This window comes from Cydia pomonella, chromosome 16 (genome assembly GCF_033807575.1).
Source record: "Cydia pomonella isolate Wapato2018A chromosome 16, ilCydPomo1, whole genome shotgun sequence".
In the NCBI taxonomy this organism is placed as follows: Eukaryota; Metazoa; Arthropoda; class Insecta; order Lepidoptera; family Tortricidae; genus Cydia; species Cydia pomonella.
Window position 1 is genome coordinate 12,542,784 of NC_084718.1, and position 102,638 is coordinate 12,645,421.

General features: G+C 38.0%; 3 protein-coding genes across 6 annotated transcripts; all 3 read left to right on the forward strand.

Annotated features, from left to right (window-relative positions):
- Positions 1–15,503: 15,503 nt before the first annotated feature.
- LOC133526359 (NFU1 iron-sulfur cluster scaffold homolog, mitochondrial-like) lies at positions 15,504–67,264 on the forward strand. 3 transcript variants are annotated; one of them, XM_061862953.1, is made up of 6 exons: positions 15,504–15,507; positions 62,479–62,608; positions 62,687–62,907; positions 63,903–64,088; positions 64,822–65,009; positions 67,064–67,264. In XM_061862953.1, exons 2-6 carry the CDS (start codon positions 62,535–62,537, stop codon positions 67,193–67,195), a joined length of 801 nt encoding a protein of 266 aa, XP_061718937.1. In that variant the 5' UTR covers positions 15,504–15,507; positions 62,479–62,534; the 3' UTR covers positions 67,196–67,264. The 3 variants fall into 3 exon arrangements, with proteins under 3 accessions (XP_061718937.1, XP_061718936.1, XP_061718938.1); XM_061862952.1 differs by lacking the exon at positions 15,504–15,507 and having other exon boundaries at positions 62,430–62,608; XM_061862954.1 differs by lacking the exon at positions 15,504–15,507 and having other exon boundaries at positions 62,457–62,528.
- Positions 18,219–60,376, forward strand: LOC133526355 (protein spaetzle 3). The gene is made up of 7 exons (XM_061862945.1): positions 18,219–18,539; positions 28,278–29,291; positions 42,839–42,960; positions 55,747–55,871; positions 56,939–57,139; positions 58,232–58,357; positions 58,696–60,376. Exons 2-7 carry the CDS (start codon positions 28,490–28,492, stop codon positions 58,850–58,852), a joined length of 1,533 nt encoding a protein of 510 aa, XP_061718929.1. The 5' UTR covers positions 18,219–18,539; positions 28,278–28,489; the 3' UTR covers positions 58,853–60,376.
- Positions 67,265–71,192: 3,928 nt separating the features above from the next.
- Positions 71,193–99,697, forward strand: LOC133526349 (piwi-like protein Ago3). Of its 2 annotated transcripts, XM_061862929.1 has the most exons (17): positions 71,193–71,294; positions 74,194–74,328; positions 76,194–76,287; positions 76,899–77,001; positions 77,813–77,960; positions 79,120–79,291; positions 80,591–80,718; positions 81,541–81,704; positions 82,179–82,376; positions 82,828–82,977; positions 83,722–83,899; positions 87,209–87,466; positions 87,930–88,157; positions 89,092–89,275; positions 89,432–89,597; positions 90,334–90,552; positions 93,203–99,697. In XM_061862929.1, the coding sequence occupies exons 2-17, from the start codon at positions 74,206–74,208 to the stop codon at positions 93,465–93,467; spliced, it is 2,778 nt and encodes a 925-aa protein (XP_061718913.1). In that variant the 5' UTR covers positions 71,193–71,294; positions 74,194–74,205; the 3' UTR covers positions 93,468–99,697. The 2 variants fall into 2 exon arrangements, with proteins under 2 accessions (XP_061718913.1, XP_061718914.1); XM_061862930.1 differs by lacking the exon at positions 71,193–71,294 and having other exon boundaries at positions 73,808–74,328.
- The last annotated feature ends 2,941 nt before the right edge of the window (positions 99,698–102,638 follow it).

Consider the following 102,638-nt stretch of genomic DNA (forward strand, 5'->3'; position numbering starts at 1 on the left):
GTAGGACTAATTAAAAATCTTTTTGTATGAAATTCTATCGGCTTTAGATATTTGTGAGGATTATCTTAAAATATTTACTTATTTTATTTATTTATTAGTTCTGATATCATTTATGGTATTGTTACCGAAAGTCGCAGTAGCACGAAACACACAAGGAAGTAAAGACAAGGTTCACATGTCACGAAATGATCCCGAGTATGAATAGTGTTGACATAGGGCCAACACTGAGTCTCCTTTGGCTCATTTCATTGGTACTCATGTACATTTTTTCATCTATATCATCGATATACTTCGTATACAATCACGCACGCAACAATTATGCGAAATAGTTGTGTCAAAATGACCATTAATTTAACCTATTCGAACAGTGACGCTATGGTCATTGGACAGTCGCTGTGGGCTAAAGGAAATAACGACCATACCAGCAAACAATACAGACAGACAAATATTTGAGTCGTAAAGTTGAAGTCGTGAGTGTAGTTGGCACAAGGGCACACCGCATTCTTTGCGTCGAGCGAATAATGCCGACAGAAAAGGATATAGGTTACCTAATGCGCTATTTCTAAGAAAATAGGAATTTCAGAAACCACCAGATTTATTTTTAACCTTCGGAATAATGAAGCCTCGGCATACTTCGTATTTAAGATCGAGGAATTGGGCCAAAAATGCATTTGTTTTAAAGGTCTTATAGATACCTTTTCATCTAAGAGGTTCTTGGTTGGACTCTAACTTGGCGAGTCACATCAACAACTTGCCTTGTTGGTAGGGTTTGCAATCCGGATCCGAAATGTATGAAATTATCAGGATCTGGATCGGGATCCACGGATCGTACCATACATTTCAGAACCGTTTCGTGCAAACCCTAATTGTTGGCATTAAATAGTCTAATACGATACTTCAAATTTTTGTCCACACAGCGTCTTCGCGATACTTTGCATTTTTGTCCAGAGCCCCTAGTGTAAATTTATTCTATTTCAAAACGTGACGTACGCGTTTGCGTTAAGTCTCATTTAGTATGGGATTTAGACACAGCGCGCCAAGCGGAACGTTTTGGACACTCAAAATCCCATACAAAATGACACTTAACGCAAACGCATACGTCACGTTTCGCTATCGAATAAATTTACACTAGGGGTACAGAATACACTTTTGGTCCAATAAAAATAAACTTTGTTTACTGCTTGGTATTTAACGCGTGCAGTGTCAAAATACGCGTGCCAGATTCCAATGCGGTCATTAAATAAATCTTCATTAAGGGTTATTCTGTCTCCAATAATTTCAGTGCGTGTTCGCAGGACAACTAAATGAGCACTAATTGCCTAGGAAACCACTTCCTGGTACTGGAAAGCGGTTGAACCGGTCAGAGGTTTCTGCAAAATTCATTGTGTCGGAGGTGAATTGTACCGGTATGACGATTATCCTTATAATTAAAGGTTTTCAATGATAGTGTTATGATAATTATGCTAAGAGCTTGGCAAATGAAATTAAAAGGATTTTGTTGTTAACTTAACTATAAATGTCTATAGGTATATATTGCAAAGACCTGTTAAAATGTTTGACCAGACTGTATTTGTCGGTACTTAACTAAGGTAGGTATAGTACCTTTGCCATATTGCCAAAAATCATCAACATTGAAACACCCGAAACTTAAAGTGAAATTAATAAATATACGAGTAGGCTAAATCGGAGGTCGCGGGTTCAATACCCCGGCTCGTACCAATGAGTATTTCGGAACTTACTTGTACGTACGAAATATCTTTTGATAACTACCAGTCGCTTTTCGGTGAAGGAAAACATCGTGAGGAAACCGGACTAATCCCAATAAGGCCTAGTTTACCCTCTGGGTTGAAAGGTCAGAGAAAGCCAAGCGGACTCCAGGCGCCCATGAGCCGTGGCAAAATGCCGGGACAACGCGAGGAAGATGATGATACGAGTAGGCTAAATGAAATGGATGATGCCAAAAATACAAGCAAACGTATCTAAAAGATCTATTAGTTTATGGATATATATATATATATGTTTTACACAACAAACACGCAGACAACATTAGGTCAAGAAACGTCAAAAGTTACGCACGAAATGGTTCAGTACCCCTAGTGTAAATAAATTCGATTTCGAAACGTGACGTACGCGTTTGCGTTTAGTCTCATTTTGTATGTGATTTAGAAAGAGCGCGCCAAGCGGGACGTTTTGGAAACTCAAAATCCTATACAAAATGAGACTTAACGCAAACGCGTTCGTCACGTTATGATGTCGATAAAATTTACACTAGGGGTACAGATCATAAAACACATTGTTTAGTGTTATTGTCGGCTGGACAATGGAGGTGAAATATGCATACGAGTAGGTTAGGCTGTTCCGCCTCGCCTTATGAATTACAAATGTAATCTAATATTTATATCAACACGCAATTGAAACTATTTTGATCCGGTAGCAGCATTTGAATAGCCACGAGCCTAGTGCGTTCGAATATAATTATCGGTTTACGAGAATTGATTGCTTTGGTCAGTTTAGTCCTTAGGAGGCAACAACAGAACTATGTAAAGCCTCTCTACACCAACTTTACAACTGCTTAATTCATAAGCATCGGAGTTAAATTATAGCCAAAAGTTAAATAATAATAACCGGCTGAATATTTTTGAAAAGAGGAACCTAGTATTTTGTAGTTTGGAAATATTTTGGAAAAATATTTAATTTTCACATATTTTTAGCCTGTCTTTTAACAGTTGCGTAAAAAATATATTGGTATACCTATCGCGTCGAATTATGGTCCCTATAACACAGTTCAAGTCTCTTTTGGTTGGGCCTTATTTAAAAAAATAACTAAATCTGGGGGCATGATAGGGGGGCACTACCATGCTCCCAGATGCGAAGACGAGCCAAGCGAAGCGGAAAAACACTACCTACCTTTTCTCGTAGCGCTTCGTCGTTTTTTTGAACCCTCATAACTTGGGTTTGGATTATACTAGATAAATAAAATTCTCGGGATGTCAATAGTGGACTTACGATTTTATTTATATCTAAAATACCCCGATTTCGTCACTGAATCACTCACTGATGATCATCAAAATTCTTAGGGTACTCCTGAAGTCTTAGAAAGCTGAAATTAGGTATGTAATCAAGTATTAGTACACAAACAACATAAAAATTATAAAACTTGGAACTTTTACCCTCCCAATTGTAGGTATTTATTGGTATTTGGCAAAGGTGGGTAGCATTATATTTGAATATCATAAACCAGTCTCAGCTCGACGCTTAAAGTAGGGAATGAAAGTTTGTAAGAGACTTCCGCAAAGTTTGATGCTAGCTGAAAATTGATAAAGGGTTGATAAACCCCTTGTTATAAATAATAAAATACATTTTCCGGATTTGTAGTAAATCACTCACACCATTAAATTAGGGGATGGACGTTTGTTTGGGTTTTTCTAAACAAACTTAGTTTCATGCTAGATATGTAAAAATTATACAAGAACTCAGACTTCTTATTATACTTATATATTACAAATAAAACACGTGTTATAGGTTTAAAAAAAGAATCATCCGTCTATCCCTTATAGTAGGGAAAAAACTGGACAATTAAGAAGAAGTGAATCCCATTTTAAACATTTTCATGTCAAATGTTGCTAAGACGAGACCATATGGCTTGCAATATCAAAAAGTTATCAGATCTCATGTAGAGCCAAACTTCTGACTCTAACTCTAAAAGCTTCACAAACTTTACACCTTAGTCAAAAGTGGCTTGGCCGTTTTGCTATGGGCGTAAGGTGAAAAAAGTATTCACTGTTCATTACTTTTTTGTTATACAATAGTTCTTGTAGTTACAAATTTTACGTTTCTAAATAAATTAATGTGCTAGACTTCCAAGAAATGTCCACGAGCATTTTACATGGCAGCTAAGCTAACCAATATAAAAATGAACTGTCATAGGGGATTTTTTGTTGAGTTTTAATCAACATGGCAACCCTGTCATGGTAAACCCCCGGCCTTTAGATATATAATATAAAAATTATTGCCACTGTCTGCACATGGACAGTTTTCAAAGACTCCTAAACTCTAAAACAAGCCGCCTTATCTCGATCTTTGTCCAATTAATGTAGCTCACGTCCAAATCGCCTGTACACAACCACTGACAGTAATTATGACAAATACCCTATTAATTCATTTAATATTCCGAACGCGTGATCGCAATCGAAAGCGCTCATGTCTTGTAAAGCGAGGCGGTCAACCGTTAGGTGGAAAATGGGAAATAAGAACAAAGACTATGTATAATGTATAATGGATTAGAATAGGATTATTATTGACATAATCCAAAATGTCTATGAAGTTTTATTAATTAGCTCACATTCCCAGTTAGTCTGCATTAAATACAGTTTGCACTATCATTGAATACTAAAGAGTATTTAGTTGTTTACTTATTCAATAACACAAAGTCGTATGCTGCCTGCTGCTGCTTTCAAAGGATACTAAACTTTATTATTTTTTATTAAGATCTCCGAAGCGAAGCCCTCGCGCTGGCCCTCACGGAGGAGCGTCCCCCGGGTGGTGGATGGGGAAATGGTCGGTAGTACAGCATTGCTACGCTTCTCGGCTAATTCCGATGGAATCGCTAACCAAAGTAGGGTGTGGCCCTCCAGCAATTCGGGGGTTGTGCGGCGGGTTAACACCCCTCCCACGGAAAAAAAAAAACCGTTACGAGACTGACACAGAGAAAAATACGATCCGATCCCAACGACGACCTTCGGCGCGGAATAATGGAACTTCGATTTGCCTCTTGGAATGTTCGCAGTTTGTATAGGCCGGGTGCTGTTTACCAAGTAAGCAAGGAACTTCACCGTTATAACATCCCGATTGCAGCATTGCAAGAAGTAAGGTGGCCCGGGAGGGGGGAAAGTAATATCGATAATAATCATGTTCTATTTTATAGCGGGGGGGATGATGGAAGACATGATAGGGGAACCGGCTTTATGGTATCGAAAAAAGTGGTGGGAAATGTTATTCGGTTCCAGGCAATTTCTGACAGGCTGAGTCTCCTGCGTATTAAAAGTACCTTTTACAATATCACAATCATTAACGCATACGCCCCAACCGAACTCTCCGAGGAGGGTACCAAAGATGACTTTTATGAAGAACTTGAGGCAGCTTACGACCTGATCCCGGAATACGATGCCAAGGTTGTTTTAGGAGACCTGAATGCTCAAATAGGACGCGAGGACATATTTATCCCTACTATCGGTAAGCATAGCAAGCACGAGAAGTCCAATGACAATGGTATACGACTAATAAGTTTTGCTGCTGCTAAAGCGATGGTTGTTATGAGCACCATGTTTCCACATAAAGATATCCATAAGGGAACATGGAAACACCCTAACGGGGTAACGGTCAATCAAATTGATCACGTCTTAATTGACAATCGTCACAAAAGCGCAATAGAAGACGTGAAAAGCTATCGGGGTGCGGATTGTGATAGCGACCACTACTTGCTGGGCGTGAAGCTAAAAGCGAGAATTAAAATAGTACGCAGAGGACGTAAAATAGAAAACCAGAGAATCAATTTGGAAAGCCTCAAGGATAAGGACATGGTCCGACAGTTTCAACTCGAAATAAGTAACAGATTCAAAAATTTGGAATCTCAAGAGGATATAAATACAATGTGGGAGGAGACTAGAGATATAGTAACAAAAGGAGGGATAAATATATTAGGCAAAAAGAAGCGAAAGAAAAGGAGGATGTGGTGGAATGAGGAGTGCGGTCTAGCTATGGCGGAAAGACGAAAATTTAAGGTTCTCGCAGATCAGGACAACAAATGGAACGATAAATATCGGGAGGCACGCTGTAGGTTTAGGAACTTGATTAGAAATCTGAAGAGACAACATCTGGAAAATCACCTCAGAGATATCGAAACCTTGATAAGAGCTAATAAGAGCAGAAAGTTCTATCAAGAGCTGGGCATGATTAAGAAAGGATACCAACCTGGCGCGCAGTTTTTAGAAGACAATAATGGAGACCTTGTTGTAGAGACGGAAGCAATAAAGTATGAGTGGCGTCAATATTTTATGAGCTTGCTCAACTGTCAACCGGTGAACAGTCGTATTGAGGTGCAGGCAACGGAGGAGAGTGTGGATACTGTAGAAGAGCCAACATTCAATGAAGTGAGGAAAGCTGTCATGAGGCTGAAAAACAATAAATCCCCAGGGGTGGACGGAATATATGCAGAGGTATGGAAGTATGGCGGGGGAGCAGTGCAATCTATACTATATGAGATAATTATGAAGATCTGGAAAGAGGAGCGACAACCCGAAGAGTGGAACACTGGAGTGATATGCCCCATCCACAAGAAAGGTTCCAGGAAAAAGTGTAACAACTACAGGGGCATCGCACTGCTGCCAACGGCATATAAAGTGCTCTCGTATGTCTTATTGGGTCGACTTCAGCCTTATGCCGAAAACATACTCGGTGACTACCAGTGTGGCTTCCGCCAGAACCGCAGTACTGTGGATCAGATATTCCTGTTGAAACAGCTGATGGAAAAGAAATGGGAGTTCGCACAAAACATCCACATGTTATTTGTTGACTTTGCCAAAGCATACGACAGTGTTGACAGAGAGACACTGTATAAGATTTTGCGATACTTCAAAGTGCCAGAAAAATTGGTGAAAATGATTATTGTCGCTACCAAAGTCAGCAAGATGAGGGTAAGAGCTTGCGGAGAACTGACGGCTGAATTTGAAGTTGTCACAGGCCTGATACAGGGAGATGCCCTTTCGCCAATGCTATTCAACTTGGCACTCGAATACGTCGTCCGAAAATTACTTATGCATGATGGGGGTATAGAGTTGAACGGCAGGCATAAGATCATTGGGTATGCTGATGACCTGGGGCTATTGGCGCAAAACAAAAGGGACCTGCAGGCCATGGCTAGAATTGTGGAGCAGGAAGGGGAGAAGATAGGTCTCAGAATCAACCACCAGAAAACAGAATATATCCAAATGAAAAGGTACAAGAACACCAGAGCTGATAGAGAAGACCTAGTAGTGGGAGCAACCACCTACAAAGGTGTGGATCATTTTAGGTATCTTGGTTGCACAGTAACTGATACCAACCGAAGGGAGGAAGAGATAGATCTACGAATCCAAAACGCTTTAAGATGCTCGGCAGCGGTCCATCGAGTTTTAGTGTCAAAGCTGATCAGTAGACCAACCAAGATTCGTGTCTACAAGACTGTAATTAGGCCAATTTTGATGTATGGGTGTGAAGCTTGGACTCTGACTCAGAAAGAAGAGAGCAAGCTCTTAGTGGCGGAGAGGAAAATCTGGCGGAAGATTCTGGGACCTGTCAGAGATGAAGTCAGAGATGAAGATGGAACTTGGAGGCGTAGAAAGAATAGGGAGCTAGAGGAGCTGGTTGCGATGCCCAATATAATTGGCGAAATCAAGGCCACACGACTCCGCTGGCTCGGTCACCTAGAGAGGATGGGAGAGGATCGTGCCGTGAGAAGAGCGTATGTGGGGCACCCGGGTGGAAAACGTCCGTCTGGGCGTCCCAGATACCGCTGGAGCGACGAAGTCCTAAAAGACCTGTTCGCCCTCGGAATACCCAACTGGCGTGAAGTGGCGCAGGATAGGGCAGAGTGGCGCTCTCTTGTGTCAGAGGCCAAGATCCTGTTTGGGTCACTGAGCCAGTGAAGAGAGAGAGAGAGATTAAGATCTCCAATAATCATAAATTTTGAGATGTTACCGTAGAGTAGACAGCATGCGAAGTATTATTTCAATATAATGCACATCAATTCCACGGTCGGAAGAGTAAAACTGCAATTTCCATTTATGAGCAAAATTTAATGTTTCATATTATCTACTCACTTATTATTTTCCCGGATATACAGTCGAAAGATAAATATCGATAATTAAAGTATAAGGTACCTACGTTTTTTCAACCTCACTTGAGCCGGGTGTTTTACCAGTACCCCTAGTGTAAATATTTTCGACAGCGAAACGTGACGTACGCGTTTGCGTTAAGTGTCATTTTGTATGAGATTTTTGACTTTCCAAAACGTCCCGCTTGGCGCGCTGTTCAAAAACCCATACAAAATGAGACTTGACGCAAACGCGTACGTCACGTTTCGAAATTGAATTTATTTACACTAGGGGTACAGATCGCAGCGATCGAATGGCTGCCGTGTGTTTCTTAATAAAAATAATTGTCAGATTCATCCAAATGCGTTTTCATTCCCAGCAAGTTTGGTAGAAGCGACTCAATCAAATTTAGGCGCGTATTAAGACACCTACTGTATGAATGTCACGCCCTCGCCAGACAAAAAATGAAGGACTTTGGAGCAGGCTATCTGGAACCAAAGGAATTCAAAATGCTACCCATGAGCTCCATCATCCGGTACATGGAGACGGTCGACAATTGCACAAACGCTGGAAACCATCGCGAGCGCGGACTTCTAGCCGAAGTGTATTTTGGCGGTTCCGTGGAAATCTGCCGATACGAATCCTACACCAGATTAGAGCAGGTAGCTCAGCAAAAAACTGTTGTATTGCCAAAATGATTTTTAGTTTTCAAGATTAAAATTATCGTAGGCATGTTAGGGTGTAAATACCTACATGATATATTTGGTAATAAATTACTTTTAATTCTAATATCGGCCAAATAAATAAAGTTTCTCGCTCAAAGCGTGATAGACATGTGACTGTGGCCAGGAAGTATTTGATCAGATTTTAAAATATAATATTTAAAATAACCTACCTTGAGAAAGCGTTCCTAAAGCTTAAAGGCTTTAGGTACATAAGTACCTAAAATTTTTAATTTTTTGAAAACCTTCAAGAGAATATTAATTCCTTTATATCTGTAACTTCTGGCAAAATACCTGTTAAATTAGATATATCAACTGTTCAATTAACTCGTTAATAGAAAGGCTATATTAGACACAACAAAAACAGTTAACAAACTAATCAATCAGTTTTTTTGTTATCTTATAAGGATCTAAAACTAGTATTAATAATACTGTACCGACTTTCCTGAGCCCAAAAACACGACCGTGTCAATGCGTCTGTTGAAGGGTCCGGCTAAAATGAATCTAATTAAATAAATACGGACATGTTCTTTAAATTAACAAAGAATTATTTAAATATAGTACAACGGTGACATGATACATTGTTATGTTCGGCCAATATATTGTCAGCTCGAGCGTAAAAGGACATAATAGTAATGACTTACATGTAATTAACAAGCAACTACCGCGTAACAATGCCGGGAGGTTACATTTTTAAGTTCAGTGAAAAAACAGCGTTGGTACTAATTTTATGACGAAGGCATTTAAGTCCCTTTAGTTAGAGTATAGTTGCATTTATTTTAAGAAAATAACGATGTACGGCGTTTTTTTTCGTCATATATAAAAGCAATGAAAGTTAAAAAAACGTATCAACTTATTTAACGCTTCGGCTCTGTTGGGGTTACTCAATGACTCCAAAGCATGTAGGTAACACTCGATCTACAATACCACCAATCGATAAGTGTAGTAATAAAACCATATTAATATAAGGAACAAGGCAAACAATGATTGCCTTAAACCCTAACATTACATCAATGCGACACTACCGCATACGACTGGTTATAAAACGACCACGAAATATAGGGTATTGTTTCAAAGTATAATAGTCCCTATGTCCATGTTGTAAGGTCCTTGGCGTACGTCATGTTTTCGTGGCTAAGTTTAATTTAGGTAGCAATAAATTCCTGAATAGATAGGCATGCTTGACCAGTGGTAGTGAACGTAGCGCCCCGCCTTGGCTGCTATTGTTAAGGCAGAGCAGATTTATAACTAGCTTCTACGTCCGCGTCTAAATTTACTAAGTACGTACCTCCCCTCTTACACCCACAAAGGACGATTTTGAGAATAAACTTTATTACAATAATCCGCGTTATTCTAGTCAGCCATTTTAACGTGAAACCTCCGAACAATATTTTACACTTATAATATTAGTTGGATTAAATTAATGTTATTTATAGTAAGTCTAAAATTGATACATATAATATGACAAAACTGATATTTAATTTTCACCTCAGGCTCGAACAAGCCTACTTTCATCACTCCAGGGAGTGTGGAAAGTGCGACTTACCTCACTCCAGGGAGTGTGGAAAGTGCTAATTTCCTCACTCCAGGGAGTGAGACAAAGTAGCTTTTTAATTTAGTGAAGTGAAGGCCATGAATACAGGAATAAAAACTTTACTTGATGTTGAATTGTTTTAACCGTTAATTTGTTCTCACTACTGAGGTGAAAAGTTGTATGTCACACGAGAGCAAAGTTATTTTACATCTCGTGTTTTGAGTCCCTTGCTACGCTCAAGGTTCTAACTTAGAATCACTCGCTTCGCTCGTGATTGAATTATAGAATCTTTCGCTTACTCGGGACTCAAAATCAACACTCGCGAGAAAAACTAACTTTCCTCTCTTGTTACACAAATAAATAACATCGTCAAAACGAAAAGTTTCTATAACATAATACGAGAGAGTAACAATCCTTTATTGTTTGCGATACGTACCTATTCGATTTGCACTATTTGATTAGATGATTTGTATGGTTAACAGGCACAAGAACCACCTGTACAATTTCTATCAATAAAAACAAATACCAGACATAGATAGATATACAAGGTGCCCGTGAGCATTGCGAGAGATTTTTACGGTGCATTCCTGAGGGCAACAGAAGCAAAAAATGTTTAAACACATAACCTAAAATTAACTAAAAAGTTTTTATTTTATTTGGGGGTAGTCTCTCGAATACATTTTTTTAATTTTTCGATGTCAATCAATAGGTATGTCCAGACTAGACCTCAAAGTGGCAATATCGCAGTATCAAAATATGTTTTGTACCGACTTATGGAGAAAGAATGATTTCGAAAAACATTTAATTATCTCTGAAACTAGGCCTAATCCAGAAAATTTTATATGACATTTTAGTTTCTAAATACGAGTATTACCAGGAATGCTTAGTTAAAATGTCTCGCAATGCTCACGGGCACCTTGTATGTATTAACTTAGTGTTTATGTCCACATCCATGCTACCTATTTCAGAATTTCGTTTTAAAATGAGAGCGTAACTTCGTAACGAGCGTAATTATATGGGGGCTTTTAGGAGGTGGTTCCTTTTGTGACATTTTAATAAAAAAATATTAAACCTAAACGATGAACGACGCCTTAAATTGTCAATATGATCAAGACAACCGAGAAATATCGGTGTCGCGACGTTTTATCTACTAATGATTATTGTAAGATAATTATAGTTTTATAACAATAACCGGATATACTTAATGCAAACATAACAAAACATTTAAGCATACCTACAGAAGTGAGGGTAACTCGCAAGACCACGAAATAACCATTACCAAAGTAATAACTATTAAATTAAAATTTAAAAAACCCTCTACGCTATTTGCCAAAATACCCATTAGGTACATGCCAAAAATGCTTTACATCTTTTTGGAAAAGAGGTGATACTCAAACTACTGGGTCGTTTTCTATCGTAGCGAAAAACAACCGCAAGGAAACTCGCTTTCATGTCGAAATCGATATCGGACCATTCGTTAGAGAGCCACAATGCCACAGACAGACATACAGATAAATTTAGACTTACAGATATTGACGTCAAACATAAAACACCCCTCTTTTTGCGTCGGGGTGCAAAAAGAAAGCGGAGGACATTAGGAAATTAAAACTAGGTAACACTTTTTACAAGGTTTTTGTATTTATTCTTCTTTTAGATCTCCGTATTTTTAGAAACAAGAAGAACGACCACAAAAATACTAAGGATGTATAGGTAGTATAGATATAAGGCATCCATTTTAGTGAGAGTTTAATCTAAAGTGTCTATAGCTGACATTCTTGTTAAGTATTTTATAGCATAGTTTTAAAGACTAATTTAGAAGGAATGCGATCACTAATTTACTGAGTTGACCTATTTTATAAATAGGTAGGTAATAAAACTAATAAAATCGATTCGTTGCACCTAGTCAAGGAATTTACAAGTCACTTAACGAGATACTTTGATGCAATTATGCTTTATATTATTTATAAATTCACCGTTTTCATTACAAAGACATATTACTCATAGTATGACAACGGTGCCATTTGTAATATGTACATGATTTTTTAATATGCGTACTTTGTGACCATTATTATATTTTATATCTGTCAGATAAAGTATTCCTTATATGTAGGCAGTCACCACTAAGCTATTAATCATTGTAAAACTAGGCAATTACACACGCATACTTCAAAATGACAAATTGCTTAAATATTATTAATAGTTTAGTCGCTCTTAGGACGTACTTAAGGATAATTACTACGAACGGCTTGGGCAGGGATTGTACGTCATGTACGTGTATTGACAATTACGGAACTAAAAATCAGGATGCACTTGCATTAGAAAATAATACGATTATAGTTTACTCCTGTGGGTCATCCCAAGTATCGGTGGGCGGATAGAGTGGAGGTAGATCTCCATGAGCTCGGCGTCAGTGGAAACTGGCGTGAAGCCGCGCAGGACCGGGTAAAATGGCGTGCTCTTCTGTTGGAGGCCAAGACTCATTTTGGGTCATTTCGCCAAATAAAGTAGTAAGTAGTACGATTATATTTTTAATTTTTGACATAAGCTTGCTCCAACTGATTGTTTGGCAATTTATCCTGTCAGCGCCATGCAAATGCCGAGCCTAAACTCAATGTTCAAAATCATTCATCATTTCATCAATTTCGAGTTTATGAATGAACCACATATTACTTCATATGTGGGTCATAACATAATATTTCAGTAATCCGCTGCTCCTTATTTTATTTCTTAGATACTAAAAACAGTAAAACTCGTAGAAAGTACAAATATATATATATATACATTATCATCATAACTTAAGAGCTATGCTCTTGTTGGTGGAGTAGTCGCCAATCTTTTCTTTGTCCAGTCTTTTGATTTCCTCATACAATGCATTCTAGTCTTTCCTCTGCCTCTCGTCTTTTCAATCCTGTCCTGCCATATATACATATATTAGTTTAATACTGTACATTTCAAATGTTTATTTTATTCGTTAATTATTTTTGCCAATGTTCGTATGAACACCTTTAGGTACTTTTTAGGTTCTACCATCATACCAGAGTTAAATTTCAGGTAAAGCAAGGTTAACTAGAAGAGATCCCTCATAGGGATAAGTTCGCCTTTGTACTACACAACTATGTTCTCGTACAATAAATTGTTAATTGAGTTACAACTTACTTAACTAAGTAGATACGGTAAGGTATCCACGGAAGACCAGCGTCAAGATACCTGAAAGGTAACTTGTCATCAAACTGAGGGGAGAACTTTTCAGTGACATTTATACTTTTTACTAATAAATTGATTCAATAGATTTAAGCAATATTGTAAGCGTCCTGAATAAAGTTATTTTCTTTCTTTCGTCTTTCTTTCTTTAAAAAGATAATTTCTTAAGTGCGTCGGAGGATTGAGTAATGGGTACCGTGCATTGGCAAGGACTCTGTTCAATATTAATCATGAAAAAACACAATTCGACTGCGTTGAACTCAAAACGGGACTTTACAATCGATAACATCGATGAATGAACGTAGCTCTTCGAATGACCGTCCAGAAAAAATGCGTCCGGCTGGAGAACCGAGCAAAAACCATAGTAATGTGACGAAAACCCCAAGACGGAAGTAAGGAAATCCCACCGACATAACTGAAACGTAGAGGAAATTAATCACGACGTAATAGCCGTGGTGAGATCCAATTAAGGTAAGTACCTGCCTACGTACAACAATACAAACTATTATAAGATAGCGTTTAATATTGCGTTTCTGCCTTTTGTTGTTGACGCCCGGCGCGTAGTAGGTACCTCATAGTTTACAAAATCTAGCTGTCCTGTATGTGTACTACATTTGGTGTAGGTGCTTACTAAATTAATGCAACTGCTGCTACAACTATTAGGGACAGTCAGCTGCAGAGAGAGGTGATCCACCCCTGCATAGACTGATTGTATGCAGGGCCAGGGATCACCTCTCTCTGCATCTGACTGTACTACAGATTTACCTTATATTGGTAGAACAGGCCGCGTAGCGAACGTGCCAATCGTTAACGCTCCGTAGCGTAGTGTATCTCTCTCTATCACTCTTCCACATTAGTGCGATAGTGACAGTTGCGTTTCATTCGCCACGGAGCGTTAACGATTGGCATGTTGGCAACGCGGGCTGAGCAGTTTGATAGAGATTTTTAATTATTAACAGAAAACTAACCGTTTTATGCGAGATGACGACAACTACGAGATACTGCACTAAATAAGTATCATGAAAGAATGAAATAAAACTTACTAATTTAAAACAAATCTTATTTATAATTACAAAGAAAGTTAAGTGGAATTCATGAGTTTTGACTGGAGAAAGTTTAACGTTGGAATTGGAAAGGTGAAGAACGTAAACTAATATAGCTCTTTCAAGTTCCAACATTACCCCCTCATAACCTAAGGTTTAGTCAAAGCCTACATAGAGGTAGCACGTTGCTCGTAAGTACGGCGCAAGCTATATCATTGTTAATTAAACGGTAGTAATTAGCGACCGATCACTGAATGTTCGCGCAGATGTCTGGCGAACAATGAATTTTTATACAGCTCGGTTTTTCCAGAGACGCGTGCGCAGCTCGCGGATGTTATTCGGACAGTTCGCTAGGGCTGGCGACGCTAGGAAAAAAATGGCGAACTTTTTCCATTCAGGCGACAACAATACAAGATACCGTTCTGGCATTTGTTCTCCGGCTCCGCAACCACAGCAACTTTTGACCAAGCCAGATTTGGATTATGTATTTTATGACAACGGTATAAATATTGTGTTTGGTTTGGTTGATGGTCTCTTAAAAATGTAGGTAATTCAAAAGGTTTTATATTTACTTCGAGATAATATAAACTGCGTACAAAGTATTGTTTTAATAAAACATTCAGATCATCAACTTTTCGTAAGTACCTAATGCCAACTTTTATTGATAACCCTATCCAATACGGCCAATTGGCTATATGACAATTATTTAAATGAGTTAATATTTAGCGTGTCTAAAGTCGTTTTACGGTCTTGTTCATTTGTTTCAAACCGAATTGTCTTCTTAGTTGCATTATAGAGCTTAGCTGTATTGGAGTTGTAATAGAAAGAGAGTATTAGATACACCATCTCTTTTTACATGCAGAAAAAACGAATCCGCATCTTGTTCAACCTTGATGGTCAAATCTGCAAACAATATTTCAAAGATTATAAAATACTCACTTTGCCAAGTATATATTAGAACTATGCACATTCTCGAGAACTAAGTTATCATTGTTAAAAAAAGGGAAGAATTACCCACAACACACTTGCTACGACATAAAAACCGGTGAATGCTGCCCTCGTCTAGACTAAGAATGCACTCTAACGGTACCTTTGTCATGGCTATAAAAATGTATAAGTTGCCAAAATCAAAGACAAAAATGTAGAGAAAAAATTTGTAAACCAATTTAAAGATCTATTAATATCAAAATGCCATTATACAGTTAACGATTATTTAAATGCGTCTAATTTATGAATTTTACTGTTACTTAGTATACTTTCCACTGATAATTCTATTAATTCAGTTCTATTGACATGTTATATTACTCTTGATTCAAATTATGTAATTAAAACTTATTAATTTTTCATTATTATTATATTTTCAATTTCTAACAGGGTGTCATGTACAGTCAAGTGTAAAAATATGGGTGTACACATCTTATTCAAAAATATGTCCCATAGCATCTTATTCCAGTGTAATAAGAGCGTAGTACCATATTTATGAGACGATTCTTTCGATACATATTTTTGCACTTGACTGTACCTACTAATGTATTTATTGTTGTATTTTTTAAATATGATAGCAATAAAGAAATATGAATATGAATATTGGCATTGATGCTAAACATGTTACAGGTCAGTCGGTACAGGTAATACATTTATTATCTAAATATGGTATGGTAATTTGAATTTAAGGCAGATTGTGTTCATGTCATGAATTAATTTTACTTTTATTAGTATATTCCTATGACACCATAATAACATAGAAAAAATTTACGGGAACAGAAACATGGTACTTTATGGCCTTTACAGTTGTCAAGCGGACCCCAGGCTCCCATAAGCCGTGGCAAAATGCCGGGACAACGCGAGGAAGAAGAAGAAGAAGAAGGTCGACTCGCCCCTCAATTACGACTCAAGTAAAATGAAATAGAACACCAAACGCATTCCAGCATCTGGCAACCTAACATGTCAGAAAGAAAAGTTATTCTAGGAACCCGTGTATGTCCTTAAACTTAACTACGTCCAAAAGGGAGGTATACGGGCACTGTGAATGTCTTCTCGCTTAGTGTGGTAGGGCGCAGCAGACGGAAATTTTACACAAATTCATTAAATGAATTTGTGTAAAATTTCCGACCAGAGTTGAGCATATAAGTAGAAAGAAACAAATTAGCACACCTCTAGAAACAGTTGGCAGAAACATAACTGAGATGCTTTTTGAGGTAGCGGATATAGTTTTTTACGTAACCTTTGCAACCGAGAAATTGAGATTTAATAATGAATTCTAGTGACAATGTATTAAAATTGACATTTATCTGTAATCAACCTTCACGATCATATCATATCAGACCGGGTGTAAAGGGGTAAGTCATTTAAATGGCTATACATACGTTCTGATTTCTCTCATACTTAGGTATTCATTTTAAAAATAGTAACTGAATTTTGCTTTATATTAGGTAGTACCTACACAACAGATATTAAGTTAGTCATTCGCATTTTTTAGTCGATCAGGTTTTGCTTTAATGCAAATTGTATTGTCATTCCGTTACGAGTAGGTAGTATTAACGTCCATTATAATTCGATCGAAAACCTATTTGAGTAATGTACAATACAAAAGAACGTGAACGTGACGGTGGGCTGGTCTCTTGTGTACCTACCAATTACTACCTACTATATATGTATGTTATCGTAAAAACCGATTTTAAGTGATAACGCATTTTCCCGATTTAACACTAGTTTTCCCAATCGCCTTGGTGAAAACTAGTTTTAACTAGGGAACATTTCAGTCAAACCTAGTTTTTACAAAGTGCCTCGGTGGAAACTAGTTTTCACTAAACATCCAAAATTATTTTCAATTAAAATTATTTTTCACGGTATTCTGCTAGAGTAAAAATAGATGCAACAACGAGCGAAGCGAGGAGGAGTCTTAGGCTACGTTCACACGGCGTTATTTTTTTATGGTTAGACGCTAGACGGCTTTCCCGCATAGACGCCATGTGAACGATTTTGCAAGTTGCCTTACAAATTTTGCTGTCACTACGGTATTCGGCAACAACATATATAATATATAAATACTTAAATACATAGAAAACACCCATGACTCAGGAACAAACATCCGTGCTCATCACACAAATAAATGCCCTTAACAGGACTTGAACCCGGGACCATTGGCTTCATAGGCAGGGTCACTACCCACCATGAAGAATTATTTTTTCAAATGGATATTCGTTCAAATGTTTCATTCTTTCATTAATTCGTGTATATGGTCTATCATGTATACCCCATTTTTTTTTTTCAAACTCCGTTAATTTCAAGGATGCATTCCTGAGCTTAAATTAAGTAACTTTCTTCAAAACACCAATAGTCTAATTAACTTCAGTTTGGAGATATTAATCGATGCGAGTGCATGGCGACTCTATCAATGAATTTATTCATAATTTCTCCATGGAATTACGCAGCTCACTGTAAAAAAAAAATGTTTTGCTATGCAACTTTTGAAAAAAAAACCTATAAACCATTGTGTCAATTAACATACTAAAAAATCATGGAGAATGGAAAATATTTAGGAGTGGAAAAACATTTTCTCTTTTGTATGGATGATCACGTGCTATATTTCCCTCTTAAGTACTTTTAATGATAAAAATAAAACGTTTTTTCAAATTAAATATGCCATTTGGTTTTCTTAAATGTACTATATTAATACTGTATATATTACTTAGCCATAACTATCCCGAAGTTAACGGAGCTGTAACCGGCATTCCTCCCGGACGGTTCGATTGACATGACACATAGATTAAATTTTATCCGCTACAGTTTCCGTGTACTGTACCAGTGAACCGATGAAAATCATAAATGCGATCCGGAACGCATACATCATCGGAAGCTTATTAAAAAGTGCTCAATACTCTGACCAGCCAGTGACATAGAGTGACACGACCAGCTCAGGTCCGCAGAGTAAAAGGTACTTTTCGGACTCAGTACCCGCGAGAACGGCCGCGTTACCGCACGTGTTTGGACCGTATTTAAAAAAAAAAAATAAGCCCGCCAAAATCAAGTATACGAACATTTCGTAAACGGAACGTGGATAAAAATATTCAAATGTGAATTCATTGGAGTTGATGACCAACGGTGAACTTGATAGTTCAGTTTATGAGTAAATGTAAATAAATAAGGTTTTTACAATTGCGTGAAGGCGTAAACGAGGACAATACAGGTAATACATTATTACAAGTATAACACTGAAGTATAAGCAAAGGTACATTGATTGATTTTAGATCCAAATGTTGGGTCAAACTAAGGGGCACGCAATTTTTTTTTAGACTTTACCTCTCTATTAGAATACATTTTCTTTGGTATATAATATTCTATACCATTTGTAATCTGAACTGAACCGGGTATTATTGCTTAATATGCTATAGTTTTAAAGCGTACATAATTGCTCAGTTTTTTGTTTTAAACGTATTAACAACAAAGTTTGTAATTTCATCATATTAAAAATTCAAAAACTTTATTGATAGTTTTGTTTATTTTGACCAGTTTGGTTCTCTCTGTTCCAGAAAATAATATATTTATTGTTTGTCTGCATATGTACGTTTGTTTAGATTTATTCAGACAACGGACGAATTGGAACAACCTTGAAGCTGTGTCGCCAATATTTACGCAAAGGCTCTTAGTTATGGTCAGACTTAGTCAATGACATAACGCAACTACATAACCAGTCTTGTAGATACAAAAAAAATCCTAACAAATATTTGAATTTACGGAGAATACGCCGTAACAAATTTTTACCCTATTGGATTCGGTTTTTTTTTACATAGTAATATATACCTTGGGGGATGGCTTGATTGTAAGTTTTCCTTTTTCTTACCTTGGTGCCTTAAAAGTTGTAATAATTTTGGTTTTTCTTGGGTAAACTTGTCGTAGATTTTTCCTGGTAATTTATAACATTTAGATGCTAAGCTTTCTCTCTTTTTAGTTTTTCATTCTAGATATAATTTATATCCGGCCTCGGGTACTGGAGGGCTTGGTCTCTTTTTGTTTAGTTTATGTTAAGTATCTATTTCAGTTTACGCAAATATTCGGGTAATTTATCAATTTAAATATTAAAAGATGACTTTGTTTGAGATAAGTGGCATGAATACTCAGTATCATCATCATTAAGTAGGGCCAGACCAAGCTAAGTTGGCAGGGATTTTGATAGCCCAGCCTGTGTAAGTGTTAAGTAAACGTCATAATTTCATAGAAGTTTGACGTTTAAAATAACACTAGCACTGTCTGGGCTAACAAAATCATTGCCAACTTATCTTGGTCTGACTCTCGTTGAGCCCACCGTCATTCCTGCTCAGCTATTTTGATATATTTTTAATATGAAAATTATTTTGATTGCATTAATTATACATAGGTAAATAGATAAACCGCTAGCGCTCAAATCAATCTTTTTTTTAAATGCGTGTTGTAAAATACTTACTAGTCCAATCAGAGACGACATAATCACAGTTAAATTAAATTCAACAAGATTCTGTAATTCTATTGTGCTCTTTAATCGCCACGTTGTCGGGTAGAGCAAGTACGTGCAAGAATTTTTATACTAGTTACTTAGACAGGTTAGTAAAATATTGGGATCAACAGGTACATTTTACTCGAGCAGTCTCTAATCTCACTTTATTGTTGCGTCTGATGTTTAAGACGTAAGATAAGTGTCATAAAAAATCAAATACAGTGTAAACTCTGTATAGCGACACTCACGGGACCAGACGTTTTTTTGACGCTATATAGAGTTATCGTAATACACCGTGTTTTTTTTTATTTCCGTTAATTTCAAGGGTGCATCCCTGAGCTTAAATTAAGTAACTTTCTCAAAGACACCGGTATTCTAATTAACTCCATTTCGGAGATAATCAATATTTATTTTTTATCTTATATTGTGTACACTTGGCTTAGGGCCTGTTTACGTATTATTTAGTGTTACAATACTAAAAATACAAAAAACTAAAACACTATTTAAGCGACAGAAAAGCGTAGTTCCGTTGAGTCTTTTGCTCTTGAGTGGGAATTGGCAGTTTGCCCCGGAACTTCCAAAAGACAATACCCTTCAGCGAGAACTTGATAAGTATTATGACATATGGCATAGAGGCTGTTTTCTGTAAAGTAAATGAAGTTACTACCCAAAATGGGCTGCTCCAGATTCGAGTGCATTGGCATTACGAATATATCGTATTCAAATACTAAATTCTGAATGCGTCTATAGATATAGATTTTGCAGATAGTTTATACGCTAACGCTATTAACCCAAGAGCCCGTGTGATTATAGTAAAAAAGCTGAAAGTTTTTTTATGAATGTCCACTTCAGGTAAGAACGATCCCCGACTATGAAACTTTGGTCGCAGTGGCTTTGGTAATAAAAGGTGTATAGGTAATATTTTTTTCTCAAAATTTTTATAGTATAAAGCTTGGAAATATCATTTTATAGATCCATCCTCAACATATATAAAATTCAGCTTTAATCTCGTAAGTATAATTAAAATTTATTAAAGTTTAAGGATGTCTGGCAGGGTGTTGGAACTATCCTAAGTGTTTGACAGTGGAAAACAAGATTATTAAGGTTATTAGAAATAAAAATACACAAAACTGTGCTTTATACTGTACACACTTGGAGACATAATTGTATACGCCTTTATTACCTGTTACTTGCTAAAGCCTCCGCGATCCACGGTTTTATTTTCGAAACTTGTTCTTACCTGTTAACTTGTTAAGAGGTCATTCATAGACAAACTTTCAGCTTTTATAATAAGACCGTCTGGCCGTCACGGGCTCTTGGTCTATATGGTTTTACGGTCATGTTATTTTTTGCATAAACCAATAAATACCTTAGATTAAGTATTTAGGTAATTCGAGTACTAACGAACATAGTCTACATGCATAAGCAAATACGAGTAGCATTACAAAAAAGGAAATATTGCCTATTACTGTCGCCTACCTAATTATATCTAATTAAACCCACGTGAAGTTTGTGTTCATTATCATTGACTATTGACCTGACACAAAGACTAGAATTTGACTTTTTTTACGTTCAATGTACTGTGTGACATACTGCCATATTTTTTATACCCCGACCTTAGCAAAATACAAATTTCGGTATACTTGCAAACGGCGTACAATGAACAACAATGCGAAGCATTTGCGACTTTATTGAGACAGTAATAAGGCTAAAGATTTTCAGATCATTTCGTCGCCGTGTGTATACGACTACGCTTTTCCGGGTAGCCTTGTCAAGTCGTTGACATCTGCGTATTGCCATTTTGTGAAATGTTGATCTTAATATCTGATATAATACGAGGAAAGCAATTTACGGGACGTTAATTGGAAAGCAAATTATTTATTTATATGTCAATGCACTTTGTATGTCAAGGCTGCCTGCATTAGTTTACTACATGGGTTGGGTTTTAATTCACCCCAGTTGAAATGTGCACTTTCACAAAGTAGACATTTACTCAAAAACAAACAATGTCAATTTTTACTTTTTCTCAGATGTTAACTGTACTTATATCATTTTAGCGTAGCAAGTTCCTGTTTCATATTTGGAGACCTAGGAACTTCCTAGGTATCCGAATATGAAACAACTCGTAAAATTTGCAAAATATTACGATATTATTTGGAGTTTCCCAAAAATTATTAATTCCGTTATTAATCATATAAATAACTCAAAAAATCATCGCAAAAAAGAAGGTAAAACAAGTATTGATAACAGTGACCTTGAACTATCCGCTTTATACAGCTATTTTATTGAAGTGCTGTCAAGATGATGTTATATACTTAGTTTGATGGATTTACTTCGGGTAAACAAAACTACTTATCAAATTAATTTATAGATGAAATAAAAGGAATGGGCACTACCTTATAAAATTTAAAATATATGAGATAGATATTCATGTTAGATGATATGCTAACAGGGATGACATTTAATGGTGTGATTAACAAAGGATTGCACTAGACAGACGGTAGACATGGTCGTTGCTAATGGTTTACCGAGATCTTTATCACAAGTAATTGCAACAGTATAATACTTATGTCATGCTTAATTCAGATAACAACCATTTTTGAGGTGATATCGTTAATGTTATCTACTTAGTTATGGTCAGCTTTTGACTATTAAATGATTTTAACATTAATAAGTCGACAATTGGCATTGCTATCATCAATACCTAGTTTTAGTGCTTTTAGTTAAGTAATTACTAACCTGTAAGTGCTGTTACTTTTTCCATGAAAACAGTTAAGGTTTTAGTAACAGTTTAGGTATTTAACTTATTTATTTGGATGACGGACGGATAGGCAACGTTAATATTACAAATATATTTAAACATATCTTCGAATGTAATCTGCAATATTCTGCATACTTAATGCATGCCTTTACCTACGTTTTATCCCTACTTGTCTATTTAGTTCCGCTGATCCAAAACATGATTGATTCATCAATGTTAGAAAGAGTTTTCCTACTGAACCCAATAAAATCTTCCAATTATTACACAACCACGGTCACGGTTACATTCCAACGAAATGCTCGAATTGTAGTGGCAAGGTCGAATTGTGGACGCACTGGTTTTAGCCCGTGTGCCTTCCAATGTTCGTAATCATATACCTATTACCTAGTTGAAACTCTTACCATTTTGCAATACCTACTTGTTTCTTTTGCGATAAACTCTGTTTTTATGTCTATCCCAGATGAAGAATGACGGTTCGATTGCCCAATCTACAACCCATATGTCTTTTATTTATATTGATTTACTCAGTAGGCATTTTGGAATAGAAAACAGAGCTTGAACTAAATAAATTGTTTTGATTCTTTCCCAAAGACAAAATGAAGCTTTTATACCTATATTTGTGTGCGTAAATATAGTACTTTCTTATTAGGTAACTAAAAAATAACTTTAAAAAATAATTTTCGATACTGTCGTGTTTGTTCGTGTATGTTCGTTCATTAATGTTTAATTTGCAGTTTTTCCAAGCTAATGACATACCTACAATTAAGTGATTTGATGACAAGCTGGTCAAGAATTTACAGTTATGTACTTTGGCATGTCTACGCATTCACAGCTATCATACTAAAATATCCAACAATTTTACATTAAGCCTTACAATTACAGCTTGATTGTGTCAAGTCATTGTAGTTTGTTGTTTTTTTTTTTCATCATACAGTAATGCGTTTGAAGGCAGACGTTTTTTACTATTTCCTTATTAACTTAAAACGCGTTAAAAGACAACCTCCCAGTACAGATGCTAGCGAGTCTATCTGAAGTTTATTTAAGTAGATCTTGAGTACCTGTTTATGTCAACACGGCAAAGACTTTGCGACTACGCGTAATGTATTTAAATTATATACAAATCCATTGACACATAAACGAAAATATATTTTAACACTGACATTTAAACCTGATGCAGAATGATGGATTGGGGTTTATAAAGTTATTGTTGACCGGCGAGAATGGTGTTCTCTGATCATTTAATACGAAATAAAGTTGAACGTTAATAAACGGGTAGTTTAAAACGTTTCAACCGCATGTCATGGAATTCGTTTAGTTGATAAGTAGAGGTCAAGGAACTCAATCAAAAACCAAAAATAACGTCGAAATTAATAGGGACTTTAATAACTGCTGACAGATATTAAAAGCAGTTGAATGCACAGAATAAAAACTGATTAGAAACGATGTTTTGACAGTCGATGCTTAGGTCCATCATCAACAAGTCGATGATAAAACGACTAAAATTGACCGGTGAAAATTACCGCGTTCAACTTGGTTAGCGATAAATCACACCAAAAATTTAAAAGGAGAAAAAACAGTGTACTGTTTGTTTAATGTTTTAATAGAACCGTGTGAAAATCTGTGACGCGTGTCGATTAGTATCATTTCCATAAAAAGTTAAGGTCGCCATCTAAAACGTTTGTTGCCCTGAATTAAAGAGAATAAATTCACGAAGAATAACTAAGCCAATGCGCATTTAGGTAGCAAAACGGTCTAGGTAGTTATTTTCTTTTATACCACGACGGTGGCAAACAAGCATACGGCCCGCCTGATGGTAAGCAGTCACCGTAGCCTATGGACGCCTGCAACACCAGAGGTATTACATGCGCGTTGCCGACCCTTTAAAAACCTGTACACTCCTTTTTTGAAGAACCCCATTAGTCCCTCGGGAAAACCTCGGCAGGAAGCTCATTCCTCCCTCCTCCAACTCCTTCGCGTACATATCTCCTCTGTTGCCACCCTTGTCCAGAGTGGTCCCACTGTAAGTATAATTGAAGGTCTTGCAATCTTGACTCATCTGTAGGGTGCCACATGAGAATTCTTTGTTTTCTGTCTTACATGTTATAGTGTGACCTGCCCACCTCCATTTTTGCATGTCTATGTGGGTGAGAATATCGGCTACTTTTGTTCTGGTTCTTATGTCAGAGCTGCGGTTTCTATCCTGTAATTTTATACCGAGCATGCTCCTCTCCACTAGTCACTGTCACACAAGTCAACTAGTTAGGAAACTGAAAATTAACCGATACTGGTACTATCCTTATTGTATACTTGAAACTCTCTTACAATTTTGCTAGTTAAGTTTGCAAAGACTTACGGCCCGATTCAAATAATGCTCATAAGAAGTCACATCGGTACGGCATACCGATCTGTCAATGTCAAATATGACGTTTATTGGTTGAAATGTCACTTTTGACACTGACAGTTCGGTATCGTACCGCTGTTACTTCTCATAAGCATTGTCTAAATTGGGCCATTATTTTTTTCCCAAGCACAAATTGTAACCGTATTAATGATGTTCACGTGAGAATAACGTAGCGACGTAATACAATACACGGATAAATCATTCCCTACTTGCGAGTCTTATGACAAATGAAACAGATTTGTCATTTCGTAACCGTCGCTTCTTTCCACGTGAGCTAATTATTGAGATTCCCATGCAGTTGCTTACATTGTAATTGAATTGAAGAGTTTTTGAATATTTCAGTTTGTTGGCATTAGTTTGTTACAAATTGGTAAAAATTAAAACCTTAAAACTCTCTTGTTATATTTCACTTTTGGAAGAGGACTACATAGTTAAGTAATAACTTATAACACATGCTCTTGACCGGTTTTAGGGTAGTAGTAGTAGTAATAGTAACACGTTATTGTACAAAACTGAAAACAAAGCAGGAAAAAAACACTCATCATTAAGTACAAAGGCGAACTTATCCGCTTAAGGGATCTCTTCCAGTAAACCTTTTGTTTTTTTTGTGTTGTGTTTTGTTGTTGTTTTATTGTTGTTTTTTTTTTTGTTAGAACCAAACACACAGATATTTTATACAGCCTATAATTAGTTCAGGTATGGTCTCTCTTCCACAAATCTAATCCCAAAGTCAACAAGACACCCAAATTTGTCTTGTACGTTTATTGCAGTGGACGATTAATGAGTGAGTTTGTCGAACGTATTTCTGACCTTTTTGCTAGCCCTTTTAATATAGGGTATGTATAAGCAGTTTTCCATAATGTATATCGACATAATGCGATATCTTCATAATTTTTAGATGACTAGTACTAATAGACTCTAATAATTAGTCACAGATTCAGAAAGCGTCTCTCAATGTCGTAGTGTGAATTGGAACTCACTGCACCGTCATTGGGTTTCCCACGGCAGCGTGCGCAAGCGTCGTGATCCTGATGATCTTCGGTGATAGCAACGAGGGCTAGCGGTACCGAAAATAAGTATTGCCGACGCAGAAACTTAGGTGCCAAGATTAGCAACTTTTGAAGGCCTTGCACTTGGCAACTTTTTTTCTATAAATTTTAGCAACCAAATAAAATCAAGGTTTCGTTTAGCACCTTTTCAAACTAATAGCTTTGAAATAGAACTATCAAACTTTTATGTAAGCGTTTCTGAAAAAGACATCTCAGTAGATACCTATTTTAATTTACATGTATTAGTCATGTTATATTCGTAAGACAGACACAGAGATACTTTCAACGATAGATTTGATTTGATTTTATTAGGTACTTACGTCAAAGTATGTACCTAATAAAATCAAATTTAATTGGTCATAACGCAATTAAAATATATTGTATCATAAGTAATCGAGAATATGATACCTAACTCGTATTAATTGGTCCAAATTTATAGTTTTGTGAAATCGTGCTCCACCCAGCTTCGTCATTCAAGATCACACGGAAGCTGTAGTCACTTCAGCAATGGCATCATCGGTCATCCTATTATTATATTAATTATTTTGGACTATTCTTGAAATACTAAATCGTGCTGGACCTATAATACTGTATAATAAAATATAATATAGAATAGAACTGGTGCAATAAGTAATTTTTGATGACTTTTTGAAGACTTTAAAAATTATGTAAAACGTAAGCTTATCTCTAAAGCCTATTATAGCACACAAGACTACATGAATGATGAAACACCGTGGGATTAAGTGTGATTGTAAAGAATGAATTATTTATTGTTATGTTATTAATGATGAAATTGATAATTCAATGTATATATATACCGTATTTTTTGACATTTAGATTTTATTCTAGAAAGGTTCTAGACTAGTATTTTTATACAATTTTGATGTTTGACGATCTTTTTGTGAAATTCTTATTATTAAGTTTACCATATCTATAATAGTTCAATGTTTTTTTTAGAACAATAATAACTGCATCAATAAATTGCTCTGATATTTAGATTAAGATGATATTTGTAAAATTTGACGATTTGAAAGTGCTTGTTGCTAGGCCTATTTGAATAAAGAATATTTTGACTTTGACTTTGATGTTCACAATAATAGACTGCTTCGCACGTCTCATGATACAAATGTAGAAGGAATTTGAACTCCAAATCCTTGTTGAAAAGAAAACGAAACGTCATATTACTTAATTATGACTTAATCTGATTCCTTATTACGAATGAGTCACAACACACTTATAACAACATTCCTCCGATATTTGGGGCATATAAAAACCTGTTAGAATTCGTGTCGGGAAATTAATTATAATTTTGCTACCATAATATTTTTTAATAAGATCCTTAAGTTATTTTTTTTACGAATCTCCATCTGCTATGAATGAGAATTGTCAGGAAAAAGCTACGCGACTCAGTGTTTTATATTAAAAACAAAACAAGTCAAGCACTCAAGGTGTTTTATTTGCACCTAATCTAACCTAACCACTAGATATTAGAACCTACGTAGTATAAACAAAACGTGGAGATTATGTTATGGTTGAAATTCTATCATCCATACTTTTATTATATTTAAATAGTGAACTCCTTTTAAAACAACTTACTATTATCACAAACATCCTCTCTTTATAGTTAGCACCCACTTTACCTAAACGATTACAATCTGTGTATCGTTAAATCTTGGTTTTGCAACGGCAATTTACTACTTCCCGTGGCGCTTACAATGTACCATAAATAAATCTAAATTACGATAGATATCCATAGAATCATAATAATAATTCAATAGTTGTTTCAAAAGACGGCGCGCATAAACAAAAGACAAATTTAATACTAGGTATAATATGGTTATCGATCGAATTGTTATTCGCTAACAGCAAAATTCCTATTTTGTATTCATGCTATTGTATAATCGAATAGTCTTTTGTGATCATATTACATCTTATGTCTACGAGTCAGATAGTTCAACATATTTGGAGTGGGGTTTCCCTAGTTTCGGTACCAAAACCGTTCGCGAAGATCATCGAATGGCATCACGATTCTCGCATTTCGAACTAAATGCCATTTGTGAATTAGCAAGGATACAGCAAGATGAGGGGAAATCCGGCCATAAAACGCTAGACGAGTACAGAAACTGATTCAAACGCTGCTCTAAAACGATGAGGTCGATAAATTATCTTTTGTTTGTGACATGTTGAGAATTGCTAAGTAATTTATGTAACATATGTGATAAACATGATTTCGGTTGTTTCAGATAACGCGCCAAGCTTTTCGGGACATGTGATACATAGTGACATAGTGCGGCGGGGAAATCAGTCTGTGCTCCGACTATGCGAAGACGGCTGTATGCCTAGACGCCTCCAAACCTCTCACGGCATTATGCAACCGCGGCCGTAATAGCGCCTCGAACATACATTATATTGACTTAGCGAGTTGACATTTCGCGCTAATGCCGCATTACTGAGAATGGCGTTGGCGAATTTTACGCTGGCGTCGGTCGCAGCGGCGACGCCGGCCCTTGCCGATACGTCCCCAGTGCCTGGCCCCTTGAGGCTCGGTCTAGACGACCTTCTTTACTCTCCAAAGGACCACCAGCCAGACAGTGACCCTCTAGCACCTGGAAATGAGCCCTTCGCTCCACCAGTGAACCAACAGCAACGAAGGTCCAAAATCCGAAAACGTGCTGGCACCGCATACCTCCCTCCTCCCAACCAATTTACTCATTATCCACGCCACGAAGAAGTCCCACAAAACCCCTACGCAGGACAGCTTCATACCCAAATATATCAACAAAACAGTAGATTAGACATACAAATAGAAAACCAACGAGTGCAAGAACTGAATCCTCAGTACGATAACACGGGGCAGTATGTCCATGATCCGACAGGGGATTACGATTACGAGCAAAGGAGAATAAACCAGAAAAGTGGTCAGAGGCCGCTTTATAATCCAGGCTACTCGGATGCACCTTATCCACCAGCGACGACACCGAGTCCAACATCTAGTCGAAGGTTCGAGGGTCCCTCGAACCAGAATGTGAATAATTTCAACTTTGTTAATGGACCTATTTCAACTCCAGCGCCATTGCAACCTCGACAGCACATAAACCCTGGAACAAAAGGCGGCAGTGGCAGCAGCAGTGGTCAGACTCCCTCCGATCGTCCTCCCGGTTTCACTAAAGTGGAAACTGGAGGGTCTGGTGGCAAAACACAGCTGCACGCCGTTCTGGACTACGACGATGAATACTACGACGACGATACTGGATCAGGTAAAATAACAAATAGTTTATCTTAATCTTAAATAAACATAAAGTGGTCAGTCGCGGATAATTTATACGTCGAGTACTTTATATTGATCTAGATAACAGCTAGTACACGCGAATGATCGTGATCTACGAATAGTCTATTTAAACGTCTAGTAGACAGTAAAGTAGTGCCACGATCGGTCCAATTACTTCCACTATCAGTCGATGGCAGACGTGGCCTTCGGCAGCGGCCGAACAAAAGGAGAGCGTTAAACCGATCCAACTAATGCGAGTTATCTTACACTTGTCTTATTTTAATCGTGATTAACTTAACTTGAAACACGTCCGAATTATTTCAATAACGTGAGCTTCCATTATTTTACGAATGTAAAATTTGAAAAATGTTTTTTTGTCAAAATCCGTCAGTAAACTAACCAGACTAAAACAAAGGACTATTATACATTTAAAGGGTTTTAATATCCACTGTGAAGTAAGAAGAGAACAAACCTAAACTACCTGGAGAGTGTTAATATTTCATCTATAAATATTTAATTTTTTAATTGTGACTGACATATGTATGTACAATTTATACCTACAGAGTGGACGAAGGATTCTAGCGACAAATGCAATTTATTAAAACCCCCGCAAATACTATTGTCGGGATCATGATCATACATTTCAATTTAAATAATTTAATCTTACCATAGTCTCTTTATACCTGATACGAGATAAATATAATTTAACTTATTTTTAATTTAAAAATCTGAATAAATAATACTCCAATCGTGCCTCCTCCATTCGTGCTTAATCTTTTTAAATCAATTAGATTGTTGAGTCAAAGGATACCCTAGATTTTTAAAGTTGGCCTCGCTAAAACCTTCCACGACTTCAACAACCTCTTACACGAATGCCAAAACTATTAGATCAGATGAATCTGGATCTTAGAGCAATTAAAAGGACGATTCTGCCAGATATAGCGGAAACGTCGTGACAAAAATCACCCATAAAGATTGCAATCAGTTGCAAACAACTTAATTGAAATTTTCATGGTTACATGACTAGAGTGCGTTAGAATAGTGACAATAGACGTCGTCACATTATCTATAGCATTTTTTTAAATGTTTTATAAATGCAACATCTTTTTCTAGAATAATGTGGAAAAACTAAATAAAGGTTATTGCAGCAAAGAAAAGTAGCAGTCGTAATGCCGAAAAGCACATTCTCATCTCAATTCCAATGTGCATGATCATGCGCATCGCCTGACCTTGGTTTCGCTTTCAAGCTCTTGCGCGCAGGTCGGGCACTCGGAATTGGGCCGCCTGATGTAACCTGTTGAGAGAAAGTATCATATGATGCTGCTTTAACCCTCGACAGAATTTTTTTGGAAAATGTATCAATTCCACCCTGACAATATTACTTAGTAACTATGACTTAAGTATTTACAGTCAGCATCAAAAGTAACGGAACAGCCTACGCGTCAAAATTATTTACCATTCTCTAACAGAGATATATATATATAGGATAATTAGACTGTATGAGATACTCTTGATCAGGAACTGTAGAGATTTAAAGTATTCGAGGGTGGTAGCTACTTTTAGTGTGTTGTTTCATCCGCTACTATTTGACGATTTATATTATCTTCATAAAAAAACACTTGATCATAAACAAGGACACTCTGGCCCATTCGCATCTAACAAAAATCCGATAAACTACGAATGATAAAATCGAAAAACAATAAATACATAAGTCCATTAGAGCGTTTCTTTAAAAATGCCACTTTCATTAATTTTGCATTTTTTTCATTTAGTTTTGTTGTGTTACCATTTCCGCATGCTTGGTATGGCGGTAACAAAAACGAAAGTTTCAAAAATGTATGGAAATTTTGGTGTACATAATATAATAAGGGTGAAAAAGACTCGCGATCCTGACTAGAAATAACACAAGTGGCAAAAAAGGCCAAATAAAAAAGTGGCAAAAAAAAACGCTTATTACCTACATAACGCTCATTCTTCCTTTATCCCGTTGTCAATTTTTTACACAACGATATCACTGTAACCTAGGCATTTTAAAGATCACCTCAATTCAGGTTCTTGAACAAGTTTAACATACAACAATGTTCGAGTTGCATCGTCCAACTTATTTATGTAACAGTGCAGGTTCATAAAGTTTCGAAACAAGAGACGCGTGTGAAAGGAGCTTTTTGTCGTGTAGCATTAAAACGTGCCCGACTGACAGGCTAACTTGTTTACGTCATAATGTATAAGGACACCGTTTATTTCGTAGGCACCTATACATGTACTTCTGTTGGTAAGTTGCGGCTATTCCTATAATCCTTCACCAATTTTTCTTACCATTGCACATGTAGGCAGGACTCGTGGAGTAGTAGCTGCGTAGTTTTCCACTCTTCCGATTCCCTAAAGTTTAGAACTGTCAAATAGTCTGGAAATGATAACATACTAAAATAAACATCACAACATAAATCCAATAACTAATAGCTACATATATATAGATCTGTTCTAATGCTGTAGGAATTTGTATGTGTAAATTAAGTTGGGCAATTTTTTTTTTATAATTTATTACATTTCTATAAATGAGAACCTGTAATTGGCTCTATAATTCTATTGTAAGTTCTAGATATATTTAGCGCTGTTGGTTTTCCATATACTAAAATAAAAAATTAAAAATAATAACAATTAGCTTGATTTATAGTGAGCAATGAGTGAGCCTGTCACACACCATTTAAGTGCTCACAGCAGCAATTTTGATACTCCTGAAAATTACTTTGAATCCAGATTTAGGGTCGTATAAGCGGTTATGAGTAATTAAGCTCCAATGTCCTTAACTTTAGGATACAGGAGATACTATGTTTTGTTTTCTGTCCTTGTAGAACCCATAAAGCGGTTAGTTCTGTAACATGATGAATCAAGTCAAAACTTTGTCCTATATACTTGACTTGCGGCGGTATCATGGTTCGATTTTTATCACTTGTCACTATGCCCGTCACTTTCGCGCTTACATACTTGTTAGAATGTGACAGGTATGGTGACAAAAGATAAAGAGCCGACCATCTTAGGCCTACAGGTTAATTTAATGTGTTAATTAAATCAATTTGACGACCGCTCTGGCCTAGTGGGTAATGACCCTGCCTATGAAGCTGATGGTCCCGGGTTCAAATCCTGGTAAGAGCATATATTTGTGTGATGAACACGGATATTTGTTTCTGAATCATGGGTGTTTTCTATGTATTTGAGTATTTATAATTATATATATTATATACATCGTAGTCTAGGTAACAACACAAGCCTTATTGAGCTTACTCTGGGACTTAGTCAATTTGTGTAATAATGTCCTATAATATTTATTTATTATTTATTTAATTACTAGGGTGTAATTCATTTATTTTAAACGAGATTTCACAGAATCAAACAGAATAAATAATCTTAAAAATAATAATATATACTAAAAATAAACTTAAAGGCCTTATAAATAAAAAACGTCCCTCAAATCACTGTCGATGGGCCGCGTTGCCACGTTAGATGGATTACTGGGGTGATTAAACCTAATACACTAATTTATTAAGATTCAATTAATTTGTCCTATATAACGTAATCCTTCATACGTTGTGTTAGGCTTCGATTCTTGATTTTTTTTTCTGTATTATTTCGGAAAATGAATGCATCCTTTTAAACATTTTTAGGCTTTAACACATTTTTTTTAATAAAACAAAATATTGACATGGATTCAGGGCCAAAATTTGTGAATTATAAAATCCAACACAAAACGCGCTTTTGATAAACCTTTGGGACGTGATAACAAGTAGGTATCATATATCACACACAAAATTACAATTCTAAAGTTGTAAATTCTAGTACGTACTTACTTATTACAGTCATCCGAGCAGCTTAAAACGGCGGTAATATTTCACAGCAATAAGTCCAAGTGGCGCGCATAAATATCTCAGACAGCTCTTTCAAATGCTGACCTTACACGGCGGTATCGGTACAATCGAATCGGATCAGATTTTAGAACACGGCTTGTTCTTAAACCTAGTAGTACTCATGGGCCTGCTCGCAGACCGTCAAGAGCAAGAGTCAGCTATCTGATATAAAGTACTTACTTTGTAAAATCTTCCTTCAGTTGATTCTTCCGCTCTGCAGGCAGGACCATGATTGTGTAGTAAAGGAATTTTGGGGTGGTGGTGTTCTAACCTACTCAATCTTTGAATATTTCTGATTTACATTGCCAACGTTAATTGGCTTCTACTCGGACACTGAAATTCACAGATTTCAGAAAATGTGTTGTTGGAGGTAAAATGCTGAGACATGTCTAAAGTTAGCAAATTTGTTACTTGCTCCTGTAGGTAGCATTATAATTAGGCAGAGACCTAATTTGTCACCTGGGTGATATAGAATTTAATTTTTCCCTCAAAATGGCTATTGGTTCATTAAATTATGTGTACGCCCATAAGTGAACATGTATGTATTCGTGGATATCATCTTTCGTCACAAATATGTTAAAAAGCTGACTTTATAACCATTAAATTGGCGATGCCCTTCGACGGTTATCTTGCCTGCCAACTAATATTCAAACAAGTTCAGCGTGTGAGACAGATAGACGACATGATCTTTACATAATAAATTAGAGATTTTTTATTGTGATTTAATTTTGTGAATACCTAAAGAACATCAGGTCCAAGAGAATCGAGACCAAAGTGCAAAAGTTACCCTTAAGTAAGTACCGCTGGAAAATAAATAGAAGTTTTTGATGGAGCTTATCAACGTTGTGTAGATATTATGCAATAGCTACCAATTAAATTATAGTTCGCGTTTATATAGGTATTTTGTCATATCTTATTCCTATAGTTCTTTAACTATTTTATTTTAAGTGTTCTGACCATTAAAATAATTGAAGCAGGATAACTTAATGTAAAGTATCCCACTTACATTGCAAAAACATGTGGTCAGGGCCTGCAAACCATTGTCATTCCATTAATGGGGGGATAAGATTAAGAGAAGTCAGTGAAGATTAGTGTACTGAAAAAAGGAAATTTAAACTTACGTATCAGAGTCAAAATCTTTATAATTAATAGAGTAGGTTAAAGTAGGTAAGGAATTAAAAGAAAAAAAAAACATGAATCAAATAAACAAACCAGAACCGAATGAAGTGTCTCTCGTTAATAGCACTCAAATGATGTTATAACTCATGTGGACCGTGGACCGTGTAAACTTAAACAGGCCGGTCTCCACACCCAGCACCAGTTCACGACTATAAGACGTATCTCAGCCATCGCCTACCTCAACCTTCCATTGGGAAAGTTCACGACAACAATACCTCTAAAAACATTTGGTTTTTATCACTTTTAAGCGCGCGTTTGTTTTATGCGATAAGGCGATAAAAGTAGCGTTAAATGTGATACGTTTGCCGCACACCGTTTTACATCAAATAATCTAATGACCATACATTGTTCTACGCGGTAAACATCCTTTTTCCTACATTCCGCGCTTTACTATGTTATACAAAGCATACACTTTTATCTGGGATCGCAATGGCTCTCCATCTTTCCGACAATAGCTAATGAGGCTGAAAGTTTTCCGATTTTCGCTAATGGGAGCTTTTGTTTTTTTTTTTGTTTACGTGTTGATCCTACGGTACGGGTACGAGTCCTAAGACATTTAGGAATTAAAATTATACGGTGTGTATTTTTTATATAATCTCAAACTTATATTAGACGTAGATTTTAGTGCTATAAAACAATTCTGAAAGATTTTTTTAGTTTAGTCTTCACTGCCAGAGCATACTTACTTTTTTTTTTCTATCGGCAATCTATTTCGTACATCATGATCACTTGTGACAGTTGTGATGACGCGTCATTAATGAGACGTTTTGAGTTAAAACAAAGTAGTGATACATTGCTTGCTGAATTATTTTGTATGAAAAATTAAAAATCGTCCATTTTTTATAAAACCTATGAAAGTGTGTTAATTACAGCCTAAACTAACTATCCTTTGATTATGTGGTCGTATCAAAAATACACGCTGTATAGCTACAGAACTCTTGAGGTCAAAATCTTAGCCATTTATTATATTGTATTAATCGAGTATCATATTTACTCATGTTCCGTTGATTGCGACCTCAGCATTATTTATAGTTACCTAGATATGTTAATTTATTAACAAACTCGAAGATTTGAGGATGCGGCATTGGCCAAAGTGAATCGTTATCGGAAGCAAGGCCGCTTGAATTCACAGTAGAATACTTGGGAAAACGGTAACCATTAGATATTTTGACGCTGATAATGAATATTTTCATTTTGGCATTGCGATTTCTTTGCTCCAGACGAATAAACTAGTTATAGATAGATTAGTTTTGAATGTAAGCAGACTGCTTCTTCGCTGACATTTACTGATCGAGTATAAAATAGAATGCACAAGGTTATTGACACGTACAACGTTTTAAAAACGCCTATGACCTGTAATACAAGCGGAAGGCTCTTTTCAACTTAATTTCCTTGACTTCCGCCTGTCGAATAGGTCTTCTTCTTCTTCGTCGTATAGTCATGGCTGACGTTCGTGATGACTTTGGCCAATTTTCAGTAACGCTATCCAAGTCGCACGATTTTGAGCTCGATACATAGCCCCCGTTGCGTATTATGGGGAAGTTTATAAGCTTATTGCTGATTCCAATTCCAAATTCTATGGAATTATAAATAAATATTCTATGGAATTAAAAATATTAGTTTACTACTAGGAATATACAATGAGAGAGAGACAGAAGTTAGACGGTCCTTAATTATCCCGCGAAACACATTTAGCTTTTTTAAGGATTATCGTCGTTTATAAGCTATAACATTTATTTTGTCATCTATGTCATTTTAACAGATGCCTTCCCCATTGTGTCCACTCAACGCATAATATACATACGTTTACTCCTCGTCTGTCTTGGCAGGTTACAGGCATTTATAAAACGGCCCCCAGGCATTTATAAATATGCAGTGACGTCTGTATGACTAGTACGTCTACGTACTAGTACGTACTTGTAATTTCATCTCGTTAGTATGCTCAGGAGTCTAATTATAGCCTAAAAGACTTCGCATTTAAATACACTGGAGATGCGATATTCTAAGTGATCTCAGGGCATTTGTTCATAGATGGAGAATATCTAGCTATGGTTCGAACTCGAACGCGTCACTTATAATACTTATATACTCTATCCACGTTAACGAGCTAGTATAACGGTCTCTCTTTTGCACTTTTGTATGCAGATGAAAAGGACAAAAAAAAGCAGTGGGCGTAAACAATGGTACCTCGCTGTCCGGCCCGGCTTACATGTCGTCGCTCGGAATATTTATTTTTATATTCCTTATGGTTATAATCATACATCGGGGTTTCTGGTGCGGGAATATTAAATAATTACCAAACTACGAGTATGAATTTAAAATTGGTAGTATATAAGCACTAAAACTGCTTAGAAATGTTAAAATAGTAGTTATCGGTTTTTAGTTATTAGCCTTTCTTTAGCTAATGTCCACCAAAAACCCCGATGTATGGTTAATATTTATATTTATTTTATATTATTTTTGGTTTATTTTAAAGGACCAACTTAATATTTATGATCAATAGTGAAATAACGAATTGGCGGACTTAAATTTAATGCTTAAGGCACCATAAGTATATCAATACTACGGAATTCAAAGTTACAAAACTAAAACTATTTATTGATCATAAATATATAAGTCCAGTAAACAAGTCGAGTCGCAAAGTAAGCAGAAGATAATCCAGTAAACAAGCCGAGTCACAGATCAATCGGGGAACAATAGAAAGGAGAACACTTTAACGCGTCCGCACCGTACAAAACATAGAGTTAACTGTCATGTAAACTCACCCGTTGCAATTGCATCGCCCTTATCGCTAACCAATCACATGCTGTCTGAGTTTTCTGGTACTAGCTCGTTAACGTGGATAGAGTATAGGTCCATCCCACACTAGTCAGCGCTATGGGAAAAGTGCGTCGCTGCGCAGTTGCACCAACGTTGCGTCTCTAGCAGCCATACATTTGACGCCGATGCTTGGGAGACGCTGGTGTCGGGTGGCGTTAAGCTGCATAATAATAATGAGTCGATACTTAATTACCATAGGTCATGTTTCTTCGTGTTTTAATTTATCGCCACTCGTTGCAAATATCCTACTTTCCGCACTTGTATCGTAAATAACTATTACAAACGTTTCTGTTAAAACAAACTAGGGTATCAAGGTTTCAAGACCGTGCAAATGCAACTGTTGTTAGTTGTTGTTGATTACTAAAAAACTTGATATTTTATTGTTCTATGTCATGGACAAGTGAATCATGCATGTTTCTGAAATCCCAGAGCATTTAAGGTCAATATTCTCGACTGTGTTAGGCAAACTTTACTTAGGGCCGGGCTGTGTTTGTTCTAGTGCGTATTAGAAGGAGGGCACAATGATCTTGAGATGGATGTAAGTAGGTACCTTATATTTGAAAATTCATATGAAACTAAAATACTCTTAAAAGGGATATAATATTGTCAGTGTCAGTAGGATATAACATTAATTTTAAGGGCCACCCCACATTAGCGTCTTTTGAGCGCTAGCGTCTAGTCAACGCTATGTAAAATGGCGTCGCTGCGCAGTTGCGCCAACGTTGCGTCGAGCAGCAGCCATAGAGTTGCCAGGGCGCCGACGCACGGGACACGCTAGTGTGGGGTGGCCTTAATAGAATAAATAGGATTATTTTTTTCCATCCAATTACAACGTACATATTTATAAACATCGAAAAACTACATGAAGCAATTTTCTCTAACTACTCCATTTACTAACCATGATCGTAAAAGTTTAGAGTCGTAGCTTGTTTCACATATTAATCAATGGAGTCTAAGCGAGGTAAAACCAATTATAGTAATGTTTATGTATGAACGCGTCAATCTCTTAATGTCTTCTTTAACGTTACCGACACTTGCTTAAGGCGAAGATATTATGCATGTAGCTGTGGCAATTATTAAATTTTATTTTACAAGTAAAATTAAAACAAGTTTTGTTAACAAAACTACAATATAATACGCAATATAACAGCGACAGCGCATGGTTTGACTTACAATGTAAGTAAAACTAAGATCGTGGTCTTTAAGGCGGGAAGTAAATGTCCTGTTTTTATACCACCTATCGTCCTTAAAAGTGTTGCACTAGAAAGAGTGACACATTTCAAATATTTGGGAAATTTGCTGACCGATGACTTGAAGGACGATTTAGATATGGAGAGGGAGCGCAGGGCATTGTCAGTTAGAGCGAACATGCTATCCCGCAGATTTGCTCGGTGTACAGATGAAGTCAAAATCACTCTCTTTAAGGCTTACTGTACATCACTGTAGATATACTCAGCGAGCTTATATATATATTATTTATAGAATGCCTTGCGCATTCAATACAATAATGATTTTAGGATGCTCTTGAGACTTCCGCGTTTTTGCAGCGCATCGTTCATGATCGCCGAGGCGCGCACGGACGGTTTTGATGCCGTGTGGCGCAAGAAAACAGCCTCACTGCTTGACAGAGTTCACGGGAGTAGCAACAGCATTCTAAACATGATAGCTAATAAGCTAGATTGTCCTCTGTCCTCTGGACAATGGGTGAGCGGACAAAGTCGCTATTGTTTATACTACTACTACTACTTAATGGCGCAGCGACCCAAAATGAGTCTTGGCCTCCGACACGAGTACACGCCACTTGTCTCGATCCTGCACCATCTCCCGCCAGTTATCGGCCTGGAGATTACTCAAGTCCGCTTCAACAGCATAAAAATAAAAAAATCATTAAAAAATTTATTAGGTTACGGTTGCTACTAACATAACTGATAAGTTATAACTAACATATTTGTGGACCATATGTTGTCTTTAATAAAGAAATTTTAATTTAATTTAATTTAATAAAATTAATACCTACATATCCCCATTGTCACTCCTACAAAAAAGACACTTCTAACAATACCTCGTCAACATTCGCATAGCTGTTTAGCACTTTTGGCAGTCGAGTTAAAATCGTAACATCATCGCTCGTCTCTCTTCTCATACGTTTTGTTTATTTCTTAATCTCTTGTCATTCTGTATTTGTCAGTCGTTCTTTAATCATGTTCACTCTTTGTCATTATATTGTTAATGTCTTGATTGTCGATGTCTCATTTTGCCAGTCTCTGATTTTTATTACAAAAAGTTGTAGGTAATTTCCGTATAGGAATATTTAGTTGAACTATCAATCAATCAATCTTGAGTTTTCTGTTAGACCAATTTTGTCCTGTGTGTATAAATTTAATTTTTCAGGAATAAATGCCTTTTTTTCAAATCCACCATGTCTAGTAGGTAGTAGTTGGGAAAAACAATGATGATACTACGCCCCATATTCCCCTTAACTGGCTACACGTAGAGAGATTAGTAGTTTTGTAACATTTGACCTGAATAGATGACGCGCCTAGCTCTCTGATGAAATTACCTTGTTTTTCTTGTAATGCCTATGACACGATCCACAAAGTACAAGATTTACATTTAAGAGGAGCAGGTATTTTATAAGTACCTACGTATATACCAGTATGTCCTTAGGAATTTTGACACCTTTTAATATCGAAACGTAGGATTTCTTAATAAAAAGACTTAAACTATATATCATATATTATTCAAATAAAATCATTTTTAAATAAAATGGTTTACATTTTCACTTAAATAGAACCATTCGAAATCGTTTGAATAGATGATGAAGTTCTGAGTCTTCTGAGGACAACTAAATTTTTTTTTTTTATTGGCAATCTATTCAAAGCGTTGATAGCCTAGCCGCTAGGCCCTAGCGGTAAGAGCGTGCGACTATCAATCCGGAGGTCGCGCGTTTGACCAATGAGTTTTTCGAAACTTACTTATATGTACGATATATTATTATTTGATATTTATCAGTCGCTTTTCGGTGGAGGAAAACATCGTGAGGAAACCGGACTAATCCCAATAAGGCCTAGTTTCCCCTCCGAGTTGGAAGCTCAGTTAGCAGTCGCTTTCGTAAAAACTAGTGCCTACGCCAATTCTTAGAATTAGTTGCCAAGCCGACCCCAGGCTCCCATGAGCTGTAATAAGTCAGGACAAACGCTAGGAAGAAGAAGATTGGCAATATATTCAACGCTCTAGGATTCCTCTACCTCTTTGAAAAAAAAATGGCCTAAAGTTAATTAGAATTGAAAATTAACCATAACAAATTGAACCGTAACGGACGGTGACAGTTTACGGTTCAATTTGTAATGGTTAATTTTCAATATTTTCAATTCTAGTTAACGTTCGGCCAACTCAACACTGCAGCACTGCTGCGCGTGCGCGCGATGGTTGAGAAAGTATACCTACTTATGTAGTTTTATACGAACAACCTAGGACTTGTATTTAGATCTGATATCCATCAGTCTACAGTGCAAATATTAGTTTAAAATGAAAGGAAGTACCTATTGTTTAATAAGCTTAAAGGAATGACCCACTTAACATTGACTTGGCTTGACTTTTTGACGTCATCGTAGTCTAGGCGAGGTCAAAAATTCCGAATTCTTAGGTGATTATGTGAAACTGTAGTAGTCGGACCAAGCTAACTCTGCACGGACAATAAATAAATAATAAATATAATAATAAATAAATATTATAGGACTTTATTACACAAATTGACTAAGTCCCACAGTAAGCTCAATAAGGCTTGTGTTGAGGGTACTTAGACAACGATATATATAATATATAAATATTTATAAATACTTAAATACATAGAAAACACCCATGACTCAGGAACAAATATCCATGCTCATCACATGAATATATGCCCTTACCAGGATTTGAACCCGGGACCATCAGCTTCGTAGGCAGGGTCACTACCCACTAGGCCAGACCGGTCGTCGACAATGTGCATTGACAAAGTGTATGTCGTCAAATTTCCATCAAAATATGTCATTTTTAATTGCACTTCCACGCTTGTTTTATCGGTGATAATGATAACTCTTTAGAAGAACTTCTTCGCTTAGACGGATTCGAGCTAGCTATAGCGGTAGATCTAAACCCCGTTCCTTACCTTCCCCATTTCTATGTATAGGTAGCATTTAAAAATTCTACCTATAGAAACGGGTCACTATGCATAGCAATTTCTAATATTATTGCTCTTGAATGTAGTTAAGTATAGTTTCGCAAATTAGGAGAAAACAATTCATATAAAAAAAATATTTTTTGTGAAAATCCACAGGACATACTGAATGAATTCATTAAATACGCAATCAAGAGATTTTAAATACCTAATACAGTGCTCACATTAGTGATATCCTAGACATTATGATTGTTTGAACTTATAAAAACATTTGATTGTTTGAGTTTTTTTATGTAAGCTCCACAACAAATATTTAAACAAGCGTGTGAAGTGTATTTCGATTGACCCTCGGTTTTTAAGAGGGGCAAAGAAGTCCGAGGTATCTTCAGTTTGCAAAAGCGCCCGCATACGATGCACGTTGCGTGCTCTGTGAATATATTCGCGAAAAAGTTTTTAGTGTAGTGTTTTTAAGTCGAGTCAATGAACTGCAGTTGCTTATCTGTGTGTGAGTAATTTCTACTGATTGGTGCTTAAGTACTACCGTCAGTTTAGTGGGTTAGACCTAAACCATACATTTTGTGCACAAATACTTTGAAAGAAAGCGAAAATATTACATAGCGATATGACGTGTTTAACCATTTCTTACAGACATCCCATAGATCTGACCAACATCCAATGCAATCAAATTTTAACGAACCAAGGAAGCGAACTTTATTGCCCACAGCACACATCGCTGTGATATCTTGCGCAAATATGATAGTGTCATACACTTTCGCGTTTGCCGTATGAAGAAAAGCTATGCAACATGCATATTTCAGCAAATTAGGCGAAGAATCTTGGACAAAGCGGCATTAGCATGACCGCTACTTTTACGTTTATTCATGCTGCATCATAATTCTTCGGGCACTTTTGTATCCAAGCTCTGCTTTCGACATTTTCTCCCCAAATTTGCACGGTTTTTGGCAATCATTTTTTTGAGACCATTACATATTATTTGTACTACTTGGCATTGAAACTCTAGAGGTCCATAGGGTCCCAGCGCGCACAAGGTTTTTACAGAAATCGCGAAGCGTCTGACTGACGACGTATCTGGTGACCGAAGAGCTGGCGGCTTTCTCGCACAACGTATCAGCATCGCGATACAACGAGGAAATGCCGCCAGCATCCTTGATACAATGCCTCCAGGGCCTATTATAAGGGCTTCCACGGAAGACCAGCGTCAAGGTATGCAAAAGGTACCTTGACACCAAGCTGAGTGGAAACCTTTTCAGTGACGTTTTAACCCGTTTTATGACATGTTATTGTTAATTTTTTGTTGTTCAAGCGTCCTGAATACATTTTATTCTATTCTATTCTATTTTAGATTTAAGCTAGTTATTTATTTAATTTAGTATTTGTACAGTTACTGAAATACATCTGTATTTATCTATTATGCACACTTTTTAGTAATAATTGAACGTTATGTTTTGTTTTCAGATTCGGGCCAGCCTGCTGTGACGCCGGTTCAAGGGCCGATTCTGCTCAGAAACGGATCAGTTCCTGTGGTTCCTCTCACCTCCTACCAGACTGTTAATAATGGATCGTTCTACCAAATACCAGTAAGTTACCAGTCAAACATTTTGGACTTCGATAATGTATTTAGAGTGCACATTAACATTAACAAAATACTTGTTCATGAATTCATTATGCGAAGTCAAATATTTTGAAACTCAAGTTTCAAGTCAAAACATTGTTCAAGTTATCAAAAATATTTCGGTTTTAAAGGATTAAATACGTTTTAAGCAAAGAATACAAACTTACAACGTCAGAAGTTTCGTTTACATATTAAGGTACGTAAGGTGAAACAGTTAACTTATTTCAGGGTAAAACAATTAACCCATTAAAAGCGTTACAAATAAGCCCGCTTGTATAGACAGAGATAGTACAGATATTTTGTATGTATCTACCGAAAGGGTGTACCCAAGAAAACAAGACATCGTCACCAAACACGGACAGTTATCCAGTGAAAACAACGGACGTACTAATGAGAATTGGCGGTTATGTACAGTCAGTTCAGCGAGAGGTGCCCCCCCGCATAGAATCAGTCTATATAGTCACCTCTCTCTGCATCTGACTGTACCTACATATGTTAATAGTATCAAAATGCTCTTGTTAAAACCAAGTTTCGGACCTGTCCTTGTCAAATTCTTGAAAAACCATTATATTTTAGAATTTTTACTACTCCCATGGAGGGATCCCATGCCATCATGATGGGAGCACTTACGTATGGGATGATGATGCATCCCTTGCGTACTCTCATGTCTGGTGTCCGGGTGTTTTACCATCAGGCGATTCATCTGCTCGCTTGCCTCATATATCATAAAAGAAAATCAATTTTAGATTTTTCCTGTTACGGTTGGTTTTTACATTTATTTATTAAAGTCTAAAATTAACAGTGTTATGTCAAATGCGGGTCAAACAAACCAAACCAGTGGTAAACAAATGCAAAGCAAATAATTGTATATCGTGTTGCACAAGTGAAAACATTACTCAATCTTCTTAATAAATATGTGCCTATTGCACTATGTATTGCAAGGCAGTATTCGAAAAATTCGCTTTACTTATAGTATACCTACCTATTTTAAATGGTAATTTGACGTAGATAACTAACATAACAAAAGCAACTACCATTTCTAATACTGTAAATAACTCAAAATCGCAAACCGAAGAAGCTGACCGACCCCTAAGCTGAATTTCTTACCTATGTTGAAATTATACCCAAAGAACCATGAACAGGCAACGTGGCCCAACTATATCTGCCCATAACGGGACAAAATCAGTAACAAATTATAAACCTATAGGGCTACCACCAGTTTGACACTGACATATTCGCTAACGCCTCCGTAAATTACTTGCTATGCATCTCGCTCGTACTCGCATATTAGTGCGAGCGAGATGTATAGGAAGTATATTAGTGAATATGTCAATTTGACGCTGCTAAGGCAGTCGTGGTAAGACCTATCATCAATCACTTGACCTATTGTAATAAATATATGTGTATGTTTTTGTTAAAATCTTCTTATATGTATTTATGTAGGTTTACAGTCTTAGTTAACTTGCTCATCTACTTAGATTACCGTAATGGAAATAACATAATTTGTCGAATTTCCTTCGTTCAAGCGTCATACAGACAACGAAAATTATAACGCAGTAACATTAATATGGTTATTAATACAGTAAGTACCTTTTTCCATTAGCTGTACCTGCCACAGCTTAGTCAACAACGAGGTGATAATTGCGTGAAGAAACCGCTCACATCGTGCGCGTGTCGGTAAACAGTCTAGTCCCGAGGTAGTGAGTTGACGAAATTTCGGTTTGTGCCTACTCGTAAATTTTCGCACAATTCGTGTTTCCCGACGGATTAGAAAGACATGGGTTTAGAGACAGACCAAGATAAGTTGACAGCGATTTCGAAAGCCCAGATAGTGCAAGTGTCAAGTAATCGTCATTTAATCATAGAAGTTTGAGTTTAAAATAACCCGTGCACCATTTGGGCTATCAAAATCGCTCCCAACTTATATTGGTTTGGGTGTAGAGTCATAATATGTTAATGTAGTGTAGTAATAATACTTTTAATTATTATTACATATTACACGTTACAATTTATACATATAACAGTACAACATTACATACACAAAAATCACTGTGTCAAAACTTAAAATCTAATCTTAAATAAAACCCAAACGCATGCACATAAAAGAAAAAAAAGCAAACAATGACATTAAACTATTATAAAAATACAATTAATTAATATACTGCCCTAGTTATAATATCAATTATCAACCCCGACGAATACTTGCGGAATTGCCGCGCACGTGTTGATCGAACATTGATCGAACGAGCGCGAAGCTCAAGCGAAGCGTCTCCATTTCAGCTTAGACAAAAATGCTTTGGCATGTCCGGCTGTTCCCTACTCTACAGATTGCATTTCTCAACCAATCTCGTGAAATGTTGTGAACCAAAATATGTAGAAATAGAACCTGTAGAAGCGGGCTGCCTTATATCAGACAAATAAATGTATATACGAAAACAGTTTTTTCCAAACTGAAACGCAGACGCTTCGCTACGTGGAACATCTTTATGAAAATCGTGAAACACGTTGACGTCTTTACGACTTGTTGTAGTTATTGTCTTATTCACGAAGTTGACTACGTGAAAAAAATGTTTCTTTTCATTTGTTTTTTTAGGTATGTAACTTATGACAGGTTCCGTCCTGTATTTTTAAATTGCTTTGAGTTTAGTAGAATTTGTGAGTTTATTTAATATGAATAGTTAGTGTAATACACGATGACGCGCAGATTTGTCGAATCTAACCTTTAATAACTTGACAATACGCGTCAAGATACGCGTCTTCGTGAATGGCACGATCTATAGAACTGCCCACATCTTCTAGTCCTTGGTTAAATGACAGCCTGCTTAAATCGTAAAGCCCAATAACCCCACGTGCAATTGCTTTTGGTCATTAATATTCAAACTTATACAATATTTAGCTAAATATAAGTAAAATTATACCAATTAAACTAAGGTCTACATTTCTTATGGTATTAACGAAAAATAAACGAATAATTAAGAAACAGTCCCAAACATCATAGTTTAATTATTCCTACTTTTTCCTTAAACACGGCTCAATTTGAACATCTTTTTGTTAGCCTTCTTTCACTCATTATTTCTAGGGGTCGAAATCATCTTAAAATACCTTTCTCAATTTTTATCACTACATCTTCGTTAATTTCACACTTTTTCCTTATAACACCTTTTTTACAACTATTACAACTATAACATAATAGGAATGAATTGAAGCCGATGCATTAAGTTTACTAATAGTTATTCAATTATAAGGATAATTAACCTCATCTTATGTTAAGTATACCTACTCAACCCCTCAGATCTTTACTCCTTATTGAATTGGAACCGGACCCTAAAGCTTAATAGTTTCATAATAAAGGTAACAATAACCCAACTAAGCTAAATCGTGCAATAAACTGTGTAATTTATGTAAAACCGAATATGACTAGACCAATCCAACCGTAAACCGTAGCAAAATGTCATCCACTTATTTCGCAATGCGTTTAGCGAGGGACCTAACACCTAGCGTTAAAGGATAAATACCTACTGTATTTGTGACCGCGGCCCGCAAAACTTATCACTTTGCCGCTTGACAGAAGGACGAGATTTGCTGATCTTTATACGAATAACCTGTCAAGGCGTCCTTATGGCAAGCGACAAAGTGGGGCGTTTAGCCGGCCGCGGTCACATTTCATTTTCTCTTGATATTTATTATTTTCTTTTGATATTACGGTGAAGGAAAACATTGTGAGGAAACCGGACTAAGCCAAATAAGACCTAGCTTCCCCTCTGGGTTGGAAGGTCAGATGGCAGGCGCTTTCGTAAAAACTAGTCTCGACGACACTTCTTGGGATTCGTTGCTAAAGGGGACGCCAAGCTCCCATGAGCCGTGGCAAAAAGCTGGGACAGCGCTCGTAAGATAATGATGACTGTGTTTTATTAGACTTATTACAGTTTGTTTTACTGAGGGCAACATATTCGCCCCAAGCGTAACATCAATCAAAATTTTCTAATCTATACCGTATGAGCAAAAAGATGGATTTGATCTCATATGTAGATCCAAATTCAACTATACTCGAGTTTTCTTGGGAAATACAAATGGTGTGCGTTCACTAATTATGATGAAGACACCTACCAATAAGTTTTGTAACAGTGCTGAAAAGTATCATTTAATTACTAACATTATCTATGCGTAAAGCTATAGGATCTGTGTTGCCTGAAAGTAAATGATTTAAATTCTAATTGCTTAGTTTAAGTTGAAAATACATACTTAGCTCATGCTTACCTAGCAATAGATATTACTCCAATTCCAGAAAATGAATCATAATTCACAATGATTGACAATTGATTGATTTGTATGTGTCGTTATTGCTTGTATAAGTTGTATCTCCTCATTAACACATAAAATGAGATTACGGTACTAACGTGTAATTAATGAGCGAATTACTTGGCAATAAACTAACACCGGCAATTTTAATGGTGTAACTAATGCAACAATTAAACGTAAATTCAGATTACGATAGAATACTGTACAATATTCTACGAGAACATCCTGTAACTATAATTAAGTATTCTTGCAAATAAATGTTATTGATTGATTGATTGGTTGATTAATCAAGCAACTCTAGAATGCTTCGCAGCAATGCGCTTCGTCTCCAAAATATATCCATCTCCATATTGGGCGCACTAAAAGCATAGACTTGTTTTCCTACTCCTCTACTGTTATCTGTCATTTATGCATTCATTAACACGAATATAAGAACATACATAAAAGATTTCAAGAAAAGTCTATATTGTCTATTCCTCATAAAAGCTCTTGTGCTTTTATAAGCTATAATGTTACTGCGATTAATGGCTACCAACCTAACAAAACCAAAACGAATACAGTTTTAAACTAAGTGCATTGCTGCCAACGTACAAAATATTCATTTGGTTGCATAGTAAAAATAATTACTTCATAAGTCAGAAACACGCATGTGACACCCGTAATATAGCAACACCCATAGACTACGAAGACCGCTTAGCGTTGCTTGTTAGTCTCCGTAGGCTACGGTGGCCAAAATTGAGAAAAAACTGTCCAAAAAATTAATTTAGCAAGTAGCAAGTACCAGGGCCTCATGAGTTACGAGGAGGTGTCGCCGACCGGCCGGCCGCGGCGGGCCGGGCGCGTAACAAGGTATGCTCGCGCGTCTTGGCTATATACTTTTGCTGTAATTTGTTTACCTAAATTAAGATTTATTTTTGTTGACTCGTAGGAAAAATATTGTATGCAACGTAGTATAAGTAGGTCAAAAAATTCTCGTGGCGTATTCCTTTACAATGTTCGCCTACGCCTTCGGCTCCGGCTCACATTGTAACTCACGCCACTCGCCTTTTTTGACCCTTCTTATACAACTGTTGCATAAAATACTATAACGTAAGACTTATTAAAATAACTTAAATGCTTAGCCGCCTAAGCCTAACTTCGAATGGTTTAAGTGAGGGGAAGTAAGCGTACGGACGCTTGCATCTATTCCACGTGCATTTACATAATAAATGACTGATGAAGACGCAATTGATCTTGCTGATTGAGTTGTAAAGTCATACTGTACTGTGTCCGACCAATTTCAACTGTCATTCTCAATTATTCTTCTATTTCATTATCTATTGCCGCAGATCGGTCATATCATTGCTATGAGCATTTTAAACACATCCAAGCGGAATACCTATAATCGTGTACACTAGTTGAACCTCGTTTGAAGATTTTTCAACCCTGTCCTCAGTCTCGTTATGATCTTGGTCGTCACTTTCCCGGAATCATTCTTCGAATACTGAGTTGAGGAGTTTATCAGTAAAAATACCTGTAACAAATGCTTAAAAGACAAACCCTTTTTGTAAAATCAAATATTCAAGTTGCGACGAATCACTCGATCGTGGACTCCCTTTCCCATCCAACTCGTCAAATTTCCTAAATCGCCAAAGCTCAAATTCTAGGACACGTGATTGAAATTGCGGCGGCGTAGGACCGCAGGAAACGTCCGCTCAACTGACTCACTACGCGTGGGCAAACCACAGATAAAGTACGTGAACGATTTACATTAGTGCCTGCCTGGCTGCTGGGAGAGCATTCAACTTGCTGCACAATCTATTATCTTTCACACGTAGTATGCAGTTTTCCTTTGCATTTCAAGTAGAAAGATATATTTAACTTGCAAACGAATATGACAACATTGCATGTCAACTGAACTAGCCGTGAATATAAAGAAGAATAACTATTTATAAATAACATTTTTGGTATGAAGTCCAATTTCAACGAGCTGCATGGTGTCACCACGTGTCGCATCACTGTTTTTTTTACCTTATCCAGAATAATAGACAGCATTACTGTATGTGCCCTATCTTTTCTAAGTAGCTAAATGTGCTGGTATTGCCCCATCTCTTTGCGAGAGTGCATATATTACTCACACTTACTCCAGTTGCTTGTTGCCTCACTGAACTCCCTCGCGTTGGGTGTAACTATAGACCATCATCATAATGATTCAGATTTCAATCACCATACTAATTTAGATTTTATGGATATCTGAAGAAAAACTGATGCGTGTGGGAAGAGCGTGTGGAATGCTGTTGCTGTTACTAACCTTTTAAAGTCGAGTCTTTATCAGGACGCCTTGTCAAAGTTTAAAAACTTTGTTTATTTAAATACTATATTTCAGTAAATAAGTAAGCATTAAATATCATGCAATAGAGGGGTCAAAACTTTTTAATATGGCTTAAGGTTAAAATGCATCGCTCTTGTGGACTACCATCATATAATAAATGGGCTTTAAATACTAATTTTCTCGCTGGGCCCTAATGGCCTGTTCAAATCTCTGTTGCTTAAAGACTGTAAGAGTAATGTAGGTATGCCTTAGTAAAATATACCCAAATCGTCAACGAACGCCCGTTTTCCTAAACGTGTTTGACCCAGGAAAACAAAAAAAAACACTGAATTTATTGCTTGCTCGTGTAGAACCCACGAGTCTCACGACAATGACGACATAGACAATGTCTATAGGCATTTCAAATAGTTCTATATTTCAAGCTACCAAAATCATTGTTCTAGTGACTCATTCTAAATGTCACGTTCAAGATTACGTGGTCTGAATAACGTCAAAGACGCGCAAATACCGCGAGCTCTGGCGGGATTCAAAAACAAAAAATCTGCACTAATGTAATACTAATACGCAAGGTGCTGATTTTTTAAATGATGGCATGCAATATACATTGTGATAAACATTTTGGAAATAAAATACATAGGCTCAATTTTTCTTTTTGCAATAAATGCCCCAGACAATGCAAAACATAAGAAAAAATTCTAAACCTCAGGTTTTTTAGACTTATTTCTACCTAACTAATGGTAGCTTGTATAAATATAAAACCAACACGTAGAAAGTAGAAACAGTGTTTCTGCGGCGTAGATTCAATAGCATGCGGGGAATCATCAAATCAACTCCTTGTGATAGGAAATATTGCTGGTAGAATTATAGATTGAAGCGAAGTTCTGGAAGAACGACCCTTTATCGAAAAGCCTTCAACAATATGGACCGGCAAACTTGCCAAGGTAGCGGGATTCGGATGTAGACACAAGCCGAAGGCGGCAAAGATACGGGTACTGTGGCGAACCTTTGCTTTGCCGACACTACTAACTAACAGTAAACACATTTTGGTTTATATATTTACAATGCTGATAGAGTCACACCAATACAAATCTGCAACGATTTTGATTACACACGCAGTGCAAGTGTTATTTATACGTATTTTCATAGAAGTCTGACGTTTGAAATAACACCTGCACTGCGTGTGCTATCAAGACCGTTGCAGACTTGTATTGGTGTGACGCTATCTGTGCGTTGTACTCGCATAAATTACACTTGAGAACAAGCGACTGCATGCAAACGATAAGTTTCAATATTATTCTAATACGTCCAACGCACATTTAAGAATAAGGCTCGTGGGTCTTTTGCAAATGCCATGGTTTGCATTTAGATTTAATGCCTAAATGGTTTAGCATAAAACTCTGCCATCAACCGTATAATGGTCACGTTGACTGTTGACTCTAGTACTAAAACAATAACAATAGGCAACAATTTAAATTTAAGGCACCTAATAAATACTTGGAATGAGGCACAATGTAAAGTTTGGGTTTAGGGGTTCAATACACAATTACTTATTCCTGGAGGCCTATTTGAACATTTTAAATTTCCTAACTGAATTTGTTATATTATTATACGAACTTGATACTACTTACTTAGCAATGCATCTAAATTTGCAAAACATGGTATAAATTTACACCATAAATTAAAATTCTAATCAAGCAACAAGTTCTTTACTCCATAAAGAAGATTTTTTTTAACGATTGCAGCTCCATCTGAGTTTAGTTTTGTCTTCATTGAACTGCGCGTTTAACCTAACACGCCAACAATATTACGTTGTTGTTACTCAAGTACTTATAAAAAAAAATTAGTAGACCTATTGATTGGTAGCGTGGATTGTTTGACATAAAAAAAATTCTATTTCAAACTAGTTGTCTTTTCAGGCCGCCGGTCAGAAGACGGATATAGAGCATACTGCTTTTGTTTCCATAACAATACTAAATGTTTTATTTAACACGGTGTTTTGTTACATCCTAAGTCTTTTGTCAAATGTTTCTCAAAAATAACGCGGCGTATATGTACATATATACTACGGCGGTGGTTAAAACCCCTGTGTTTAATTTTTGGGACTTCTACTATACTGTTTCATGTATGCTACCATAACAACTGTAAGTGTTATTGATAAAACAAAAAAGAGTGAAACCTGTTGCGCAATACAGTACAATACAGTAGTAACATTCAATAGTCAATTAAATCATTCCAATGTTACTTAAAATTATTTTGCCCGGTGGGGCCTCAGAGATATTATAGGTAAACCGGTATACCTACACTTTCACCTTCCTACACGCTCAACTAACACACATACCTAAGATTTAAGTAAAATGTATCAGAAATTTTGGACGTAGACATAACAAATCAAACGCCTAAACACACTCATTCATGTACGAAAAATCACTACACACGGCGCTACGAAACATAAAAAAGTTCTTAAGATAGGAATTCAAATTTTATTTAGAACTTTACATTTTCATAAAACGATCATCTACAGACGTTAGTGACGTGATGACTATGCGATTAATTAAAAAATATGCCCAGTTAAATCCAGTTATGAACGTTCGCCGTTTTTATTATGACCTTACACCGGTCGTTGGCAGATAGTAAAGACGATTCAGCGTCATAATCATAAACCTTCAAATAATAATTACCTCAAGCGGTTCCCGGATAAACTTTACAATTGTGACTGCAAAAACAGAACCGGCAACTAAAGACATACATATAGTTACTTAGTAATAAATCATTTGTAAATAAGTTCAGGCGCCAGAAGATGGACATTCGCATTTTTTGCTTACAAAATATATGTTAATTTATTTCGTACCGTGCAAGGTTATTGACACAGTTTGCGTCTAAAAGACAGGACTAATTTTGAATTACAAAACTTTAGCGCCTCGTATGACACTATACTTTTTTTTGTATTTTGTTTCGTAAAGGAAATCCGCAAATCATATTTACATACACGGTTTATTAATCTCAATGCTATCACAGCTAAATCACAGCTCAGAACAGAATTAATAGTTATGAGTGGTTATCCGGCTGACATTTTATTTCAGACTAGTTCATTATGTTGACTCACTTCTATAACTTTAAAATTAGACGATTTCTCATACAATCAATTAGTCTAATGTTTTCTATTACATCATTCTGACATACAAGTTCATGTCGGGGTAATTATTATTGCGTTACACGAGCGAGCGTATCGCAGGATATATCTTAGGTTGATGTTACATTGTGCGACGTGGTATGAAAACATCTAGGTTGGCTGATCCGATAGCCAGGCTACCGCCGAATTTGTTCAGATAATTAGTGGACTCTTCGCAAGCAGGACGTGTTAATGAAGACTGTAATTAACTAATTCGACAGCGGATATGGATTTGTTCCGCCCGAGCCGTATCGTGAGTTCATTCTTATTTATGTTTTGTTTGTCATTTGGTTTTCACTGCGTCGCCTTTTGTTATACCGGCTAATAGTGTGATATTACCTTCGTACTGTTTTTAAACATTTTAAGCGACTTTGAAAAAAGGAGGAGGTTCTATGTTGCATGTGTACATATTCAAATGATACACAGGTATATTTTTGTATGTTATATAAATAAGGCATGAACGAGCCTAGTTGTAAGTGTTCATATCTGCCGGCGAGATCCGGCTGTAGGTAAATAGGGATTAAATAGGGATTTCTCACACTGCTAATGGATAAGTGTACTTTAAGTGATTGATTGAATTTATACAAAAGAGTGGGTTTAATTACAAACTAGAACCAACTAGTTTCCGTTCACGACTTGCGTCTTCGTTAGACTGTCGGCCCAATTCGAACAATGCTTATTACATGTCACAGTGATACGACAAAAGTGACATTCCTTCAACCAACCAAAAACGGCACTTTTGACACTGACAGGTCGGTATCGTATCACTGTGACATGAGCATTTTCTGATTGGAACTGGTGTCTTTTGCGATGATAAAAAAGTAAGACATGTGGACAAATTCCATTCATATTTCATTCAAACCCGTTCAGTTGTTTTCGCGTGATTGTATTGTATAACAAACATTTTATATTAGGTACCATGAATTTTAATAAATACTTAAGTATCAGTTATTTTTAGTATTTACCTTTTCAAAACTCGTGGGTTTTGCGAAAATATATCTAGTTAACATTAATATGTATACATATTAATGTTAACGTTAAAGTGAATTAAAGATTAAAGTTTTATTTTTAGCCCAGTAAAATTTTAATACTTATTCAAGGTTAACATTCTTACTACATTGCTATTGCGATTTTGTAATTAAACTGGAAAATCAAACCCATTATAAAGTCGTTAATGATTTTACCCAAATAAATAGTAATTTGCTTACGGTAATTCGATAACAGTCTTACCTTATAGGCACCAAAATTAATATTAATTATTCTATAATTACAAACAATTAGTGTTGGGTTAATGCTGTACGATTTGGGAAATAATTATATTACTGGATTTGGGAAATAATTATAACGGTGTTGATAATAAAGCAAGAAGTTGTATCGACAATATAACTGTAAATTTTAAGTGCGTACTTTGCATCTATCCTATGTCAAAATTCCAATAGCGGCTGGCATTATAGAATTCCTAGGCTATAGTCATATTTCAAGTAATTGACGTGAAGTATTGACGACCAGTCTGGTCTAGTGGGTATAGTGACCCTGCCTATGAAGCCGATGGTCCTGTGTTCGAATCCCGGTACATTAATTTGTGTGATGAACACCGATATTTGTTCCTGAGTCCTGACCTGAGTCATTGGTATTTTCAATTAAGTATGTATTTATCTATTTGACGACCTGTCTGGCCTAGTGGGTAGTGACCCTGCCTATGAAGCTGATGGTCCCGGGTTCAAATCCTGGTAAGGGCATTTATTCGTGTGATGAGCATGGATATTTGTTCCTGAATCATGGGTGTTCTCTATGTATTTAAGTATTTATAAATATTTATATATTATATATATCGTTGTCTAAGTACCCTCAACACAAGCCTTATTGAGCTTACTGTGAGACTTAGTAAATTTGTGTAATAATGTCCTATAATATTTATTTATTTATTATTTATACTATATCGTCCCTTAGTACCGACAGTACAAGTTTTGCTTAGTTTGAGTTTGAGAATGTTATTATCCAATGCGCGCGCCACGCAAAGGCGCGCACAAAATCGACAAACAGCCCATTAAAAAAATGTAAAAAAGCTAATATTTTCGTATTTCTATTCGACGGATGGAGATCAAATCGATAAAATGTTATGTTTATTCATTAATGAAATTTACGAGATAATTTTAATCTATAAATTATGTTTGGTGGGATAAAACCTCTTTGAACTAACATTTGAAACACCCAATAGTTGGTAAAAAAAAGTATTACTCGACCAAATTAAGAAGGCTCCGTTTCTATGCATATTATTAGCAATCAGTTACCTTCTTAACTCAGTCGGATAATATAATGAAAAAGCACGAGTGTTATAATATACTGAAAAAGCACGCACCCGACAACTTCGACAACCTCGGGTGTCAGACCGTCAACATCTCCAGCATCTCCTGAGGATGCCTCGTAGAGAGGCGAAACACGTGTCGAGTTTTGTACTTTTGGTGGTTATATTTATTTGCGTATTTATTTTTGCGGTGGGAGGGTGGAAACATTAATTGCATGTAAAAATACGCAAGTAAGTATAACGGGTTAGCACTGATTGACTAACACGTTATTTTCTCGCGGATTAGCGAAGTAATATTTCTTGCTTTAATTGAGCAAGTGTGTTGAAAATAAGTTTATAAACTAACTGAAGTAAAGCTTGCGTGTAAAATGAGCGATCAAGATATTTCGGTAGACGCCTTTTCATACCGCAAGTTTCTTGACAGAGCAACGATGCTGCAATGCCGGTCGTAACATACGGATCTAACGGATCACATCATAGAGAGCTTATAATAATTATGTACGTAGATAAAACAATCTAAGTAAAATATTTAGGCAACTGTAAATAATTAGGCATTAAAACACTCGTGATCTTTTCATACCCCCTCTCGTACTAGCTACATACTTGCTTACTTCCTAAACTAAACTTGTCTTGACAAAATAATAATGACCTCTCTGTCAACTTTCAGATCCTATGGACGGCTCTCTCCGTGGCTCTGGGGTACGAGCTTCAAGGACAGATTATCAGAGGCGTGCCATGCGTTAAGCGGAACTACCAGCTGTATTGCCCTACGGCTGGCAACACCTATCCCTTGTAAGTTAACCGTAATATTATGGATAACTCAATTCCAGGCTCCGGGGTACGAGCTTCAAGGACAGATCATCAGAGGCATGCCATGCGTTAAGCGAAGCTTCCAGCTGTAGGAATTGCCCCGCGACTGGCGACACCTATCCCTTGTAAGTTAACCGTATTATATGGATAATTGGATATCTCTGTTTGAGGCTCCGGGGTACGAGCTTCATGGATAGATCATCAAAGACGTGCTTTCAGTTAAGCAGAACTTCCAGCTGTATTGCCCTGCAGCTGGCAACACCTATCCCTTGTAAGTTAACCGTAATATTATGGATAACTCACTTCGAGGCTCCGGGGTACGAGCTTCAAGGACAGATCATCAGAGGCGTGCCATGCGTTAAGCGGAATTTCCAGCTGTATTGTCCTACAGCTAGCGTCACCTATTCCTTTTAAGTTAACCTTTACATATCATGGTTAGATCTATTCGTGGCTCATGGGTATGAGCTTTAAGGACAAATCAAAACTTCCAGCTGTTACGTATAGCAGTTACGATATGAAACATACCTACAATTAGAAACACGGATAATCTACTGAAAGGGATGTAAGTCATTATACTGGCGCTTTCTCGGTTTTTAAAAGGACCAGTATACGCTTGGCTCTATTTTTACTAGTTTTAACAGACACGCTATCTAGATCCAACTCCAACCCAACAGGGGAATCTAAACCTTGTTGTTTATTAGGTCAAGTTACGGGTTTTAGTAATTTTTTAACTGCACTTACTGTCGATAGTAAACAGCATCGGGCAACACTCCACCCAGGGATCGGAAACCGGTAGCATATTTTTTCGTTCTTTGTTAATTACTTCATTTCTAATTAGGCAATCTAATAATACGAAGTCGTTATCTGAAAACACAACTGAGTCCTACATTTAGAGTATAAAATAAACCGAAATATATGGTTATTTCGATGTTTTTGCAAAAAACCGGTTCCGATCCCTGACTCCACCAAACTATTTACATGGCCTTGTTTGAACATTTTAGTTCTTCCCTTTTTTTACTCATCTCATTTCTATTACCTTCTCATTCCAGAGATAAAATCGAAGAGTTCATAGATGAGAACAAGGCGCTGATAAAACGGATGTACGGGTCATTCGCGACCCCTGGCGGGAGCCGCGTGCGCCGCGCGCCAGGGGTGCCGGATATGCACGCGGGTGATTCCTACTTCCGTCATGTCAGGCAGGCGTCCAACACAAACCTGCCTGATCCACAGTCGGTTAATAGTACTGGCCGGTAAGTTTTTAGAGACTAGACTTACCTAAACAACGCGCGCCGCGCGCCTTTGGTGCCCGGCTAACTCATACATAATTCCGCTTTTGAAGCAAGCAAACGTACAACATGAAAAATTCAATGCAACAACCAGCTAGCAGTATCGAAACGTCCATTGAATTGTATGTGTTGGGTTAAAAAAAATAAAAATGTTATTTATTCAGGTATCAACCCATTTCATTACAATAATAATTACAACGCAAATATACAATTACATTCCTCTAGACTAAAATTAAAGCTAATTAAATAGGTGCAGCGGGGAAACCTTGCTCATATAGTAGCAGGTTGCATACACTACTTTAACAATGCTGTTCGCCGATTCGCTCACTCTTCCCGACAAACGACCAGTGCCTTTTACGCATTATAGCGTAAAAGTCATCTACTCTGTTCTCGGCGAACATACCAGACGCACTACACCGCCACGGTAGCCGTAACATTGAACGCAACGCGTTGTCGTACTGTAATCGAAGTCTACTGAACAATCGTTTCGTTAAATGTACCGTGAATAAGTTTTCGGCAAAAAAATCATTTCTGGTACAAGCTTTTATCGCTGCCTGTACTTTTTTTTTCCACAGGCAACTAATAAACTAATACTCATCGAGACAATTCTAAAGACCCCAAACACAATTAAGTTGCGTTGTTTTATCACAGAGTTCCTATGGCTACCTCCTGTCTCCATCATCAGATCAACTTGATGGTACTATAATATTGCATTGTCACCCGACTTACAAATATATTTGCATACATATTCAGCTTCATCGGAAACCGGGAAGTGGGTCAAATTTAACTTGCAAGATGTGTCCCATACATACTAACAGGGCAAGTTAAATAAAAGCTTATAAAAAGAGAACTAAAGAGATCAATCACTTCCAGTTCAACATTGGATCCAGCGCAATACATACGCGGGTATGCCAGCACTAAATCGAAGCCTTCATCCATGCGAATTGCAATTAATTGACTTAAAAACTTGAGTAGGTGTAAAACGAGGTTAAAATTCTTCCATGCTCCATGCATTCCATAAGTACCTGTTTAAGAAATTTTACTTATTATTTTCAGAGTGGACTCGTGTCAGAGTAAAACTGAGATCATGACGCCTTATTGGGCTCTGAACTCCGCAAGAAAGCTACGAGCTATCGTGAACACTATGCACTTCGAGCAAGCTATACACCAAGAAGTTTGCAGGTAAAAAAACATCAATACAAATATGTCGGATTGCTGATTTAGTTCTGTGAGTTCACTGAAAGTAGTGAACTTCAGAACTCATCTTGCACAATCGGTATGCAGTAGAGAGTAGAATATACGGAATAACACAAAACCAAACCAAAGTTAAAACAGCTAAGCTAAGTCTCTTAACCTTCATGTTACAATAGCCGTATTTTATCGTAAATATGTAATATTGATGAAAGTTTGATACAAAACACAAGTCCCTCGCCCTGGCGGGGCTTCCTTTTTATTTGATTTTTTAAGTTTTTTTAATTTTGATTTCAAATGAAGTCTAACATTTAGTTTTTCTATTTCAGCAAAAAATCTACAGCGCGGTGCTCAGGCGACTGCGGCTGCGAGCAGAAATACAAATGGCACCGACTTCTAGCTTACGACCCTAACGACGACTGTGCCGGAATCTTTATGGACTGGTTCCTCTTCCCCTCTTGTTGCGTGTGCCGGTGTAAACCTTAATTGCCCCTAATTGTATACTTATTAGAAGCTAGTGTGACCGCACTTGCGAGCAGTACTAATAAAATCGGCTTCTGGCTTACGACCCTAACGAAGACTGTGCCGGCATCTTTATGGATTGGTTCCTCTTCCCCTCCTAATGCGCTTGCCGATGTAGTTAACTGCACCAAACTGTATACTCGGTAGAAGTTAGTATAACTGCTTCCCATGACTGGAGCAAAAAACCATAGTTTTAATGGGTTATAATATTGAAACAATTGCAGTAGCTTTCATTAAATACATAGAAAACATTAAGGATGAACAGATATGGGTGAAATAGCAAAAATACTCCAAATTTTCTCTTAAATGGCTCATGATTGGTGCCGTTAACATAATTTTAAAAACTGTGCGTAAAAATACTCTGCTAAGATCTTAAATCTTGAGAGAGTTACATTTACTTTTACATACGCTGTTTGGACTGCAAGATGATATTTGCTTTCGTATCATATATACAATTGCTGTAAAGTTTGATAAAATAGATTTAAGTAAGAAACTAGGAGCTACCGCTTACTACAAGTCAAAGTTTAATATTTATAAATGGATTGTAAATAGATTATAAAATAATGTATATAGTTGCTTACATATTTTAAATTGATTCGAAAATGTTGGCTTCCTTTTTATATAATTTTCCATGGTCGTAGATAGAAATTAACATTATATTTAAAGATAAACACTGCCATTGTACAGTACATTTTGTATTATTTATTAAGGATAATTATATAAAATTCAGGCCCGAACATCAACGCAGAGTCATATCGTATATTTTTAAGTGATTTTTGAAATACTTCTAATGTTTATTGGAATACGTTACCTACTATTAACTTGAAACAGACTGCCCTAGCGAAAACTCACTTGTGAACTTAATTTTTCATATAGTTTCTACAAAAAGCGTACTCCCATCTTAAAGCAACGGCAACGCATTTACAACCCCCTCTGGTGTTGCGGGTATCCATGGGCGACGGTAATCGCTCACTATCATGGGATTCGTCTGCTCGAAAAAAAAAAACAAGAATCCTCTTAAGCCCAATTTACACTGAGCTAGTTATTATTGGCTTTAGTTAGTACACCTACCTACCTATACCGCAAAATATGTACTTAGTGACTACGGATTCTAATTCACGTCATCGTCAAAAATCCACCTCAGGCTTTTTTTTATTTTATAAGCCGCGAAGAATTCTCGACTCTTCAGACTTCATGTAAATTTTATATTCAATGGTGTCTAAGTATTATCTTACCTACCTACGCGACATTTGAGTATAGCTGTGTAGCTATTTGTTTTGGGCTTATATTATTAGCAACCGGACTCTCATTATATATTTGGCCCAGAAGAAACTTGATGATTATGATGTAAATTAGATAATTTTAGTGATTTATGATCAAATTATTATATTACTCTAAGCTTAATGTAATATTATAAGCATACCTACCAATGCGACGTCCATAGGAAAGTACTTAGTTTTTGGTTAATAAAGTGCAATGAATATTAAATTACTTTTATTTCGGATTATTCGATTCGGTTATTCTGAATAAGACATAGTCAAATAATAATCACTATTATTTATATAGGGTGTACCCAAGTTTAGTTTTGCAGAACGAAAAAGAAAGAATTTGTTTTGAATCGACTTCACTAGAGAAAGGGCCTACCGCGAACACCGAAGTTCGCAAATTGCGCCAATAGGGAGTCAGGCTGACGTAACTAGGAACAAAAAAAGTTTTGTATGAAGTTTGTTTCGCAAATCTTTGCCAACGAAGAAAAAGAAAACGTCAGTGCTATTTATTCTGTCAAGTTTACATCAAGTCAACTGTCAGCCTAATTGGTTTGTTTGTTATGAAGACTTCAATGTTTTGTTCGGGTATTTCGAGCAATATTTTTTCTTATTTAGTGATAAAATTGAAAATAGTGAACCGTGATTATTAGTGCTTTAGATACTTTTGACCTTATTTTGGTGCAGCGGGCTTTAAACACATCGCAAATTTGGTATTTTATATTCTTTTTAGTTGTGAACTAGGGATGTACTAAAACTATCGAGAACTGTATGTTTATTTGTATATCAGTGTAAATAATTAAATTAAATATGTGAAATTTCCTGAGAACTGCAATATGCAACACACAATTAATTCGTTAAAGATTTTTAATGAAAAATTATCTATCATCTATGCATTAATGGTCATTATTTAACTTTTTTTTTATCTAGTAATTATTTAATATATTAACCTGAAATGTAAGTAAATTAATCTCTGTTTTTATGATAAATAAAAAAATATTATATAGGACATTATAACACAAATTGACTCAGTCCCATAGTAAGCTCAATAAGGCATGTGTTGGTACTTAGACAACGATATATACATAGAAAACACCAATGACTCAGGAACAAATATTCATTCTCATCACACAAATAAATGCCCGTACCAGGATTTGAACCTGGGACCATCGGCTTCATACGCAGGGTTACTGCCCACTAGGCCAGACCGGTTCTCATGATTAACAGACATATAAATATATAAAAAGTTAGAGCATTGATAAAGGGTTGTTGATAACTGGATGCCGAAAAACATGATTTATAGATGTATATTAGCGCTAAATAATCAAATGATCATCTCATTAGCAAGCACTTGGAATATAAACTGTAGATAAAGTTTATTTATTATAATTGTTCAGTAACTATATATATAAAACTCAGATGGTCTGTAGCAAAAAAAAAACTGTTTAAAATCTAGCACTCTTATATTTAATTAAGGAAACCGTAGGTTTAGCTTTAAAATGCAATAGTTATTTTATTAATACCGCATATTGTAAACGACCGTTTGTTTCTTAATAAAAGAAAAAAAAAGAAAAAAAAAGTCATGTTTGTCCAAGGCTTTATGTTTTCAGATGCAGGCAGTGGGTCCAATTTGTTGGGAACGAAGACCTGATACATCTTCCCATAGAAAAGTTCCTTTTCTAACAAGGTCTTGTAAAAAAAATTCGGGCCCACATTAAGCCGGACCACGTATTAGTCCACTCATAGAACTATCCATTATAATATAACATACAACTTAAATGTGGACTCGAACCTAACCTGATTTCGAGTACTTACAAAATTTGTAGACAGGAGTCTTATGTTTCAACCCTCCCCATTTTATCGATATCGATAATTTGATGTAAATGGCATTTTACGCCAGTGTTGCCAAGTGTATTTTTAACGAAATTTGTAACGTAATGACGTACTGACTAAACAGAAAACAATTATCAGGCTTAACATCGGGTCTGGGCGGCTACCGGGAAAATCGAAATTCGGCATTTTTCTCTGTCACTCTCATTACGTGTTAGTAAGAGTAAAAGAGAAAGATCCCCGCAATTTGCGAATTTCGGTTTTCGCGGTAGGGTCCCTGATTTCAGGCCCGATATCGGGAAGTGTGTATGTAATTGGCGATTAACATCGTTTTGACAGCTCGGTGCGATCGTGTGGAACCCACGCCAATACGTGCTACACTATTGTAGCAGGGCCTATGGTATTTTTGTAATGGCAACAATTTAAAACTGACATTGACAGTGACAATGTCAAACTATCAAAACCGACTATATTCTGTATAAAAAAATTGCTTTACTTTGCTTCAGATCAGAAATAAAACTTGTATATTTTGTCATAATTCAGTTGTAAGTATGTTGCGGAATTCTCTGAGATTTTTTCGAATAACAAATAATTGCGGGCGAATTTGTGCCGCAGCTTTAAACAGGTAATAAGACGAAGAATCAACTACGCCGCTAGTAGCGTTCTATCACGATATATTTTATATGTTTTATACGGTTTCCAGATGTGATATTAAACAGTTTAGCGGGATCACATCACCATCTTTGGACAGAATGAATGGCAAAAGTAAAGTTTTTGGAACATGCCAATGCCGTAGCATGTTCATCCAAACTCAGGATACGCCAAACCCAAACAGTGTGAAGTTTTTACCCGGTGTTAAAGTCTTGGAGCCAGGGCATACTATGGACTTCCCTAATATGGCAGCGGCTTACTGCAGTCCACTAGGTAAACAACATGATTTCGTCTAAATGTATGTGTTCAAGAACTTCAAAATTTTGTGTGCTTCTTCCAATTTTCTTGCCATTAGTGCATATTTCAACAATCGGATTGGCACACATGCGCACTTCCACCATCAACTAAACTTTGATTTTATTCATTAATATAATAAAATGTGTGTGCTGTGTAATTACATAAATATTAAGTAATATGTTTTTTCTGAAATAAATAATTTTTGATACAAGCTGTCATCGCAGACTGTACTTTTCTTTCAATAGGTAATCAATACTCAGATATCAGAGATTCTTTGATCACAGAGTTCCTATGGGCACCTCCTGTGTCCATCATCAGATCAGCTTGATGGTACCATAATATTGCATTGGCACCCAACTTACATATACTGTATGTAAAGTTTCAGCATCATTGAATAATGAGAAGTGGATTTAATTTACTTACAAGATTTGACCCAAAAATACATAAATTGCAAGTTAAATAAAAGCTTGTAAAAAGTAATTTGTGAAAGGTTGTGATATTTATTATTTGTACATTTATGAAGGTATTGCTACCTGTGTGTTAAGTTCATATTCCAGATGAGATTAAGTTATACCCATGCCCAGCAGCAGAATTAAGTTAATGATGATGATGAAACTCTTCTTCTTAATATTTCCCTACTGCTTTGCATAATAATAAAATAAAAATAATAAGCCTTTATTCGTGATCCCTTCTTGTGTTGCATGCTAAACACTTACCCCCCCTATTCATAAACATGTACTAAAGTTACGATGCCGCTAATAATCATTTGTCCCTTTCCATCATACCAATACATCGGAAAGGGACAAAAAATTATTAGTGGCATGGTAACTATAGTACACATTTATGAATAAGGGGGTTACAAGTTAGAGATTGTATCAACATAATAACAAAACATTTGTCTAACTTATGCAAAACACCTCTCAAATTTTTCTCCAAGCAGCCAATTTGATGAAACTGTATTTATTTTTCAGCAAAAATGCTCTTCCGCATAGAGGGTGTAAAAGCAGTCTTTTTTGGCCCTGACTTTGTAACAGTAACTAAGCAGGATGATGATGTGGAGTGGAAACTACTAAGGCCTGAGATTTTTGCAACTATTATGGACTTCTTTGCCAGTGGTTTGCCAGTTGTTACTGATGCCAAACCTTCTGGAGATACTCGTAAGTGGGATATTTTAACAACATTGTACATACCTTAAAAAGTGGTCACTAACAACTATACACTAGTGGCTCTGTGGGCTGTAGACCTAGCGTAAAATTCATAAGCCTAAAAAATTAAAAAAATATATATATCTCGATGCCTATTTCTATTATATTAACATTTTCCAAAAAACGAAACAACAGGAAAATTCTACCTGAACTGCTAAACCTGCCCACAAAGTTTCTCAAGAATCGGTTGACAATTGTGCCCTGTAGAAAAGAACATCCGGAAATACAAAAGCAGATTGCCCGATTCAAAGCAGAGACCTTCGCTAACGCTTTAGTCAATGAGTATGTCTCATTCTCAGGTTTTCAATAAAATGTGTGATGTTTTGTATGAAATGAATGCAGTTTTAAGCTCAAATACGTAGCCTAGGTATTAAGAATTCTACAATTATGTCATTATCTTACAGTTAGGCTCTGTGCATATCACAAAAACAGAGTCTGTAACAAACACACAACACTGACCTCTTCCCAATGTCCCACTTTGTTGCTTGCCATAAGGACGCCTTGACAGGTTATTTGTATAAAGATACGAGTAAATCTCGTTGTTATGACAAGCAACTAAGTGGGACATTGGGAAGAGGTTAGTGTTGTGTGTTTGTTACAGACTTTGTTTAGACATTTTGCCAGTTGTGGTCACATATGATTAAATACAAGCTTTCCTCTTACATTTTTCTACTTTTATGTACAGAAATCAATGAAGATGATGATGAAATTGTACAAATGATAAAGGAACTTCTTGATACACGGATCAGACCAACAGTACAGGAAGATGGCGGGGACGTCTTATTTGTGGACTTTAAAGACGGGGTGTTAAGGCTCAAAATGCAAGGTTCATGTTCATCGTGCCCAAGCTCTATTGTCACTCTAAAAAATGGGGTAAGTAAAGAAAGTGGTATGATGATGTAAATTATGCTACTAGCCTTATTACATCACTGACCTGAAAGGAAAATGATTTTGTCAGTAATATGATATGATTAATTAAATAAAAACTTGTGTGAGGGGTTGAAGATCTTAGTAAATACATACACAATTTGTTATTTAAAGTGGCTACGGCCATGTCCAATCATTAATCACGTACAGCATCATTTTTTGGGGTAACTCAACAAATTGGCACCAAGTATTTGGTATGCAAAAAAGGTGTATACGTGCCATTGTCGAAATACGGACTTGGGAAAGCTGCGAACCCTTCTTTAAAGACCTTGGCATATTGACTGTCCCTTCTGTATACATACTGAAGTGCCTAATGTTCGTAAAAAAATATGACAGTCGTTTTTTTAAAAAACAGCCCAACCCGGCACGTACCTTTCGGCCTTACACACACTTACACACTTAGATACACTTTTAAATCCGCGAGCACATTGCGCACTTTTTAGAAAATGCATTTTTAGCATGGTTGTTAAATTTTTTAACAAACTACCAGAATCGATACAAACTTTACCGATTAACAAATTCCGCAATACGATAAAAACTATTGAAAACCAAGTCCTACTACGACATATACGAATATCTAAATGACAGCGAACTTTTTTGATGCATGTTTTTGTAATACATATATTATATAAATAATATAATTTAAATATATACCTCAATTTGACATTAAAAATATCTGCTTCAAAATTGAGTTGCAAGATTCCACCCGAACAAACATACATACATTGCAAGTTAAATAAAAGCTTTTAAAATTAGAATTTTTACATTAATTGATAAGCATGTGTATGTAAATAGTTGACATTTATTATTTTGATGATGACAATTACCTACTTTGAATCTCATGAGCTTCACCGCTACTCACGTTAAATATTTGTATGCCGCATAATATGGCCAAAAGTGGAGCACTTAATTATCTGTATGTAACACCTGTTTGTAACACTACCTGCTTTTCGACAAATAAATGCATTGAATTGAATTGAATTGAAGTTAGCCTTAATAATAGCAAAGCTCCACTGGCTCCAGCATCATATCTTCGCAGGCCCTTGTGTTTGTTACTTAGTTAAAAAAAATCCTTTTCTAAAACATGGAATGAAATATTGATGTTATGTTCCTTATAATAGCCTGCGAAGTATGACGTTTCAGGTGCGGCTAGAACAAGAGGTCGTTAATGGAATTTAATTTTTCCAGCAAAAAAGGAATAAAAAAGCGTAATGGCGTGCGTCGTAGCGCCAAAATAATCAAATTTTTGTTCCCCTTCAACACCCCACGCACTGAATAACCTATGACATTAGGACATGAAAGAATCATCATCATCATCATCCTATTTTTATTATTATTTCATTACATGTTTGAGAAAAGCACCTTTACATACCTGCCCCGGCGGGAAATATGGGGTTGCCCGCCTCAGACCTATCCGTCTATATGTCTTCGACCGGCAACCTTTTTCGTCCCGGCCTCTGTAGTAATGTACTATTATTGTTGCATGAACTCCTGCATCCCACCCCTAAGGCACTGTTTTCAGGCAATAAATATAATTTTCATCTACACATTTGTGGTTTTTAAACTTTCGATTTCTCATTAGCAAATCTGGTAATACTTAGCACATAATAAATAATAGTACTTCCTTCCGTACGGAAATGACACTTCAGTGAATCAGGGCCCCTACCGGGAAAATCGAAGTTCGTCAATTGCGGGCATTTTTCTCTCTCACTCTAATTACGTCTTAATAAGAGTAAAAGAGAAAGATCCCCGCAATTTGCGAATTTCGGTTTTCGCGGTAGGCCCCCAGGTACGAATCGTGTTATCCCTTCTTAATGTATGGCACTATCCCATACGGTTATTTAGGGTAGTCAAAATTGCACGCAAAGGAATGTTTAGGTTGTCCACCCTAATAATTACTCGTAGCAATGGCGAGCTGAGAGCGTCCAATAGGTCCTGTGTCACCCCATTGGTAACAGTGGCCCGAAATATACCTAAATAAACCTCTACTTTGATTTCAGGTGCAAAATATGATGCAATTTTATATCCCAGAAGTTCTTTCAGTAGAGCAAATTGATGACGAGGGTGAGAAATTAAGTGAAAAAATATTTAGACAGTTCGAGGAAGCAAAAGCTAAAGAGAAAAAAGAATAATTATTATGTAGATTATTTCATATACTTGTATGATATGTTGTAGATATAATAAACAGAATCATATTTGCACCTACAGCTTTTTATTTTAATTTATTTTCCCAAAACCTAACCCCCTTAACCTTAATGAACTGTTATCTGACAATTATAATGACTATCTTATCTAAGAGATACCAAACTGATGATACCAAGTCAGCTATCTGAAATTGCCTGCCCCTCACCTGGGAAGACTCCTCGACAGTGACTCAATGCGTGTGGTTGTAGCACTTCGCCTGGGTTGCGATGTTTGTATATCTCACAAATGCATCTGCAGGTCCACGGTGGAAGCTAATGGCCATCATGCGGTGAGTTGTTTCCCAGACACCACGCGCTAAATGACATCGTCCGGAGGGCTCTATTATCTGCTAACATCCCGTGTGTTCTGGAACCGCCGGGCCTCTGTCCAGCCTCTGTCGCACTGATGGCAAAAGGTTGGACGGGTTAACTTTGGTGCCATGGCAGAAGGGGAAGTGCCTACTGTGGGACGCCATGTTCGCTGCCTCGCACCTCAGCCGGACGGTGCAGATAGCCGGCGATCTATCGCATTGTCAGCATTGAGAAAGAGGGCAAAATGCTCTGTTCTTGAGGCGAATTATTATTTTGTACCTCTCGCCTTCGAGACATCGGGGTGCTGGGGGTCTGACGCCATAGCGTTCATAAGGGAAGTGGGACATAGGATTAGGGAGAAGACCTCTGATGCCCGGGCGGGATTCGTACCTGGTGCAGAAGTTGGCCATCGCTATCCAGTGCGGTAACGCGGCAAGTGTGATGGGCACCTTTGCACCCGGTGCAGCTCGCGGAGGTCTTTTAGAATAAGATAGTTTATTTAGCATTGTACTCGTAGTTTATTTATATATTTTTGTTTTTTGTGTTTTTTTTTCCCCCCTTTTGTTGTAAAAACTATATTGAGAAATAAAACAACTTATCTGAAATTGCATATCTCTAAGTCTAGTTAGGTGTAGTGAGTTCGTGAATTGCACTAGAATCCAATAAATAATGTCGTATTTATTCTGTGCTTAAAGTACTTACCTACTCATTCGATCTTAGAGCTCAGCAGTAGGCGATTAATTAAACTGATATGATATTCCTCTTAAGAGGAAAATGGACGACCGTTTCTCCATGAAATCGTAGTCCTCTCTGCCATATCTGGATATTAACAATAGAAAATATTTTTGCACATTTTTTAAGTATACCATAATGCCACTTCGTTTCTTTTTTTTAGGATTTTTTAAATATTAGAAGAGATATAAGACTTTAAAATTGATAAAATACTTGAAGGGTATGGTGAGTTAAGCCTTATGCAAAGTGAGTGAGTGATCTGTCGATACCCCCCGTCAGGGGTCTATGAGGGGCCGCTACCGCCTCACGGCTGCGGCGGCTGTCGCGGGTCGCTTCCCCACCGACAGGGGTGGTCAAATGGCCGTCATTTTGGGGACGGTGTGTGTGGCTGGTGTGGGCCAGCTCTTCGCTACCTATCGTTATCCAACCCCGCGACCCCTAACCTGGTGATACCGTTTGAGCGGGGCCAGGTTATGGAGCCGCGGTGAAGGCGACCGGCAGCTTAGCTGGCGTGTGCGGCGTGCTGGTGAGGCTGTATCCGATGTGTGTGATGTGCAGTGCTTGTCAGCTACTGGTGTAGAAGGGCTCGGGGCAAGTCCCTAACCCACCTCTCCGGAGGTCTGGTGTTGTGATGCGGCGCGATGTCCCGAAGATGGTCGTGGCCGGCGTTGTCCGCGCAGTCGAACATGACCCGCGCGAGACGCTCGACGAACTCCTTATGCAAAACACATACACAATCCTTTATAATATAAGGGATAGCGGGCCGGTCCCTGAATACTTCTTTGTAATACTGTTCCATCCTGTCTATAATTTATTGGAACTGTAATGTAATTTATAATTGGCGCCAAACATGAAATCGTCAGATGACAAGCAAAACTCACTAATTTCCACCACAAATTCAAACCAGCACTTTGCTGGCAGTACTGGAAAATCTTAGTGTTTCTGCTTTGTAAGTTCATCTGATTTCATATTATTTATATATATATGTATGTTTGTTTATGTATTTCTTATGATTGTATTGTGTTCATACAGTGCATATACCTAATTGTATCATCAAGGTAGTAGTAGTAGGTAGTCAACTTAGTCACCATACTAATTGCACCGCCTACAACTTATCTGCTTTGCCTAAAGGTTGACTGCAGACTGCAGGTAGAGAATGCCTTACGGCATTAAGTTCGCATATTGTTCAGTGTGTTTTCTTATGTGCAATAAAGAATAAATAAATAAAACAGCCATAATGAACCATATTAATACTGAGTTAAGGTTGATTTTCGTTTTTTTTTGTATTTAGTTAGTTTTTCTTGTCAGATGACGAAAATCGGACGATTACGAATCATAAAGAACATAGAAGCATTGTATATCAGTGTGATATCTTTAGCTGACCTATTCACTGTCTGGCATGATGGCCATCAAGCTGGTTACCAAGAGAAATATAGTCTGTCAAGCTTTTTCCGCCAGTAGAAAAAAGCAGCAAATTAAAAAAATGGTGGTGCGAAGGGGTTTCGTCCAAAGAATACAATACTCACAAGGAGAAGAACGCTAATTCCATACAAAAAAATGCCTCATTCAAAACTTCGTTTACACTAGTGGCGCTCTCTTTGTATCTCAGTACTAAAATTGACAACAATCCAGTTCAGGAAGCTAGTGGTTCTGGGTTCGAATCCCGGCGAGGGTTTTCTTTTTGTATTTTTTGTTTTTGTTGGGGTTTTTAAATTAGCATTTCTCAAATTGAAAAATATTATGTTAAGTAGATATTAATCAAAATCACAGGCATCTTTTGTACTAAGAGATAATGATTTCTATATGAGGAAATTATTTCAATATAAAAGGTAACAAAACAGTTATAATAAAGTTATAAATATTATTATTCCTATATATTAGGATCAAAAGAGCTTTATTCGAAAAACATACAATAGGCAAAAAAAGTCATTCAAAGGTATAGATACATATTATTATAAATTTATGTAACGGACGGGGCTTGTTGAACTAACTGTGGCACTTCTTTATGATATTTAATCAAAAATTGAATTACCCTAAAATGGTGGGCTTCTTACATATAATATCTAATTATCTACATCATTGGCCACACCATCTGTTGTAGATGCTTGTTGCGGCGCTTGTGGGTTTATGGGGCTGGGCATCGCCGTTGGTGGCTATAAAGTCCTATAGCAGCGCGACATTTCTTTCCGCATCGAATACCTATATGAATTTTATTCAATGAGATTACAGGTTTCGGTGATTTAGTTCATTAATATTGTGGCTACCGAATAACCTATCCTGTACGTGTAATTATTATGTTTTTTTTAAGCATTAAGTATTTACATATGTTTAGTTCGCCTATTTATTAGCGCATATTTTAATTCCCATATTACCTTGATAACAATAAATAAAAATCATTAAAAATCTTCATGATAAAGAAAACTTTAGTTATATACTATTTATTGCTTTTAATACCGCTTTTTAGTACCTAAAACAGGAATCTTTGGCAAATCTGGTTTTACTCTAGTTAAGTTGTTATAACATCTATCCGATTATGGAACGTTTCTGCTCCACAGCTCAGTGCAGCAGTTTTGGTCAGCAGGAAACTAGCGGGGATTATGCGGCGGGTCCGTGTGTTTTGATTTTGAGCCTTTGGGTAATTTAAATAACTAATTCGACCAAAATGCCGCGGCAAAGTGCAAACGGCGCTGTTAATATCATACCCGAATACATTTTTTTGTCTTTTACTCTAAGTAAGGCGTAATAAGAGTGACAGAGAAAGATGCCCGCAATTTGCGAACGTGTTCGCGGTAGTCCCTTAGTTTATCTAAAGAAAGTGAAGCAATTGTCTGATAATGAATAGCAAGCTTTATTGCTCATGATAGCAACACCGAAGTCACCGAATTGAAAAAAAAAAAAGTTTGTCAATGGTAGTTTGTTTATTGTGAAGTGCTTGCGTCTTGCTTCAGCTTGAGCAGCGTTTTCTTCTTTTGATTTTATCATAATTTGAGAAAATAACTTCCAAGTAAGTATTTTGCATAATTAATGTAGGTAATAGACATTTGAACCTTTAAATATTAATTAAAAGAGTATTGGAATAGGAAGGATATTCTCAGAAATCAGTTTCTTCTGTTTAGGTGTGTACTTTTTTGCAGATTTTGCAATTTTGTTTATAATTAAAATGTTTGTTATTTTTATTTATTCCCCTTAAATCTAAACCGATTTTGTTTCTTTATAGTAGGTATCGCCTTGAATTTTCAGTTATAACTCGATAACTATACGAAATACTCGATGTCGATGTATAACAAAACGTTTTGTTTGTTTCGTAGGTAGGTAGTTAACTTTTCTTTACACATTTACAATCTTCATTTTGCACATCCTTTAAGTAAGATTTATAATGCTATAATTGTGTTTTTTTTTCGTGAATACGCTAGTTAGTTAGTTACGTTAGTGTTCAATTCAAAAATTGGGATGTCCTTGGGTAAAACGAAATTGAGGCAAAGGGTTTACGTCATGAGGTTTACATTGTATTCTGCCATGGCTATCTATTACTAAACATCTTAGTAACATGATTGTGTAGGTACATGTGCAAAATGGTATATCCTTACAAAACAGTAGGTAGGTACATTGTGATGGTACTACACTATGCCGTGAGGTTGATATTGCTAACCAGCCCACATTGTTGGTCAACCTCTTTAGCTTTAAATTTTCTATGTATTAGTTACATAATTATTACATTTATGGTCTCTTTCACAAAGTCTGAGTAAAGTATTGGATAGCTAATTAACAAATAAATTAACTGTCAGATAAAACATCCTGCTAAACTTAACACTTTATCTATCAGTTAAGCTTATTTTAAAATTGTGAAACACCAATGATAACTTTATTTGTCAGATAAGTGGCAAGTAGCTTATTCAGGATTTTACTTGGACATCGTGAAACAGACCCTTATTGCAGTACTTGTCTTAAAGGAACTAATGGTGATGGCACTTAAAGTAATGTCCTTCTAGCTAGGCTTTCTGAAACAGATCTTTTCACGCTCTGCCTTGCAATGGTGAGTTAAGAAGCAGGTGAAAGACCTGCGGCAGTATTTTATCAATCAGTTCTTTTCAAATACATTTCGCACTAAGACTAGAGCTAAACAATTTAAATAATATAGTATGTTTTGTTTTCCAAAGCTAAATCAATATTAATACTGTTTAATTGCAGGCTAGACAATTCAGCTAGAAAGCTGATAAGATAACAGTTTTGAGCTTGGCTTCAATAGTTTAGGTTAGGGAAGTTAGCTTGGGCTAAAACTACATGAAACAGGTGCTAACTTGTTTGGGTGTAATAAATTGATTATTTGTATTATATTATTTGTAATTGTAATGTTTGTTTATTGAGCAAAGGATTGTTTAGCAAATGTTAAAATAAAACCATTCCCTGTAAAATAATGTGTACATATCAACTGAAGGATTTTTTTAGACATTAATAGAAGCGCTGGTGGCCTAGCAGTAAGAGCAATCCGGAGGTCGCAGGTTTAAACCCTGGCTCATACCAATGACTTTTTTAGTTTTGAAAGACCTTTCCAACGATATCCTACACTGTAGGGTTGAAGCAAAAAAAAAATTTTACCCCTACTTTACGTGTAGGGGAGGCACCCTAAAAAAATTAAATTTTTAGATTTTATTGTACTCGCTTTATTGATTTATATATCCATGCCAAATTTCAGCTTTCTAGCACTAACGGCCAAGGAGCAAAGCTTCGGACAGACAGACAGACAGATGGACATGGCGAAACTATGAGGGTTCCTAGTTGACTACGGAATATTTACCAGTCACTTTTCAGTGAAGGTAAACATCGTGAGATAGCAGTCGCTTTCGTAAAAACTAGTGCCCACACCAGTCCTTGGGATTAGTTGCCAAGCAGACGCCAGGTTCTCATGAGCCTTGGCAATGAGCTGGGACAAATGCTAGGAAGATAATGATGAATAGTAACTTAAAAAAGCTAAATTATATAGAAAAAAAATGTTAGAAATTTTTATTTCTCCGGATCATTTATTCGCAACAATTTTGCATGATTAAGGTTAGGGTCGGCAACGCGCATGTGGCTCCTCTGGAATTGCAGGCGTACATAGGCTACGGAGAAGAGAGTATAAAAAAAAACAGAGTTGTATAATTTAGACATAAACAGGAAGAAACCTGAGGCCGTCACAGACAGAAATGGATCCTTCCCATTTGTGCCTAGCGGGGACAGACGGGAAAGAAACTATTCCCACCTGTTCCCGCTGTGGACAGATGGGAATGAAACTATTCACACCTGTTCTCGCCTTGGACAGATGGGCATCAATCATTCCCATTAGTGGTACTATTTCCACAGATGGGAAGGGAATACACCTAGAGGAGGTGTTTGCCAGAACTCCGACAACCTGACTAGCAATAAAAGCATAATTATAAATACATGGTATAATTGTAATAATTATATTTAGATATTCTCTTCTGTATAAACAAGGGACTTTTGTTCATCAAGTAAAATACTTTATGAGAAAATCATCCATATTTAAAAGCTGGAAGACCTTTTTATTTATAGGTATATGGGTGGCTAGATGATAATGCCAGTATGCTTCACTGGTTCTCTTAGTCATAGCCAAGGTTGGCTCAAACATTTACAGTGGGCCACACATAATGAGAAAACAGAAAAAAAAAATGTTTTATTCTGTGTATTATTGATTTGTATCAAATATTATTTTATTGCAATGCCATCCATTATTTTTATCACTGCAAGAGTCATCTGGTCTAAATGGTGGTCTAAATTAAATAAAATATTTAATATTAAAAAGTATTATTAAATTTCAAGTCTGAGCTATGTTGACCACCCTGGATTAATATGGGTCATCTTGATTTAGTTTTTTTTTTCTTCAAACATGTTATCTCTTTTTGCAGTAAACTGAAGAAATGGATCCCAGTAAAGGCAGAGGCCGTGGCCTTGCCACGATGATTGCACTGAAGAAGTGCCAGAACTTGGACTCTGGATCTGGATCAGATGGGTCTCCGGAAGCCACACCTGGAGCAAGTGTTGTACGTACACTTAAAAAGAAAGGATTCATATAAATTTAATTTATTATTTTTATTTTTATGCCGGAAATCTTAGCAATATGTCCAAGGTGTCAAAATGTCCAAGGTTCAAAACATCCAAGGAGTCAAAACTCCTAAGGAGTCAACATGTCCAAGGAGTCAATATGCCTAAGGTGTCAATATGCCTAAGGTGTCAATATGTCTAAAGTAAATTTATTATGTTACCTAATATTAATACACTAATAAATAATAAATAAATAATTTATTTATTAATACACACTATGTCGACTCCACTATTATACTTTTTGTACTTTGTTCCTTCTTTAACTTTTCGACTCTATCAAATGGCGCACACGGATGACTTTTTTGCAATTATACGCAACAGATCGGCGTCACTTATGCAGAGACTGTGTGGCAGTACCAATAGCATCCTGAAAACGTTGGCAGGTAAGATAGATGCACCACTGCTCATGCACTGGAATGGACTGCATGTGGAAGCCACAGATGCTGAGAAGTGGTGCATCTAGATTGCCTAGTTATATTTATTTTTTATATTAATTTTTTTGTACTTGTAGATATGTTATTATTATTTTATATGTCACTAACCTTAATTAATTTTAAGATTTGTTGTAAATACTAACAATTATGGATCTATTGTGGATTCGAAATAAATAAATAATTGAAATTGAAAATAAAAAACCGGCCAAGTGCGAGTCGGACTCGCGCACGAAGGGTTCCGTACCATTATCTATAAAAACGGCAAAAAATTTAAGTTTGTTGTATGGGAGGCCCCTTAAATATTTATTTTATTCTGTTTTTTAGTATTTTTGTCGTTATAGCGGCAGATGGTGCCAGCATAAGTTTTACCTGTGAATCCTACGAATAGAATCCAATAAAAAAATCTTTAAGAACATCCAAATTCTATAAAACATTGTTAGCACAATTTGTTCGTTAGTACAGTACACAGCGATATGTTAGTACATTCAAATTAAAATATTTTCAAAACATAAATAATTGACATTAATATTTTTATAGTAAAATAAAATTAATTTTAATTATGAATATTAATGACCTAGCCTAAGATGAAAAATAATTAAAGAGATATTAATAAATATGTCAAATTCAAAATAACATAGATTAATGTCACAACTGAAAATCCATATAAATCATGATTACATATCAAAAGAACAATAGGTACAAGTTTAAAAAATGATAAGGTAAATTATATAATATGTAACATAAATTAATAATGCTTACCCAGCTACACAGGATGGAACTATCTGTGGTGGCAGCATAGTTGGATTTTTGTCGCCTGTCACTACGCCTGTCACTTTCGCACTTACATACTTGTTAGAAAGTGACAGGCATGGTGATAGGCGATATAAAATGCGACCGTGCTACCCCTGCTGGTCTATCGGCGATGACCTTCAGTGGGCTTTTGTAGCTGTGTCGGACGCGGTTTAGAATAGGCCCTTGGCACACTGGATGCAATTCGCACGTCGCTCCGATGTGCGAGCGGGATGTCGCTATAATACGCGCATAGCGTTGTCTCGTACAAACATCGGAGCGATGTGCGAATCGGACCCAGTGGGATCAAAACACCCCCTCTGCAAACATCCCCGATAGTGTCTAGGTCTTGTTTTTTAAGACCTGTAAGCCAAATCCCATAGCACAAAACTAAAAACGGTAAAACTTGCTGGCGCCATCTATAAAAACCTTTGATAGTTGCCAACCCCATTGCTCTCTAGTTGATTTATAATATAATACATAACAATATGTATTCCATTAATATTGAGAGATGACTTTCTTATAATGTTATCGGATTAAGCAGCCCTACTAGTCCTTGATAAGTGAAACATTTTTTTTAGGTGAGCGCTACGACGATTGCACCCTCCTCGGTTGGTGGGGGCGGCCGCGGGCATCTTCTGGCCATGCTCGCCAAAAGACAGCAGCAACCTGGACGTTCGTATTGTCTTCTCTAGGAGTCTCTCCTTAACCCTTAGACCGCCAAAGACGTCAACTGCGTGCCCGGGCCCATAAGCATACATTTGAAGCAATGGCATACATTTCAAGCATAAATGTTACAGAGATTTTCCACAATTACTCGAGAATTAATAACAAAGATAAAAATTGTAATCAAATATTTACTTTTCTTTTTACATTTTTTTTCGAAAACGAGGTCGTTGACCCGTACTTTTTTAATGTTTAACCTTTTCAACGCCACGCCTATCGTACGCGGCGCGTAATCGTGAACCTTGTCGGTACGCATGAAGGTTGATATTGGGCTGTAGCCGCGCGTGTCATATGACGTCTTTGGCGGTCAAACGTGTCGTGTCATTCACGAAGACGCATGCTTTGTCTGAATGGTATGATGATTGTTATAAACAACCCTATGTCCATCCTCAGGCCTCCAGCTTTCATTTAAATCGGTTCAGCCGTTTAAGCGTGAAGACTTGAAGAGGTAACAGACAGACATACAGACAACTCGCATTTAAAATATTATTAGTTAGTATTTACTAGCACATTTTAGGTAAAATAGAAACTGACTAAAACTAAATTAGCCGTGTTTGCAGCGCCGTCATTCAGTCCCGCCTCTGACGTAGCGCCGCCCGCAGCAGCCCCGGCTCTTGCACCAAAAGCGTCCGGTACTGGAAGAGGGAAAATGTTCCAGCAGTTGTAAGTACCTACACCATGTCTAAGGCTCAGTCTGCTTAAGGCTGCCATATGAAAAAATCCTGATGGAGATCACCCTAAAAGTTTGGTTATCTCTTAACAAAATATGATGAAGCAATGGCAAACTTGCCTCAGCTAGCCTGTCTAAATTAGACTTCTAGGTGTAGGTACATTTGAGAGTAAGAGGTTTGGTGATTTGGGCTATATTTAATATATCGATCTAGTAAATCCACATCAAACATTAAAGCACGAGTCTCTTCTTCTTCCTCGCGTTGTCCTGGCATTTTTGCCACGGCTCAGGGAATCCCAAGATTTGGCGTAAGCACTAGTTAGCGACTGCCATCTGACCTTCCAACCCAGAGGGTAAACTAGGCCTTGTTGGGATTAGCCCGGTTTCCTCGCGATGTTTTCTTTCACCGAAAAGCGACTGGGAAATATCAAATGATATTTCGTACATGTTTAGAAAAACTCATTGGTACGAGCCGGGGTTTGAACCCGCGACCTCCGGATTGCAAGTCGCATGTTCTTACCGCTAGGCCACCAGCGCTTCTTATATTATAAAACAAAAATATATGGATAAAGCATGACAGTAATCTGAATCCTGATCCGAACCAGACCAAAATTTCTCGGGCGGGTTCACACTGTTTCCCGGGGACAAGTCTTAGTCAGATTAAAAGAGATGTATAATGAAGCTTTTTGTACGTCAGCTGCCTGCCGTTGGTAGATAGAACCATCACGCAAACACATTGCTCGCTTACGTGCATAAATCACTCCACCCACATTACTAAATAACAACCATCAAATTTATTTTCAGACAAGCGCGAATGGCAGCAACAGCGCCTAAAGCAGGTGATCAGAATGGACACGGCCACGACGTCGGCAGTTTGACGCAGAAGATGGCCGCCAGCACGGTGTCAGGCACCTCCGCACAGCCCTCGTCCGTGGCTAGGAATAAACCTTTTGTAAGTGAACGCATTGATACTTCTGAGGAATGGAAGAGCTCCACCCACACCAAACAAAACATATTCTAGTCACGGACTCGATCATAAAAAACAACATTCAGCCAGTGGGGCGACACTCTTTTCGGTCATTCTCGGCTCCGCCTCCGTTCGCCTCAGCATTGCTCCGAGCAGTTATTAGGGTTGGCACAACTTGACGTTCTTTTGATATAAGACAATGACTTGAATTTTAACAACCCTAAATAGCCGAAAGAGATAGTGCTAATGCCAATGTAGAAAGGGACAGCATGATTCGTCCCTGAATCGTTGTCAAATTGCGGTTTAGTAGGAAGTGTCATTTCTGTATGGTAGTACTGTTATTTATTCTATGATGCAGCTTATTACTGAACTAGAAATACAACGTCTAAGCTATATGCCAAACGGCCTAAAAGTTTGCTGATCAATAAGCACTGATAGTTATTTGTGTCCCAAAGGAGGAAAAGTAGTAAATTGCGTGCCGCGTGTAAAATTGTTACCCGAGCCGAAGGCGAGGGTGGCAAACACGCGGGATGGAATGTCCTACGTTTCCTCCCGTGGTGCGCATACTATCTTTCCGCAGAAAATATTTTTTTCATCACACTTGCTCAAAAAAGACCTTATTTCTTGCATGTGGACAAAGGCCTATTTTGTTCCCGTGGGAGTTATGAATTGTGAAAAAAAAGCTATAATTCCCTAGGGAGTTACTGCTTTTTTTTAATTATGTTCCTTATTCATACATACCAAGTAGCATTATATGAGTTTTACTTTTAAAATACTGACGTTTAAAATTTAATATTTTTGTTTATGTTTAAAATTCTTTGATTTGATTAATTTAACAGCTGTATTAAATATTTTTACATAATTTTTCATTTTGATGCCTAACCTGTCAAGAAATTACAAAATGGCCGACGAATGTTTGATATACAACATATTTAAGAATTATTTCGCTTAAAATTTAGTTTTTTCTTCGCAAGTGTGATGAAAAACATTGTGTGTAACTCCACTCCTGCGGCTGTCGGGAATTACCACCCTCGTATCCAAAATTTCACTTACTCCCTCCGTTTCCAAAATTTCACTTACCCCCCTCGTATCCAAAATTTCCCTTACCGCCCTCTTTGCACAATGTACTATATCAACATTTCAGAAAGAAGTGAAAGACACCCCACCAGTGGTTAATATGGGCCAATCCGGAGATCCCTGTGAAGTGACTGCTAATTACGTCCGTCTCAACTTTGAAGAGAACAGTGTCTTCGAATATGAAGTGACATATCACCCGGATCAGGACTACAGAGCGCTGCGGTTCAAGCTACTAAATGGTATGTTAGATATGATTATCTCCTTTTTTAGGGTTCCGTAGTCAACTAGGAACCCTTATGGTTTCGCCATGTCCGTCTGTTTGTCTGTCCGAGGCTTTGCTCCGTGGTCGTTAGTGCTAGAAAGCTGAAATTTGGCATGGATATATAAATCAATAAAGCCGACAAAGTCGTAGAATAAAATCTAAATTTTTTTTTTAGGGTACCTCCCCTACACGTAAAGTGGGGTAGAATTTTTTTTTGTGCTTCAACCCTACAGTGTGGGATATCGTTGGAAAGGTCTTTGAAATCTTATAGGGGTCTTTAACAAACATTTCTTGATAAAGTGAATATATTCGGAGATAATTGCTACGAAAGAAAAAAAAATGTGTCCCCCCCCCTCTAACTTTTGAACCATAAGTCCATAAAATATGAAAAAATCTTGGAAGTAGGGCTTAAGAAAGACATTAAATGAAAACTATAGCGGACATGATCAGTTTAGCTGTTTTTGAGTCATCGCAAAAAAATTCCCCTTCATAGTAAAAAGACGTACTATCCACAGTTCATCCTTTGGTTAATAATAATAACTTTAAGCTCCAGTTTAGCTTATTGTGGCGGAAGAGTAACTACGGAACCCTACTCTGAGCATAATCTGATAATTGTTGGAACTCGACTGCGTCTGAACTCGAGGTAAAACAAAGTCCCCCGCCGCGTCTTTCTGTGTGAATTATGTTCGCGACTAAACGAATTTTCTAATTTTCATGCGGTATCAATAGAGTGATTCTTGAGGAAGGTTTAGGTGTATAATTTGTTAAGGTTTTGTGTCACCCGTGCGAAGCCGGGGCGGGTCGCTAGTGTTAGATTAATATCAAAATTAAGAAAATGCGTCTGGTAATCTTTATAGACCGCGGGTCAGGATCAGATTTGCATTCCATTTTAATAAACTTTTATAACTAGAAATATGTATCAAAAAGGGATACGGCGGGTTTTTGTTCTACATAATCTACATGTTCATGCTAGCGTGCCAGCTGACGGCCATTCCACGGCGGTACAACCGGCTGACGATTTTTTAACTCAGAATCACTTACATCTGACAAAGTTTTAAGCGGGAGGAGATGACCACATGTTTTTTTACGTGTTTGTGTGGTTGCCGATCCTCAAACCACCAACGGAGCGGCAGATGACGTCCACAAGGGTTCATTACACATCGCCCTTAACCACTACCAGTTATCATCCGGGATGTGATGCCTGACGAAATTTGGTCATGGTCCGCTGTGTATTAGTATATTGTGGACAGTTTATTAAACACTTCAAACTTTACAGAACACAGCCAATATTTCAAGACTAAGACATTTGACGGCACCACACTTTACGTGCCACACATGCTGCCAGAGGAGGCTCTAAATCTCGTGTCGACGAATCCGTACGACGAGTCGAAAGTCAATATAAAGGTAAGTTCTAAACCGTATTTTCATTTTTTTTTTTTATTAATGACGTATACAGACACTTATTAAACCCTTAATTTTTATTCCAATTTAGTCTATGTAGTTTAATTATATGTAAAATTTGGATTTCAGCAGTAGGCTATATACTGTTTAAACTTAAGATCAACGTGGATAAGACCGGCATCTTTTTGTTTGTTGGGAAGACCGTCATAGGGTAACTATCGTATTTACGTTTATACGTGCATCGCTCCGACACAGTAGGAAAGGAAGAGTTTCTCTCCTTATCAATTCAATTAAAATTATTTATTTAAAAGACAACAATGACCCTTAATGGTTAGTAACAATAATGACTAAAAACTAAGTGTTAGTGGAACAAAAACAGAAAGCGAAAATAACAATAACAATCACCTAGTAGCGTCATGACACAGTCAAGATGCCGCATTATAGGCGAGTTGTATCGGCCCGCTACAGTAGCCAGGATGAGGTTGGAGCTGGCCCGCACTCTACAGAGCAACGAGGCAATTCTCTTTCGTATTATGGCATAGTAGTCATCCGTGCGAGCTTATGCTAACAAGCCTGATGCGCTGCAGGAACGGGGCAGCCCCAACAATATCCTAAAGCCATTGTTATATTGGACGCGCATGGAACTGATGGTCTTCTGCGTAAAACTAGTCCAGAGACTGCACGTGTAGAAATCCTGACAATAGGCTTTAAAGCCTATGTGTACAAACGTAATTAGAAGCGACAAGAGAGCTTGTAAAGGCTCTGACCTTATAGACGGTCTTTTCCACATTGACCTAATAATTATCGCATGTATTGTATCCACAGATCATATTCCGACGCACACGCCGCCTCAGCGAGATGGTCCACCTGTACAACGTGCTGTTTAAACAAATCATGAAAGATCTCAATATGGTGCGTTTCGGCCGCCAGCATTTCAACGAACATCTTGCTGTGCAGATCCCACAGCATAAGCTGGAAGTTTGGCCCGGGTAAGCAGTTTTGATCCTTAATGCCTTCAGAATATTGTTGTAAGTACAATGTCAAGCTAGTCAAGTAAAAAGAGCATCTAGCAGCAATGAAAATTTGGCGTGGCCGGATAAGTAGTTTATAACCTTGATGGCTTTAGAATAGAATAGTTAGTATAACGTGATGTCCAAGCGCTAGCGTACAGTACCGTGTGTGTCAAGTGAATAATCATCTCAACATGGTGTGATCCGGCCGTCAACTCTTCAATAAATACTTGGTCGTGCGTATCCTGTAAACGTGAAGTTATTGCCTGGGTAAATTATAAGATTGAGTAGACATTTTAAAGCATCTCAGACGGGCCGTACGCTCGTTTGCTACCGCAGTGGTATATAAAAAAGTTGCATACTTGTGGATATGTCCACACAGCAGGGACATCTGACGGAATGGTTCCTGCGCAACTTTGCCCTTGAATAAAACCACAAAACTTTTTTTTTCAGTTACGTAACGACGGTAAACGAGTTCGAGGGCGGTCTTATGTTGTCCCTGGACTCGACCAGCAGAGTTCTTCGCACACAATCGGTGCTTAGTTTCATAAAGGAGATGGTCCAGGCGAAGGGCTCAAACTGGAAGCAAGCTATGACGGAGATGCTCATCGGCTGCTCCGTTATGACGACTTATAACAAAAAGCTGTTCAGGTGTTGTATTTGTTATAGACTCTTCACTTCCCTAACAAATCAAAAGTATAGTACCATCCGGAAGAAAGAATGAAACTTTTAAAACTAAGTCCAACATACTTAGAGGTGTATGGCTATTTTGTCCCCGCCCTAAGTGATCACCGCCATTCATGAGGCAGGGACAGACAGGAATGATTCATTTGAATGATGCACCTATATACAACTGAACCCTGCGGGAACTAATGGGAATACACCATCCTCGAGTCCTCAACCAGGTCTGGCGCCAGTCTTTACAGGCTTCCTGAAGTGTGTCTATGTGAATATTATGTGAAGCTAGCTTGAACATTTATTGACTTTCATGAGATGATGACTGTTTAAGTGACTATAGTATCTCATATTGTAATACTCGTAAGTCGTACGTGTGTGTGTGTAGTAGAAGTTTAAAGTTAAACCTTATTTGTATGTGCTTTAGGGTCGACAGCATTGATGACACAATGACGCCCAGATCCACTTTCGAAAAGAAAGAAGGAGGGGAAATGGTGAAAATAAGCTACATCGATTATTACAAAAAGAACTATGGAATCGAAATCATGGATTTGGATCAACCCATGCTGATATCTAGGTAAGTTTGTGACATTGACACACTTAGTAATATAAATGTATTTATAAAATTAGAAATTTTAATGTAGGTATAAAGCATCTTGAGTTACATCAAATAATATTTTATACAATCGTTATATAATAGAGAGCTTTTCAGTTGAGTACCGTAAAGTAAGGTAAGAGATTGAAAAGCTTGATTATATTACTATTGTATACAATACTTGTTCTACAAGTCATCTAAAATAATATTTTTTACTATAAAATCTAAATAATTAATGAATATTGGAAAGTATCTCAGTAAACAAAAATAAAAACATAAACGTGTCGCATGTTTAGTGTTCTATGGGATCGCGGTGGCACGTTAGTGGTCAAATTTTGTTATAGTTGACTACAGCGTATCGAAATGAATAATTTTATATTATAGTTGAGTTGGGAGCCCATACATGAAAAGTACGCCATTATAGTTTGGTATACGAAATCAACCATTAAAGTCGATGAGTAGAAAAAATATAACTGATTATAAAATTTGATTGCTACGAAAATGAAGGTATTTGCCTATTTATTGGTTACTTCTACTTGTTAAGTAAATTTTTCTCACATCGATCAATATTTCAGTTAAAACCCTTGGTCGATTTACTCATAGAACTGTGCAATATTCTGCCACAGATGTCGTTAGTTCGGGGCGGTGAACCACCCTCCTAATCTATAGTAAGTTAGTCCAATGTGTTGTTCGAAAAATGAATAAATATTACAAATGTGTGTTCAGAGAAACGAAACGCATGCCGGGCTCGGAAGTGCCCACGGACTTCCTGATCTGCCTCGTGCCCGAGCTGTGCCAGCTGACGGGCTTGTCGGACGACCAGCGGTCCAACTTCCGGCTCATGAAGGACGTGGCCACCTACACCCGCATCGACCCCAACCAGCGGCATGCTGCTTTTAAAAAGGTTTTCCTACTCCTCTACTGTTATCTGTCATTTATGCATTCATTAACACGAATATAAGAACATACATAAAAGATTTCAAGAAAAGTCTATATTGTCTATTCCTCATAAAAGCTCTTGTGCTTTTATAAGCTATAATGTTACTGCGATTAATGGCTACCAACCTAACAAAACCAAAACGAATACAGTTTTAAACTAAATATTCATTTGGTTGCATAGTAAAAATAATTACTTCATAAGTCAGAAACACGCATGTGACACCCGTAATATAGCAACACCCATAGACTACGAAAACCGCTTAGCGTTGCTTGTTAGTCTCCGTAGGCTACGGTGGCCAAAATTGAGAAAAAACTGTCCAAAAACTTAATTTAGCAAGTAGCAAGTACCAGGGCCTCATGAGTTACGAGGAGGTGTCGCCGACCGGCCGGCCGCGGCCCGGGGCGGGCCGGGCGCGTAACAAGGTATGCTCGCGCGTCTTGGCTATATACTTTTGCTGTAATTTGTTTACCTAAATTAAGATTTATTTTTGTTGACTCGTAGGAAAAATATTGTATGCAACGTTGTATAAGTAGGTCAAAAAATTCTCGTGGCGTATTCCTTTACAATGTTCGCCTACGCCTTCGGCTCCGGCTCACATTGTAACTCGCGCCACTCGCCTTTTTTGACCCTTCTTATACAACTGTTGCATAAAATACTATAACATTCTTGTAAATGATGACACGTCTGACTGATTTCGGCCACAGCGACTGCTCTGGAGTAGCCATTTTTAATTGCCGTTATTAGACAGCTGTTCCACTCTGGGGCGCTTTAAGATGACTCATACCCTATCTTCCTGGTAAGTTTCCGAGCGTATTTTGGGCACGTCAGTACACTACCTACATGATACGTAAAATAGTAGGATTAATTACAGGACATAACATACTAAACAAACACCTACACAATATAAAAACAGACAGCCCCATGTGCAGAGCGTGCATCGATGAGGAAACAACAAAACACGTTCTCCTAGACTGCGAAGAGGTTGAAGTATACAGGAACAAATACCTAGGGACTCCGTGCACACTAGGAGAGGCAATTAGCAACCTGAAAACTTTGCTAGGCTTCGTGGAGGACCTGGGGTGGTTAGAGTAGCGCTACCTCGTTTCATGCAAAATAGGCACAATGGTTGTCGATTTGCGGAAAATGCCCAGAGGCACTAAGTAACTAACTACCTATATGATTGTAAATAATAAACGAAACGCATGCCAGGCTCGGAAGTACCCACATACTTCCTGATCTGTCTCGTGCCCGAGCTGTGCCAGCTGACGGGACGTCGGAAGGCTAGTGCTCCAACTTCCGGCTGATGAGGGTGGCGATTTATACGCGCATCGAACACAACCAGCGGCATACTGCTTTTAAAAAAGTTCTTGTAAACAAAAAGGACCATGAATGAATGAATGAATGAATGAATATTTTTATTACATGTAACACATGGACACATATTTTTATTAGTAGAACTTACAAACTATGGGGGTTAGTAGGTACAGCAAACACTAATTTAAAATAAAACAACACTGATGGGGGAATGCAATCCCTCACAGTGCGACAAGTAGGGACAGTCAACCCTATCCGCTATCATTCGTAGGATGCTGTTGGGACTGCCACGCACCCGGCGCACCAGGGATGCTGCGCATGAATTGTCGATTTGCGGAAAATGCCCAGAGGCACTAAGTAACTAACTACCTATATGATTGTAAATAATAAACGAAACGCATGCCAGGCTCGGAAGTACCCACATACTTCCTGATCTGTCTCGTGCCCGAGCTGTGCCAGCTGACGGGACGTCGGAAGGCTAGTGCTCCAACTTCCGGCTGATGAGGGTGGCGATTTATACGCGCATCGAACACAACCAGCGGCATACTGCTTTTAAAAAAGTTCTTGTAAACAAAAAGGACCATGAATGAATGAATGAATGAATGAATATTTTTATTACATGTAACACATGGACACATATTTTTATTAGTAGAACTTACAAACTATGGGGGTTAGTAGGTACAGCAAACACTAATTTAAAATAAAACAACACTGATGGGGGAATGCAATCCCTCACAGTGCGACAAGTAGGGACAGTCAACCCTATCCGCTATCATTCGTAGGATGCTGTTGGGACTGCCACGCACCCGGCGCACCAGGGATGCTGCGCATGAACGCATGGTAGTATAAAAACAGTCTACGCACGCCGTCACGAACATCCCCGATGCGCTACAGAAACGGGGCAGCCCCATCAGCACCCGGAACGCATTGTTGTACTGTACCCTAAGGGCCCCGTATGCCCGTTGCGTATACTGTGCCCACAAATTGCAAGTGTAGAGGGAAGTGCAAAATGCCCTAAACAGTGTGACTTTAACCTCTTTTGAGCACCTTGCAAATCTGCGGGCGATCATATTCGCCCGGACCGACAGGGCCCTTCGTTCGCTCTCCATATCCAGGTCGTCCTTGAGGTCGGTCGCGAGAACATGGCCTAGGCACTTAAAATGGTACACAATGACTCTAATACCTTATGTTACACGTATGCTACCTTATTCTGCGACTATAACTACGTACATTCGATTGTACGTTAACTCAATATCTGTACAAAGCATTAATTTCAAGGGGTTTTATGGTTTCAGTGAGTCCACTTTCCCTGCTCGAATTTATCAAAGAGCTAACACGTAACAAATGTTTAATAGTAGTACGCTGTTTTTAAGGTTAGGAGTTTTGAACTATCTTCAATTGAGCATGGCATAATTTCAGTTCAATATTTATTATTTACTAGCTAGCATCTGTACTCTAAGCGCAATGTTTATTTTAATCGTCTCGTCTAATACTGTAGTAGGGCGTAAACTAGAACCATCCGTTGTGAAAAGAAAAGCGGTTTCGACTTGTTTTTTTCTAAGACGGATTATTGGTTAAAAACGACACTGAATGCCGATGCCTAGGCGCTGTTGCTCATTGTTTTTTTATTTTATTGTACGATATAAAATTGTACTAATGACGGACTTAATGCCTTAAGGCATTCTCTACCAGTCAAGCATTGGGTCAAACAGAAACTTGCAATTAGTGTAGGATTGTACACAATGAGAGGGAATATGAAACACAAATCAAGTTACTCTCAACAATATAACAATATTTTATTTATACACGTACACATATAAAAATAATAGCAATATATACCTACATACATACAAATATACACACTATACATACATATATACAAATAAATATATATTATGTAATGTTTTTCTCTACCTGCCAGTATTGACTTGCAACATCCATATTGAAACTCGTTTCCAGTACATACAAAACGTGCTGGAGAACGAAAGCGCGCGCAACCGCCTGAAGGGCTGGGGCCTCAGCATCCACCCCGACACGGTGCGGCTGGCGGCGCGCACGCTGGCGCCCGAGCGCCTGTACTTCGGCAACAACCGCTCCGTCGACGGCAAGCCCGACGCCGACTGGAACAACGACGCCACCAGGAACACCGTCATGCAGGCGGTCGACATCATTCGGTGGGCGATCATTTTCACGAAGAGGGATGAGCAAGTCACGCAGGTATTTGTTGTATTAAGGATATTCACTCGATTTATGTATTTCTACATATTATAACTACACACACTTGGGAGTAACAACCTGTCAATTGAAAATGTCAGCAGGTGGTGGATATCATAAAATGGCGATATGAAGAGTAACCATTATAATTATTTATTTCAATAGCTTCTGCCCGCGATTTCGTCTGCGTGGAATGATATTGATGATTGATAATGATAAAAACCCTTTGTCCTTTCCCGAGCTTCGAAATCTCCATACTAAATTTCCATCTCTATACAGCGTGGAAACGCTGCCAGCGTAATGGGAACTTTTGGACCAGACTTGGGGCAGGGTGGGGATGGACATTAGTTTGAAGATGTTTAAATGAAACTTGTTGCAGGAAAAAATAAAGGATTATTATTTGCAGTTCATAATACATGGATTACACCTGTCTATACACTTACCTCCATCTACTTTAATTCCTCAGAATTTTCTGGGCACTCTTCACCGCTGCTGCGGCCCTATGGGCGTGATGGTGCAGCAGCCCGAGATGGTGATGCTGCCCAACGACCGCACGGAGACCTATGTGCAGGCCCTCAAGAAGACCATCAACTCCTCCATCCAACTCGTGGTCTGCATGTGCCCCACGTCTCGCGACGACCGCTATGCGGCCATCAAGAGGATCTGCTGCGCGGAGAACCCTGTACCGTCGCAGGTAACAAACACATACCTACTAGAAGACCATCCAATCCATGCAACTTTCACCTTGTGCCGTCGCTGTTAACAAACTCGTAGTAGATATCTACTAGAAAATCATCAACTCCATTCAGCTTGTGGTATTCATGTACTCCACACCCCGCGATGACCGCTACGCCGCCATTGAGAGGATCTGCTGCGCGGAACAGCCTGTACCGTCGCAGCTTATTTAGGTGTTTTCCAATCTTTTTCATCATGAGACATGGTCGTAATGCATCTACTAGGCATTTTCTCTACATACTAGGCATCTACGAGACATTTTCTTTACATACTAGGCATCTACCAGGCAGGCAGGCATGAACTAAGACGATCCTAATATATTTTCTTCCCTACTGCGTCTCAAGACGTACAACTAAAGCTCAAATTCAGATTGGGCACTGACGCCTTAATTATTTTAGTAAATCACCCCTCGTTCAAATTATTACATTCCAAACAGGACGTAATCGCGTATTATGTTTTAAAATTACCTCCGACGTTTCGAGGACGTCACCACATCCACATGGAATCCAGTCATTAATATGTAAACGAGAGTTGGTGTTGTGAGTCGATAGTGTTATATCCCTAGTGCGCAAAATATTCAAGTCAATAAACAAGATCAAGTGCGGATAGTTCGAAAAACTCGCGCGACTAGAAGATGTCGTTGTCAACTTTAGCCAGTCTTATCCGAGCCGGGGACACTGCCGTCCACGAAACGTCGGAGGTAAATTTAAAATTTAATAAGCGATTTAAGTCCCGTTTGTATTAGTTAATAATTGTAAAAATGATAAAAGTTGAATTCAGTGTATTACAATCCAAATCATATATACTGCTTTTCAAACCTATATTATATATTAGAAATTATGCGTTTTTTACCCCAAGATCTAACAAACTAAAAGTTGTGTGAAACATTTCAGGTTATAAACGCGCGCACCGTCATGAACGAAAAGAAAGTCAGGGCCGTCACGCAGAAAATCCTGCTTCAAATCAACTGCAAACTGGGCGGGACTCTATGGAGCATCGCAATACCGTTCAAGACGGCCATGGTGGTCGGCATCGACAGTTTCCACGACGCTGGGCGGAAGAAGCGCAGCGTGTGTGGTGAGTATTAGAAAACTGTTATTGATTCTAGAATAATCTTAGCCTAAAACACACAGCTAAAAAGATGGCGCTGTACTCTGTCAAAAAACACAAATATTTCCAAGCAGTGACGCGTTCTAATTGCTTTGCTCTGACTATATACTTGCCTTTCTCCAGCTTTCGTGGCGTCATATAACCAGTCGATGACCCACTGGTACTCCAAGGCGGTGTTCCAGGAGCGCGGGCAGGAGATCGTGGACGGCCTCAAGTCCTGCCTGGTGGACGCGCTCAAGCACTACCTGCGCGTCAACGGCCGCCTGCCTGACAGGATCATCATGTACAGGTCAGAGGTCAACCAACTACAATAACTATACAAGTCTGACTAGAGCTCAGAACCTGAACTGTGCAGCGCACAGGTTAACAATGTCAAATATTGTAATGCCGCGCAAAAGGTTTGACGTATATAATTTTATTTTTCCACTCGTCAATTGTAATGGTTGAATTAAGATTTCGTATACCAAACTATAATTGCCTACTTTTCATGTATGGGCTTACAACTCAACTATAATATTCATTTCGATACGCTGTAGTCAACTATAAAAAAACTACACTACTTGGACTACATTTTTGTCTATTGAGATACTTACCAATTTTTATTAATTATATAGAATTTATTAAAAAAGTATTATTTTAGATGACTCGTAGAAAAAGTATTGTATACAATAGTGATAAAATCAAGTTTTTCAATTTCGCATCTTACTTAGGCAACTCAGCAAGCTTCGTTGCCTAAACACGGTACTCGACTGAAAAGCTCTCTATTATATTACGATTGTATAAAATACTATTCTATGCGGCATGTGATAGGTCAATTTATTTATAGTTGACTACAGCATATCGAAATTAATCTTATAGTTAAGTGGGAGCCCATACATGAAAATTACGCAATTACAGTTTGGTATACGAAATCTTAAGGCGTTCCATCGACTGCCATAGATATAAGGTTATTCTATCTTTTAGTTAGTTTTTTCTCGGTGCCACATCCCGTTTCTCTTACATAAGTGAGTACTTTGTACATACAGAGACGGCGTCGGTGACGGGCAACTGCAAGTGGTCCAAGACTACGAGATCCCGCAGATGAAGATCTGCTTCAACGTGGTGGGCGAGACGTACAAGCCGACGCTGACGTACGTGGTGGTGCAGAAGAGGATCAACACGCGCATCTTCGCGCGCGGGCCCGGCGGGCTCGCCAACCCGCGCCCCGGCACCGTGCTGGACCACACCGTCACCAGGAGGGACTGGTGAGTGCTACCTACTGCCTAATATATCTAGCATCTTCGCGCGCGGGCCCGGCGGGCTCGCCAACCCGCGCCCCGGCACCGTGCTGGACCACACCGTCACCAGGAGGGACTGGTGAGTGCTACCTACTGCCTAATATATCTAGCATCTTCGCGCGCGGGCCCGGCGGGCTCGCCAACCCGCGCCCCGGCACCGTGCTGGACCACACCGTCACCAGGAGGGACTGGTGAGTGCTACCTACTGCCTAATATATCTAGCATCTTCGCGCGCGGGCCCGGCGGGCTCGCCAACCCGCGCCCCGGCACCGTGCTGGACCACACCGTCACCAGGAGGGACTGGTGAGTGCTACCTACTGCCTAATATATCTAGCATCTTCGCGCGCGGGCCCGGCGGGCTCGCCAACCCGCGCCCCGGCACCGTGCTGGACCACACCGTCACCAGGAGGGACTGGTGAGTGCTACCTACTGCCTAATATATCTAGCATCTTCGCGCGCGGGCCCGGCGGGCTCGCCAACCCGCGCCCCGGCACCGTGCTGGACCACACCGTCACCAGGAGGGACTGGTGAGTGCTACCTACTGCCTAATATATCTAGCATCTTCGCGCGCGGGCCCGGCGGGCTCGCCAACCCGCGCCCCGGCACCGTGCTGGACCACACCGTCACCAGGAGGGACTGGTGAGTGCTACCTACTGCCTAATATATCTAGCATCTTCGCGCGCGGGCCCGGCGGGCTCGCCAACCCGCGCCCCGGCACCGTGCTGGACCACACCGTCACCAGGAGGGACTGGTGAGTGCTACCTACTGCCTAATATATCTAGCATCTTCGCGCGCGGGCCCGGCGGGCTCGCCAACCCGCGCCCCGGCACCGTGCTGGACCACACCGTCACCAGGAGGGACTGGTGAGTGCTACCTACTGCCTAATATATCTAGCATCTTCGCGCGCGGGCCCGGCGGGCTCGCCAACCCGCGCCCCGGCACCGTGCTGGACCACACCGTCACCAGGAGGGACTGGTGAGTGCTACCTACTGCCTAATATATCTAGCATCTTCGCGCGCGGGCCCGGCGGGCTCGCCAACCCGCGCCCCGGCACCGTGCTGGACCACACCGTCACCAGGAGGGACTGGTGAGTGCTACCTACTGCCTAATATATCTAGCATCTTCGCGCGCGGGCCCGGCGGGCTCGCCAACCCGCGCCCCGGCACCGTGCTGGACCACACCGTCACCAGGAGGGACTGGTGAGTGCTACCTACTGCCTAATATATCTAGCATCTTCGCGCGCGGGCCCGGCGGGCTCGCCAACCCGCGCCCCGGCACCGTGCTGGACCACACCGTCACCAGGAGGGACTGGTGAGTGCTACCTACTGCCTAATATATCTAGCATCTTCGCGCGCGGGCCCGGCGGGCTCGCCAACCCGCGCCCCGGCACCGTGCTGGACCACACCGTCACCAGGAGGGACTGGTGAGTGCTACCTACTGCCTAATATATCTAGCATCTTCGCGCGCGGGCCCGGCGGGCTCGCCAACCCGCGCCCCGGCACCGTGCTGGACCACACCGTCACCAGGAGGGACTGGTGAGTGCTACCTACTGCCTAATATATCTAGCATCTTCGCGCGCGGGCCCGGCGGGCTCGCCAACCCGCGCCCCGGCACCGTGCTGGACCACACCGTCACCAGGAGGGACTGGTGAGTGCTACCTACTGCCTAATATATCTAGCATCTTCGCGCGCGGGCCCGGCGGGCTCGCCAACCCGCGCCCCGGCACCGTGCTGGACCACACCGTCACCAGGAGGGACTGGTGAGTGCTACCTACTGCCTAATATATCTAGCATCTTCGCGCGCGGGCCCGGCGGGCTCGCCAACCCGCGCCCCGGCACCGTGCTGGACCACACCGTCACCAGGAGGGACTGGTGAGTGCTACCTACTGCCTAATATATCTAGCATCTTCGCGCGCGGGCCCGGCGGGCTCGCCAACCCGCGCCCCGGCACCGTGCTGGACCACACCGTCACCAGGAGGGACTGGTGCGTGCTACCTAATATATCTAGCCACGCCTCCTATATACAACGTGCCCTTGTAAACCTTGTCGGCGTGCGCGAAGGTTTGATATACTGTAGCCGAACGCGTCAGTTGATGTCTTTATCGGTCAACGGGTCAAAGTCAGCCAAACTCATAGGAGTCTTTGGTCATGCAGGCTGGTATCGGACACAAAAACTAAACCACGAGGTTGACCAAAAACAATTGAATTTATAAAAGCATAACATAATTTATAAAAGCTGGTGCGTAATTTATACTATTCTGTAATAGTTTTCATGGTCAATGGCGCAAGCTTATGTGTTGATTAAATAGTAATAGACAACTGACTGATTTGCAAAGTTCACTAGCGATAGCTGAAGTAGGTCACTGATCACTGAACGATCGGTCTTAGTGGAGTGAGTGGTTTCTTCAAAGAAGCACAATCTATCAGCTCCGCAATTGTGCTAAATACATGGTAATTGCTATTGCTATAGAAATATAAAAATTATGTGGTTGGACTGTGAAAATGGATTCAAAGGTAAATGATGAGATTTTTGGTACCTACAGAACTTAGCACTATTAGCCTTCATCGTGGTTCAGTTGCAAGTATTTCCTGTTCATCAATTCCCGTCATCGTTCCAGGTACGACTTCCTGATCGTCTCCCAGAAGGTGAACCAAGGCACCGTGACCCCGACGCACTACGTGGTGGTGCACGACGACAGCGGCCTGACGCCCGACCAGTGCCAGAAGATCACGTACAAGATGTGCCACCTGTACTACAACTGGCCCGGCACCGTGCGCGTGCCCGCGCCCTGCCAGTACGCGCACAAGCTGGCCTACCTCGTCGGCCAGAACATACACGAGCAGCCCTCCGAGGCGCTGTCCGATAGGCTGTTCTTCCTATAAATGTGAGGCCTTATAGCTAGTACGCATCTGCGGTTGCGACTGCGCGCAATCATACTGTAAGTTGGCGGTTAAATGTGTACGATCATTCGCAGTTGTATAGTAAAAACGAAGTTGCGTTCCGCTCCGCGTTGGTTGCAACCGCAAAAGCGTGTGGCTTAAGTTGTTAATTTTGTAATAAAAATATCAATAGCAGAAAATCGTTTGGCAATTACTGCAATGTTCTGCCGCCGGAGTGCAGGCCGCGTTGCCAACGTTACAATCGTTAACGCTCCGTAGCGTAGCGTAGCCATCTCTCTATCACTCTTCCATATTAGTGCGACTGTGACAGTTGCGTTTCGTTCGCCACGGAGCGTGAACGATAGGCACGTTGGCTACGCGGGCAGTACTAGCAATTATCGTAAACCATAGTATCGTAACCTAACACCTAGTTATCGTGACGAAATTTTGATTTAAGTAAGTGTTTAGAGGTAGCCCTCTGTTTGTGCTAGTGGCCCCCACGCAGAGTTTTGCTTAATATTATTGAAAATGGGCGATAAAAAATTACGTTTGGTATGACAACGACACGATCATTTCTCTTAAGGCTGCACCCGACGCCAACGACCTCGCGTGTTGGCGGAGCTTTTATCCCTCACCGCACCACCCGCTGCAAAAGATCGAGCGCCCAGAACTAACCCCCTTATTCATAAAAGTGTACTAAAGTTACGATGCCGCTGATCATCGTTTGTCCCTTTCCATCATACCGATACGTCGGAAAGGGACAAACGATGATCAGCGGCATCTTAACTTTAGTACACGTTTATGAATAAGGGAGTAAGTGTTTGAAATAGAATTTCGCTTGCTCGCGCGCGCAAAGCAGCACAGGTCCGTCTAGCAACACGACTTGGCCCGTACTGACTATACGGCCGAGAGCGGGGTAATGGCAGGAACCTAGGCGGGATTTAGGCTTATTTTTTTAGGAATTGAGGCATAGTTTTATTAATTTGCAAAAAGCAAAAAATCATTTTATAGTGTTCTGTGAGAAAGATTGTAAAGTTTCATATATTTTCGATAAATTTTTCAGTAATAATAGAATTGAAAGAAATAGGAGTGACTTCAATATTTTTTTCCTTCACTTATTTAAATTAAAATTGATTTCCAGAAAAACCATATCATGTATCATATCTTGTAGATTGTTATATATTTGTTTCTGCTCAGAAACTGTCATATAAAGAGGAGGAACCTTAAAAATATTTTTATAGAAAATATATAATTTATCAACGCCTCACGCGGTATATCAACCATGATACTCGTATACCGAAAACGTGGTCTGAAAGTAAGCTTAGTAACTATGGGTATGCGATGATTTCTCAGAATTACATTAAAAAAAAAATATTATAAAAAAACAAAAGACTGCACACTAAAAAGAGGAAAACAAGCCCCACAAGAATATTGTTGTTGATGGTAACTATTGCAGGCGGGGACCAACTTGACCGCCACCAACGAAAATACCTACCTAAGTAAGACTGCTAAAAGGTGAACTTAACAACCAAAATGACTATAAGTAACCCTCTGTTGGTCCCCGCCTGCGATACTTACCATCAACAAGAATATTCTTGTGGGGCTTGTTTTCCTCTTTTTAGTTTGCAGTCGAGTTTTTGTTTTTTTATAATAATTAGTTTTTTATTTATAACTTTTTAGTTACCCCCAAAAACATCCTATGACATTCCCGTGATCAAGACGAATCTAACGATACCTCATACATACATCAAAATCCATCAAGCCTTTTAGGTTACAGGAGGCCACAAAGAAACAGACATACATACATACATACAGTCGAAAAACATTACCCTCCCTTTGGCAGTCGGGTAAAAACTACCCACAACAGAACACAAACCCGCCTAGTTGTTCGCTGGCAGTGGATGTGTTCAAGTTTCAATAGGTAAGTTAGGTTAGATACGTTACGTATAGCTAATAAATTATTCCACTTTGAATAATTTTGAAATTTAAGCAATACGTAAAAAGTAAGTTTGTGATGTTTCAATCACGATTTAATCCATTTTTTGCTATTGATATTTGTATTTTGTTAAGAATTAGGTAAGAAAATCTATATTTAGATATTTTTGTACGAATTAGAGGTAATGACAAATTCCCACCACGTTATTGTGCGGCTTGTTGATTGAGATTGTTGATTGTAACTTCGAATAAGACATGAATCATTTTATCAGAAGATATTTTTTTTTTAAATTGGATAAACCAGTAAGGTTCTTTTTGTTAGCAATTAACTGATAGTTTTAACGATAAATGTTTATCAATTAAATGTTACTTTTTAATTTATATGAATATAAACTAATGTTTTTCTCAAACATGTGCAGGAATATTTTATTTGTGTTGAATTTCCTTGCATTTTTCTGAGAATAGCACATACATACTGCAGCCGGAGCATGTATTGTTTGCCGAGCATGTATTGCGTGGTACTAAACTACCTGGCTTATTTTTCGGCGTTTATTGCTGCAGTATTGTACTATAAACATTAAATGAGGCTGTTTATTCTTATAAGTGCTACTAACAATTAGCAGTTACAAATCATATTTATTATTCCCTGGGTTCCATAAGAAACAGTAGGCGAGTACGGGGCGGTCTTAAGGTTGTAAAGGATCATGTAATTCAAGTTAGTTAATCACTAAAAAAGTTACCGAATCATGAACATATCGTGGCTTCAAGGGCTTATAAACCGATATAAATGTCATACATAAAGGAAAAGAGAAGTGGAATGAGGTAAAAGTAGTGTTTCTACTTGAAATATAAAACAAATTAAAAATATTTTCAATCAAAAAATTTAATTTGTTTTCTAATAGTTCAAGGGGTTCATATTACTCCAAGCTTCCGTACGCTAGGACGGCCTACTGAACAAGATAGGGTCCGTACAAGCTGGCTACTATAATTTTGTATGTTAGTCTATAAGGTATTTGTAATATGAACCTTGTAACATATTACATGTCAAAATTTAACTCTGACGCTCTCCAATTTAAGCCCTTAATTAATTTATGCGATCGCCCCGGAAAGCATGTAAAGGCATATCATTTCAGATTGTTCTCATCTTGGTAATGGCATTTGTAAATACAAGTTTTCAAAATTAGCAAGCGTATTGCTGGAAAGGTGTAATTTCCAACGAAATTCATCTTTGGCATAATATTTCAGATTGTTCTCATCTTGCTAACGGTATTGCAAATGCAAGTTCGCAGCTAAGATTAATTAGGTATTACATGTAATTGGTCCATCAGGTGCTGTAGAACAGGCCAATTCGTACGTACACTGACTTTATGTATATTTGAATCATGTTAGTACATTACGATACAAGTGCGAAAAATAGGAAATTCGAAACGAGTGGCGATAAATTAAAACACGACCGAAGGGAGTGTTTTAAATCGACACGAGTTGCGAATTACCTATTCGCACATGTATCGTACAACGTTTTACAGTACATATGGCCCTTTAAATGTTCGACGCAGTAACGTAATATGCTGATTTTCGCACTAGTTCGGTAAAGCACCACCATATGTACTGTAATATTTATTTATAGTGCGCCTCGTCCGCGCCAATACATGTACGGACAATTACAAGTGAAATGCACGATAACTAATACGTTATTCATATTCAGTTATCGTTCTGAATGACATCCGAATTGGCCTGTAACTTCTAGAGAAGGCGGCCCTTGTGCCTTAAATAAGCTTTGTAAAACTAAGGAGAAGCTTCAGCCTTTATAGACGGTATGCAATATTTTTAATTGCGACCCTGCAGTCTAATGTAAAACGCAGCGCAAATCCGTAAAGATATAACTTGTTAAGTATAAGGATATTACTTTAGATGCTCAGATTTACTATTTAATTCTTGCTATTTGTACCTCCGCATTAGCTAGTCATTGACAATGTCACTGCGTTTTGTTGTGTTTAATAAATAACATACTCTGTTAAGCGATATCGTAAGGTACTTAAACAGAAAATACTGCTGAATGTTTTGAAACCTATTTCTTTAGTACTTTATTATGTAATTTCTGTACAAAATTGTGATTGGATTGGTTATGAAGATTTAGTTAGTACTCTTTACAATTATTGTGAATGATCGTATGACTATAAGTACCTACAGTAGTCTTAAGTAAACATCAAGGTGCTTTTTGTGTGTTAAATTATTGTTATATTAATTATTAGTATAAACCATGTTCCATTGTAGCTTGGATGCAACTTTAGTTAGACAAGTTGGAGCAATCCCGTTTTTAGGGTTCCGTACCAAAAAGGTACAAAAGGAACCCTTATGGTGCGACTCTGTCCGTCCGTCCGTCCGTCTGTCACATTGCTAAATATCTCGAGAAGTAAGTAAGTAAGTAAATATTCTTTATTGCACCAACAATTATACATTTTACATACATGTAAAACTACAAATGAATTTTAAAGGAAAATAGACCCAGGTAACAACAGGCGGACTTAAGCTATCGATTTGAAATTTGGAATAGTAATGAATAACGCTAACCCAACCATATTGGAAGTGTAATTTTTTTTATTTGTGTTATTTATGGATAATTCCTAATATAAGAGGGGGCAAAATTTCAAAGTCTAGTTACTAGGTCAAGTGTTGTGAGAGAGCTCAAATTGAACATTACAAAACAATTTTTTTTTCGTGGTGAAAAAAAAAAATTGACTTATGAAGGAAAATGTGAAAATAATACCCCCCCCCCCCCCTTATCTCCGAAGTTTACGAATGAAAAATTATGAATTTTTTACATAATAAGTAATAACATTATCATAAAGATTACAGGAAAAATAAAATCAGGCCTCTATCTTCAGTCCTTTTTTTTAATTTACAAAAAACATTTTGTAATTTAATTTGCAATTTAATTCCGGTTGCGAGTGTTTATTATAGTTGAAATTTCTATGGGATTACACTAAAGGCACCATCTTTCAAATAAAATAAAAATGATTAAAATCGGTTCACTTGATAAAGAATTATCCCGGGAAAACCAACAAACATACAGATGACACAAATTAGTTAGCAAAGTCGTCCATAGATGGCGCTGTACACATTTATACTAATAGTATACTTCTGGTCAAAAGTCTTTCTTGAGAAAATTGAAAGTTTGTACGGAACCCTCGGTGCGCGAGGTAAAGGAACTCGCACTAGACCGGTTTTTTTCTAAATTTGAAAATTGTTTTCAAATATGCACAGGTTTTCACTTTTATTATATTACATTCCAATTTGTATAGTTTTACATATACGAAAAAGCATCTCGATTCATAGAATAATTAAACTTATGGTAAGTTTAATTATTCTATGAATGGTAAGTAATTAAAATCATAGGTAATAACACTAATAACAATAATGTCAGTTAGATACCTAATGTTTTATTTTTTTTTCGGAGGGCGAGTCATGGTCGTACGGAAATAAAATTGGATACCATTTTACTAGGCAAGCGTCCGATATAGCCTAGGTATTAATTCGTCCTATTAATTCAATAGCCATGAATATCGTAGATTTCATCACCTAATAGTCCTTAAATCCTGTTCGTGCTGTCTCTACGTACGTTCCTATGTACCCCTTCAATTTCATGATTCAGAATGATCACTGTTATAAGTATTTTTAATGTCACAACACGATAGATCTTCAGTTACCTCGAAAAGAATCTCTTGCAGTTGTTCTTTGACCTTTTCGCCGCCATTGACTTGATATAGTGTCAGTACTTTTCATGCCCCACACGCCACGACTTCATATCAAGTCGTGGTTTTATTCATGTTTGTATACCTGCAGTTTTTGACGTGGCATTGATGACACTATTACTTCATTGACGTGGCGGCGAAAAGATTAATTACCACACTAGTGTATGTAAAAAATGTCGCCTTTGAATTGTAAGAGATATATTATGACATGTTGATTACATATAGTTTAACTCAGTGTCCAACTAATTGCTAAATTACCTGATAGGAATTTCTGGTCATAACTGTAAATAATGAGAATATCATTAAAAAATATAGTCGCTGTAGTTCGTGTCATCCACGATGATGAGCAGATTTGTCAAATCTAACCTTTAATAACTTGTAAATTAGTTCACTTTGTAAGAAACCTGAATACTAGGTGTATATTTTCATTGTTCTGGTATTATTTTCGACTTGATTGCTTTTATTTTGTCGTCCGAAGTTCAGCTTTATAGACGATCATTTCTGTTACATACTGGACGCAACTCTTTAATAAATGTTCCATAAGAATTTTTTTTTTTTTTTAAATATACACCTTATGCCTATATTCCCGATTCCTTCCTCGACGTCGAATTAGCAGATAAACCATTGAAAAAACGGTGAGAGAAGCTTTCTCGTTGTTCTGGTGGCAGTTTTCTGAACATGGATTCTTTTCGGCTATTTCTTGGCAGCCGCTAGATTGGATCTGGAGACCTATATACTTTTTCAAACTTAAGGGACAGGCCGCGTAGCCAACGTTACAATTCGTTAAAGCTCCGTAGCGTAGTGGAAATCGTTTACAATTATTGTGTAGATTATAATATTTCGATTGGCTTTTTACAGAAATATAATCTATCGAAACGATCACGTGACTAAGTTCGCATCTGCTATCATCAGTATTATCAGTATGGCTGCCACCAGTACGGCACTGACGTAAACGCTATCGAGAACGTAACTTACTTTCTTTGCATCTCGCTCGTACTCGCGGATAAGTGCGAGCGAGAAGTATAGAGAGTAAATGACGTTCTCGATACTCGATAGCGTATATGTCAGTTTTGACACTTCAGTGACTCATGGTACGGGTATAGAACTTCCTATTATCGTGCTCTACCTTTTTAGGGTTCCGTAGTCAACTAGGAATCCTTATAGTTTCGCTCACGCCGACAATTTTTTCCATACAAACGTTCTCGACATTTTCCTCTGGATTTTGGCCCTAGATGAATATTGTTTTTATACCAGTTCAATTTTACTAGTACGTTTTGTTATTTTTGATATTCTGTTTTTTATGGGTTTCCATATCCAAATAGTAAAACCCTATTACTAAGACTGAACTGTCCGTCTGTCTGTCTGTCACCAGGCTGTATCTCATGAACCGTGATAGGCTTTTTTTTTTTTTAATACCACGACGGTCGCAAACAAGCATACGGCCCGCCTGATGGTAAGCAGTCACCGCAGCCTAAGGACGCCTGCAACTCCAGAGGTGTTACATGCGCGTTGCCGACCCTTTAAAAACCTGTACACTCCTTTTTTGAAGAACCCCATACTGTAGACCCTCGGGAAAACCTCGGAAGGGAGCTCATTCCACAGCCGGAGCGTCCGCGGGAGGAAATTCCTCTTGAACCGCACAGTACGCGACCATTTTGGTTCTAAGGTGTGAGGATGAACTCCCTGCCGACGGCGAGCGGTGCGGTGATAGAAAGTGGTCGTTGGCATCATGTCAAACAATTCCTCAGAACACAGCCCATTGTACAAGCGGTAGAACTAGGGAATGCAATCTTGGGCCAAGATTGACCATTCAAGATCTTGGAGTCTCTTTTCGGAATCAAGATTGGTCAGTTCAAGATCTTGTCAAGATTCGGGTCAAGATCTTGGTCTCGAATCAAGATTATCGGGATTATTCCAGATTGAGCAGAATAATTAAAAAAGGCGTTATTTTTGAGTCAAATTGTGTAAATTGAGAGTAACCAGTATTTTTGGATTATTTTATATAATTGAGTATACTTTTCAAAGTAAACAACTTTCCATGAACACAATAATCAACGTTTATTTCAAAAATTAACAAGAAACAATCAAGATTTTAGTGACTATAATAATAAATGCAATACATTATTGCATTTATTTTATTTTAATCATTAAAATGTTGATTGTTTCTTGCCAACAATGCAATGAGATCATAATTAGTATAACCTATAAATGAAATTAAGAGCAAAAAACATTAAACATTTTGAAAATAGCTTCTCAAGAAGCATAATACACTTAAAGTGTCATCACCCAATCGGCACCGTATATCAGTGGCTAAATAGCCCGCGGCTGAAAAGGCCCTTTCTGCCTCCACGCTAGTTGGGACGTAGAACACACACAAGGAGGTAAAGTCTCTCCTTAGACTTAAAGGTTCAATACCGCTTGTGAGTTTGGGATCGTCAACGATTCGATTCCCATATATATAACAGGCTCCCATATATATAACAAACGTGATTTTTTGCCGTTTTTGCGTTATGGTACGGAACTCTTCGTGCGCGAGTCCGACTCGCACTTGGCGAAGTAATTCAAGCAATAGCGCTAAAACGGCCAAAATAATGCGGCGTAAAAAAACGCCTAGCATACAAAATCGGCAAAAATAAACGCAAAAATCAAAACTGTTAGGCACAGATAATTTCTTATTCCGTTGATTCCGTTCCCAAAATTTCGTTACGATTGGTTAATTTTTGGAGGAGGAAAATGTCGACAACAAAACCTCGATATCTGAAATTTTTCGCCTATAAGCTGCAGTTGTCCGGAGCCGCCCCCGTCAGCGCAACGGAGAAATTTATTACCTAAAATTTGAGAATGGTGTTTCTTCTTAAACACTAGAAAAAAACATACATACCTACATGTACCTATGGGGATGAAGTCTTTCAAAAACGGGGCTCCAGGAACTTATGAGCCATTAGGTTAAAAAATACGAGAAAAATCATGAAGGTAAAGCTTAAAAAAAAACTAAAAAAATTATATTACCTAGCGAACATGATCGGGTTGTTAAGCCATTATTGAATTTTTGAAAAAAGTCTGCCTTAGTAAAAGACGTAGGTACAAGTGCTGCGAAAATATTCCCTTTGCCCTTGTTACTTTTAAAATGCTGCCTATTGTGATGTAACTACAGAACCCTGCGCAGAGTAATGAGCATGGCCCGAAATGCTCCATATTGTTTTTTTTTTTTAAGTTGTAAAAGAGAGTCAGTCATGAGCCTATTTTTATTAAGATTTCATGCAGTTTAACTTCAAGGCCATTTTACACATTTCAAATTCCAATCCATCAAATTGGAACTTCTCTGAAAGGCGATCGAATTTGTCTAATCGCATCGAATATTTGCCCTAATTAGAAGCAATCGAGTTTGCGCTCGAGGCTCTGCTTGACAGCAGACGCGCTGGGCACGCGCAGCGAACATGGGAATTAGACAACCACCTACTAAAACCACCAATCCACTATCCGTAAT

Excerpts from the sequence above, each read along its gene's own strand:
- LOC133526355 (XM_061862945.1), top strand. The coding sequence starts at position 28,490 with ATGGCGTTGGCGAATTTTACGCTGGCGTCGGTCGCAGCGGCGACGCCG. Across the intron at positions 29,292-42,838 it reads CGACGACGATACTGGATCAG|ATTCGGGCCAGCCTGCTGTG; the intron begins GTAAAATAACAA and ends TTTTGTTTTCAG. Across the intron at positions 57,140-58,231 it reads TCGGTTAATAGTACTGGCCG|AGTGGACTCGTGTCAGAGTA; the intron begins GTAAGTTTTTAG and ends TATTATTTTCAG.
- LOC133526359 (XM_061862953.1), top strand. The coding sequence starts at position 62,535 with ATGTTGCGGAATTCTCTGAGATTTTTTCGAATAACAAATAATTGCGGG. Across the intron at positions 64,089-64,821 it reads CAAACCTTCTGGAGATACTC|AAATCAATGAAGATGATGAT; the intron begins GTAAGTGGGATA and ends TTTTATGTACAG. Across the intron at positions 65,010-67,063 it reads TTGTCACTCTAAAAAATGGG|GTGCAAAATATGATGCAATT; the intron begins GTAAGTAAAGAA and ends CTTTGATTTCAG.
- LOC133526349 (XM_061862929.1), top strand. The coding sequence starts at position 74,206 with ATGGATCCCAGTAAAGGCAGAGGCCGTGGCCTTGCCACGATGATTGCA. Across the intron at positions 76,288-76,898 it reads AAGACAGCAGCAACCTGGAC|CGCCGTCATTCAGTCCCGCC; the intron begins GTTCGTATTGTC and ends CCGTGTTTGCAG. Across the intron at positions 82,377-82,827 it reads TATAACAAAAAGCTGTTCAG|GGTCGACAGCATTGATGACA; the intron begins GTGTTGTATTTG and ends TATGTGCTTTAG.